We start from the raw sequence: 144,179 nt of genomic DNA on the forward strand, positions 1-144,179 counted from the left end.
TACATATTCTGCAACACTTAGTTGATGGTAAATTTTCTAAAACTAAGATAAGTTACCAGCAGGAATTTATTTTGGAAAATTTGCATTCAAGTCTTTTACATATTTTTAGTAATATTAAAACCCAATGTTAACAGGACAAGCAAATTACTTTTTAATAAGGCATGTTGAAAAATAGGTCAGTACGTGTTGACATGTATGTTTCAAACTAAGAATCTGTCCAATTCACTAAGTATCACTCTTAATTTAACATCCAACCTGCTGGTGTAGTTCAAGGAATTATTGACAAGATACACAGGAGAAATGAGTGTTATAACTTTTGACAATGTTTCAAATCCATGACTGATACAACAGGTGAAAAATCAAGGAACAGGAGATAACATATAGCACTGGATACAAAATTGCCTAGAAAACAAAACACAAAATGTGTAATCATAAACTAAAAGCTCCTAGTAGATTGAGATGGCCCAGTTAAAACAGAGTTATGCTCAGGAAAAGCACACTACCCCTTTCACAGCTACCAAAACAAAAAATAAATTTGAGAAAAAAAGTTTCAGTGCAAAAACATAAGCAAAAAGAAAATCAAGCTGTGAATCTTTGAAACTTACGAAGAATGTGATTTGAATTAAGTTTCTTAAATAACATTACAGAAGATGGGATAAGAATTTTACAATCTATATTGCCAATAAAATCTGAGCATTGCTTATTCCTTCAAGGGACAGACTGAAAAGAAAGAGAGAGAAATGAAGTTAATGATTCCTTTCAAAATATATTTTCTATCCTGTAATGTAGCGAATGTTCATCTTAGATAGTATTTAAGACATTTAAATCTGTGCAATTATCCAAAATGCATGTAATCTATGTGAGAATTACAGTCATGAAAATTATAACTGCTGTGCACAGTGTGTGGTTACGATGCTGTCTGAAATAAATGGATTTTCAACAGCTTTGTCATTTGAAAAAGAATTCATGTCTGGAATTTTCCCTTCCTCATTAAGAAAGCATATGGTGTTTTGGCTTTCATTAACAGGGGGATTGAGTTTAAGAGTCGTGAGATCTTGTTGCAGCTCTATAAAGCTTTGGTTAGACCACACTTGGAATACTGCGTCCAGTTCTGGTCGCCCTATTATAGGAAAGATGTGGATGCTTTGGAGAGGGTTCAGAGGAGGTTTACCAGGATGCTGCCTGGACTGGAGGGCTTATCTTATGAAGAGAGGTTGACTGAGCTCGGTCTCTTTTCATTGGAGAAAAGGAGGAGAGGGGACCTAATTGAAGTATACAAGATAATGAGAGGCATAGATAGAGTTGATAGCCAGAGACTATTTCCCAGGGCAGAAAAGGCTAACACGAGGGGTCATAGTTTTAAGCTGGTTGGTGGAAAGTATAGAGGGGATGTCAGAGGCAGGTTCTTTACACAGAGAGTTGTGAGAGCATGGAATGCGTTGCCAGCAGCAGTTGTGGAAGCAAGGTCATTGGGGTCAAAGCTGGACATGCATATGGTCACAGAAATTTGAGGGTGCATACATGAGGATCAATGGTCGGCACAACATTGTGGGCTGAAGGGCCTGTTCTGTGCTGTACTGTTCTATGTTCTATGTTCTAAAAGGGAAATTAGCTTTAAGGCTGTGGGTCCCACAGTATAATGCATTGCAGCCACACATGCAGAAATTCAGCTCTGCAGCTGGTAAATAAATTATCAAGCCAGAGAGCTGATTGACTGAACTGATAGCACCAGAGATAAGCCACATAGATGACAGTTTTGAGAGAAGGATTGTTGCCTATTATGTAGGATGGAAGGTAAAGCATCATTTGTAAATTTCCAACGTGAGGCAACCCATCAGGTAGTATCCAGATGATTATCACCTCCACTGAGGCTGCTATGGAAGCAGCTTCTGCAACCAAGGCATTGCATGTCATTGCTCCCATTTGGAGAATTTGTCAGTAAGACATGAATGGATCCCTACTAAATAAAGACTGCATATAACTTGCAACGTTACATGTGCATCAGCTGTTTGTGCAAAGACCCTGCAACATTGTCCCTTTCAGATGCCAGAGGTAGGACATCTGTGATCTTCCAATTTATTTTTTTGATAGTCGCCTTTACGATTTCCCTGTCTTCTGCAAATGTAATCAATGTGTACGGAATTTATGGTCAGTATTCTATAAGGCTACTCCATGTGGAAATTCAGCAATGCAGCTGCCATACTATATTAGCTGATTTTATTGCTTCTGGCTGTGAATGAAGCTCCTTTTATTCAGCATGATTTTTTTTTCTTCCTTTCTGTACAGAAGTGGAACTCAAGGTTGGCACAATAGCTCTGCAGTTTCCAAATGTCAAATTGGAACTGACTCATCACCCACATGGACCAATAATCTGGCCAGCTGACAAATCAAGTTGTCACCATTTTGTCAGCAGAGTTTGCACAGTACTTTCTTTCCCTCTGGGGTCCCAATGGAATGTAACCACTGCTCTGCTTCACATTTTACCTGAGGCCTTTGCCTATGGTTGTCAAGTTCAGACTACTGCCCTAACTTACTTTTAGGAAAAATCACCACTGACTTCTATGCTGTATGTTGTTTTCCTTAACACAGTGTTGCCAATCTCAGACTAAATTGGGAAATGGATTACTTAACAGGCTAACTGATAACTTGCAGTTGCAGAATAATTTATGTACACATCCCTGGTCTAGCAGTCTGTTGCTTGTTCTCCTCATGGCTACTGGTTATGAGTCATCAATCTGGATCTTGTCTTATTTGAATAGTCAGCTCTTGAAGCAGTAATACATCTCCTACAATTTGGAAATGTCCTCCCTATCCATTTACAGGACACCAAAACCACTAACACAATGTTCTACCATTTCTTCCACATTCCCAAAAGCAGCCTTCCTTTCGATCCCTGACTCCTTGCCTCCTCAACAGCAGAAGCAAATCTCCCCACAAGCTATTTACTACTGGTGCAGCTCCCCATAGGACAGCTTTGCAATGTGCTGGAGTGAGGCAGAGGCTAAGAATTTGAGATTATAATTGATAGCATCATCAGCAGAGGCAGTACTATGTATGTAAGCTGTGGGTTTCCTCGTGGGAAGGGTCACTGGACTTGAAACATTAACCTTGCTTTCTCTCCACAGATGCTGCCAACCCTGCTGAGTTTCTCTTGGTTTTTTTTTAGCTTATCACTGTGTGGTCAGTCATTCAAAGCACGTGCAAACATTGCCCTGATGACAGATTCTAGATTTTGAACATAAAGTTATTGTTGGGCGTGGACTATCTGCCTCTGGCATTATCATGATCTGGTGAGCAGCTTTCTAGTATTGCTTCTCATTGCTTTCCTTCACACATGGCAGCAGATTCTAACAGTGCAGAGTCTTCTTTTAATCTTGTGGACAGCCCAAATAATAACTTCACTTCGAAAACCTTTGAATGAAGTTTCCTTAATAATGAAAGCCCCACAGGGAGAAAAGGAAATATAAACATCTCTTGAAAAGAAGCTATATTAAAATGCAGGTGTGTCTTTTTGGAGGCTTTTATTTTACTCACAACAGAGAATATCCACTTTATATTGATGATGGGAACTCATTTGTCAGATGTTAATTTCAGGAAATTGCCTGGAAGTTAGATTATCTACCTACAGATTACATAACTTTAACACTGATCTAAGTAGAATGGGTCAGGACAGTTTGAAAATATGAGTAAAGAATAAGTTAATTGTCCTGTTCTCATACTGTTCCAAACCCTATTGTTTGTCAATCATCAAAACTCTAAGATCTATTCGAATCTTAGATGTTTGGATTTCATTATGTTGGCAAAACTTATGCAGTGACTAATAAACAAACTTCTGGATTTTATTTTCTGAAAACATAATGATGACATTTTAGAGATTTGTTCTTCAGATGTAAGCATCTCTGGCAGTTGTGTTTGGAACCAAGTGGATCATATTGGCTATGACATCCTGGATTGGGGTTGTTAACTTGGGCCAATCAGGGAGCCTTGGCTGTCAGATAAACAGGTGACTCAGAATTTCTCCACTTGAGTAGGGACCTACTCTGAGGTGGCCAACTGCAGCCCATGTACTGTGCACAAGTAACAAAAAGGTGATTTGGTGAAGGGACCCAGGTCTCTGTTATTTCACTGGCAAAATCAGCATTTATTGTACCCTGCAATTTGATGTTACTAACTTAATAAGCAGCTGGGTACTTGCAAAGTGCAATTAAAAGTTCTATATATATAGTCTCTATATATACATCTCTATATATTGTCATGTTTTTGTAGTCATATATACATATGATATATAAAAATGAATATATACATATATAGGCTAAATCAGGCCCTGCCGCTAAGGATGATAGGTTTCCTTCCTTAAACTTTTTTTAAAGTTTTTATGCTAATCTGAAACACTATGCCCTTTTAAACGGCACTAGCTTTTCGTTAATGCTCAGATTCGTCTTTAATTTAGATTCATCTTTAATTTAGATTCCTAAACTGCTATGTTGGCATTTGGACTCCCACTCTGTGGATTATTAATTCAGTCTCTTGATTACGATGCACACAACATTAATCTAGTTATTAGTCCAGAAACATAACATTACTTGCTTGTTTATAACTATTCTGTTCATTTAGCTTTGATATTTTGTAAAATATACACTGATATTAATGCAACCATTTTATGCAATTATTCTCTGTTCTTTCTTCCAACTTTTCTACTCCTTTGTTTTCCATTTACTTATTTTAGTTTTGTTCATGCACTCACGCTTCAACGCACTTAATGGAACAAAGCAGACAAAGTTGAGTGGGTGGAATATAGAGAATGCTTAATACAATTTCTAAGCAAAAGGTAAACAAAGGTAACACAATCAGAAAATCACTACATAAGAAGTTGAGTTTCAGAATGTATATGCTGCAAAGAAAGACTGTGGAGACTGTGTCATGAGAAAGATGCTTCAGAATAATGAGATACCGCTACAGAGAGTGACCCTCACTCTGTAGCATTGATTGATACTGCAAGAATACTATCCACAGATGCTGGTAGATCTGATTTCACAACAAAAAAAAGTCAAAGACCACAGGTTGAGGAGAACAGAGAATAATAGATCTCTTGAGCCATGTCTAAAGAATCAAAGAGTGTAAAAAGTAGTTGAAATGGGAACTTGGCATGGTTCTTGAATTATGAAACCAGCATGCAAAGGAATGTTTAATTTGAAAAAAAACTTTCAGCACATAATAAAATAGAAAGAGAAGTGTACTGTTCTTTATTACAAAATGTTTGCGCATTTAAATACAAATAGATTTAGTAATGTTCTGGGTAAGTTTGAATTGATGGGATATTGAAAATATTTACTAGAAAAAAGTTTTATATATAAACTGTTAACATTACCAATCCATGGGGTTTTTAACCGTATAAATCAATAGATGATACAATAACTTTCATCCTCCAGCTTATCTCTTTAATGTAACAATACAAAATTATATTTCCCCATACCTGGGAAATCAAGAACTGAAGCAGAAATTAATCAAATCTTCCAGCCTGAATCTCCCACCATCCACACCTTTGTAGATTGCCATTGATCAAAAACATAATTGGACCAGTCATATAAATACTGTGACCGTAGGGGCAGAGCAGAGGCTGGCGGCACTGTGGAAGCTAACTCTCATCCCAACTTCCCAAAGTGTATTCATCATCAACGACAAGGCCAACTCAGGAGAGTGACAGAATATTCCTCTCTCGTTTGGATGAGCATGGCTTCAAAAATCTTAGGTTTACCCAGGAAAAGCATTCTCAACCTACCCACATACTCAAAATAAATTAGAAACAAGAACAGATAAATTGCTGGAGAAATTCAGCAGGTCTGGCAGCATCTGTGTAGAAGAAGCAAAGTTAATGTTTCAAGTCCCGGAACCTTTTTTCACAATTGATTGGAGCTATGAAAAGGTTGATGCATATTCTGACGGTGGGGTCAGGAGAAACAAGAGGCAAATGGAGACCTTCAGAACTATAGTACCAGCGGCACCACGAGGAACAGGTTACAGCCAACGTCACACCAAGAGTATTCAGGAAACATCCAGCAATGGACTGACTCTTCAGTAAGTCTGGGATCACAGTGGCGCCAGCTGACAGGGTCCAACACAGGCAGGTGGATAGGGGGATATGTTGGACAGGGCAGGGCTACGTTGTACACGAGGATGGGAAATTTAAGGAGGAACCTCTTCACAACCCTTTGGATGAATCTGTGGAATTCCCTGCCCAGGGAAGCAGTTGAGGCTGCCTGGAGTGTTTTTAAGGCAAAGATGGATTTTTTGAACAGTAAAGCCATTAACGGTTATGGTGAGTGGGCAGATCAATGGATTTGAGTCCACAAAAAGATCAGCCATGATCTTGTTGAATAGCGGAGCAGGTTTGAGGGTCTGGATGTCCTCCTGCTCCTATTTATTAGGTTCTCATTGTATTGCTAAAAAAATTACTGAGTCTGCTGAGGTAAGGAAACCATTAACTTCATTCAAAAAACCTCTGACTAATATCCTTCAGGGAAAGAAATCTGCCATCTTCACCCGGTCTGACCTGCAGATGACATATGACAGCCCACGGCAATGTGGTTCACTCTCACATGCCCTCTGAAAGGGCCTAGCTGGCCATTCAGCTCAAGGGAAGCTAAGGACTGGCAACAAATAAGGCCTACCAACAATGCCATGTCCTACGAATGAATAAATTGCTGTGGCTTCATATTGCCACAATCTTCTGCAAAAGATTACAGGATCAACAACTTCTCATGGTATGCTCTCTCTCATTACCTATCCCACAACCAATCTTTTCTGTTCTCCCAAACCATCAAGCAACAACATTGTCAAATTACAACATGGAAACATTGACAGGCCAGACCAAAATTCTCCTGTTTTCTACTCTGGATCCCAAGCTAAAGACGTGATGGCTGGTTCATTGAGATTAATGAATTGGCCAGTGATGAATCAGAAGTAATTTTCCTCATAAAATCAATCTATCTATCTCTAGATCTAGAGATTGTTTGTTTATTAATTTAAAGTAACTTTAATTGATCATCTCTTAAAACAAGCAAGAGAGAAGGAAGAGATAACAAGGTGTAGAGCTGGATGAACACAGCAGGCCAAGCAGCATCAGAGGAGCAGGATGGCTGACATTTTGGGCCTAGAGCCTTCTTCAGAAAAGGAAGAATTAGTTTTCTGAACTTGTTTAGGAATTGACTTCCACAGATGGCTTGTCTGTGGGTTGCTGTAATGAGACATATTTTATTGTATATTAATAGAGAAATTAAAGTCTTGAGAAATTAAAGCTAACACTAGGAAAACAGGGCATTAATGTTGGATTAAGCCTGTAGTTGCACATGTTGATTTGAGGAATACTTTATCCCTGGCTGCTCTCTCTCTCCAAAGCCTCCTGCTCCGTATGCAGCTTGACAAAGGCACCCCTTCCTTGAGGACGTTCCACAGAGACATTCTAGATCCCCTCCTTTCTAAATACCCTCCCTCAAAGTCACCACCTGCTACAGGAAGCCCAGCTGCAAGATGATTCAATGTTGGTCAATTTCAGCAAAATCAACCTCATCAAGACTTCATGGTCCTATTTGCAATTTCAGTCTACCCTTCAACAATGACTACTGTCCTATCATAAAATCTGAGCCATTATAATTTGAACATTGATATGGTGGGGTTAGTTCACTGAAATCTGTTGACTCTGAGTGGAGGTAGATCCCAAACCCACAAGCATCCATTTCTCAAAATAGTTTGGATGTTTCACATTGTCATGTTAGAGAATTTTAATTTGATTCTTTGTTTAAATAATACTGGTTGCATATCTCAGGGAGCTTCAACTAGTTTGTCTAAGGGGGAGAAAAGACAGACTTCAGGGATACCTAGCAATGGATGACATGTACATGAATTACTATGGGACACTCACTGTCCTAAGGTTATTGGCACAGGGTCATATTTATGGATTTCAATCTATAGTGAAAGATTTGCTACTTTTGTGTACTATTGTAAATCTGATATTGTCTTTAACAACAGAAATAGCTGGAAAAACTCAGCAAGTCTGGCAGCATTTGTAGAGAAAAGAAACAAAGTTAACATTTCAGGTCCAGTGACCTTTCTTCAGAACTTGTTGTTTCACTGAGTACACAAACTCAACACTGGAAGGGCAATGAAACAGGGTTTTATAATCAAGTACACTTGATGTGATTGGAGTTGACTTTTTAAGTCAGAATTTCTTTCCCATTCTGGAGGCAGGAACGTGGTGAGGAATGATAAAAACATTCTCTTGCCCACTGTGGTTTGCAATTTCCTGAATCTTACTGATTGCATGTCCTTTTTGTACGTCCATTTTGCAGGTCAGCCTCAGCTTAGGCTGTGACTTTGCAGTTGCACCTGCTGATCTGGTGGGGCTGCCATTATATGAAGCATAGCAAATATATTTTACATCCTCTCCCCAACCACCAGCCTCCCTCTGTCCCCATTGTTTTCCTCTGTTCATGTCCATTTTGGAAGTCTCTAAAAAAACCCTATCATTTCCATCAAATTGGGAATACTTCTGCCAAGCCAGCAAAGAAATTCATTGCTAGGGAGGGGAAAGAGGGGGAGAATAGTCTACAAGGGCTACATTCAGTCCATCTCCTAATTTGTCAGCAACAAGGCTTCACTGCTGCCTCAAAGATGCAACAAACTATTCCTTTAGGCCCCTTCAGCCATGCTGCATCACCAAGGCACCTACAAGCACCAGGGATGCCCTGATCCACTATCTGCAACATGCAGGGCAACATAGGCAGGAGGAACCTCAATGCCAGGAGTCTGCAAAAATGAAGTGTCAGAGATTGAGCTGGTACTCTCCAGCAATGTTTACTGCAACAGGGTCATTTACTTTCTATGAGCAAGAAGCAACTCAGCAAGAGACTGCAACTCTCCAGAGAAATCTCGGCTAATTGAGAGCTCCTTTGAGACAACCTGCAGGCAAGGGGGAAATCTGAGGCACACTCTGTCAGTGGCCCTGAAGATTACCATAGCCCTGAACTGTCTTTCAACTAGATCATTTTTTCAACTAGATCATTCCAAGGTTCTGCAGCTGATTTGTGTTGCATTTCACAATCAGCTGCATGCAGGTGAATCCATACAGTGACCAAAGTGGCCAACTTCATCTCTCTTATCACTGATTGACAGGCTTTATATCATGGTCAGCTTTCCACAAGTATAAGGTGTGCTTGACTGCATGCAAGTTACATTAAAGGCTTCCTACACAGAACACAGACCAGTACATAAGCAGGAAAAGCCTCCCGTCTTTGAATGTATATGCCGTAATGTATTTATGTGAATCTGTCTCAATTGCTCCATCCATCTGCACGAATTGATACTTGGGGATAAGGGTATCCCTTGAGGAGGTGTCTGTTCATAGCCCATCTTAACTGCTCAGAGAAGATATAAAAAAAAGTCACCCATACAATGAAGATCAAAAGAACTGAATGCTGAAAATCAGAAACAAATACAGAAGTCACTAGAAAAGCTCAGAAGGTCTGGCAGAAAGCTCTGAGGAAGGGTCACCGGACCTAAAATGTTAACTTTGATTTTCTCTTTACAGGTTGAGGAAGACTGCCTCCCTTTGCACAAAGAGGAAGAATCTTAGGAGGAGAAAAAGTGCAAGGAGGAAGGTCCACAGCAGTTACCACAGAGAGAAGGTGAACAAGAGAATGAAGAGTCCACCCAGGCTGACATAGTGGCCTGAGAACTGCTCATTCAACATCCCATTACATGATGTAAGGGAAACTCAAAAGCAGCACAAATCAGGGAGCTGGACATAGGAAAATTGAGGTATTGTACTCACTATTCAGCAGGTAAGCTTTGAGGAATGGCAAATGGAGACTGCACACAGGATCATTGAGAAAAAAATTATATGTGACCGCGCACTGCAACTAATGTTTTGTACAGGGATACATTTGTAAATAGTTAGGAGGAGCTCACACTGAACAGCTTCAGCAGGCAGCCAATCTTCTCAAGAGCTTAAATGCACCAAAGTTGCAACGTAATAATAAATTCTTCGTGCTACAGGATCCTGACCAACTGTTTCACCATTTTGTTGGGTTCTGGTTGCAAATTTGCAGTTTTCTACCATCTGAGATGTACCTCCAATTTGGTAATGATTGGTTTGAATGGTGCCTGTTTTGCCTTGTTAATAGTAAGAGGACTTGTTGGAATGCCATACACTTCCAACCATTCTCTAATAGCATAACTACTCTTACGCTCAAGAGCTATCTTATTTTGAGTCTGTACCTTCTGACAGTCACCATTGAGTTCTACCATATCATTAGCTCTGATAACCATGTCCATCTCTTCAATAAATAAATAGTTCACAAGCATTCTGATATGTCCCTGGCCTGCTGACATGCAAATATCTTGTCTCCCATGGCTAAACCACATTGCACTTTTCCCATATTCCAACTTTATGGAGTCATTGGCCAAGAAACATTAATGGTCTTTCTCTCTCCACATGTGCTATCGGGCTTGCTTTGTTTCTACTTTAGATCTCCAGCATGCACAATGCTTTGCATTTATTTAATATTTTACTGTAGCTGTCCATAACAGCCTAGGTAGGACCATCCAACCCAAAGCTGGTCTATTCAGTAGTACAGTCAAGTTCTTGAATCCTGCGCCAGCTCAGTGTAGCCACATACTGAGGGGAACAGGAAGGCTCAGCACAGTCTTGTCTGCCATCATCATTGGGAGCCTGCTGAGCTTATTTACTACAATCCCTGGTGCTTTTTGCTGCCAATACTTCGTTTTCATTTTGATTCCACTTTGCCAAATCTGTTACACACTGCAAAGAAAGACAGATACCAAGATAAACAGTTCATGTTTTTGATGGTATATGAACACAACATATTGTATATGTATTAATTCTGAGTGACAGTTCATGCATGTGTTTGCAAAACAACTTTATAATCTGTCTAGAAACAGCGACCACGGAGACAGATTAACACGTCTGTGATTGACATCATACTCCAACTGAAGCAAATTAATTTAAAATTGATTAAGATGTTCTCAAGAACATACTTACAACACACACACATTCTTGTGTGTCTGTGAACAAACTATTAACAAACTTGAATAATGACATTGAAGAGAATATCATTTGACAAAAAGTGTGCAACCCAAATTTTAAAAATCTACAGCAAGTTCAAATGGAAACATCCAGGATCAGTATCTGTGGAACAATGTGCTGAGCTTAGTTGTTACATATTTGTGATAAATACATGTATATGTTCTTTATTAAGTATATTCATTATTTCTTGCAGTAACTTAAGGAAAACTCTCAAATGAAGAACCATGAACTGGCAATTTGGTCAGAATGTGCAGTGTTAAGGAAAACATTACAAAGAAATCCAATTATGCTAATTAATTAAGCTAATTATGTTAAACAGAAATAGTAGGAATGGCAGCGGCTGGAGAATCTGAGATTAAGTGTAGAGGGATGAACACAGCAGGCCAACCAGCAGAGGAGCAGGAAAGCTGACATTTCCGGCCTAGACCCTTCGCAGAAATGGCCCGAAACGTCAGCCTGCCTACTCCGTTCAAACAGCTCTAACACCTTGTTATCTCAGGAGGAACTGCAGATGCTGGAGACTATCTCTATCATTGATTCTTTTTTGAAGGTGCCTTAAAACCCAGGTCAAATAGACAAGATCAACTTAATTCACAGGACGGTGTTTCCCATGCTTCTGGTTGCTCGACGAATCAAAGAAAAATATTGAGAGCAACTCTGTATTGCATTCATCGACCTGGCCGAAACATTTGATTCAATAAGTTTTGAGGCTCTTTGAATTGTGGCTCAGAGATTTGGATTTCCAAAAAACTTCTTCATAATTCTGCAACTGCTTGATGATATTACTGCAACTGGCTTTGAGTAGGAGATCTGAAACAGTTGTTTTCAAAATCTGAACTTGTGTCAAGGAAGGCTGTGCAGTAGCCCCTATACTATTTACAAACTGATAGTGACTATTTACCTCATAAAAGATCAACTCACCTCCAGTGTGATCATTCATTCCACTCCACAGTCACTACTTAGTGTTTGGCATAGCTTCAAAATAAGGGAGAGAAAATTTATGACTGAGCTGAGGATAAACTTCTTCACCCAAAAGGGCTATGAATCTATCAAATTCCTTGACCAGTGAAGCAGTTGAGGCTACCTCATTGAATGTTTTTGAGGCAAAGATAAATAGATTTTTGAACAGTAAAGGAACTAAGGATTATGATGAGCAGGCAGATAAGTGGATCTGAGTCAATGGAAAAAAAACAGCCATGATCTTCTTGAATGGTGGAGCAGACTCGATGGGCCAGATGGCCTACACTTGCTCTTCTTTCTTGCATTCTTTTGAAGGGTGAGACAGATCATGACCATTCAATAAAATCTAGTAGGTGGTTATCAGAACAGTTTCATCGAAGTAGTCCAGACAGCAAAGCCATACCCATGGGAGGGCTGAGAGTGCTAATCAAGCCCTCGTACACAGCACCTTCCAAACCAATGACAACCACCATCTGGAAGAATAGGGAAGAAAGATATGTGGGAAAACTTGCAAATTCCCCTCTGAGCCACTCACCAACCTGGCTTGGGATTATGACATCAACCCTTCATTGTCACTGGGTCAAAATCCTGGAATTCTCTTCTCATGGCATTGTGGATCTAACTAAAGAATGTGGACAGAAGCAGTTTACGAAGGCAGTTCAGCACCACTTTTTCAAGATCAGCCCTGCCGGAACACCCACATTCTATAAATGAATAAAAACAAAACCTCTGGAGGTTTTATATGTGCTGCTCGTAAAACGTTGGAAGGAACCTAATCTAAAAGGTAAAAGCAGAAAGTGCAGAAACTCTACAGACCAAGTAGCACCTGTGGACAGAGAAACAGAGTTCTCATTTTGCATCAATGACTTTTCTTAAGAAAATGTTTCTTCTAAATTCCTGATTGGATTTCTAGGTTTAATTTCTTAAATCGAAGGCTCCTAGCTATGTACTTTATCACAAGATGGAACCTGTTACGTTGTTTAGTTTATTTAATACAACCCCTTTCTTACATCACATCATTATTCAATGTCATATATATGTGCTCTATTTTTCTGGTGAACACCAAAACAAATAATTACTTACAATCTCTGCCATCTCTCTATTACCTGTGGTAAAATCCTGTCAATTAAGTAATGATTCTATCTCCATCATAGCCTGTTTGTTTTATTGATGACCCTGTAGAATATTTCATTATTTTCTTTAATATTCCTTAATAATTTAGTTTAATCATTCCTACTTACCTTCCTTATCGTTTTCTAGTTTCTCTAATAATCTCACCTTATTGTTTTGGATCTCACTCTCATGTTGTCTACATACTTAACATCTGCCTGTTTCCTAATCATTTGATGTGCCCTATATCCTTGTTCACCTATAGTGTTCCATTTGTGTTTAATTTCCACTTTCTTTCTAATTTGATAGCTCCAATCATCCTACAGCTGATTCTACGGAAAATGCCCAGGAAGCTTTAATTTCCTTAAGGCAATCGGCCGCCCTTTGGAACACTCTGAAAATGTCCTTAACATTAAGCCAGAGTCAGGCACTTTGGAGGGTCCCAACTCACTTTGCTTAGTAGTTACTCAGGAAAGGTTAGATGAATTAAAATCTACTCTACTCCTGGGTGGCTTTTAAATTGACCCCCAAGCTCACCATTAATAATTGCTATCAATAAACCCCTGTTTCTAATGTATCCAAACAGCTGCTCTATTTCACACACACTATTAATTCTGGCCCCACCCACACCACTTGGATGTAACAGTCCAATATCCTCAGAGACCCATGGACTCTGACACCTCCATCACTATCCCTGACCCAACGCCAACTCTCCTCTGATGCTGCTCCCCAGATCTAACCACTTCCTTCTCTCTTGCACTCTGTCAAAGCCTTGGCAATTGGCTGTGTGCGAGGCCTCTGGGAATGAACAGGTTCAGAAGTCTGGTTGCAAATAACATGGAAAGGGACAACAGCATGTGTGAATGCAATTATTATTGAACATTCCAAAGAATCAGAGGTTCTGTGCCAATATAGTTTTCTTGAACTCTGTTGAACAACATTTTCTATTGTTATTCTCTAATCATTATATTGAGGCTTCATTCAGATTATGGACAACAGAAATTTTAATGTACTTATTCTGGGCTGAGTGACAAGGTCATACTGTAAACCAAAGATGGCAACTGGGATGTCTCAGTTGAATACCTCACTGACAGGGCAGTGCCGATGACTGTTTGTGTGGAGGGACCTAGATGACAGCGACCTCCCACATCAGGAATCGCAGCTGCTTGTACATACCTGTTCATGTGCAAGTAGATCATTATGCAACAGACTGCAATGGTTGTTTTGTATAACTCACAGGTCAGTCTATGTCCTTGGTCATTTTTCCATGCATCATTGATGTTCTATCTCATGGGATAAGTTCATGAAGAACCCAAACACAACTGATACTGAATTGAGTGAATCCAAAATCGTGATACATTCCAGAATGACATTTAATTGCCTGGCACAGGAACAATTCCAAAATGCACCCTCAGCATGTTAATTATCTCCGAGATATGGTTCAGACATTTTCTGCCTTGCCTTTAAATGGTGGTTTATATGAGCAAAAGCAGCTGCAGAGGATCTACTAGTGTTTTGTTTTTACTTATTGTATGCAGAATTAGTTGTTGTCACATATTCAGATTTTCACAAAGCATTCAATTGAAGTTATCACGCAAAATAGCATCAATAATATTGAGGGGAATGTATTACCATGAATTGAAGACTGGTTATTGGAGATGAGAACAGGAATTTAGCAGCTGCAACATGAGGAGCACGAAAAGATCAGTACTTTTGCCTCAGTTATTTGAGACTACTTCCAACACCTTTCCAAGAAATATGTTCAAACTATAACAATGTGTTGTGTAAGAAAAACCCTCCACATTTCATAATGTTCTTAATGAGTGCATACTCCCAATATATGGCACTATTAAAGATGCTCACTGAGAGCTGTCAAAAATCAAGAGTCTCAGTTGTCAGTTTGCTCCTGTACAAGCGCAATGACATCAATGGACAATCCAGAATGAGCTGAGATTCTAAATTAATGTTCACCGGCTCAGTGTGCCCCACACACTCTTCTACCTCTATCACAACTAACCCCTAACACTAATACATGGTGCAGTCAACCACTATAAGCTTAAAATAACAAGGTTTATTTAGGCTGACATTAATATTCTGTATAGGCACAAAGACACTTCTGGTTTAGGTCAATATGACACAAAACTTTATTTATTGATCTTTTTATCAGCCTGGTGGTGGCAGTATTGTGAAACTATAGCATTTGTGTTCCGTGATATAATAATGACTACCAAGAGATGGCTGGTGGAATCCATAGCTGTATTCCAGAAAGCTAAAACCATCATGGTCAGACTGTTTAAAATTGTCAAAGCCACTCTGGAGCTTTTGCTCTGTAAATATACAGGTAGTACCATCTTTTTTACACTCTCTGGATGTGAGTTTGCTCGCTGAGCTGGAAGGTTAGTTTTCAGATGTTTCGTCACCATTCTTGGTAACATCATCAGTGAGCCTCCGACGAAGCGCTGGTGTTATGTCCCGCTTTCTATTTATCCGTTTAGGTTTCCTTGGGTTGGTGATGTCATTTCCTGTGTTGGACATAACACCAGCGCTTCGTCGGAGGCCTACTGATGATGTTACCAAGAATGGTGACAAAACGTCTGAAAACTGACCTTCCAGCTCAGCGAGCAAACTCACATCCAGAACCTCAACCTGAGATACAAATCTTCTCAAAATTCTTACACTCTAGCATGGTAGTGACATAACTCTGCAATGTTCTTATTCTCTACAGGCAAACACAATGCTCCACCTGGTGGTAAATTTGTTTTCAAACACAGCTGGAGATCATGAATGGATCTGTTTGGTCCAATTCATCCACACTGACCAGATATCCCAAAAGGTCTGTTTCCCCACTGTATAACTCTTGGACACTACCACTCTTTCTTTGGACTGGGATAACTAATTGGTCTATTGTTTAAGAACTGTGGACCCCAGTTCTAATCTGTGGACGACCTGTTCACTGGGGATTTTTTTTGTTTTGGTTATCGTTTGTAGAAGTAGCTGTCCCTTGAATGCATTGTCATACAGCACAGAAACAGGCCCTTTCTTCCAACTTGTCCAACCAGACATCCCAATTGAACCTAGTCCCATTTTCCAGCATTTGGCCCACATCCATCTAAATCTTTACTATTCATATAGCCATCCAGATGCCTTTTAAAATGTTCTAATTTTGGCAAACTCCACCACTTCCTCTGTCAGCTCAATCCATACACACACTACTGTCTGCATGAAAAAGTTACCCCTCAGGTCCTTTTTTAATCTTCCCCTTCTCACTTTAAACCTATGCCCCCTAGTTTTGGACTTCCCTACCCTGGGGGAAGCAAAAAGATGGCTATTCACCTGAAACCATGCCCCAGTTTATTCAATCTCTCCCTATAGCTCAGATTCTCCAAGCCCAGCATCACCCTTGTTAATCTTTTGTGAGCTCTTCCAAATTTGAAACATCTTTCCTATAGCAGGGTGACCAAAATTGAATGCAATCGAGTTTTGAGAAGAACTTGAGAAGAATTTTGAATGCAATGTTCTAAAAGGGGCCTCACCAATGTCCTGTACAGCCCACGACTTTTAACACACCACCCTGTTCCTTGGCCAACATCTGTCTCAGGCTTGCTGCAGTGTTCTAGCAAAGCTCAGAACAAGCCAGAACACCACCACCTCATTTTTCACTTGGGGACCTTGCAGCCCTGCAGGTTCAACATGTAGTTCAACGATTTTAGGGCCTGAACTTTCCCACGTCCCAGTCACCCAGCCCACACACCAGGCCTGGTTATTACAGTCTGTCATTACATACCATCCACCATTAAACACAAACAGTCTCCATTAACAGCTATTCAGCCTCCTAGCCAGATCATTATCCATTCCATTGTCTGTCCAACTGTTCTTCTCTCTTTGGCCTCTACCTACACTTATTGTTAACTCCTGACGTCCTCTCCCCTACCCTATCTTCTGCATGTAAACAGATATATGTTCCTAGTTACCATCAATTCTGAGAAAGGGTCACCAGGCCTGAGCTTTAACTCTGATTTCTCTCCACAGATGCTGCCAGATCTGAACTCTTCCAGCAACTTCTGTTTTCATTCCACTTACAACAAATGTCTACACCCCAAGGTGCCTTTGTTCAATAACACTCCCTAGGGCCCTTCCATTTAGGGTACAAGCCCCACCCCTGTTTGCCTTAGCAAAATGCAACAGCATTTATCTAACTTAAACTCCATCCCCATCTCTTGAATATGTACTCCAAGATAACCCTCTTCACTATTCACACCACACATTTTGGTGTCATCTACAAACTTATTAAACATACTTCCTATATGCACATCCAAATCATTTACATAAATGGATTAAAAAAAGTTGTTCCAGCACTGATCTACATGGTATACCACTGGTCGCATGATGCTAGTCCAACAAGCAACCTTCCACAACCCGTTATTTACTACCTTCAAGCCAATTTTGTATCCAATTGGCTAGTTCACCCTGAATCCCATGTAATCCATTCTTATTAACTAGTCTTACCATGTGAAACATTGTCAAAACACTTTGCTGAACTCCATACAGATGTCTACTACTCTACATTCGTTCATTTTCTTTACCATCTCTTTCAAAACAACTCAACAAAGTTAGTGAAACATGATTTCCTATGCACAAAAGCCATGGTGACTATCCCTAATCAGTCCTTGTCTTTCCAAAAGCATGCGAATCCTGTCCCTCAGAATCCCCTCCAACAACTTACCCACTACTGACATAAGACTCACTAGTCTAAAGTTTCCTGGCTTTTCCTTACAGACTTTCTTAAATAAAGGCATCATATCAGCCAAACTTCAGTCTTCCTGCACCTCATCTATGGCTAGTGATGATATAAACATCTCAGCAAAGAGACCTGCAATCTCTTCCCTAGCTTGCCACAAAGTTCTGGGACACACCTGATCAGGTCCTGGGGATTTATCTACCTTTATGTGTTTTAAGACCTCCAGCACCACCGGCTTCTTCTGGTTGAGAGATGTTCTGCCTCTGTGCCATTCACACATGCCAGCTGTTCGGCTATCCAAGAACCAGCGAATTATCGTCAGGACGCTAACTTCTGGCATCCACAACTAGTCACAATTACACAATCAGCAATCTGTTGCTCGCCAAATCTCACCCTGCACACACATGCACCCCAGTGCTGTGGTATCTTATTTCTATTCCCTCACTTTTTGCTAAGCAACAGTTTAAACAACTCCCAATGAGTTTGAATAACTTGTTTTTCTTCTTTTTAAAACAAAGAAACCGCACCCCCACCCCCACCGCCCAATCCCTTGAGTTTCTAAAACCAGCCCTTTCGTCATTAGTCCAGAATCAAAAGGAAAGGTAAAAAAGATAAGATTATACCTTGTGGATAGATTCTGAGTGCAGAACTACAAAATTAGAATTGCATATAACTTGCTTATTTCTTATTTGCAGTTGTTAGGTGTGTACTTAAACCACTTTAGCACAATGGTGAACTACATTTTTATCAGATGCGTTCATGCACGTTTTGAAAACTTGACAGACCATTTGGTGGCATAAAAACAGGCACCAGTGACAATTAATAAATGGTCTTTCCATCTTCTTTCAGGCATTATGTAGCGTGAGAAAGAAAATTCGTACATTTTCTGTACCAAGAACACCCAACACATTACCCACAATTATCTCTGTATTCAGGCTACTTGAAAGGGTGGGATTTACTGGTGGCATTATCCATTCCTCTAGCTTGTGTGTAATCAATCATAATTCCTTTACCGTAATTTGTCCCTTTTGTTTACCAGGATATTCAGTAAACAGAGACACACTCAGATCGTAGATGTTCACGCTAGTGTACAGTTACACTGAACCTAAGGAAATACCTTGGGTAAAAATCTAAAAAGATTACAACACTTTTCTAAATAAATCAGAAGTGATATAGATTAGAACGTCCACCTTGACACATCTTAGCCTTGAGGGAAAGGTCCAACTTTGCTTTGTAAAGCATGTTGTGGCTGGAAGGTAATCAAGCAGAACCAGAACAACATATTTCACATTCCTTTCAAAATGTTGTCCAAAATAATATTAGTAATTGCCTCATGTAACAGAATATCCTCATGTGTCTGAAGCCATCTGGATATTATAATGAGATCTACAAAATCTTGTGTTGATCACAATGAATTTCTGTTCTGATTAGTTTTTCAACAAAACCAGAAGAAACATACAGGATTTGATGACTGTAGGTACCCTAGTCTTTTGCGTTTTGTTGCTGTCAATATGTTCATTGTGCAAATGGAGAACAAGTATGGTCAGATATCCACTTCAAGTGGCTATATTATTCAAATTATGGCTATATAATTAACATCCTATAAAATAGATAGGAGTGAAAAATGACTTCCCATCAAGATACTTTACAATGACCAAGATACAGGAAGACTTACGCACACCAATATTGCAAAGATACAGTATACCTCCTTGTTTTGATGTTAAATCCTGGGCTTAGAAATCCTAATTACATAAGGGGTGGGGAAACTACCACAATTAGTTAGACATCATGACCCCCAATCCTTTTTTGTTCTGGGGACATATTAAACAAAATGATCGGTCCTCTCAACTGCGTTCCTGACCACTTCCAAACAAACATTCTCCTATTTGATACTCGGCAAAAAAAAATCTAAAAACCTCTGCCCTGTTGCCTTTTGAGTCCACTTAAATTAAGTGTCCAGCTAACATCCAATTAACATCTATCTCAAGAGGGTTGGAATATAAAAGCAGTGATGTGCTTCTGAGACTTTATAAAGCTCTAGTTAGGCCCCATTCAGAATACTGTGTCCAATTTTGAGCCCCACGCCTCAAGAAGGATATGCCAGCGCTGCGTGTCCAGTGGAGATTCACACAGATGATCCCTGGAATGGTAGGTTCAATGTACGATAAACGGCTGAGGATCCTGGGATTGTATTCATTAGAGTTTAGAAGGTTGAGGGGAGATCTAATGGAAGCTTACAAGATAATGCATGGCTTAGAAAGGGTGAAAGTTGTTTCTGTTAGGCAGGGAGACTAGGACCCGTGGGCACAGCCTTAATTAGAGGGGGTAAATTTAAAACAGAAATGAGGAGACATTTCTTCAGCCAGAGTGTGGTGGGCCTGTGGAATTCATTGCCGCGGAGCACAACGGAGGCCGGGACGTTAAATGTCTTCCAAGCAGAGATCGATAAATTCTTGATCTCACAAGGAATCAAGGGCTATGGGGAGAGTGCAGGAAAGTGGAGTTGATATGCCCATCAGCCATGATTAAATGGCAGAGTGGACTTGATGGGCTGAATGGCCTTACTTCCACTGCTATGTCTTATGGTCTCATGGGCTAACACCTCAGCCCATGAATGCCACGTTTTTAAGTGTAATAGGTGAAGGCAGAGGCAAGGCAGGTGGCTTAGTAGCTTTAACTGAAGACTGCTGTTGGGCAAGAAAGGGAAAATTGCCTTTGGGGTATCCCCTATGCCAATTGGAGGCACCCCACCATGGTCACAGCCACTGTAACCTACAGGCAGTCCCAAAAATGGTCACTCAATTCTGGCACAGCTAGGCATATAGAGCTACACTCAGACTTGCAGGGAGAGATGGATATACTATTCTGAAACAATAGAGGCCAGACCCAAAGTAATAGTGATTCTGACTGCTAGATTTCATATTATGAGCTGTCAACTGACTTTCTCAGGGGACAGGGGAAAATAAGGTTTTTCACTGCTTGCAATATGTTGGTCTCAGATGTAAATTTTTGAGTACTGTGGAAGCTTTTCATCTTATGCTCGTAACACAATAAATAGCAATTCTAGAGGAAATCAATATTTATACTGCACAAGAAGAGTGCTTATTGATTGGCAATTAGGTTCTAATTTGTAGAGATGTTACATCAACCATTAATGATCGACAGTTAACTGCCAAGCTTCATTTAGATTGTAATACATGCAGGTTGACTCTGATGAATCAGGGCATCAACCTGACAATTGAATCATTAAATGACAAACACCTATTTTGCCGCATTGAGTCAGCTGTAGCATGTATACTTTCTAAGATCTGCAGATGCTGGAGTCAGAGTTGATACAGTGTGAAGACAGCAGATCTGACAGCATCAGGGGAGTAGGACAGTTGACGTTTCAGGCGTAGGCCCTTTAGCAGGGCTGTTATGATCCACCAGTCTTTGGTACATACGGTCTAGATACAGGGAATTAGACCAGTGCTGAAATTCAGATGTTACATTATTGATGCAATAGGCAGAACATCTTTTGGTTTGAAGGCAGCATCCTGTTAATGGCAAACATCACTTGCAGCAACATGGAACAGCTAGCTTCACCCACTGCTCAACACTCTCAGATGCCTTACACTTCTAAGTTTATTGAAGGTAGGCTAGGCTCTTTTCAGGACCATTAGTGACTTCAAACTCACGAAAGTTCTTCAGGCAATGAAATTACAGGTCCTGAGCCATGTTTCAACATCATATTTGCACAGTGAATGGCTCAGACCCTTATGTGGAAGGTTGCCAATGAAGACCATCTTATTGTACATAGTACTTACTGCAGGTGCGCCAAAATTTATAATTATCAGTGGAGGTCAACTTATAGCATACCAAAGTATAGAACCTGCTAACTAATTTGTCAACTAGGGCATCAAGTAAAGCGTACTCATTTGACTGTTCAATTTTAAACATAAAACTGAAAACATTAAACATGAAGTGCATGCTGGACTTGTAAGACCAGCAAAATGTTAGATTAACAAGGCTTTATCCTATGCTCAAGACAGAGAAAATTATAATCTGCTCTGAACAAAGGTACTGGTCCAAAGCTAGGTGAATTATGATAAGTGGCTTTAGGCAGGTTTTCCCCACTTACTTGGTGAATAATATTATCGTATTTGCACAGACAATACAGGGCTTGCAGGCTGAAACGAAAACATTACCCCCTGTGCTCATCAAGATTACTAGCCTATTCAGCAATATACCACTGAAGGAAACAGAGGTATCTGCACTGCAGTGGTACATACACCATAGTGTGTGCGCACATATATGTATATGGACCTGCCACCACTGTGAATCAGTATGTGGAACTTATTAACTCAATGTGGAGGTTGTTTAGGGAGCACTTGTTACGTAAACTGGATAGGTTTATTGCAGAGGCAAGGAAGAGATGGTAAGGTGAAGGAATCTTCGATGACAAGATGTGGAATATTTAGACAAGAGGAAGCTTCCTTAAAGTTGAGGAGGCAAGGATTGGACTGGGCTCAAGAGGGTACAAGGTAGCCAGGAAGGAACTAAAGAATGGACTTAGGAGAGCTGGAAGAGGGTATGAAAAAGCCTTGGTGGATAGGATTAAGGAAAACCCCAAGGCATTCTATATTTACGCAAGTTAAAAGAGGATGGCCAGAGTAAGAATGGGCCAAATCAGGATAGCAGAGGAAGCATGTGCACAGAGTTGGAGGAGGTGGGGAAGGCCCTTAATGAATACGTTGCTTCAGTATTCACCATCGAGAAGGATTTTGATGTTTGTGAGGACAGTGTGGAACAGGCTGATATGCTCAAACAGGTTGATGTTAAGAAGGAGAATGTGCTAGATGTTTTGAAAAACAAAAAAAAAGCATAGCTAAGTCCCCTGGGCCATATGGGAAATACCCAAGGCTGATACGGGAAGAGATTGCTGCGCCTTTGGTGATGATCTTTGTGTCTTCACTGTCCACTGTAGTAGGACCAGATGATTGGAGGGTGGAAAATGTTATTCCATTGTTCAAGAAAAGGGGTAGGGATAATCCAGGGAAATACAGACCAGTCTTACATCTGTGGTGGGCAAATTATTGGAAAGGACTAAGAGATCGTATTTATGATTATTTGGAAAAGCAGTTTGATTAGAAATGGTCAGCATGACATTGGCGGGGGGGGGGGGGGGGGGAGTCATGCCTCAAGACTTAGTGAATTCGTTCAGGATGTGACAAAACACATTGATGAAGGCAGAGCAGTGGATATGGTGTATATGGATTTTAGCAAGGCATTTGATAAGGTTCCCATTAGTAGGCTCACTCTGAAAGTAAGGAGCCATGAGATTCAGGGAAATTTGGCTGTCTGGATACAAAACTGGCTGTCCAAAAGAAGACAGTGGCTGGCAGTACATGGAAAGTACTCAGCCTGGAACTCGGTGACGAGTGGTGTTCCACAGGGATCTGTCCTGGCATGTCCGCTCTTTGTGATCTTCACAAATGACTTGGAAGAGGAAATGGAAAAGTGGGTTAGTAAGTTTGCTGATGACATGAAGGTTGGAGGAGTTGTGGATAAGGTGGAGGGCTGTTGTAGGTTGCAATGGGACATTGAGAGGATGCACAGCTGAGCAGAGAAATGGCAGATGGAATTCATCCCAGAAAAGTGTGAAGTGATTCACTTTGGAAGGTCAAATTTGAATGCAGAATACAGGGTTAATGGCAAGATTCTTGGCAGTGTGGAGGAACAGAAGGATTTTGGGGTCCACGTCCATGGATCCCTCACAGTTGCTACCCAAGTTGATTGGGTTGTAAAGAAGGCATATGGTGTGTTGGCTTTCATGGACAGGGGAGTTGAGTTTAATACCGCTAGATTATGCTGCAGCTGTATAAAACCCTGGTTAGACCACACTTGGATACTGTGTTCAGTTCTAGTCCCCTCATTATAAGAGGGATGTGGAAACTTTAGAGAGGGTGCAGAGGAGATATACCAGGATGCTGCCTGGACTGGAGGGCTGGTCTTGAGGTAAGGTTGAGGGAGCTGAGGATTTTCTCATTGGAGCGTAGAAGAATGAATGAGAGGTGACTTGATAGAGGTGTACAAGATGATGAGGGGCACAGATAGAACGGATAGCCAGAGATTTTCTCAGAAATGACTATTGCCAGGGGTCACAATTTTACGGAGATCGGAGGAAAGTATAGGGGAGATGTCAGAGGTAGGTTCTTTACACGGAGAGTGGTGGGTGCATGGAATGTGCTGCCAGCAGTGCTGGTGGAGTCAGATATATTAGGGACATTTAAATGACACATGGATGATTGTAAAATGTAGGGTATGCAGGGTAGTTTGATCTTAAGAACAGGATAATAGGTTGGCACAATATAATGGGCTAAAGGGCCTGTACTGTGTTTTACTGGCACCACATATGCCCAAATTAATGGCACTGCCATGGAACTTCTGCTGGACCCAACTCTTGCAAACAGTTAGCTGAATTCCCTGAGGAATCAGTCTTTTATCAAAGACTAAGTATTTTAAAATCATCTCATATGGCTTCATGAGAGGAAGTACTATCTTATCAGGATAGAAAAAAATGTTTCTTCTCCAACAGTGGCTTCTGAACTTCTAAAGAAACTTGAAATCACTACAGAGTTTTATAGAAGACATCAAGTTATTGCTCAAAAATTCTTGAAACTGGTTGGAGGTTTTGCCACGGTTTTCAGTTTAATTGGTTTTGACTTTAAAACATTTCAAACATTAGGGTTAGGATTGAATCATATTTGATATAGACAAGCCCCTCTAGCAGGTGTCCAGTAAAATATTCTATTTGGTCTTGATTTTACAGCCTACGTTTTTGTTCGAAGTATGATTAGTTTTTTTTCCCCCTTAAAGCAAGTTTCTACTGAGTTATCATAGCCGTGATGGGATATTGTTAGAATCTTCACTGATTTTTTACATTCTTTTATCAAGGTCCATCCTTAAGCTAAAGATGGCCTTTAATTTTTTGAAACAGCTTGTGGTAAAAGGGAATAACAGGCCAAACAATCTCTTTTTCTTCATGAGGTCAGACTGGGAGGTGAATTCCAGACTGAGTCTTGATCAAAGAGGTTCCTGCAGACTCAGTGATCCTGGAAGAACACTGTTTAAACAGATAGAAGATAGCTATTAATGAGGTCAGTACCCTGAGTACTAGTTCTGGCAATCTGGAAAGAACCAAGAACCACATGTATGTCTGCGAAACAATACATCAGGAAAGCCATTTTAATAATCTGGCCTGTTTTGTTATTTTCTTTAACCAACCCCTCAACTATACGTTTGTATGTCCTTTGTGTGAATCAGGGCTAAAAACAGATGTTTTAGGTTTAAAACACAGATTATCTTGTTTAATTTTTCTGAAGTTACTGAATAATAAATCATTAAGTCTTTTGTTTAAGATACAAAACCAGTGTCAGGAATTATTCACTAAGTTTGGGGCTGGTCATTCAAAGTCTGGTTAGGAACCATTACAGGAATTATTGGGGGTCTTCACAGTTTAATTTTAGAGATAGAAAGGCTCATTTGGTTCAGCTGTCTCTGTGTCTTAGCAATATAAATGGACTTGAGTCAAAACCATGATTTCGCTCAAGTGTCTTGATAGAGGTCTACTGTCGGGGTGCCACCAAAACCCTTGATTTCTCAAACACATGCAACAGATTAGGAGAGGATGCTTCACATTTCAAGTCCAATTTTCAACAAATTTCAAAGACAAGCAGCTTAAAATTCTCTGATAAAAATGCACAGTTGATGACTACTGAATGATTTCCACCCTTGTTCAGTCAATGATAAAATAGGTGGTCAGGTATGCCAATTATCAACTTCATGTAATCTTTGCTAAACACCCTCTCCCTCACACAAAACAACTGAATGGATGGTCAGGCATCATGAAGGGTCTAGGCCCGAAACGTCAGCTTTTGTGCTCCTGAGATGCTGCTTGGCCTGCTGTGTTCATCCAGCCTCACATTTTGTTGTGTTGAATGGATGGTCGTCTGAATTATGAATTCTGAATAAATACGCAAGTAATTTGCAGGACCTTAATTCAGGCAGAGAATGTAGCATTTCTTAACCTTTTCTAATTTCAGAAGCATTTTTTTTCCCAAATTCCAATGGTCCTCTTCTGAATGACATCAGAATGTATGGCAAAGAGTGACATTAAATAAATTACTATAGTATTACATGAATAGATCCCAAAGGTTGCTTGATGCAGCAACAATGTTCCTTTCTGAGCCAGAAAGACTGGGTTCAAATCCCACCTGCTCCATATGCATCAAAATAACATTTTTTTTTAAAAAATGACCTGCTCATGTCTGAGATATTATGTAGCTGAGCTGAGGGGCTCTTATGGCACAGTGGTAATGTCCTTATTTCTGGGGCAAAGGCTTGGCCCAGAGGTACAGTGTAAGACATCCGAACCGACTGATTATAGACATCTATAACTGGAGGCTACTGTAAAGATCTCAAACTTAGGCACAAGTGAACACTTGGGAAAAAAAAACACACCAAAACAGGGAATGAATATACATTGCATTTACAACTGTTCAATGATGAAACTGAAGGGACGAGCAACCAAAGCAAAAAGTTTAATTTAACAAAAACCCTAAATAGCAAAACAGGAACATTTACCCGCAATAAGAAAAAAAAACCTTGTTTTAACATTTTCTACTTTTTAATTACCTCTCATTGGTTCTGAAAGCATTCCTCCTTAAAAATGGTACCATATTTCAAGATGTCATTTCAATATACGGTAGTCTGCTTCATGAGTAGAAATAAAAGTATAATATTAGATGTAGCATGTCTGTATGTTTTTTGTGTCAACATGACAACAATTAATTAAGTGGGTGAAATTATTGAATATAGAAACAAGGACTGAACTACTCACACATGAAACACCACCATATGTATAGATACCAATTTATTTCATGGGTGGAAACTGCTGACACTTGAAAATTATGTTAAATTGGGGAAAATATCTGAGCATTAGATGTCAGACAAAAGAATGCATCAAATCCACGCAAAAGGTTATCCAAGGCTAAGGCATAGTCTAATACATAATCAGTTGGAACAGAAGAAAAAGTTCATGAGCTGCTTTTACTGTTGAATTTGTGACGGAAAACACAGTACTAAATTTATACTAAAGTTTCTTCCATTCCATGTCATCTGGAGGATTCACAGCCACTGTTTTTTTGCCCACCTCAGACCAATTTGTACTCAGAACCGTGCCTCCAGATTCAGTCTGCAAAAAGACATTTAAAAACATGAATCTTAATTGTTAGCCCAAAATAATCATACTTGTCATAATCTAGATTTCTGTTGACAATTTAGACTTGTACACTGTTATAACAGTTTGTTTTGTACAGCATAAGTAGCAAAGTTAAAAACTGATTGAAGTGCAGAACAGTTACAATCCATACGGTCCAAATCTTGCTGCATGGCAAGGTTCCTGAATTGTTTTGAGATCCCAGGTAAAAAAAACACTACAGGAAATACGCTGGCTACATTCAGTCACAACTCAAATTTACTGAATTGAGAAACGTTAGTAGATACGCCTCCATTTCAATCAGTCCCCCATTTACAGACTTCCACCTTAGGAACACAATCTAGTACAGAGGTGCAATTTCACAAACCTGACATGAACACTCCCAGTACTTCTGAAAGACTCCTCTACAATGTCCTGCAACGTGTTCCGACTTACATACAAATCAACTTGTAAATGGATTCCAGAATGGAACCCATGCGCAATGCAGAAACTGCTTGTATGTGCAAATACCAGTCAAGAAACAATTTTGGAAAATGAAAGGGTAAACATTATAAATGGATTAACACTGCCATTCTGGTGGGAGAAAGAAAAAGGAAGGAAATTAAGATGCTTTGTGAGGCTATTACTGCAAAAAAGTGTTCACTCCAAGTGTACCAAGATAGCTTTAAGGAGCTGACTGTTACTACAGTGTGAAGTTAGGCTCAAAAAAAAAATTCAGTGATGGTGGCAAAGTAAATAATTGAAAAAAGTAACTGATTGCTCTAAACTCAAATATCAGTGCTCATAGTACATGGGGTCTGCAGGCGAGGTGGCCCTCAGAAGCCCCAAGAAACTTACTCAATGTCATCCCAAGAAAGGTTGCACCCATACTTCAGAGAAACAGAATCTTTGAGCAGCTGCTTTTCCAATCTCGGGCTGTTTCTGGCCATGCTTTCTGATACACTAAGTAATACGCAGTTGAGACTATCTGCAGAAAACATGCAGCCTTTCATTGCAGCACAATGGAACAGGAATAAGCCATTCAGGTCCTTAAGCATGTAAAGGATTGGGAAGTGGTTTCTGTGAGACAGCATGAGAGGGAGAGTGTGTGCGGGCATGTGTGGCCAGGGTTGGTGGTGGTGGCGGCGGTAGTAGTTTGGGGGGGGGGGGGGGTGGGATACATTGGGAGTCAGGTAGCATGTACCTCCCACCGCTCCTGATTAATAAAATTTAGGCCTATGCCATTTTGAAAAGCTTACATAAAGTTCTACTGGTTCAGTGAACTGACATCCCCTTTACATTTTTAAAATCTTTCTCGACCAATTTATATAGTACATATAATGACCCAATAACTATGTCGCAAATTACAGTAGTCTCTGTTAAGCTATTTTACAACAGTAAGTTCAATAGCTCTTCCAAAAAGTGAGACTTGATACATCTGGCATCTTTGTATATTGTTGGTATCTTAATAGAGTAAGGATAGTAACAGCCAGACAAAATATTATGGTTTTGTACATGTGATGAAATACATTTAACGTCATTGAGTCTGTGGAAAAAATGAAAGGAGGAACCCTAAAGCTAAAAATGTAGCCCTCAAGAAAAATCTCAAGTGCCCTTGTAAACAAGATTTTTAGCATTAGGCTCATATTCAGCAAGAGCATATGGCATCATGGGTGTCAAAAAAGACCATAAAAATGTAGATGCCTAAGCACTTGGCAAGTAAAATGAATCAACCAAACTGCATGATCTACGTCCTAAATAAAAACAAAGTAGTGCAGATGCTGTAAACCAAGCAAGGACAGAAATTGCTGGAAAAACTCAGCAGCTCAGGCAGCATCTGTGGACCGAAATCAGAGTTAACGTTTCCGGTCAAGTGATCCTTCCTCAGAACAGATCTATATCCTGTCAGTGTAGGCAGTCATATTAAGATTGCGAACATGGTTCAACATATCATCCACGAAAAACCCTCAGTAATTTGAGGGAGATAAGGAGCAACAAGCTATACCAATGAATTTATTTATAGTGAAACAAAATGAGACCAAATCAATATATATGAATGATGGTGAACCAGAACAATGGGGTGCTATCGTAAACTACGGTAACTAATGATAGACAAAGATAACAATCAAATAAGCAGCGTGAAAGGAAAGTATCCTTTTGTAGTCAGACAGAATTAAGAGATTAGGCAGCAATTGATAACAAAATACATTAGAATGGAGCATGTTAAGAATGTGGACATTCAAACTGAAAAGTTTGGATATTAACTTACTAGATGCTTGAAATTAAACAAAGGAACCACACACATTAACTAAACACAATGATATTGCAACTGAGAGTTGGCGCAACCAGTTTAAAGTTTGTAACTGTACGTCCCTGGGTACAAACACTTCAAGGAGGATGGGAGTAGGAGAAGTAGCAACATGAGCTGGAAATTAGATGCACAAAAAGAAGTGACCCAAATTTGAAAACCATTGGACTGGGTTGATGAATTGCAAGTGATTGCTCATTACTGGAAGTGTATTATAAAACAATCAATATAACTGGACAATAGAAAAAGAACTGACCAAATATGAAAATCTGAATGGGTAAGCATCAAACCTAAGAATGCAATCAGAAGTCAACTGCCATCTGGAAAAGGTTTAGAACACAGAACAGGCCCACGATGTTGTGATGGCCTAATATCCTAATCTAAGATCAGACTACCCTGCATACCCTACATTTTACTACCATCCATGTGCCTATCCAAGAGTCGTTTGAATGTCCCTGATGTATCTGACTCAACTACCACCAATGGCAGCGCATTCCAGGCATCCACCACTCTGTGTGAAGAGCCTACCTCTTTCATCTCCCCTATACCTTCCTCCAAAATCCTTAAAATTATGCCCCCTCATAATAGTAATTTCTTCCCTGGGGAAAGGCCTCTGGCTATCCATTCTATCTCTGCCTCATCATCTTTATACCTCTAACAAGTCACCTCTCATTCTTCTTCGCTCCAATAGGAAAAGTCCTGGCTCCCTCAGCTTTTCCTCATAAGACCTGCCCTCCATTCCAGGCAGCATCCTGGTAAATTTCCTCTGCACCCTCTCTAAAGCTTCCACATCCTTCCAATTATGAGGCAACCAGAACTGAAAACAACACTCCGAAATGTGGTCTAACCAGGGTGTTATGGAGCTGCAGCATAATCTCACAGCTCAAACACAATTTTCCTGCCAAAGAAAGCCAATATACCATATGCCTTCTTTACAATCCTATCAACTTGGGTAGCAACTTTGAGGGATCTATGGACATGGACCCCAAGATCCCTCTGTTCCTCCAAACTGCCAAGAATCCTGTCATTAACCCTGTATTCTGCAATCAAATGCAACCTTCCAAAATAAATCACACTTTTCTGGGTTGAATTCCACCTGCCACTTCTTTACCCAACTCTGCATCCTGTCAATGTCCTGCTGCAATGTCCAACAGCCCTCCACAATGTTCACAACTCCACCAACCTTCATGTCATTGACAAACTTACTAACCCACCCTTCCATTTCCTCATCCAAGTCATTTATAAAGATCACAAAGAGCAACACCACTGGTCACCGAGCTCCGAGGTGAATACTTTCCATCTACTATCACCCTCTGTCTTCTACTGGACAGCCAATTCTCCCTGTATCCCACGCCTCCTTACTTTTTGAATGTGCCCATCATGGAGAACCTTAACAAATGCCTTGCTAATATCCATATACACCACATCTACTGATTGACTTTCAACAATGTGTTTTGTTACATCCTCAAAGAATTCAATAAGGCTTTTGAGGCAAGAGCTGTCCCTCTCAAAGCTATACTGACTATTTAGAATCAAACTGTGCCTTTCCAAATAATCATAAATACTATCTCAGAATCTTCTCCAATAATTTGCCCACTGCAGACGGAAGACTGACTGGTCTGTAATTCCCAGGATTATCCCTATTTCCTTTCTTGAACAATGGAATAACATTTGCCAGTCTCCAATCAACTGGTACTACTTCAGTGAGATCATCGCCAAACGGGCAGCAATCTCTTCCCGTAGAAACCTTGGGTATATCCTTCTTTGACCCAGGGGACGCATCTATCCTCATGTTTTTCATAATTTCTCGCATGTCCTCCTGCCTAACATAAACCTGTTAATGCACATCAGCCTGTTTCACGCTGTCCTCACAAATGTCAAGGTCCGTCTCACTGGTGAATGCTACACTGGCTTTGCTTCATCTTGCTTTTTCTTCAGAATATCCTGCACTCTTTCATAATGAGTTCTTGTATTTTCCTAACAACAGATGTTAGGCTAACCGGCCTACACACTTCTGCATTCTGTCTCCTTCCTTTCTTTGATAGTCATTTTATTTGTGGCCTTCCAATCCATTTCAAATTTACACAAAGTCTTTGGAATTTTGGAAGTTGACAACTTTTCAGCCATTTCCTTTAAAACCTTGAGATACAGAACATTGTAAGCTAGGGCTCGGTTAGCCTTTGGTGCCATTAGTTTTTATAGTATTTTTTCTTAGTGATCATGACTATTTTGAAGAGGGAGATGGTGGGTCAATGGTAAAATCACTGCACCAGACACCCAGCTAATGCACTCAGGGCATAGGTTCAAATCCCATCACAGCAGCTAATGCAATTTGAATTCAATTCAGGCCATTCTTCCCTGCAGTATATTTAGAATGGTTATGCATCCCAAAAAGTAAACAGCCACAATCTGACCTAATTCTGGGTAACAAAGTAGACAAAGGGAGTAGAAGCAGAGGGCCATTCACCTTTGGGAGACATAACCATTATACAACCCATTTCAGCACAAGAATTAGGAAGAGCTTAAAATTGAAGACAAACATTTAAATGAGAAACATGGAAGGTTTGGCAAGTGAATCACGTTAGAAATATGAAAGTATTTCTTGTAAGTTAAATATATACTAATAAAATACTGCCTAGAGGTATAGAGCCATTGTTATTTCATAGAAACTAAAACGATCTGTACCTGGAAATTGAGCATGCAATATTGAGCCACGAGAACGAAATTATAACAATGTCATGCAAAAACAAAAAAAAATTTACACTCATACCTTGTTCTTACAAAACAGATTTTGCACATGCATACAATATTGAATTAAGGGAAAGTATGAAATCAAGCAACCTCCAAAGGAACAGCATTTTCATGGAGCACTATTAAGATGATGACAGAGCTAATATATGACTTCCATTCAAATGTGGGGGGAAAAACAATCAAGATTGTTGTTTTTTTTTGATAAGTGTTCCATACAAGTGCCAGCATTTGCCAACATTGAAACGATAAGCCTTACTGTTGTGACTACAGAACATGTTAGAAAACCTGTCAGGTCGGGCAGCATCTGTGGAGTGAGAAGCAGAATTAATGCTTCGAGTCCGACATGTAGACCTACTGTTAGACTGGCGATATATGCCGCCTTATCAAAACTAAACAAATAATCACAGGTGTTTACTACTTCAAAATTATTTATTTTTGCAGGGTTTAATGACTCCAAACAAGGATAAAACAAAGTTGAAAATTCCTTTATTTTACACTTTTTGCTTTAATTACTGATGTATAATGCAATACAAATACATTAGAAATAAACACCCAAGAAAAATAATACTTTTAATACTTACAAATGATTTGTTCATAGCACGCTTCACTTCATCAGACCCATCAGCATAAATTTTCTGAAAGAGCTGGTTTAGAGCAGCATCTCCTTCAGGTTTCTCATCATTTTCCTCTTGTTTAATTTCCATTACGAGTTTATCCCAATTCTTCGTACAGTGAGACGAGGATGGATACAGTTGTGGCTGTACTAAAATTGTAGAAGATAAATTTAAGGGACATTTAATAAGATTATTCAGATGGGTGAATATTCAAAACACTATCTTCAATAAATGCATTCAGAAGAAAAGTACGTCAAGGGTCAATATTATAGAAATCTCTAGGAGAAGCTTCAGTCAAATATATCAGCACTAATTGAAAATTGCCAGTAACTTCAACAAACTGTGTTGCTGACATAATCATGTTCCCAAGTTGCACATTTGAACAGAAAACCCAAATTATTTTAAATGAGCCCAGATAAATTACTGCTCAAAATTACCAAAACAAGTTCACGTAAAAATGCTATCCATAATCAGCTATTTTCTAAGCAGTTTAAACTCAAAATTCAAAACTAACTTCAATTATGGTTCATAAGAATTCAAATATTTCTCTCCATCTACATTTTGGAATTTCATAGATCTTTTTCATCATATTCCCTCTTTCTGCAGTGTTACCTTACAGCGTGGCAGAAGTTTTTGTTTGAAATTGTAACGTTTGTTTGAAAAGAACTAGATTTTCTGTCAACCATATGCTAAAGACCAGATGATTGACAGCGAATAATCTGGAACACATGCATTATTAAACAAAGCACAACACTGAGCCACAGAGGAAGGAAGTAACTATTGTTTTTTCTCCCCTCCACTCTTTCACCAAGAAAGAATAATCTGGCAAAGTCTAGCATTTGTTGTTTATCCTTAACTGTACTCATGATGGTGTGGGCCACCTACTTTAACTCCTGTAGTCCCAGGAGTTTGACCTGGTTAAAATTAAGGAACAGCAATATAGTCTCAAGCCAGCACAGTGGGTGTTTTTTTTTAAATAATCCACATTGGCATGAACGACATAGGTAGGAAGAGAGATGGGGATTTAAGGCAGAAATTCAGGGAGCTAGGATGCAAGCTGAGAGCTAGGACGAACAGAGTTGTCGTCTCTGGTTTGTTGCCCGTGCCACGTGCTAATGAGGCGAGGAATAGGGAGAGAGAAGAGAGGAGTTGAACACTTGGCTACAGGGATGGTGCAGGAGGGAGGGTTTTGGATTCTTGGATAATTGGGGCTCTTTCTGGGGTAGGTGGGACCTCTACAAGCAAGACGGTCTTCACCTGTACCAGAGGGGTACCGATATCCTGGGGGGGAAATTTGCTAAGGCTATTCGGGTGGGTTTAAACTAAGTCAGCAGGGGGATTGGCACCAAAATTGTAGTTCGACTATAGAAAAGGTTGAGAGTAGGGTGGTCTGAAATAAAGATTCAGAGAAGCAAGATGGCACCGGCAAGCAAGAGGTTGGTTTGAAGTGTGTCTACTTCAATGCCAGGAGCGTCCGGAATAAGGTGGGTGAACTTGCAGCATGGGTTAGTACCTGGGACTTCGATGTTGTAGCCATTTCGGAGACAAGGATAGAGCAGGGACAGGAATGGTTGTTGCAGGTTCCAGGATTTAGACGTTTCAGTAAGAACAGAGAAGATGGTAAAAGGGGCGGAGGTGTGGCATTGTTGGTCAAGGACAGTATTACAGTTGCAGAAAGGATGTTTGGGGACTCATCAACTGAGGTAGCATGGGCTGAGGTTAGCAACAGGAAAGGAGGTCACCCTGTTGGGAGTTTTCTATAGGCCTCCGAATAGTTCCAGATATGTAGAGGAAGGGATAGCAAAGATGATTCTTGATAGGAGTGAGAGAGACAGGGTAGTTGTCATGGGAGACTTCAACTTTCCAAATATTGACTGGGAACACTATAGTTCGAGTACTATAGATGGGTCAGTTTTTGTCCAGTGTGTGCAGGAAGGCTTCCTGACACAGTATGTAGATAGGCCAACAAGGGGCGAAGCCACATTAGATTTGGTACTAGGTAATGAGCCTGGCCAGGTGTTAGATTTGGAAGTAGGTGAGCATTTTGGTGATAGCGATCACAATTCTGTTATGTTTAGTGATGGAAAGGGATAGGTGCATACCACTGGGCAAGAGTTATAGCTGGGGGAAAGGCAATTACGATGAGATCAGGCAAGATTTAGGGAGCATAGGATGGGGGAAGGAAACTGCAGGGGATGGGCGCATTAGAAATGTGGAGCTTATTCAAGGAAAAGCTCCTGTGTGTCCTAGATAAGTATGTACCTGTCAGGCAGGGAGGAAGCTGTAGAGTGCGGGAGCGATGGTTTACGAAGGTGGTGGAATCTCTGGTCAAGAGTAAGAAGGCGGCTTATGTTAGGATGAGATATGAAGGCTCAGTTAGGGCACTTGAGGACTACGAGGTAGCCAGGAAAGAGCTAAAGAGAGAGCTCAGAAGAGCCAGGAGACGACATGAGAAGCTGTTGGCGGATAGGATCAGGGTAAACCCTAAGGCTTTCTATAGGTATTTAAGGAATAAAAGAATGACAAAAGAAAGATTAGGCCCAATCAAGGATAGTAGTGCTAAGTTGTGCTTGGAGTCAGATGAGATAGGGGAAGTGCTAAATGAATATTTTTCAACAGTATTCACTCTAGAAAAAGACAATGTTGTCGAGGAGAATACTGAGATACAGGCTACTAGACTAGGTGGGATTGAGGTTCACAAGGAAGAGGTATATTAGAAATCCTTCAGAGGGTGAAGATATGTAAGTCCCCTGGGCCGGATGGGATTTATCCTAGGGTCCTCTGGGAAGCCAGGGAGGAGATTGCCGAGCCTTTGGCATTGATCTTTAACTTGTCATTGTCTACAGGAATAGTGCCAGATGACTGGAGGATAGCAAACGTGGTTCCCCTGTTCAAGAAGGGGGGTAGAGGCAACCCTGGTAATTATAGACCAGTGAGCCTTACCTCAGTTGTTGGTAAAGTGTTGGAAAAGGTTATAAGGGATAGGATTTATAAACATCGAGAAAAGAATAAATTGATTAGGGAGAGTCAGCACGGTTTTGTGAAGCGAAGGTTGTGCCTCACAAACCTTATTGAGTTCTTTGAGAAGGTGGCAAAACAGGTAGATGAGAGTAAACCGGTTGATGTGGTGTATACGGATTTCAGCAAGGCGTTCGATAAGGTTCCCCACAATAGGCTATTGTACAAAATGCGGAGGAATGGAATTGTGGGAGATATAGCAGTTTGGATCAGAAATTGGCTTGCTGAAAGAAGACAGAGGGTGGTAGTTGATGGGAAATGTTCATCCTGGAGACCAGTTACTAGTGGTGTATCGCACGGGTCAGTGTGGGGTCCACTGCTGTTTGTCATTTTTATAAATGACCTGGATGAGGGCATAGAAGGATGGGTTAGTAAATTTGCAGACGACACTAAGGTTGGTGGAGTTGTGGATAGTGGCGAAGGATGCTGTAGGTTGCAGAGAGACATAGATAAGCTGCAGAGCTGGGCTGAGAGGTGGCAAATGGAGTTTAATGCAGACAGGTGTGAGGTGATGCACTTTGGTCGGAGTAACCAGAAGGCAAATTACTGGGCTAATGGTAAGATTCTTAGTAGTGCAGATGAGCAGAGAGATCTCCATGTCCATGTACACAGATGCTTGAAAGTTGCCACCCAGGTTGACAGGGCTGTTAAGAAGGCATACAGTGTTTTAGCTTTTATTAATAGAGGGATCGAGTTCCGGAACTAAGAGGTTATGGTGAAGCTGTACAAAACTCTGGTGCGGCCGCACTTGGGAGTATTGTGTACAGTTCTGGTCACCGCATTATAAGAAGGATGTGGAAGCTTTGGAAAGGGTGCAGAGGAGATTTACTAGGATGTTGCCTGGTATGGAGGGAAGGTCTTACGAGGAAAGGCTGAGGGACTTGAGGCTGTTTTCATTAGAGAGAAGAAGGTTGAGAGGTGACTTAATTGAAACACAAAATAATCAGAGGGTTAGATAGGGTGGATAGGGAGAGGCTTTTTCCTAGGATGGTGACGACGAGCATGAGGGGACATATCTTTAAACTGAGGAGTGAAAGATATAGGACAGATGTCAGAGGTAGTTTCCTTACTCAGAGTAGTAAGGGAATGGAAGGATTTGCCTGCAACAGTAGTAGATTCGCCAACTTTAGGTACATTTAAGTCGTCACTGGATAAGCATATGGACGTACTTGGAATAGTGTAGGTTAGATGGGCTTCAGATCAGTACAACATTGAGGGCCGAAGGGCCTGTACTGTGCTGTAATGTTCTATGTAGGTATAAGACATAGGAGTCACTGGCTGGATATGTTGCCCTTCCCCAATCGGCTGGGGGGGGGGGGGGGGGGGGGGGGGGGGGGTGCGCGTGTGTGTGCCTTCTTGATCTGTTGCGGTCCATGTCCTGGAGACAGACTCACAATTCCATTAGGGAGGGAATTCCAGCATTTCGACGCAGTTGGAAGTATATTGATAGTGTTTATTCTAAGTCATAAACATATGTGGCTTGCAAAGTGGTGGTGTTGCAATGTATCTGCGGCCCTTGTTGTTCTAGATGGATGTGGTCATGGGTGTGGAAGGTCCTCTCGAAGTCTTTTTAACAAATTTCTGCAATACAATATAGAAGGTACAAGATAGTAGTCAGACATAGAGAGAAACTTACAGGAATTAGTGTTCCCATGTAATCGGCTGCATTTGTCCTCCAAGATGGTATAGGCCATGGTTGAGGTGCTTTCACAGATGGTAAGTTGCTGCAGTGCATCTTGCAGATGGCACATAATGCTGCCAATGTGCGTCAGTTATAGAGGGTGAAAACATGTAAGGGGGTTCAGGATGCTAATCAAGCAGGCTGCTTTGTCCTGGATGGTGCTCAGCTTCCCAAGTTCTGTTGGAATTAAACTCATCCAACCAAGTGGAGAGTATTCCTTCATACTCCTGACTCGTGTCTAAAGATAGACAATTTTTGGACAATTATGTGGTCAGTTAATTGCCACAGAATTTCTTGTCTCTGACATGCTCTTCTACCCACAGTATTTTTACGGCTGATCAAGTTCAACTTCCGGTCAAAGGTCATCCCAGGATGTTGACAGAGAATGTTTCACTGAAGGTAACGTGATGAACATGGAGATGGTTAGATTCTCACCTATTGTGGATGTTATTCATGCTACAAAAATTGCAGGCAATATTATTTGCTATGCCACATTATCTGTAGCATACAGCATCATTTGTCATTCTTAAAAGTCATCAGCTGACATTCCTGCTTCTGACTTGATAACAAAGGGAAAATAAATGACAATGCAATAGAACATGGTGGGCCTGGACACCATGAGGTACACATGGAGTGATGCCCTGGGGCCAAGAGATGATTAACTTTCAATAATCTCAACAATCTTCTTGTGCATTAGGTATGATTTTTTTATCCAGTGGAGTTTCCCGATTCCAACCGACTTCAGTTTTGCTTGGGCTCCTTAATGCCACATTCAGTCGAACGCTGCTTTGATATCAAAAATGCTCTCACCTCACCTCTTGGATTCAGCTTTTTGGTCCATGTTTGGCACCAAAGCTGTCATTAAGTCAGAAGCTGATTGGCCCTGGCGAAACCAAAACTGAGCATCAGCGAGCAAAATTATTGCTGTACAAGTGTTGCTTGATAGCACTGTTGTGACACTTGGCATAACTTCCATCCAAATGTATGTTGGCAAACTGTTGACAACTGTAACAGCCATAGGATTGTAGGGGATTTTGATTATCCCAATATTAAATGGGACATTTTAGATGTAAAAAGTCATGGAGCAAACAGATTTCTTGAGGTGCTTTAAAGAAATTCATTTGGCTTCTACATCACAAGTCCGACAAAGGGTGAGAATATATTAAGAGCAAACTGAGAGTAGCCTGTATGCCTGACATTCAGGGAAGATGTGGCAACAAACAAAGATAATGTCAGTGCATCGTAAATGTAAAACAACAGAAAGCCAAAGGGAGTATAACAACTGCAGGGTGATACCACAAAGAGAGTTAGGAAAATAAACAGAGATCAATAAATAGGGTAAGAATCATACAGCAAGGAAACAGATCCTTTGGTCCAACTCGTCTACGCCAACCAGATACCCTAAACTGATCTAGTCCCATTTGTTAGCATTTGGCCCATATTCCTCTAAGCCTTTCCGATTCATATAGTCATCTAGATGCCTTTTAAGTGTTGTAATTGTACCTGCCTCCACCACATCCACTGGCATTTCATTCCATACACACACCACCCCCTGCACGAAAAAGTTACATCTCAGGTCCCTTTTAAAATGTTTCCCTCTCACCTTAAAACTACACCCTCCAGTTTTGGACTCCCCTACCATGAGAAAAAGACCTTGGCTATTCACCCTATCAATGCCTCTCATGAATATATAAACCTTTATAAAGGTCACCCTCCGCCTCTGACACTCCAGGAAAAAAAAAGCCCCAACCTATTCAGCATCTCCTTATAGCTCTCCAATCCCGCAACATCCTAAATTTTTTTCAAGCCTTTCCAAGTTAACAATATCCTTCATATAGCAGGGCAACCAGAATGGAACAGTATTCTAAAACTGGCCTCCCAATGTCTTGTATAACTGCAACATGCTTTCTCAACTCCTGTACTCAACACACTAACAAATGATGGCAAACATGCCAAATGCTGTCTCCACTATCCTGCCTACCTGAAAAGCAAGTAAAATCAGGAGAATCCAAAGATGTTTTCCCAACACATTAGAGAAATTGAGTCATGAGTCAGAGACATACTGCACAGAAACAGACCGTTCAAAAGGAAGGGAATTACAAGGGAATGAAAAAGGCCGTTAAATGGCCAGTGAGCAAAGCTACACTGTAGTTTAAGTCATGAGCAAAGCTCATTATGCATCCGACTTCAAAAGTGAATCAGGAATTAATGAGCAAGCAGCATGAAACACTGGATGTGATGAACAAAGGGATAAGGGAAGTAATTATGGGATTAACACTCTTAGAAGCATATAAATCGCCAGAACAAGATGAAATACACCTCAGGCTGTTAAAGGAAGCCAGGAAAGAAGGAGGAGAAGATCTGCCCATCATCATATAATCCTCACTGGATGTAGGCGCAGGAGGACTGCAGGACAGCCAACGTTGTACTTTTTTTAAAAAAAATGAAGAGTGACGGATAAACTGAATAACTACAGTTTAGTCAGTTTAACCTTGAAAATGGCATTGGAATCAATTCTCAAAGACAAAATAATCTGTTGCTTAGATCTGGACTCAAGGACAGACAACATGTGTGCAATTAATAGAAGGTCTGTTTGACTAAATGAATTTCATGTAACAAGATGAACTGATGAGGGTACTGCAGTTGATACGATGTGCACGAGTTTTTAGAAAAGCTTCTGACAAGTTCACATACAGTAATAAAAAAGGCCTGAGCAATCCTGGGAAATGTCACATACTGGATACATAATTCACTCAGTGACAGGGAACAAAAGGTAATGCTGATTTTATTGTTTGGATATGGAAGCATGTTTCCAGTGAAGTTCTGAAGTGGTCCTCCATGTTCTCTTGGTGGAAGGGATATTTGTTTTTATATAATGGCGTGTCAAGTAGTAAATTAACTTTTATACACAAATTCTATTTTAGCTTAAAATGTAAAATACTGGAGTAATTGAATTCAGTTCATTAGTGGATGTCTGAATTTTTAATTGGTAAGAAGTCTCCAACAATACATAGGGACCATAACAACATGAAATAAAATTAGAATCTATAGCATGAACAGAATTACAAGGGAGGAGAGTGTATGAGAGCGCTTTACTGCATATGGTACATACTTGTATAACAAAAGATATCACCATTAGGCAATTTTCTTTAACAGTGACCTAATTATAGAGGGCAAATGAAAAAGAAACCATTCATCTCCTGGCTAGTAAATTATATAATTTAAGAATGGAAAGAAGCACACAGATTGATCTGAAATAAATTCTATTGCAATTCAAAGTAAATTGAAAGGATCAATAAGAGACAAAGGTCAAGTTGTAATTTCCCAACTACTGTTTCTGGAGAATAATAAAAAAAAGTTGTTGTTAAATAGAGTTTTCAAATTAGGAAGAGTAACTGGAGTTATTGGAGGTACGTTACTGATATTTTCTTATTCTTAGGAGGGCATTGAAAATATATTAACCTGATGTCCTTCCTCATTGGAAGAACTGATCACATGTTTAAAAAGTACAGTATAAAACTAATTCAGCAAACTCTTACCTGGCACAAAATGCTTTACATCTGGGACAAAGCCTTCTAGCTTTTCCCAACGAATGGCTTCAGTTTTCTTCAGCTTTATTTCAATCTACAAAACAAATAATTCATTTTTTCTTGATACAAGCAATACTTAGGTTTGATCATTCGTTTAAGTTTGGACTGACACGTCATAATTGAAGTACAAACTCCATATGTAGAATAACTCTCATATGCACTGGGGAAAATCAGTCACTGTCATGCCCTTGCAAGAAGTTGTCTTTCAAATGCAATGCTATGATGATCCCTACAGTGCAGACAGGGCTCATTCATCCCACTGAGTTGCACCAACCCTCTAAATAGCATCACACCCACACACAACACCCCCCCCCCCGACCCTATCCGCGTAACCCCACATTTACCACGGCCAATCCAACTCGTCTGCACAACCCTGGACACACCTGGAAAATTTAGCTTGACCAATCCACCTAATCTGCATATCTCTGGACTGATACTTTAATACTTTCAGTTCTTCTACTGAAACAGTAGTCTGAGATCCAAGTAAAAAAGGGGCAGCACTTTTGAAAAGAAATCAGTAACTGCGAATTGAACATCAACTAAAAAACAAGACAGATAGTAACCATTCCTTCCCTTTTTAAATAGCTGAGAAACCAGAACAATTTTATAATGGATTTGACAGTCTCAGTCATCTCGGGTCACCTTCAGCACTGGTGTCATTGTCCATATCACCATGTATTAACAATTCAAGATTAGAACCTAAAGTATGAGCAAGTATACTATTCAGTTTACAAACAGATCTTTCTTTGAGAAACAATGAATACTCTCCCTTGCTGGATTTAATACTATCAAGAAATAATATCACACATTGTTAAACTGTGTCTGCTTGAGGCTTCCTTCCCCCCCCCCCCACAGAAAGAACACATAATTGCCTGGGTTAATCGAAATGATCCACTAAGGCAAGTGTTTTCATGAAATACAAGTTGCCAATTGAAATTTTGGTATTACAACTGTCTGATAGAAAAAGTTCACATTTACTTTAGGGATGAAACAATGAGTTCAACACATCTGAATTTCAGACTTTAAAAAAATCAAACTAACTGCAGATACTGAAAATCAGAAGCTAACAAACTGCTGGAAATACTCAGCAGGTGTGGCAGCATCTCTGGAGAGAAGGCAGCGGTTAGTGTTTCAGGTCCAATGACCCATCTTCAGAACTCTGTTTTTCCTCCATAGATGCTTCCAGACCTCGGTTTTTGTAACAATTTGATTTAGTTTCTACAATTCTGATATCCCTGACAGCAAATATTCCAAATAAGGGGCATGAATTTGTAAAATATGCCCCATGTGTCCCAGCCAAGAAGCTGCCCATTATCAATTTGGAGTTCTCATAATTAACACATAGGTTTGTTGTTTAAATCAGGAAAAAATTTACACTTTCTAGAACCTAGCTATGTCTTAAACATTTGCAGGGTTAGCTATTTCTTGGCTATCCCTGCGCCAGTTATTCTTGTTCCAAATTTTATCCAGTGCTCCTGTTGGGTAGTAATTTTGCCCAGTGAGTCTGTTGGTAGCCAAGCTGTATGTTAAAATCATCTTACGTAAGTTATTGCACAACTAAACATAATTTTGTTTACAACCTGACATAGACGGGGTTAAATGATTAAATCTAAATTTATACGGTGTAGAAATGACCAATAATTTTGGCCAAAAAGCTGCAAGTGCTGGAGAAACTCAGGTCTGGTAACATCTACCAAGAAAAAAGCATTAACATTTCATGTCCAATGATTTAGCACTTTGTGTTTATTTCAGATCTCCAGTACAAACAGCACTTAGCATTTCTTTGAGTGAATAGCTTTTGCCTCTCCAGTTAACAAGATTTAACTTTCCAATTCCATTAAGCTTGCTGCAAAGCAAACGGTCTTAAAGTTTACATCTTTAAAGTCATGACTGGAGTTATTTACATTAATCATCTCTGGGACGTATTACATTTAGATGAGACTCATCCAGAACTCACTTTTCTGTGTCAGTAAAACCAAAGTATAGGAAGTACTGAGGCAGAGTCACAGTTGCAAAGCATGGAAGCAGACTCTTCGGTCCAATGCATCCATGTTGACCAAATATTCTAAATTAATCTGGTGTCATTTGCTCGTATTTGGCTCATATCCCTCTAAATCATTCCTATTCATGTACATATTCACATGCCTTTTAAATGTTGTACTTGTACCAGCCTGCAACAGTTCGTCTGACAGCTCATTCCATACATGTACCACCATCTACGTGGAAAAAGTTGTCCCTTAGGTCCTTTCAAACCTATGCTCTCTGGCTTTGGACTCCCCTAGCCTGAGAAGTGTGTCTTGGCTATTCAGCCTGTCCATACGCCTCTAATTATACAAACCTCTAATGTCACTCCTCAACTTCTAACACTTCAGAGAAAGTAGACCCAGCCTATTCAGCCTCTCCCTATAGCTCAAATCAGTCAACCCCGGCAGCATTCTTGTAAATCATTTCTGTACCCTTCAAATTTCACAACATTCACAACATCTTTCCTATAGCAGGGAGACGAGAAATGAAAACAGTATTCCAAAGCGGTCTAACCAATGTCCTAACCAACTCTGATACTCAATGCACTTCCCAATAAAAGTGTACCAAATGCCTTCTTCACCCCACCCTGTCTACCTGCAGCTCCATTTTTTCAAGGAACTACAAACATGTACCCCAAGGTGCCTTTACTCGGCAACACACCTCAGGACCCTACCATTAACTGTACAAGTCCTGCCCTGATACAACACCTCACATTTATCTAAATTATACTCCATCTGCCACTCCCCAGCCCGTTGGCCCATCTGATCAAGGTCCCACTGCACAGAGATAACCTTCTTCACTGTCCACCACACTGCCAATTTTGTGGTCTTCTGCAAACTTGCTAACCATTTCTCCTATAATTCACATCCAAATAATTTACGTAAATTACAAAGCAGTGGACCCAGCACCATTCCTCACGGCACACCACTGCTCGCAGGCCTCCATTCCGAAAAACAACAACTCTAACTCCTACATTCAAGAAAACTTTGTATCCAAATGGCTAGCTCTCTCTGGATTCCTCGTGATCTAACCTTGCTAATCAAGTTCACAAATTTATGTCATGTAAAAGCTTCCCAACATGAGAGGAAGCCACCACCAACCAGTTATTGACAGTAAAATGCATTTCTCAACTACAACTGATGTGAAGGCGCCAGGGTTGGTGTGGGGTGGATAAGGTCAGAAATCCGAAGTTAATTCAACCAGCTATCATTACAATTATTCTGTTGGCAAGAATTTCCTGAAATTATCTCTTAATGATACAGGTTGGATTTTCAGGAAACCTACTATTCAGACAAAATTTTTGATTTTGAGATCTGGACTAACCTTTAATGGTATATGAACAAAGATGAATGCATTAATCTGCCCCTTCATTTGGTATGTGGTGGTTCTTACTTTAAAATAATGTTGCAGTTACAAACTAGTCAATTCACTAAGATTTCATTCAGCCCTGAATTTCGAACATATATTGTTGATTTGATAAGACATTCAGCACCTGGCATTGATCTGCTAAGGTAGAAATGGATTTTTATTTTGATAGGTTTTTGGTGTGAAAAACATGCAATGCAAACCACATCACAGTAACATCCTGCATCCAATCTCTGCTGGCAGCATGCTCACTGCCACAATGATCTTCACTGCTTATAACACTGCTCAGACAACATGCTGAAATCTCATCTGGATGAATTTACGTTTGCAAAGGATCCTGCATCTACTTCAGCATCTATCTAGAAAAGATGTAAAAGTAAATGGTATTCAGTGTACAAGCTCCAACATTTAAAAAAAATTACAGCATAAACACTATCTTTGAAGCAGGCATTCTTGTCCTATATTCCCCCACCTATTTCTAAGGACTTATACAAGCAAAGCCCAGACCATACTGATTCCCAATGTTGGGGGAGCGATCACTATTGCTGAAATGGGACACATTTGAAAACAGAAGAATCACAAAGTTAGTTCTTGGAGCGCACTTTGATTTTTATCCCATTATTTCTGCAGATTTTAGCATGTAGTTTGGAAGAGAAACCACCCTCAATTTACTTCACTAATAACTACTTCATGTGAATTCACATGACAGCAGCAACACTTACATGATAATTATGAAACAGTGATTGCTACTTTAAAAAGAAACAATTCAGTAAATGTATCTTCATGTAACTCTTATGCACGTTTATATTTCTTCAGAGACTTTATTACCTCACAATTAACTGACAAGAAACATTTGTTCCATGTCAGCCCAGAGCTTGATGTTGTGCTGGTTTTGTTGCCTGTAGAGATGGCTGCCTTGTTATTTGAGTAACTGTAAAAGGGTGAACGGGTGCAGTCAGAACAACTTCACTTGCAATTCTACAATCAAGGAAAATTAACTGGGCAATTTTCTACATCATTTTGCAGATGTCCTATACTGGAACAGCTTAACATTTAACACCGGAACATAAGCATTCAGCAATACGGCTGTGGCCTGTAGTGAGTGCCCACTGCCACACAGTGTGTGTGGATGTCACAGGAAGTGTATGTCAAACTGGTATTTGTGATCAGATTTAAAAACAGTTTAACCCTGTACTGAGCATTTGTCCCAGCCACCAGTATTACTGAGCATCTTTAGGGAACCTCTACTACTAATTTCAAGTTTAGAGGAACTTTGTTCTGCTCATTGTAGGATTGCTTATCTACTTTTACGCTGTGCTGCCTTTGCTATTAATTGTGCAATATGTTAGGAAAGTGGAGTTGAAGCTCAGATGAGATCAGCCACAATCATATCAAATGGCAGAGCAGGCTCAAGGGACTGAACTACCTACTCCTAGTTATGTGCTAATATCTTGCTTCATTTGGGCATACTGTTTCATATTTGAGGTGTTGCAAGTAGTGTTGAACAATGTGCAATAATCAGCGAACATCTCCACTTCTGACTGTACGACACAGAATACCACTGGTGAAGTAAATGAAGATGGCTGGCTTTCGTCACTACCTTGAGGAACTCCCTACCTTTGAACCACTAATGAAGGATTTAAATACATTAGAAGCTGTTCAGAGAAAGTTTGAGACTAATAACTAGAATGGATAAGTTCTGAGGAAAGAACGGAAAGGACAGATTGTATCCACTGGAGTTTAGAATTGAAAGAGACAACTTGATTGAAACACACAATTTGGAGTCTTCTTGACAGGGATCATAAGTTATGATTGCAATTATTCTACTGACAAGACCTTCCTGAAACCAACTCTCACTAATACAGGTTGGATATCCAACCCAGATGAGATATTCTGAACCCAGACACTGGGAGGACACCACAGTCTTTGGGACTCTTCAACCTGGTTGCAGAGTACAGAAGCAAATGTCTTGTTGCAGCTGTACACAGCCTTAATGAAAGCACACCTGAAATATTGTATGCAGTTTTGGTGTCCTTACCAAAAGAAGGATAAACACGTTTATAGCAGCAGCATAGCGATGGTTCACTAGAAACAATTCTTAGAATGACAGGTTTGTCCTATGAGGAGAGATTGGTTTGACTAGCTTGTACTTCCTGGCCTTTAGAAAAAAAAGAGATGGGATTTCATTGATATACATTTCAAGTTCTGGTACAGCTGGCAGACAGGGTGGAGGTCGCCCATAACAATCCTTCACCAGACAACCTCAGGGATTTCCATTGCTGCTTTGAACAGTGGCTTATGTGTAACCAACATCACCCACTTTTGACCTCACTTAGTTCTTTCAAACAAGACAGTACCTATCTTTCTTTATAATATCAATTCTACCCAAGTCCCCTCCCAGATCTTTTTTTGGTATGTCATGACTGATAAAATTTCATCACCTTTGCTTCCATTTTCCTCTCTGACTGCACATGATCCATCACAAGTACCCCCTTATCCAACTCTTTTTTTAACAACTTTTGCTGTCAGCCAACATCTTCCTTCTTCACATATTACTTGCTACAAGTGTAACACCTTTTAGAGGTGTATTTTGTCTTGTTTTTGTCTTCATAGAAAGGTTTTGAGCCACAGATACTGAGACATCTCCTCCACGCCAATCAAATTATTAGTTGAGAGGCCCTGGTGATTTTTAAATTGAGAAAAGTTAGAAGAGAAGCAGCACTGGGTGGAGTCAGGCTGCCAAAGAAACAGGTTCAGTTTAGCTTACAGGAGTTGCTGGAGTTTTGAAAGTGGTTGTGTAAACTGCTACATCCGTTCCAGCTAAAAGCTTGGGTTCTTTCTGTTGCCAGAATTTCATGCGAGGCAATCTGTCATACTGACTTTGCCTTTGCCAAGGGTATATTTATGCAACGTTACCATCTTGGAACAGCTGTTTAATAGTTTTTAAAAAACTATTCACCTCTTAAATTTTCCAACAGAGTTTAAGTTATGCTACTTGCTCTTTCTATCTATTTGTATTTTAACTGGAGGTAGAAATAAAGTGCACTTCACATAAAGCGAAGTACTGTGACCAACAGAATTTGATCAGGAGCACAGCATCTTTCATTTGCCTTGAAAATAGATAAAAGAATGGTCTCCGCTATCTCCTTATGTATGCAGCGGGTTTGGCCTAGTCCACAACTCAAGGACAATTTCTTACTCTCAATTTCTCAGTCTCCAATTTATATCCATTGCATCTGTTCTGGCTATGCTGACTTCCAAAATAGGAAGTGCCATCAACTATATCCATTTCGGTTCCAGCGCTTCTGTTCTTCACCATGTCCCCGCAACCCCCGCCCCTGGCCCTACCCCCCCACCTCAGACCCACAGTGGGGTGTCCCTCATCCTTATCTTTCATCAACCAAAAAGTCATCTCCACATTGAATGGATTACCTGTTGCAATTTCCACAGCACCATTCAACATTCTCATGGTTACCATTCTGCTTGTGGCATCCTGGTTCACTCTTCCATCAGTTCCAATATCTTTCCAATTTTCACCGCACTTTTCCACGCAAGCACAGGAAGTGCAACATCTGCACCATACCTCCTCTCCATTCCCAACATCTAGTCACCAAACATTCCTCCAGGTGAATTATTTAGCATACTGTACATGTTGCAAACAAGGCTATTAGCTTTAAACTTTGGGGGAACCAAATAATGCCAGAGTGTGGGCCAACTTTAATTCTGGGACAACGTCACCTGTCACATGATACTGCTGGCTAAGTGTTGCAAAAAATCACATTAACAGTAACCACTTTGTTGAGACAATAGATAATGCTGAGCCCTGGTGAAATGCACAAGTTTGAGGAATAAGGAATAATGTTCTGATGAAAAATTGCATTTTTTTTCTCCAAAACACATTTTCAGGATGCGTGATAAAATCAACTGGCAAGAGAACTATTTATATCAAAAGGTGAATAAACAATTCCCATTCTGTGCTGTGTCATTTGATCTCAGCTGAAATGACGGTATGGATGGAGCAACAGTCAGTAACGCTAGGGGTCAAGGCAGATCCAGACTTGTAAGTTTGTAGATTCTGTAAAGAAAGTTGGATAAGTATCCAATGAAGGCCTGCACACATCAAACAAACTCAAAATTCAGTCTAAACTTGTTTGTGAAGAACAGCTATACAACCAATTGTTACAAAGCTGGATAGAGTATTTATGGATTGGAAGGCTGGGGCTGGGGGGGGTGCATGGTCCCTTTAAATGATAGTGCTTTTCAGGTTTGGACATATAAAAAATAAGCAGGTGCACAGGGAGCTCCTGAAATTGAAACACTATCAAAAGGCTGTGTGGGTAACAACTCAGGCAGTAGTTTTTGTTTTCTTGTCAAGGTTTGAAAATTAGGTAATTAATTTGAACAAGGCACTTAGAAACTGAAAACCAGTTAAATTTAGAACATAGAACAGTACAGCACAGAACAGGCCCTTCAGCCCACAATGTTGTGCCCACCATTGACCCTCATGTATGCACCCTCAAATTTCTGTGACCATATGCATGTCCAGCAGTCTCTTAAATGACCCCAATGACCTTGCTTCCACAACTGCTGCTGGGAACGCATTCCATGCTCTTACAACTCTCTGTGTAAAGAACCCGCCTCTGACATCCCCTCTATACTTTCCACCAACCAGCTTAAAACTATGACCCATCATGCTAGCCATTTCTGCCCTGGGAAATAGTCTCTGGTTATCAACTCTATCTATGCCTCACATTATCTTGTATACCTCAATTAGGTCCCCTCTTCTCCAATGAAAAGAGACCGAGCTCAGTCAACCTCTCTTCATAAGATAAGCCCTCCAGTCCAGGCAGCATCCTGGGAAACCTCCTCTGAACCCTCTCCAAAGCATCCACATCTTTCCTATAATACGGCGTATTATAGGACACAGTATTCCAAGTGCGGTCTAACCAAAGTTTTATAGAGCTGCAACAAGATCTCACGACTCAAACTCAATTCCCCTGTTAATGAAAGCCAAAACACCAGATGCTTTCTTAACAACCCTGTCCACTTGGGTGGCCATTTTAAGGGATCTATGTATCTGCACACCAGGATCCCTCTGTTCCTCCACACTGCCAAGAATCCTATCCTTAATCCTGGACTCAGCTTTCAAATTCGACCTTCCAAAATGCATCACCTCGCATTTATCCAGGTTGAACTCCATCTGCCACCTCTCAGCCCATCTCTGCATCCTGTCAATGTCCCGCTGCAGCCTACAACAGCCCTCTATGCTGTCAACGACACCTCCGACCTTTGTGTCATCTGCAAACTTGCTGACCCATCCTTCAATCCCCTCATCCAAGTCATTAATAAAAATTACAAACAGTAGAGGCCCAAGGACAGAGCCCTGTGGAACACCACTCACCACTGACTTCCAGGCAGAATATTTTCCTTCTACTACCACTCGCTGTCTTCTGTTGGCCAGCCAATTCTGTATCCAAGCAGCTAAGTTCCCCTGTATTCCATTCTTCCTGACCTTCTGAATGAGCCTACTTGTCTTACTGAAGTCCATATACACCACATCCACAGCTCGACCCTCATCAACTTTTCTAGTCACATCCTCAAAAAACTCGATAAGGTTTGTGAGGCATGACCTACCCCTCACAAAGCCGTGTTGACTGTATTTGATCAAGCCATGCTCTTCCAGATGGTCATAAATCCTATCCCTCAGAATCCTTTCTAACACCTTGCAGACGACAGACATGAGACTTACTGGTCTGTAATTGCCGGGGATTTCCCTATTTCCTTTCTTGAAGAGAGGAATTACATTTGCCTCTCTCCAGTCCTCAGGTACAACACCAGTGGAGAGCGAGGATGCAAAGATCTTCGCAAGCGGCGAAGCAATTTCATTTCTCGCTTCCCAAAGCAGCCGAGGACAAATCTGGTCCAAGCCTGGCGACTTGTCAATCTTAACGTTTGACAAAATTTTCAGCACATCAGCTTCCTCTATCTCTATCCATTCCAGCATGCACACCTGCTCTTCAAAGGTTTCATTCACTACAAAGTTCGTTTCTTTCGTAAAGACAGAAGCAAAAAACTCATTAAGGGCTTCCCCTACCTCCTCAGACTCCACACACAAGTTCCCTATGCTATCCCTGATCGGCCCTACTCTTTCTTTGACCATTCTCTTATTCCTCACGTAAGTGTAAAATGCCTTTGTGTTTTCCCTGATTCCTTCTGCGAAGCCTTTCTCGTGCCCCCTCCTGGCTCTCCTCAGACCATTTTTGAGCTCCTTCCTTGCCTGCGTGTAATCCTCTCTAGCTGAACTTGACCCTAACTTCCTCCACCTTATGTAAGCTACCTTCTTCCTTTTCACAAGAAGCTCCATTGCTCTCGTCATCCAAGGTTCCTTTATCTTACCCCTTCTTGCCTGTCTCAGAGGGACATATTTACTCATCACTCGCAACAACTGTTCCTTAAACAGTCTCCACATGTCTATAGTTCCCTTACAATGGAACAATTGCTGCCAGTCCATGCTTCCTAACTCATGCCTCATCGCGTCATAGTTTCCTCTTCCCCAATTAAATATCCTCCCATTTTGCCTAATCCTCTCCTTCTCCATAGCTATGTAGAATGTGAGGCAGTTATGGTCACTATCACCAAAATGCTCTCCCACCACAAGATCTGATACCTGCCCCGGCTTGTTTCCGAGCACCAAGTCTAGAATGGCCTCTCCCCTCGTCGGCCTGTCAACATACTGCGTTAGGAAACCCTCCTGAACACATCTTACAAAAACAGCTCCATTCAAATCTTCTGCTCGAAGCAGGTTCCAATCAATATTAGGAAAGTTAAAGTCACCCATTACAACAACCCTCCTGCGTCCACACTTTTCCAAAATCTGTCGAATGGTTCAAGAAAGGAAATAGGGAAATCCCCGGCAATTACAGACCAGCAAGTCTCACGTCTGTCGTCTGCAAGGTGCTTTCTTCAATCTCCCTGCTGCTATTGGGGGGCCTGTAGTAAACCCCTAACGAGGTGACTGCTCCCTTGCTGTTCCTAATTTCCACCCACACTGACTCAGTAGGCAGATCTTCCTCGACAATGGAAGCTTCCGTAGCTGTGATACCCTCTTTGATTAGTAGTGCTGCACCCCCTCCTCTTTTTCCCCCCTCCCTATTCTTTCTAAATGTTCTAAACCCTGGAACATCCAGCAACCATTCCTGCCCATGAGAAACCCATGTCTCTGTTATGGCCACAACATCATAGCACCAGGTACTGATCCATGCTCTAAGTTCATCAATTTTATTCCTGATACTCCTTGCATTAAAGCAAACACACTTTAACCGATCCCTTGGTTCCTTCCCACTAGCTGGTCTACCTCTTGCTACTGCCTCACCTGCATCAACACTCACCTCCGGTATACAGCTCAGGTTCCCACCCCCCTGCCATACTAGTTTAAACCCTCTCGAACTACTCGAGCAAACCTTTCACCCAGGACATTGGTCCCCTTCCAGTTCAGATGCAACCCGTCCTTCTTGTACAGGTCCCACCTTCCCCAGAAGGCATCCCAATTATCTACATATCTGAAGCCCTCCCTCCTACACCAGCTGCGTAGCCACGTGTTCAGCTGCGCCCGCTCCCTGTTCCTCGCCTCACTATCTCGTGGCACTGGTAGTAAACCAAAGAACACTACTCTGTTCGTCCTGCTCTGCAGCTTCCATCCTAACTCCCTGAAATCACTTTTTATATCCTCAATCCTATTTCTGGCTATATCATTTGTGCCAATATGTAACACGATTTCTGGCTGTTCGCCCTCCCCTTTTAGAACCTTATACACCCAATCGGAGACGTCCCGGACCCTGGCATCAGGGAGGCAACGTACTTTCCGGGAATCCCGATCCTGACCACAAAATCTCCTGTCAATTCACCTAACTATCGAGTCCCCTACCACGAGTACTTTTCTATTCTGCCCCCTTCCCTTCTTTGCCAGTGTCAGGCTCAGTGCCAGAGAACTGACTACTATGGCTTTCCTCTGGTAGGTCATCCCCCCCCCAGCAGTATCCAAAATGGTATACTAATTGCTGAGGGGAATGCCCACAGGGGATCTCTGCACTGTGTCTGTCCCCTTTCCTCCCCCTAACTGTAACCCATCTATCCTCGTCCTGAGCCTTAGGAGTGACCAACTCCCGGTAACTCCTCTGAATTGCCCCCTCTGCCTCCCGAATGATCCGTAGTTCATCCAGCTCCAGCTCCATTTCCCTGACACGGTTTTCAAGGAGCTGTAGCTGGGTGCACTTCCCGCACATGTAGCCAGTGGAGACGTGTGCCACGTCTCCCAACTGCCACATTCTGCAGGAGGAGCAAGCAACTGCCCTAGCATCCATACCCCACTTATCTGAACACCCACTCAGTACTGAAGTAGAAAGCTTACGTCAAGTAATAATAACAAATTGATTCTGATGGTTTTGCCAACTTGGATCAGTCCTATTCTAAGAAATTAACAGATCATCAAGGGGATAACAGGACATCTGAAAAATCAGTGTAAGAACTGCCATCTATTAGACTTTACAACCAGTAGCTCTAAAGAGAAAATCACTAGCTCTCAGAATTACCATTAAAAAGGTATGGTGAAATTCTTAGTATTTCTGACACAAGAATTCAAAGGAAAAAGATGTTCCTGAATGAAGATGAGCAGAGAAGGGACAGAACATTCCAGATGATGTAACCGGGCTGTAATTTCAAGAGATTAAGTTTTGATTTTTTTAAAATTAATTGTGTTTAAGTGGCACTTCTATCTATTAGAACAGCACACCATTAGAACTATGTTTTACTCCAGATTAGTTAGTAGTTAAGGGGGAATTATTTGATTTGTTACTATTCCATTAATTTAGTTAACTAACAGTGAACAAATTGTTACTTGCTGATTATAGAGTAAGTAAAAGAATTTTATTTAACCACTCCTTTATGATAGATTGGGAGATGAGAGGCAATTTATACCACTTTTCAGACTTCTTCGTTACAGATTACAAGGCAAGCTGAGGCCGAACATTTCTGTTTTAGTTATCATGCCTTTAGGCGAGGAGAGAGTACCAAATAAAACAAATGAATAAAATGTGTTTTTTGTATCTTTATGCAGCCTCTGTTGTGCAGGAGAATGAAATCAAAAGGGTGGGGAGGAGAAATCAATTAGGAACATACTACACTCCTTTATTCAACATGAATTTACAACCTAACATTACCCAATAAAAAGGAAAAATGCATTTAAACAAAACGAGATTCTGCATTGTGTGCATAAATACTTCATGTTAAGATTTGTCAATGATACTTGCCAGCCTAACCTAGGGAACCATTTAGACCTTTAGAACAGATAAACCTTTGTGTAAGCTGCCTATGGAAATGCAACCAGCAGGCAAAGAAGTTGTTTTACACAAAATCTCAATCCGACATACCAAATGCGAACAACCTTGAGCTCTCGCTCTAGCTCTGCAGTCTAATTATTCACAGAGCAGTACAAATGTCAAGAATAATTCTTTTTACTTAGCTATCCCATCCAATATATTCATTCATATGAACTTGTGCAACATCCGACTCAAACAGAGCATGCATAACAGGGAGACACTTGCTTATAAGTCAAGTATTTTTTAAGACAGCTAAACAAACTTCAGCTAGCAAAAGTTTTGATTTTGAAAATATATTTTATCACGATTCTATTTTGGAACAAACCACAAATCTGCAAGCATTTATAGAAAAACCAAAGAGTAAAAAAAGTTTCAAAAAGAATTTTTACTCTGAACTTGCTTATTATCTTGCAAAACTGTCACAATTTTGAACTCTCGTTCTTAGTGTGATGATTAGACAGCACTGATCAATGTACACAATTTCCTACCAGTACCTAAGGATGGATGTGCGAGCGCAAGATAGGGCCAGAGGAGGTTGACAACGATGATCTCAGGGATGAAGCATTTGTCATAGGAGGAGTTGTTGAGGACTCTGCATCTACACTTGGTGAGTTTCAAAGGATGACTGGCAGTCTCACTGAAGCTTATGTAATGCTTAGGGGTCAATCCAGATTGGATGTGGTGATGATGTTTCCATTAGGAGAAACTAGGGCCTGAGGACACAGCCTCAAATTGAAGGGTTTGCCCTTTAGAACAGAGATGAGGAGGAAGCTCCTCCGCCAGATGGTGATTAATCTGTGGAGCTTATTGTCACAGAGGGTTGTACAGGCCTGGTCCTAGAGTGCATTCAAGACTGAGATAGATAGTTTCTTGATTACTAAAGGGATCAAGGGTCTCAGGGGTGGGGAGCAAAGCAGGAGAATGGGGTTAAAACATAACAGCAATGAACGAAAGGTGGAGCAAGCTTCAGCAAACTGGCCTTATTCTGCTCTTACATTGTGTGCTCTTATGAGCAAAGGCTAAGAGATCGGGACTCTACTCACTGGGGTTTAGAAGAATGAGAGGTGATCTAATTAAAACATATAGGATTCTCAAGGGGCTTGACCAGGTAAATGCAGAGACCAATTTTAACCTAACTGGGGAGTTGAGGATCAGAGGGCACAGTCTCAGAATAAAGGGGTGCCAATTTAAGATTGCAATGAGAAGGAATTTCTCGTCAGATCGTTGAGTGTCTTCGAAATTTTTGGCCACAGAGAGTGGGGAGGCAGAGTCCTTGAGTATACTTAAAGCTGACACAGATTTTCGATCAGGAAGGAAATCAAAGCTGCACAGACATGCAGAAAAGTGAACTTTCGGAATGTCAGATCAGCCACGATCCTATTCTATGGCGGAGAAGGCTTGAGAAACCGAACAGCCTACTTCTGTTCTTATTTCTTACGGTATAACCTTTCTGCAATTACTTGAAGAACCGGGGAGAAACCTGATTAGGCTTTAATCAGTTATTTTAAAACATTGGCTAAAACAAAAATCAAATCTTACTCTTCATTTCGGAATATTAAAAGCTACTTTGGCAGTAAAAAAAGTTTTCATTTTAAATAAAAAAAGTGCTATTGAAATTCAGTCAGCAGAGCTGGGAGCATCTATAGAGAGAGATACAACATTAGTATTATTGAGTCCAGTGTGATGAGACTGTTCCAAAGTGTCATACTGGATTTGAAATGTCAACTCTGCTTCTCTCTCCAAAGATGCTGCCAGAACTGATCAGTTTCTCCAACACTATTTCTGATTTCCAGTATCTGCAGTATTTTGCTGGTAGAAAAAATATGAATTAAGCTAATAATATCACTTACAATACTAATCATTAAGCAGCGCGTTTAATTTGGAGCAAATATCTCTGGCATTCACTGCCAGAAATAAAGTCTTTATTAAATTGCAGAGGATTTTAATACTGAAATATTACATGCATATCGAGAACTAAACATATAAAAACTAAGTACTCAATAGTCAGAACACAAAGCACATTAGTCATTTATTTGACTTCTAAAGACTTTCTAAAATTGTATACGCTGCTTCTTGTTAAAGGCTTTGGCATTAAAACTTCACAGCATTTGGCTAAATTATAGTGACATTGGAAGACAGAGAATCCATTCATAACATACCAGACAAAACAAACATAATTCAATTTCTAACAATTTCAAAGCAGTAGGGGTGTTGGTTCTTCGGATTGCCTGCTGAAACTTGAGCAGCAACTGCAGCTACATGTTCATAGCATTTCACAGTGACATAGCTGACTGACCAAGAGAGCATCTGAGAATTGTATAGAGGAAAATATTCCACCTGAAGATAGGAACACCACCCCCACCATATCCTCAGCAATGTTACAATTATCACACACGGCTCTCGGATCAGGCTGGCATGCTTTGGTACTTACAGTTCACAAAAAACAAACCCTGTGTTTAAGAGTATTATAACCAGTGCAAAGACTTCATTATCACCATAAAATTATGGGACTAAAGGCAGGCTAGTCTCCAGGAACTGATGGCCTGCAGACAAAGGTTTTAATAAAAAGTGGCTGCAGAAGTATTCCGCTGACTCTGGTTGAAATACTCCAGTAGATTAGAAAACCACTGATGTGGTGTGCCTGTTCAAGTACAAGGAGATGTAAAGCATCTTGTTGTAGGTAGATGCCCAAATGTCGAGTAAGGTATTAAATAGGAAATCAGAGATGTAAGCAATAAAGATACAGCTATAACTACAGGGTGACTTTAATCTGCATATAGATTGGACATTTCAAATCAGTAACAAGGCCACTTGAAGAGGCTATTCCTACAGTGTACACAAGATGGTTTTCTGTACCAAAATCTTGAGGAACTAACTAAAGAACAGGCCATCTTAGACCGAGTATGATGTCACAAGAGAAGAATAATTGTCAATTCAGCTCTGCAAAGCTCCTCGTAATAGTGACCAGAACATGGTAGAATTTTTCATTAAGATGAAGAGTGATTTAGCAGATTTGGATACTAGGATCCTGGTTCTAAATAAAGGAAATTATGATGGTATGAGATGTGAGCTGGTTATGATAAACTGGGGAATGTTACTTCACAAATTGAAAACAAAGCAGAGATTGATTTTATTTTTTAGGTGGAAGAACAGAACCAGCGTCTCAAGTATTTATGAGATGTACGAATGACTTGGAGGTAAGGCTAGAGAGTAATGTGCCCATATTTTAGACAATAGACAATAAACAGTAGGTGCTGGAGTATGCCATTTGGCCCTTCGAGCCAGCACCACCATTCATTATAATTATGGCTGATCATCCACAATCAGTATCCTGTCCCTGCCTTATCCCCATAACCCTTGATTCCACTATCTTTAAGAGCTCTATCCATCTCTTTCTTGAAAGTATCCAGAGAGTTGGCCTCCATGCCTTCTGGGGCAGAGCATTCCATACATCCACCACTCTCTGGGTGAAGAAGTTTTTCCTCAACTCTGTTCTAAATGGCCTACCCCTTATTTTTAAACTGTGTCCTCTGGTTTTGGACTCACCCATCAGTGGAAACATGCTTCCTGCCTCCAGAGTATCCAATCCCTTAATAATCTTATATGTCTCAATCAGATACCCTCTCATCCTTCTAAATTCAAGTGCATACAAGCCCAATCGCTCCAATCTTTCAACATATGATAGTCCCGCCATTCTGGGAATTGACCTCATGAATCTACGCTGCACTCCCTCAATAACAAGAATGTCCTTCCTCAAATTTGGAGACCAAAACTGCACACCATACTCCAGGTGCAGTCTCACTATGGCCCTGTAGAGCTGCAGAAGGACCGCTTTGCTCCTATACTCAATTCCTCGTGTTATGAAGGCCAGCATACTATTAGCTTTCTTCACTGTCTGCTGTACCTGCAAGCTTGCTTTCATTGACTAATTTTTTATCAGTACAAAAATTAGTTGGACGGCATGTAGTGTTGAGGACATGAAGAATTGGTGAAGGGATACATATTGGTTGAGAGAGTAGACAAAAACTTGGCATAAGGAGTTTAATAAGCAAAAGAGGCCATGTATCTCAATAAGTACTATCAAAACATATTAACATTTAAGTGGCGAAGGACTCCAAAACTATAGAGCACAGAGGAAACTTGAGGTACATTCAAAAAAATGCTAGAATACAGGTACAGCAAGTAATTAAGATGTCAAATGGAATTTTGAATTTTATTGCTCAAGGATTCAAGTTTAAAAATAGCAAAGTTTGTTACAGCCGCACAAGGTGTTTACTGCATGGTGTTTTGATATGGTTTAAGAAAGGATATGCTGACATTGGAGGCAGTTCAAAAAAATGATTCACTCGGCAAATTCAAAGTATGGTGAAGCTGATTTATGAGAATGACTATCCAGTTTGGGCCTTAACTCAGAGTTCAAAAGAAGGAGGGGTGCCTTATTGAAATATACAAGATTCTGAGGAGGCTTGACAAGGTAGATGTTCAGAAGACGATTCCACTAGGTACAATAAAGATTCAGGAGACTGAGGCAACTACTTGCAACATTTGTGCTTTGTATGCATTGAAAACAATATAAGATCACACTCACAAACTCAGAAGTCACTGGAAAAGCTCAGCAGGTCTGGCAGCATTTGAGAAGAGAAATCAGAGTTAACATTTCAGGTCCACTTCCTCAGAACCGATGGCAGTTAGGAAATTAGAACATAGAACATAACAGCACAGTACAGGCCCTTCAGCCCTCGATGTTGTGCCGACTCGTCATACCGATCTGAAGCCCATCTAACTACACTATTCCATGTACGTCCATACGCTTATCCAATGATGACTTAAATGTACCTAAAGTTGGCGAATCTACTACCGTTGCAGGCAAAGCGTTCCATTCCCTTACTACTCTGAGTAAAGAAACCACCTCTGACATTTGTCCTATATCTTTCACTCCTCAATTTAAAACTATGCCCCCTCGTGCTCGCCGTCACCATCCTAGGAAAAAGGCTTTCCCTATCCACCCTATCTAACCCTCTGATTATTTTATGTGTTTCAATTAAGTCACCTCTCAACCTTCTTCTCTCTAATGAAAACAGCCTCAAGTCCCTCAGCCTTTCCTCGTACGACCTTCCCTCCATACCAGGCAACATCCTAGTAAATCTCCTCTGCACCCTTTCCAAAGCTTCCACATCCTTCTTATAATGCAGTGACCAGAACCGTACACAATACTCCAAGTGCACCCGCACCAGAGTTTTGTACAGTTTCGCCATAACATCTTGGTTCCGGAACTCGATCCCTCTATTAATAAAAGCTAAAACAGTGCATGCCTTCTTAACAGCCCTGTCAACCCGGGTGGCAACTTTCAAATTGTTAAGATTAGGTGGAGGGAAGGGGTAAGGAGTCAACAATAGGTGGGGATAGAGCCCAGACAGAGCGCAAGCAAGACGAACAGTTGGACAGACAAAGGACTGGATAACGCACTGAATGGGACCTCCAGTGAGGTGCCACCATACATTCTCCTCTGCAGGGACCATTCCCTCCAAGACACCTCAGTTTACGCTTCCCTTCGAACACCCCCCAACCCACATCCCCAAAGCACCTTCCTCTGCAACCACAGAAGGTGTGGCACCTGCCCATTTACCTCCGTCACCCTCAGTATTCAAGGCCCCAAACGAATGTCCTGGGTAAGGCAGTACTTTACCTTCACCACTCAATCTAGTCTACCGCATTCATAGTCCCCTGTATCGGGAAACAAAGTGTCAAATGAGTGACTGCTTTGCAGAACACCTACATTCTGCCTGCAAAAATGACCCTGAGCTTCCAGTGGCCTTCCACTTCAACACACCACCCTGTTCCCTAGCTAACATCAGTCTCAGGTTTGCTGCAAAGTTCTAGTCAATGTCAGTGCAGGCTCGAAGAACACCACCTCATTTTTCATATGGAGACCCTGCAGCCCTCCAGATTCAATATCCAGTTCAATAATTTTAGGGCCTGAATTCTCCTATGTCCTAGTCCGCTACCCCACATACCAGGCCTTGTTATCACAGTCTGCCATTTCATACTGCCTACTGTTAGTCACTAACAGTCTCCATTAACAGCTATTCACACTCCGCCAGACTGTTATCCACTCCCTTGTCTGTTCAGCCCTACTTATCTCGCTTTGGCATCTATCCCTAGCCGTTCCCTCCACCCTCGCTTCTGCATATTACCAGCAATTTCCCAGCTACCATCAGTTCCGAGAGTCATCGGACCTGAAACATTAACTCTGATTTCTCTTCACAGATGTCGCCTGACCTGCTGAGCTTTTCCAACAACTTGTTTGTGTTTCGATTTACAACATTCCCAATTTTTAAAGGTAACACCTACATCCACAGTCAAGAGTAGCCAAAGTTGAAAAGGTCTGAAATTTTTTGTGATAAGGAATCATAGGATTATAGCACTTTTTTTAAAATGTGCTGTTTCTAGGCCATTTCAAATGGTTCAAATTATTAGACTTCAAAAGGATGACATGTTTTCTCTTTATTTATCTTAGATTATTGTCAAAGCAATAGATCAATGCAACTGCGTAAAATCAGCACAGTGGATCTCAGTATTCAGTGAGTACGGTAATACAGAATGAAGTCCATACTAACAACAGAACGTGACCTCACAATCATATTCATGCAAGGCTAAGCAAAGGACACCAGTATCACATTTGCCAATGTACTTCCATTTTAACTGTCCACCATCTTCTAAAAGACATTTAGCAAATGCTTAAAGTCTGGGCTTCCAAGTGGGTGCGATGAACAAATTTGTTCAGAACAGTTAAAAAGCCATCTTGAATACTGCTGTGAGCTAAGACACCAACAAAAGCAATAACTAATGAACTGGCATATTTATTGAAACTGCAAGTCCAACTTTTTTCAATGTTTCCTCCAGATACCAGGTTGGAAGGAGGTACAATGCTAGACATTACAGCTTCTACTCAAAACAGCTAAATTACAGGTGAAAACAAGGAGACAGCTAACAGAGCATGGCATGAAATAGTCTGAGCAAACTGAAGTAACACAAAGTGGAGGGAATTAGCTTTCCATTGTTCAGAGTTTATACAGGAGGGTTTCTATTTAGAAACATGAGCTCATACAGGGGTGCAATTTTAATGACCAGATAGACAAATATTTCCTATACTTACGAATGTCTCTGTAATACTGACCGGTACTGTATTCTGACTTGCATATAACTTGACTTGCGAATGGACTCCAGAACCGACCACATTCACAACCAGGGTCTGCCTATAACTGGAACAAAGCATGATAATTGTTTTTGTCAGAGGCCAATTGTCACAGCCTCCAAACACTGCTGCCGCCTCAGGTTAGTGACAGAGGCCCAATCGTTTTTGGTTGCTGCAGTGACCTTTCTTCACAAGGTCCACTAAACAAGTTTTCCTCCATGCCGCATGCCAGCTTGAATCAAATCTATGCCACAAATCCTTCAATGCTGCTGGGTAGAAAACCTGGAACTGCCTTTCTGACAGTATGGTGGATGTCACACCACCAGTGGGGCATTAATGATTCAAGAAGACACATTACCATATCGAGTGATGTGAGTTTCTATGATTTAAAATTTAATCTGACCAACTTTCAGTCCAGTCTAAATCAGAATAATGGACTGAGTTGACTGAAGCGAATACCATACAATACTTACTCACTAAAAATCAGCTTGTACTTCACCAGAACCACCAAACTTGGGGCAACATTAAAGCCTTGACCTAAACAAGCACAAAATAGCTGAATTCCTGGCAAATAAGTGACTACCCTAAGATTCAACAAACTGTGATACCACATGCCCAAGTAAAACCGAAGCAGGTGGGGATCAGGAGAAGTCTCCAGAGGCTGAAGTCATACTGTGCATACAAATTATGATTGCTGGATGTCAATTATCTCATCCCTCAGCTATCAGTAAGGCCACTGCACCTGCTCGCATGCATCAAGATCAGGTCAACAACTTGCTTAAGATGACAAGTAATAAGTAGCATTTCACCATGCAAGTGCCATGTAATGAACACCTCCAACAAGAGTCTAACATTTACTGTTCTGTACCATCAACAAATCTCCAACATCAATATCTGAAGTCATACCAGTGATAAAAATCCTTACAGGGCTAATTACAAAAGTATCAAGTCTGTTACAGAGTAGGTCTGAAGCTTGTTATTCTGAAGTGCATGGCTGACTTCCAGACTTTCAAAACAAATCAGGAAGTGAGAGTGATACGTGGCAAGACAAAGTATTGGTTAGTGCTCCATTCAACACCAGAGTTAACCCCTTCCTCTATTCCACTGACACACAGGGATTGCAGTGCATCTTATCCACTGGATGCACTGCAAAAGATCACCAAGACTTTTCTTAAGTGCCTCCCAAACATTTGACTTCTACCACCTAGGACAGCAATAGGTCCATGTCAATAACACTGGTTCTTCCTTCTCACTTATGACTCACACTATGCTGCAACGGACATAATCATTTGTCCATTTTTACTGGGTCATAATCCTATAACGCACAACCTAACAGCATTCTGGGAACAAGTTCACAACATGGATATAAGGAAATGATTTTTTCCTTAAGGATGAAACATCAGCAATAACCATTAGTTCTGTTAGTGATACCCATGGTCAGAGTGTAATTTTTTAATATGTACTTCATTTGTCAAACTATTTGAGATTCAGAGGTTCTTAAAGACACAATGTCAGTCTGACCTTCTCATACTTGGAAAAAAAAATAGCCACAGAGAAAAATGAAATCACAAATATTGTTTGCTTATGCACATGCAGTCTAAAGCATAGATTGGCTGCTTACAGTAACTTAGATTCTTCCATATATCTGTAAAGCTTAGAATATGCATCAATTAAAGTTCTGAATTTAACCAAAGAACAAATTGTTTAGAAGCAAGTAGTAAACAGTTTTGGGAGGGAGCATTCCAAAAAACTGCTTCAAATATAAATCTCTCATATGTGACATAAAACTGATCAAATATGAACTAACCATCATTCCTGCTAGCAATTAAGGCTTCTACGGTAATTCATTTAAAAAAGATAACTCAAATTCAGGTGTTACAGGCATCCATAACAGACGTCATTTGAGAAGACTCCACAAATTGACATTTTTCTTCAGTGACCACAATCTCACATTTAAGCATGATCCATCATGACAATTAAAGGGGTTTCTTAAGAAACCACAAGTCAAGTCTAGTTTCACAAACAAGAGTTTTCATGCAGGGGTCAGGGAGATGGTGCTAGATATGAAACACATATATAGGTGTAACTACTGAGCTAGATAAACTTCAAAAACAGACAGAACCCTATGCAAATATATTAAAACTTGATAGGTTGCCTTGGTATCTGTAGTTATAAGATGCGAATTAAATGTCATGAAGCTTCTGCACATAGCAGAGTGATTTATTTACACAAATGAACAAAGGTCTAATTCAACCTGCCAGTGCTCTGAGTAATGTGCCTGGCCAATTAGGAGCACTTAAATATCTGCAATCTTGGGTTGACAGAAAAATGTTCAAAGGTCCTCAGGGAACAAGCATGAATTTTTTTTTGGGGGGGGGCAGTGTGTGGAGAGGAGGAGACAGGTAACAGAACGGAAGCAAGTACGATTTTTTTGGGGGGGGTGGTGGTGGTGGGTAGAATGAACATGATGTGTGGAGGGGCAGGGTAGGAGAGAGACAGACTTCTGAATATTTGATCTATGTAGAAGCACAAATAAAATTACTCATGTTTCTAATTAGCAGGGTTTGCTCAATTTTTGCCACAATGACGACAGAAATCATCTGTCAGCCACTTAGTCAGGAGTTTAAGCAGACTCCGAAATGCATTCAATTATTAATAAAGAGACAAGGAAAAATATAGAAGGAAAGAGAACCCACTTCCAAGGCCTTGACTACTTTCCCAATCCATACGTTTGTACTGTTCTCATATTTTGATACAAGAAAAATTTCACTGGTGTCCATTAGACCAAGAATTTGCTGGAGAGCAAGAAGATGAGTATTCCCATAAAACAAGGCAACAATCTTACCTGGATAACTCACTCAGAATCTACATCAGATTTCAGCAAAGGAGTTTCTGACAGCTGGAAAAATAGGTGCACAAGGAACAGAAACACAAAGTCCCTGCTGCAAAGTACTTAGAAAACAGTAAAATCAGGGTGAGTCAGCACAATTTCAATCAAGGGGAGGTCATGCCCATCAAATCTGTTAGAATTCTTTGAGGAAGTAACAAACAAGTTAGACAATGATCTATTTGGATTTCCAGAAGGCATCTGACAACGTGCCTCACAGGAGGTTGCTAAATAAAAAGTAGCCCATGGTGTCAGGGGCAAGGTACTGGTGTGGATAGAGAACTGGCAGAAGGCAGAAAGTGGTGATAAAGGATTTTTTTCAGAATAGCAGTGACCAGTGGAGTTCCACACAGGTCAGTATTGGGATGACAAATATTCAAGTTTATATTAATAACCTGCACAAAGAATTGGCAATGTCAGAAGTCACATGACACCAAGTTACAGCAATAACCATTAGTTCTGTTAGTGGTACCCATGATCAGAGTGTAATTTTTAAATATGTGCTTCATTTGTCAAACTATTTGAGATTCAGAGGTTCAGTGAAATCACAAACTTTCAGAGTGCTTCTCCTTTGTCAGGTGAAGAGTCTGCTAAGGTGCCACGTTTGCAGATGACACAAAGATAGGTGGAGGACAGGCACTGTTCAGGAAGCAGGGAGACTCTAGGAGGACATGGACAGGCAAGGAGAATGGGCAAAGAAGTGATACAAGAAACATCATGTGGAAAGTGTGCAGTTACACACTTTAGTGGGGTAAAATAGAGACAGATTATTTTCTAAATGGCGTAAGGCTTTAGAAATGTGAAGCACAAAGAGGTTTAAGAGTCTGAGCTCAGAAAGGTCTTAGGTTAACATACAGGTTAATACAACAGTCAGGAAGGCAAATGCATTGTTAGCATTCATGTCAAAGGGACTGGAACACAAGAACAGAGATGTACTGCCAATGCACTACAAGGATCTGGTCAGATTGCATGTGGACATCGTGAGCATTTTTGGACTCCATATCTAAGGATGGATGAGCTGATGTTGGAAGGGGTCCACAAGAGGTTTATAAGAATGATCAGCAGGATGAAGGGCTTGTCACAGGAGTGGTTCAGGACTGAGGGTCTGTGCTCGAATAAGTTTAAAAGGATGCGGGGGCATCCGACTGAAACTCAGAGTATCGAGAGGCTTGGTAGAGTGGACATGGAGAAGATGTTTCCACCAGTAGCGCCCAAGGGTGCAGCCACATATGAAGGGATGACTCTTTTGAACTGAGATGAGGAGGAAGGTCTTTAGCCAGAGGGTGGTGAATCTGTGCAACTCTCAGCCTCCACAGCCTTCTGCGGCAAAGTCACTGACTGCATTTAAGACAGACATAGATAGGTTCTTGATTAATAAGGAGATCAAGGGTTATGGAGGCAAGGCAACAGAATGGGGTTGAGAAGCATATCAGCCATTATCGAAAGGCAGAGCTGACTTGATAGAGCAAATGGACTCATTCTGCTCCAAATCTTATGGTCTTCTGCTGATTCTAAAAAGCAATTAGTCCCCAAGCTTTTTGGTTCCTTATAAAAGAGAGCTGAACAGGTCTCAGTTGAACATATCGATGCTGAAGGGTTAACAGTATCTTTAGATGTTTATAATTACCCATTGGTACCTTGGTATTGTACTTAATAATGTGTGGAATCAAAGGAAAATTGAACCAACATACTGATTATTGACTCAAGTGAAGAGTTGCATCAAAATATTTAAAGTTAAAAATATTTCAGAGTTACATTAAACATTTAAAACTAAAATACACTAAAATATTCTGTTTAGAAATTATAAGAGTGAGGCAGTATGGTCATTCACTATATACTACTGGAGATATACAGAATCCTTTTGACACACAAAGGGGCCATTTGGCCCATTGAATCTGCACTGACCCTCTTAACAGCAACCCACGAAACCCATAACCCCCAACTCCCTAACCCTGCAGGGGATTTTTAAACCATGATTTAACTCACCTAACTTGTACATCCCTGACTACTTAGCAAAGGCAATCTATTTCACCTGCACATCTTCCGGACTGTGGGAGGAAACCCACAAGATGAATGTGCAAGCTAGACAGTCACCCAAGACTGGAAGTGAACTGTCCCTGATGCTGAGGCAGCAGTGCTAACTGCTGTGCCACTACAATGCACTGTTCATAGGGAAGCAAGTTCTTTCCAGCTAATTACTGACCCGATGTTCAAAGTTGCTCTTAATACACTTATCTGAAAGTGCTAAGCAATCAACTATTCAAAACTCTTGCATTATTCATACCAATAACACAAGCATGGCAAAAAAATTACACAACAGCTAAAGAAACAAAAAGTCCTCCAGGAAATTTAAAGAACAATATAAATGTTCACTTTAAAGGGCCATTCCACCGGTTTAGCACAATTCTACATCTTATTCAAAAAGCATCACCAATTCAATTTCTGTTGCATCATACCTTTGTTCCAAGCACTTTGACTGTGCAATACTGAGGTACTATGGGATGCAGAAGGCTGAGTTTCAAATTGTAATCATTTTCTGGTGAAAGCTTCACTGTTGCACTCACCTATGAAAATAAATTACAAATCATTCATTCATTCAAATTAATCCTATTCAATTTCCCTTTGAAAGCAATCTGTAGGAAGCAGGAAAAAAATGCATATTTATTTCAACATCTATAATTACCAAACCTCGGTCCTTACTGTTTTGCAATGCACAAGTTTTAAAGCAAATTGCAAGCAAGCTTAGCTCACATACGCCCCCATCCCAGCTCCCCTCACAATTAGTTGAGTTTAAAATTAAATTACAATGAGTCAGACTGGGGCAGAGGAGAATTGTTTTATGCAAAAAAAAAACCTACCTCTCAGCAAGCTAAGATTGAATTTATACAGTATCAAAGCTTCAGCTGACTTTCACAAGTGGTAGCAATAAGGCGGCCTTGGGCTATGAAGGTAAAGGATTTCTTTGGAAGGCCTACAGATGGATGGCTCTTCCACACCCCTGGAGGAGTTTTAAAACTTGCCTTCTAGCACTTTTGCTTCCTGTGCTATGTTTTTTTTAAATGAATGAAGTGATTGCCTGGCTCAGTTCAAAGTTAATATTCAGTGAGGTCCAAAAGAAACTTTAGATCCTCAATTTCAACAAGCTGATGAGACTGTTGCGTGATTCAATGCAGCACCCTGGTATCTTTAAGCAGAGCCAATTAAAGCAGGAGCAGATGAAAATACATGAACAAGGCAGTACACTTTAGCGACTATTTTAAGTGTGTGACAAACTAGCTTCTCTTGAATCAAGAGAATTTAGAGTTTAAAAGAAACATTTCTACAAGGCTTAGTAAGATTAATAACGAATATAATTTTTCAACTGATAGTACAGCAAATTTTACTGCATTCCCAGCACGTCTGACACAGTAACATTATGTTTAAACACTCGCGAAACAAGCAATTCACTGGTGAAGCACGGTAATTCCATACAATCAGCGTAACTGCTGGCTGTTAGAGTCGCCCATGGCTGTAGATAACATCAAGTGGTTGACAGTGGTTTTTAGCTAACACAAGATGGCTGAAGGTAACTTAGTTAAACAACACAGCTTCCACAGTCGGAATTCATGGCCTTCATGCTCATAGCAACTAGACAAGGAAACAACTCCTATAATCAGCTTTGGATGCAGAGAATGGTTCTGCTTAGAAATGAAGTGTAAATCAGGATGAATTTCTCACACTTTTTAAGTAGCTGGTGTACATGCAGGTATCAACATAGAAAATAAATCCAATTGCACTGATCTTTCTCAAATACAAAACACCTCTACCCACTTTGAGCAGGGAGCACACAATGCCAAGATAACTGAATTTATTAGACTTCGTTTACCTTCTTCATCGTTTTGTAATAAATTCTAATTAATTTTATGATCCATTTACATTAACAGATTTAATCAAAGCACAGCACAAGCACCTGTCAAAAGCACATCCGCAAGTAATTTAGAAAGCTCTTATACTGTTGTTTTAAGATTGATTACAATTTTTGTTAATGGCTCTAAATGTAAAAGCCAAAAAAACTGTAATAAACTGCAAAAATTTTGCACAATACTGCATTTATTAGAAAATTATAAACATAAAGAAAGATTTAAAAATAAGACTGAGTGTCATGACAAAGCACTCAAAAACACTTTCAGTGCCGTACCATTACTTAAAATGTCCAAGTTATAACATCTCTGGGTTCACATGAAGACATTTGCTTGTACCAAGTGCAGTATTTGCTAATAAGTACTTCTGACACTCACACTTATTTCTGAAAACTCGACGTTCACAGCATCTTTGCTTGCATTCTTGATCATTATTGTGATGATAACATGAGAATCTGTCTGATACCAATCATGCCTAAAAAATTTAAAAATGTTTAAATCAACTTTTTAAAAAATAATTTAACTTCTATTTAACAATTCAAACAGATTAAGCAGTGTCTTAGTTTCTAACTAAACTCTCTGCCAATAACAGTTACATTATTGACCATCAAGGTATGACAGCTCCATTATACATCTCCACCTAAATGGTACGAGCAGTCCGCCCCCCCTCCCCCCCACCGCGAATGGAATACCCACAAATGCTAAAACAACACAATTAAAGACAAGCTCTCATTTTTGAAAATTAATCCGTATGCAAAGATTTAATTTCAAAGATGAAATACGTTAAATGGCAATTGTTGAAAAACAGCTGATACGTTGCAATGTAACAGATCATCAATATTGACAATGAAGCTACATTGTCCTTTTGCAATCAGTGTTAAGTCTTTGGATATGCATCTGTGAGCAGATGCTGGCATCCAGGACAGTTATTTCCATTCAAATAGAAGCACTGGAAATATTTCATGACAAAATATAAGACACGCTGGAGTTTATGCTAATCTATCATTCATGAAAAAATATTCCTCCGTTTGTAATTACTAACATATCAGCATACAAGACTGGCTGTAATATTTATAAGTGGGCTGCATTATTTCTAAGTAGCAGCAATAAACCTGGCCAAACTTTCAGTTTTTTGTACAGGGATAATTTTGTGCATAAAGGTTTGCAACTAATGCAGTTAAATTTTTGAACTGGTACTCATGTACTTGGAGACTTGACAGGAAGAATGCTGAAGGGATATTTCCTTTGTGGAACAACAAACTAGGAAATACGGCTTAAAAATCAGGGTCTTATATTTAAAAACTGAGAAGTGGGTACTCGCCCCAAGGAGTCTTTCTTCGAAACTCACTTCCAACAACAGAAATGGAGGCATGGTTTTTTGATGCTTTTTTTCTTTTCACGGCAGAAGTAGACAGATTCTTGGCTAACAATGGAGTCAACGGTTATTGGGAGTACATACAACCGTAGAGTTTAGGCCACAATCAAATTTGCCATGATCCTGCTGAATGGAACAGCAAGTTAGAGGCGCTAAACGCTGTACTCTTGCTCCTAATTCATGCACGTGAGCTTGCCATTTCCAAAATTAGGCAAATAAAAGGTTATTTGTAGGAACATTACAAACGAATATGCTAGCAAAAGCGAAAAAAAATTACAACATTGGTTGAAATAAGACATACAAATTACAGTATACATTATTTAATACAAAAACCAAGTAGTATAATATTAAAGATATAGCTGATTAAGTTTACTCACTTGGACATTTATTGTACAGAAAACCTTTTGTCAACATTATTGTGCTAAAGAAAGAGATACAACGATTCAAAAACCACTGAAGTTGCACAACCTCATCCAACTTATTTTCTGTCTACTCATTCACCAGTTTTATCACTGGTCTGGTCAGCATACAGTGCCCATTCTTAGTTGGTGTTGAACTAGTTTTTTGAATTGCTGTGCTGCATTTGTATTCCGGAAATAAATTCCTCTTGGAGTGAGTTCCAGGATTGTGATTGGCAACAATGAAAGGATCTTTCTGACTTGGAGGAACTTACGTGTGGTATGAATCGGCAAACTTTCAACCACTGTACTTTAAAGGGGAGAAACCCTTGATTCAGGATATGCACTTGAAATGTTACATTACATCTTGTTGAGAATCTAATACTCATCAAACTTGATTTCACTGTGATTTCATCTTGATAGTGGCTTTTTGGGAGCAGTTATCAGACCTCAATGACTGGTAAATTGAGCCTCACCTATCATTACAAAATGTGTGAGGATTTAAAAGGGGCCTTACAGCTCTTGAAACTCAGTCATGTTTCGAGGTCGTGGTTCAGGTTGGAAAACCCCATGGTAAACATGAGATAACAAGGTGGTCTAGACCATCCAGGTCGACAAAGTGTCTAGGCCCAAAACGTCAGCCTTCTGCTCCTCTGAGGCTGGTTGGCCTGCTGTGTTCATCCAGTTCTACACCTTGTTATCTCAGATTCTCCAGCATCTGCAGTTACTACTACCCGTGGTAAACATAGTAGCTTCATTGCATTGGTGATAGGGGTGAATGGTTAAGCTTGCAAATGGAATACCAATGAAGCAGGCTATTTGTTTCAGATGGTGCTGATTCTCAACTAATATTGGATCAGCACTCCAGCAGCTGAGTGGAAACTATTCCACCACATTCCTGATATGAGCCTTGTACACAGAGACAATAAATTAATTAACCTCAGCCTCATGTCCTAACACATTCTAGTTGTCACCATACTACAGTACACAATTCATTGTCACTGGCCGAAGGTGAGCTTCGATGTTAATGGTGTAACGTTAATTCTGATAATGTTATTCAGCAGAGGTCTCTCTATTGGAAGATAGTCATTGTCTGGAATTTCTGTAGCACTAATGCTACTAGTAAAAAGTGTGAATGTCTTCCTGATCTTACAGCTTGCAGCCAAAGACTACTACCTGAAAAACCATGAATGGAAATGAACATAGCATAACAGACATTCCACTTCTGTCATATGATTATTCATGAATAATTTTAATACACTTGCAGCCAGAACATTATCCTGAAGGCATGCAACAAAGTCCTGAGGCAAAAACAATGAAACTCCTCAGTTTCCTTTAGGCCATAGATAGGAGTCTACCTAATGGAAAGATACCTATGAAGTTTAAAAATTCATTCAGGGGATGTGGGCATCTCTGGCTGACCAGCAATATTACCTATCCCTCCTTGCCCTCAAAAAAACTGGTGGTGAGCTGATGCTGACTTCCATCATCAAAATAAATGGTCAATGTCATGCATGTCCAAATCTACTTTATTACCTCTCTCCATCTATCTACTACATCTATGCTGTTAGGTCATCTGCTGACATTCAGAATAAGATAAACCAGAACTACTTCCAGCTCTATGCTGAGAGTAGCTATCAGATTCAATCTCCTTCACAAATTCTGTAGTTACATTAACTCTTCTGCAGCTGTCTGAATCTTAACTGATATACCTGCAAATTCAGCAAAAGATGGAGTTTTTCAATCTTGTATCGTTCCCATCACAAAATATTTTACAGTTCTGTAACAATTTCAGCTCCTGATCATAAAGCATTATATCTACCACCCTCACAACCCAGAGGCTCGAGATTTTCCCAATGATCACATATCTATTTATCAGAGGTTTGTCTTGTATCTTAAGTCACAGATGCAATCATGCAGGAATAATTCCTTTTCTATTTGAGTTATGTATGGGGTACTTCAACACTCAGAAATAAAAGTAGAACAATTCATCAATATTTAATTATCAACATTCCACTAAACAAAGCCCCCTGGGTAGGGCGGGCACATTAATTTCCCAGACACTGTATTTAAAAGACCACACAATGAGCATGTGTTACCTAAAGATTTGCTTTCCAAGCTAACAAATACACATCTATATTCAAAACATATCTTTCACAGACAGGTGACATCACAGCAAATGTACTTTCACTGCACGAACACAAATTTGGAACATTTCAACGAGACAGTTAACATTTTCACTATAGCTCAAGTCTCAACTTCAGACATAAATGCAATTGATATTGTTATAATGAATAACACCCGCTATATTCTCCTCCATATTATGGCTCCTGGAATGACACATCCTGACAAATCCCCTATTAATTTGAAAGGAATTTATTACCACAGTCATTTCAAGTTATCCTGGTGCCCATTTAGCTAATTATTTATTTGGTGGCCTTTAGAACTGTTCTCTTCCCTGTGTAATCTCTCCCCTGAAGGATCCTCCCTTCCACAACCTCTCACCATCTGCAACCTTCCCCACCAACCTCATCCTGCATATAGTCTGTTCCGCAATCCAGCTCTGACAGTCACTGCCTCTAAATCCCCATCATTCTTGTAGCCTCTTTCAATTTCAGAAGCTTCTCTTCCTTATCACGTATCTGCTCCCGGCACAATGCAGGACAGAACCCAATCTATGAGAAAAGCTCCTGCAAAAGATATTGCACATGACTCCTGCTCCCCTGGAGACTGCCACCACACACTTTCCTAACTGCTCACTGCTTCTTCAACCACAGGTTGTTTCTCTACTTTGTTAACAGGCCGACTAGCGAAGCTAGAGGTCACAGCTGCTAGAAGAAGAGGTGAGAACAGTGTGGACTTTCTCACTCCTTGACTCCACAAAGCTTGACGATCACTCAAAAGGAACAAATTAGGAAGGTAATGGATTACCCAACTGCCAGGATAAAGGGATGTTGGGTTGCTTGTCCACAGATATCTAAAGGTAGTAGGACAGTTTAACAGGGTATTCAAGGTAGTTCAATGAACACTTGCCTTTATTCATCATGGCCTAGATTATAAGATAGAGATAATGCTGGAGCTGCACAGATCGTTGGTTAGGCCATAACTAAAAATACTGTGTGCACAGCGACGGCCCAGATGTATTATCCTGAGACCCAGGTGATATTATGGAGACCCAGGTTTGAATCCGCTTTGAAAGATGGTGGAATTCAAATACAATAAGAGTCTGGCTAAAAGTCTAATGACCACCATGAATTCATTGTCGATGAAAAAACCCATGCGGCTCACTGAAAACTTATTCAGTACAAACCCCAAGAAAACAATATTACTTATTTAATATGTAGCTTTTGACAGCTGCTGAATTTAAAAATAACAACCAACCAGGAGGTTAGCTGGCGTATACTCTTACTCTTTCAACGACAACTTGAATAGACAGATATCAAAAATTAACTGCATCAGCACAACTTCAAGCAACAAAGGATATGAAATGTTGATTTTGTGCACAGCAAAAAACTGACAGGAGAGAATACTGCACCTAATTATATTTTACTGCAAATCTCTGTTCTCAAAAGACAAGAAATCTTTCAACTAGTACAGACTAAATACAATTGTGAACTATTCAACAATAATTCAGGTGACTTGTTAAAACTAAGTTTTTGGTTTGTATTGTGTTTAACAAAACAAATCAATATTTTTCTATCTAATTTAAATGGGTTAATACTATACTGAACTGTAAATTAATTCTATTATCCATTAAGGGAAGAAAGAGTACCTTCAACACTTCCCACAAAAAATCTAAACAATCATTTCACAACAATTGGGCTGTCAAAAGGCAATGTATAAATATTAACAGCTTGGATTAACAGAACCTGCGAGCGATCTGAAGAGAAACAGCTCCATCAACAGGCAGGAGGTAACAATGTGAACACTGCAGAATGGCAAGAATTCTTTCAATATTTTACCATTGAAAAAATTAATTTGCGAGTAAGAATTCTGTGCATTTAACTATGAACTCTATGCTGCCCACAAAGAATACATCTCCAGAACACGAATCATCTTCTAGCCTCCAAATTAAGACACAAATTAAATATAACAGTAATTCAGCTTAAATGTGAAACTACTAAAAGGTAGACATTTGAACAAAGTGCATTTTGGAGCTCAATCAGTAACTTTTCTTCATTAATTGGTCACTTACTATTGCCAGCTACTGAGCAATTACATTTAATTAGCTGGAACAGCCAAAGGTAAATTTAACGCAATCGCATTCTGCAGTCCAGAGGAAAATAGTTTCTTATTTGTTGCTCAAAATAGCACAATACTAGAAAAGAATTTTACCGATCACAAACAGTCCTGTAATTATATACATAGAGTGAAAATAAATGTAAATGTGGCATATTAAACAAGAGCTCACTATCAAAACTAAAATACAGCTCAATATTTGTCAAAGTTAATTTACATATTTTGCAGCAAATTTCAAAAAGAAAAGCCCAAAGATACTTTGTAGACATACTAAGGAAACTGATAACAAACCATTATGACAAAATTGGAAGGAGAATGAAAACTTGGTGTGGCAAAATAATCTATAAAATACATCATCAAAAGTATAAGGGGAAATTATGTAGTAGGAGTGCAAAAAAGCACTGCACACTTCAGTTTAAGTATTATCAAATGTTTGCACCAAATTTGAATTGAGACAAGCTGTTAAAATAACTGGAAAAAACACTTAGATAATCAAATTCAGTTTTCCTGTGTGCATGTTTCAAAGGAGTTAAGTGAAAACATATTAATGACAATAAACTTATTTGAAAAATAAAGCTGTATATGCACAATAACAGATTTCAACATGCATAATACTTGAACATGTACCTGGGCTCAGCGCATGATACAGAACCAAATTATTTGATTTATACTTTAACAGGCACTCAACACAATAAGCTAATGGTTGACTGTCAACTCAAATGTTTATAGTGTATATCCATGTGAAATGATCAATTCCAAGTAGCTATTTTAGAATTGCTATACTTCTATAATCTGTTATGGGCTGGGATATAACTAAACAGTGCTTTTTTTGGTTATATTTCTGGCAGGCTCACCTAACTTAATGGGTTGACTTTTCATTTTTGTGGAAGTGTTACATTTGTTGTAGAATTCTGACCTGGCATTTATAATATTCTATTTAGAGGTCGCGACAATCTACTCCAGAATCTCTTAAGCAGTTCAACCTAACTTTTTCCTCTCTGACATTTCTTAAGGTTCTGGAGACAAGGCAACCAGGTATAATCCGAATGCCCTCATCTAGCCATCCAATCTTAAGGTTAAGTCTGTCAAGTTGTCAGACAGACAGAGGAATTATTGCAAGATAATTAGAAATTGCTGGAAAAACAGGGGAGTCAGCAGCTGTAAAGAGCAAAAACAAACTTGGGACTGAAATGCACTTTCAACAAGTACAGTTCTGGTTATTGTGCCAGAGGAAGAATATTATTAAATTAGAGAGGATCCAGAAAAGATTTAAGGTCCCTAACAGATGACCTTGTAGAGGTTTAAAAAAATTACAATGGTCTAGATAAGGTGAATAACAAATGTCTTTACCTGAGGGTACAGGAGTTCAAAATTTAATTTAAAAAAGGTGGGGGGGTGGGGGTGGAGAAGAGAGAAAGAGAGAAGGTTTAAAAGGATCCAGGAGGCTATTTTTTTTTTCCGACACCAGGGGTGATTTGTATGTGGAATAAATTGCCTGAGAAAGTGGGAGATATAGATAGTTATAATATTTAGAAGGCATTTGGACAGGTATATGAAAAGGAGGGGGTGGCAGGTATATAGGCCAAACGCAGGCAAAAATGGGACTAGTTTAGATTGGGAAACTTGGTCAGCATGGACAAGTTGGACCGAAGGAGCTGCTTCCGAGCTGTATGATTCATTAAGGAACACGTCCAAATCAAACTGACTTTTAACATCAGAATAGCTAATATTTTCTATGTTTCGAATATTTAGGCCATTTCCTTCTGTTCCATGCTGCAGGTTTATCTTTTCACAGTAAAAACAGGGATGAATTTCTACCATAACGGTTCAGTTCAAAACATCATCAAATTAGAAACACATAAGACAACAACCAAATGGGGTAACTAATGCATCCTTCCTAATTATGAAGGCTTTCATAAATTTGGCCGGTCTCAAAGATATTCTCCATCTACTTCCCAGCAGACACGAAACAAGCACTTGAAGCCCACGGCTGACTGACAAAGGGAGGCTTAAAATTTGAATATGGCTGGGTTTGAAGCACTTAGTCAACTACCGACCAGTGAACTATGGCAACACTACCAGCGAACACTGAAACATTTAAGAGAAATACTTAGTAGAAGTCCAGCCCTTTCGTGATCATGTGCAAGAGCTTGTGGAGTTAACCAACTTTGGTTAACGAATGAGCTTAGATGCTATAAAACTAAAATAAATGAAATACACAAATGTGAAACTGAGTGGCAGTAACATGAACTATTAGGGAAATAAATAGCAAGAACTGCCAGAAAAAAAGGAGAAAGAAAGAGAGATAATGGGAACTGCAGATGTTGGAGAATCCAAGATAACAAAGTGTGAAGCTGGATGAACACAGCAAGCCAAGCAGCATCTTACGAGCACAAAAGCTGACGTTTCGGGCCTAGACCCTTCAGAGAGGGGGATGGGGAGAGGGTTCTGAAATAAATAGGGAGAGAAGAGGCGGCGGACCGAAGATGGATAGAGAAGATAGACGGAGAGGAGAGTATAGGTGGGGTGGTAGGGAGGGGATGGGTCAGTCCGGGGAGGACGGACAGGTCAAGGCGGTGGGATGAGGTTAGTAGGTGGGAAATGGAGGTGCGGCTTGAGGTGGGAAGAGGGGATAGGTGAGAGGTTAGGGAGGCGGGGACAAGCTGGGCTGGTTTGGGGATGCAGTGGGGCAAGGGCAGATTTTGAAGCTTGTGAAGTCCACATTGATACCATTGGGCTGCAGGGTTCCCAAGCGGAATATGAGTTGCTGTTCCTGCAACCTTCAGGTGGCATCATTATGGCACTGCAGAAGGCCCAAGATGGACATGTTGTCTAAGGAATGGGAGGGGAAGTTAAAATGGCTCGTGACTGGGAGGTGCAGTTCTTTATTGCGAACTGAGCGGAGGTGTTCTGCAAAGTGGTCGCCAAGCTTCCGCTTGGTTTCCCCAATGTAGAGGAAGCCACAATGAGTACGGTGGATACAGTATACCACATTGGCAGATGTGCAGGTGAACATCTGCCAGATATGGAAAGTCATCTTGGGGCCTGGGATGGGGGTGAGGGAGGTGGTGTGGGGGCAAGTGTAGCACTTCCTGCGTTGCAGGGGAAGATGCTGGGTGTGGTGGGGTTGGAGGGGAGTGTGGAGCGGACAAGGGAGTCCCGGAAAGAGTGGTCTCTCCAGAAGGCAGACAAGGGTGGGGTTAGAAAAACGTCTTGGGTGGTGGGGTCGGATCATAGATGGCGGAAGTGTCGGAGAATGATGCGTTGTATCCGGAGGTTAGTGGGGTGGTATGAGAGGACGAGGGGGATTTTCTTTGGGCAGTTATTGCGGGGGCGGGGTGTGAGGGATGTGTTGCAGGAAATGCGAGGGACATGGTCAAGGGTGTTCTCGACCAATGCGGGGTGGGGCGGGGAGGACTTGCGGTCTTTGAAGATTGCAGACATCTGGGATGTGCGGAAGTGGAATGCCTCATCCTGGGAGCAGATGCGGCAGAGGCAAAGGAATTGGGAATAGGGGATGGAATTTTTGCAGGAGGGTGAGTGGGAGGAGGTGTATTCTAGGTAGCTGTGGGAGTCGGTGGGCTTGAAATGGACATCAGTTTCTAGCTGGTTGCCTGAGATAGAGACAGAGGGGTCCAGGAAGGTGAGGGATGTGTTGGAGATGGCCCAGGTGAACTTGAGGTTGGGGCGGAAGGTGTTGGTGAAGTGGACAACCTGTTCGAGCTGCTCTGGGGAGCAAGAGGCAGCGCCGATACAGTCATCAATATAACGGAGGAAGAGGTGGGTCTTGGGGCCACTGTAGGTGCAGAAGAGGGACTGCTCCACGTAACCTACAAAGAGGCAGGCATAGCTGGGGCCCATGCGGGTACCCATGGCCACCCCCGTTGTCTGTAGGAAGTGGGAGGAAGTGGGAGGAATTGAAAGAAAAGTTGTTGAGGGTGAGGACAAGTTCGGCTAGGTGGATGAGTGTTGTCGGTGGAGGGGGACTGGTCGGGTCTGCAGGACAGGAAGAAGCGGAGGGCCTTGAGGCCATCCGCATGAGGAATGCAGGTGTATAGGGACTGGACGTCCATGTTGAAAATGAGGTGTTGGGGACCAGGGAATTGGAAGTACTGGAGGAGGTGGAGGTCTTAGGTGGTGTCACGGACGTAGGTGGGGAGTTCCTGGACCAAGGGGGAGAAAATAGAGTCCAGGTGGGCGGTGAAGAGTTTGGTGGGGCAGGAGCAGGTGGCGACAATGGGTCGACCAGGGCAGGTGGGTTTGTGGATTTTGGGAAAGGAGGTAGAAGCGGGCAGTGCGGTGTTGGGGAACAATAAGGTTGGAGGCTATGGGTGGGAGGTCACCTGAGGTGACGAGGTCATGGATGGTATTGGAGATGATGGTTTGGTGCTCGGGGTGGGGTCATGATCAAGGGGGCGGTAGGAGGTGGTATCAGAGAGTTGGCGTTTGGCCTCAGCGATGTAGAGGTCAGTGCGCCATACTACAATGCGCCTTCCTTGTCTGCGAGTTTGATGGTGAAGTTGGCATTGTTGTGGAGGGAGCGGAGGGCTGCCCGTTCTGCGGGGGAGAGGTTGGAGAGGGTGACGGGGTGGAGAGGTTGAGGCGGTTAATGTCTCGACAGCAGGTGGAGATGAAGAGGTCAAGCAGAGAAAGAAATAGAAAGGAATATGAAGCATTGCATTAAATACTTTTTCAAATACATTACAAGAAAAAGCTGAAGCAGCATTAAGGCTTGACTTCAATCTACAGGCAACAGATTCAGGTCACTGATATAAATAATGTACAACAATTTCAACACATCATGTAATAGCGCTTATTGTATGTACATTAACATTTAGAAATTAACTATTTATTCAACGGGTGTTCTTATTTCCAAAAGCCACTAGAAGAGCTTGTTGTAGTAACTCATATGGTGAACTTACTTTACTTTTGGCACTGCCTTCTGTTGTGTACATATCTGTTTGCAGGGCAGAAGGACGTTACAATGGAGAGAAAAATAAGAACATGGCTCGTTATTCCAACAAGTAATTAAATACTCAACTCTATATTTTGCAACGATATTAAGTTTACTCATTTGTCCTAACTGAGGCTAATCACAAGAGATAACAGCATATCCAAGACAACACAAATCTACTTAAACAGCTAAAGTTGACTCACAGATGTTGACTACACCCACGCTTGATGTATGGATCAGTTGGTATAACAATTTACAAAAGAACTTAAAAGAAACAAGCTAAATTCTGAAATGTAAACTCTGAACCAAGAAAGTTAACTTCTGCAGAAAGAATGGCTTTGATTTTTCAATACCAGAGTGGGCTAAAGGAAAAATGGCATGGATCTTAGCCTAATTAAAATTGAACTGCTGCACAAACACATGAGCAGAGTGCCATAGTACTAATAGGTAACGCCCAACTTGAAAATAATTCTGGGATCTAGATTGTTGCGAAGTTTGCTCGGAACATTTAACATTTGCTTGGCTCACAAATGCGCTTGGACGAGAAACTAAGTATCACGTAGAACACGAAATTTCAAATCAGTATGGATATTCCAAAAAACATTCTCCATCTGTAGACAGCATGCTACTCTCTACCATATTTGTGGTTACATGAACAATTTTTTTTGCACTTTGACAGAATGGGGTCAATGGTGGCCATGGGGAGATGACAAAGTCAGAAAAAAAATTTAACAGAAAATAGAACCATACAATAGTTACAACGCAGGGGAGAATTCCCTGCAGCACAAGTCTGAACTAGCTAAATAAACTAATGGCCCATTCTAATCTTACTTTTCATCACCAGGCCCACAAGCTTTGTACAATTTAGCCCTTCAGATTAGATCCATTTCCTTGAAGTTCAAGGTTTCTACCTCAACTACCAAACTGAGCAACTGATTAAAGACACCCATCACCCTATGAGTTAAATTCTATTTCCCTTCTAATCCTTCAACCAATTACCTCCACTGTGCCACCAAGTACGTGACTTCCATATGGGGGTAAACAGGTATTCCCTGTCCACTATCGATGCTTCCCCATTATTTATGTACCTCTATTGTCACCCCTCAGCTGCTTCTGCGCAAAGGAGAATAACCCCAGCTTTGGTTCATAAGTTCAAGCCCTGGCAATTTTTTAAAAAATCGCGTCTGTACTCTCTACAGCAATTCTGTCCTTCCGGTACCGCGGCCACTTGAACAGTATACAAAACTTTAGACGTGCCCTAGCATAATTCTAGCATCATATCTCTGTTTATATATTTAGTGACTAATCTAAATGAAACAGTGCATCCCATTTGCATTCCGTACCACCTTGCACAGACTGTCCAAGGTCTCTCACTTTCTCTATCCCACTCAATACCGACCTGCCTATTTTGTACACCTTTGTTTTGTTTACATTCCCCAAACATGTAACCTTGAACTTACCACTTTGAACTGAATTCCATTTGCCACTTTCCCGCTCAATCAAGATTATCTAATCCTGCTGTTGACAGTCATCTTCATTATGAATCATATCTAGCCAATGCTTTTGTCATCAAACTTCTCAACGTCATCTCCCACATTTTAAACTTACATTAGTACTTTTTACTACAAGAAACAAATGAGACAGCAATTTTGTGGAACATCACTGAAAACTGCTTTCCATTCATAAAATAGTCAACCAGTACCCTTCGGTTTCTTGTCACTGAGCCAAGTTTAGAACCAACACATCACAATTCCATGTATACCATGGGCTTTAATATTTACTGATCAGTCTACCACGTGGAATCTCATCAAATGCCATACTAATATCCACGCAGACAAGATTCACTACATTACCCTTGATCTTTCTTGGCATTTATTTCCTCAAAAACAATTTAGTAGGACAGAACCTTCCCTCAGCAAAACCATGCTAACTATCCTTGATAAAGCTGTGCCTGTCAAAGCAAGTGTTAATCCTATCTCAATTCTGACATTTAGTAACTTGTCTGCAAGAAGTCAGACTGACCAGCCCATAATTATTTGGCCTACCCATCACACCCTTTTTGAACAATGGTACAATGTTCACAGATCTCTAATTCCTCACCCATATCTAGTAAGAACTGGAAGCAGACAGTGTCTGATTTCTGAGTTTCCTTTAACAGCTAGGATACAAGTTATCTAGCCGTGCTGATTTACTCAAGTCCAGCCAATACTATCTTTCTAATTATGCTTAGTTTATCATTCCTCTTTGATGGAGGCAGAGGCAAAATATTAATTTAAAACCCTGCAATCACGTATACATTATCATGTGCATTTGATAGGTTTAACCTTGTCATCCTCTCGCTCTTAACTCACTGCTAAAAATGTCTTCAGATTTTCCTAAAATTTACCAGCCAATTTATTTTCTCATCCTGTCTTTGTTTTCGTAATTTCCTTGCATTTAACTCTTGTACTTACTATCCTCCTTTAAGATTCTTAAAGTATTACTTTTTTTGAGATTCTTATAAGCTCATTCTTCTGCTTCATCTTTCCCTGGATAAAGAGGTGGCACTAGATTTGGCAGCACAAAGGAAAAAGTTTCATTATTCAAAAGTGAAAATTCCACCAAATGGTGGAAAATTCTCATTCCTCTAAAATTTACTTCTCTCTCTGGTTGTTGCACGACCTAAGCACTTCCAGCATTTCTGTTTTTACCACAGATTTCCAGCAGCCATAGTATTTTGTCTGCATAAATTATTCAGGATTCAAGCAAAAAAAAGCCAGATTTCACAGAAAAACACTGCAGCATCTTGAGACAAAGGGAATCCAGCAAAGAATGCATGGATGAATCTACAATCAGGGTCCAAAAGCTGGAAATTTAAAGAATGCAAAGAACAAAGTGAAGAAGGTTTTCTAAGGGATCTTGATCAAATGGGTCGATGGGCTGAAAATGGCAGATGGAGTTCAATCTGGATAAATGCAAGGTATTTACGACAAAGGATAGGGTTTATACAATTAAGGGCAGGGCCTTGGACAATGTTATAGAACAGAGGGACCTAAAGATATAGGTGTGTAATTCTTTGAAGTTAGCATCACAGAGACAGAATTGTTAAAAAGGCATTTGGCACACTTGCCTTCATTGCTCAGTCCACTGAGTACAGGACTTGGGAGATGTTATGTTGAGGTTATACAGGGCATTAGTGAGGCCTCTTCTGGAATACTGTGTCCAGTTCTGGTCAGCCAGTTATAGGAAGGATATTATCGAGTTGGAGAGGGTTCCGAAGAGATTTGCCAGGAGGTTGCCAGGTATGGGCGGGTTGAATAATAAGGAATGGATGGAATTTTTTCCCCTGGAGCAAAGGAGGTAGACAGGTGATCGAAGTTTACAAAATAATGAGTTTGAGTTATATTAAAAAAAAATCAAATAGGCTGGGACATTTTTCACTGGAGTATAGAAGGCTGAGAGGTGACCTGATAGAAATTTATAAAATGAGGGTATGGAGTTAATGGTAGCTTTGCTCCCCAAGATGGGGAATTTCAAGATCAGGGGACACATTTAAGGTGAAAGGACAGAGATCTAAAGACGACATGAGACGTTTTAAATAAAAAATCAGTGTGGTTCATATGTGGAATGAACTTCTTGATGAACGAGGATGCAGGTCCAATTACAACAATTAAAAGGCATTTGAATGGATAAACGAATAGGAAAGGTTTGGAGGAATATGGGCCAGAAGCAGACAGGTGGGACTAGTTTAGTTTGGGATTATGCTCAGCATGGACTAGTTGGAACAAAGGGTTTGTTTCCGTGCTGTATAACTTTATAACAGAAATCAGAATTAATCTTTGTAACTTAAATCTACAAGAGGCTTATAACCACCAATCATTTGAAATGAAAATCCCAGTTAAACTATTTAAGGAGTACCTCTTCAGCTTTTCCATCTTGCTGGCCTACTGCTGAAATAAGAATTGAAATACTTGTTAGACACCAAGTAATCAACTTTACTTCATATCAATTTTGCATTCATTGTTTATCGCTACTAAATTAGATAAAAAAAAGAAAAGCTTCAACTATCCAATTTTGATCTCTTTCGCTAATTTAAAAGATACAGTCACCAAAACACTTTCCACTTTAAGAAAAAGACTATGCAAATATTTGATTTATTCCAATAAATTGCCACACCTCCTTTAAATGTCACTGGGGATATCTGCAAAAGGCGAAGAATTATTGTGACACATTTTCAGCAAATTACCTTTTGCAGCAAAAGTAGCGAGGAGAGAGCATTCAGAAAAAGTAAGCTGTTTCTATTGTAACAGACTGCCCTCACCATTGGTAATTTCAAGTAAAGATAATCAGGCACTGAACCCAGACCACACAGATCACATTTATCAGCCCACTGTAGGTTTTGTCACTGTGTTAATAAACTCAAACAGCTTTAAAGCAAAGTATTTGTAGAACTGTGTCTGAATAATTGGTTTAATATTGCACTGGACCATACAAGCCACCTCAGCTCAAAATACCAAAGTACACCACTATGATAGCTTGGGTTTTCAGAGGATAGGTGCAAATAACAAAAGGATAATTTTAAACAAAAGGATAATTAAAGCAGACACGTAAATTAAGTCAAAACAAACAGAACTGAACCATGGATGCTGGAGATTAAAGAACAAAACTGCTGGCAAAAATTAGCAGGTTTGCTACCTGTGGAGAGGACACACAGTTGACATTTCAAGTCCATTGACACTTCTTCAGAGCTGACAGCAGCTAGGAAAAACACAAGTACATATGCCTTGTACCACAATCAGCAACTCTAGCTGTTGTCAGATTTAATGAAGCGTCACCGGAGTTGAAACATGAACGGTTTTCTCCCCATAGATGCTGCCAGACTTGTTGAATTTCACTAATTTCTATTTTTGTTGAAGTAAATTAAACTTACATTTCAGTGTTTCTTCACAAGTTTTGATCCAAGTGCTAAAACTGGGATTGTCACCTACCAAACAGAAAATAGATTACGATGATTTCAGAAGAAGAAATGAAAACTTCACAGCACACCACATTGAAACAGACTTCACACAATGATTTATTTAGGAAATCCAGATTAAAACCCAAAGAATGAACGAAGGCATTTTATTCCAATATCTGTCAGAGCTTATGAAATGAATTTCAGCACTCTTTATTTATTCCAAATTGCAAAATTCACAATTCTAAACTTAGCAGTATGTACACTAAAAGCAGGACTACACAAATAAAATCTTTTGAGTGGACTAAGCATGGTAAATGGAGCAAACATTAGTACTGCATAAAGCACAAATAACATCCAATATTGCACAAAAATAGAATTAACCCATCAAGTGCTACAGTAATAATCCTGATAGTAATTACTGACCAAGACCAACACAAGGAGTCGACCAAGTCTAACATAAGGAGAATTACAGAAACTGTTGGGGTTGGTTCCGGTGTAGTTGCAAGAGGGACTGTTCCAAAAACATACAAAGCAGGCATAGTTCAGGCCTATGCAGGTGCCCACAGCCATCCCTTTGGCTTAATAGAGTAAGGGGTGATAAGGAAAGGCTCTAAATAAAACTTAAAAGAATAAATAAAATAATTAACCCATTAAAACTCTTAAGGGTGGCAAGGCAGATGATTCCAAAAGGTGGAATTGTCGACACCAGTGTAATACAGAATAAATGAATCTGCAACAAGAATCCAGAGTGTCATTGAGCTGGATGCTGAGCTACAGACACTCCAAAATAAAAAACACAGGATGTGGACGTGCCGGTGCTGGACTAGGGAGGACAAAGTCAGAAGTGAATGACACCAGATTATAGTCCAACAGGCATATTTGAAATTACAAGCTTTTAGAACGCTGCTCCTTCGTCATTTGCAGAGGTGCGAAAATCTATGAGGAAGGAAGGTTACTTTAAAAAACAATTACGATTTAATCAGGAAGGGCCAATCATTTTATGAAAGGAAAATCACATTTATCGATTGGATGAAGCACTATCCGCAATGGATAGAGAACAGTTATGTTTACAGTGATTTCAAAGGCATCTTTAAAAGTGCTATATTAAAAAAATGCTGCAGAAGAGCACATGGTGTACAGCGGTTAACATTACCCTGAAGTGCTTATTAGCTAAGAGGTAGATAGCTAGGATAAATGGGTCTGTTTCAGGTCATCAAGCTGACAATAACAGAATGCCACAGAGATTAGTACTATATGCTCAACTATTTACAATCAACGTCGATGATTGTGATCAGGGACCAACTGTATGGAAGCTACGCTAGCCGGTCAACAAGTTATCAAGATGAGGTAGGAAGTCTGCAAAGGGATTCAGACGGGTTTAGTGAGTGGGCCAGGATTTTGCAGTGGAGCATAAAGTGGGAAAATGTGAACTCGCTCATTTTGGCAGAAAGAATAGAAAACCAGCATAAATATTTGATTGGAGTGAAATTGCAGAATTCAAAAAATACAGACAGACCTAGGTATTCTGATAATATTCATCACATGAAGTTAGCGTGCAAGTAGAGCAAGCAACTAGGCAGCCAAATAGAATTGCTTATTACAATGGGAATGGAATATAAAAATGGAATATAAAAAGTTACACGGCTGTACTGGACATTGTTCAGACCGTAACTGAAATAGTGTACAGTTTAGGTCTCTATTTGGAGAAAAGAGAAATTACTTAAGAAGATTCAGTTGACTTCTTTATGGGATAAAAGGCTTATGTTAAGAAGAAAGATTTAAGTGGTTACGTCCATACCTCTGGGGTTTAAAAAAAAGGAAGGCAAGCTTATAGAAGCACAGAACATCCTGACGGGACTGGGTACAGCAGATAGCCGGAGGACTTATACACTTGTAGCGAAATGAAAACTATGGGATAATATAAAAGTGATCCTCTTAAGTCCAAGTTGAGATGTTTTTGGTTCCCTTTGAGCGTCATGAGTATGTAGAGTTCTCTTTCCCGGCTTATGGTGTATTTAAAATTATTCAAAGCTGAGTTAAATAGCTTCTTGATAGACAAGATATTCTGGGGTTGTGAGATGCAGTCAAACAAAGTGCAGATGACACCACACCCAGGTCAGCCATGATCTCACTGAATGATGTAGCAGGCCAGGGACAAATAGCCTACTCCTGTTGCTACATTCTGCGTTCCTATGTTTACATGTAATCTGTCCCGCAGCACCCATTCCACATCACCAAGGAACCTTACTTGAGTTAGGGTGGAGACAAATCAAATGCAGAACTAGGGGGGGAATGAATTAATTAGCAGCAAGTTCGTTGGTAAGGACAAGTCATTTGACAGACTTTTTTTTGAGAGCGTAAAGTACGGTGGAATCAGGGCAATTGCTGTAGTTCTCAAACTCATGGTAAGGATACGGCTAATTATTTAAGTTTGTTAATGAAACATGGATTGAACAAAATCGCTGGACAGATTAATACTGGAAAATAAAAGTTCTAACAAATTTTTCTCAAAGTAGCAGAGTGCCACAGTGATTGGTGTGAATTTTATTCAAATATAAACGTGAGTAGCTAAAACCACGAGGGACAAGAATAAGCTGATTTGATAGGTTCTGAAGTTGGACAGGCACATAGAAAATGTTGAATAAAATCAGGTTGTTTTCGATGAAGATGACAAAGTCAAAATATATTGGAGTGTAATAGTGGACCACTTGGGTACTTTCCCTGGGCATTCTTTCTAATGATCTTTATTATTTCAAGTTGTCCCTGCCTTGGTTCTTCCATTCCTTTTAGGCCTTTTTATACTACTGTTCAAATGCATTTGATGTCTTGTGTCTGTCTTCACAGAAACAAATACTTGCTCAAAGTTTCTGCTATTTATTTTTCATTGTTAATTCCCCAGTCTCATCCTTATGGGTTTACTATTACAATTCTCTCTTTTTCTGTAATGGAGGAAGCTTTTATTGTAGGTTTAATATTTCTTGCTAATTTTCCGATATTGCATTCCAGAAACCAAGCTTTGGCAGGTCTCCATCCAAGTGACCTTTCTTTCTCATTTATCAAGTTGTTCAACCACCATCCTATCAAAGCCAAAGTGAATTCAATCCTCATAATTCATCACTAAAGATAAACACAACACTAGCAGAAATCTCAATTGTTATGATGAGACGTTGGAACCATAACTAAACTGTGGAACTCGTGGTGGCAGTATACAGATGGATGAAACTAATATTCAAAAGTTTCTGGCATTACTAATGAGCAAATATAACTCTCATTACAGACTTTACAATGGGCTCCTGACAAAAGACAGTAAGAAAGTAAGTATTATGATGCAAAGATCCAATTATTTGCAAATAAATACAGTAAGACCTCATTAAGGTTTGATTGTGTTCTTGGATATCATGATATTTTGCTGACTTATAGCTTAGCACTGGAGGCTTTTTTACTGAGTAAAGAATAAGTATTTGAATTTAAATACTGTATCACATGCAAAACCATGCATTCCTAGCTAAAATAGTTTCAAAATAAAATGCACCACTATACAAAAGAAATGCTTGTCAGCCTTGCCAATTGTAAGTTCAGCAGCCAGACAAATAGCAACTGGAAGTGCCACTGGAAGGCTCGAGCACAAGGCAGGCCATAGAACAGGAGGTATGTGGCCAACAATCTTAAGTAAAGCTGTCAATCCTAAATGGATTCATTGATATAACTTCAGCAACATTAACTCATTAAATGATGTTTCATTTTATGCAGGAACTTGCTGTACAAAAACAACATATTTCCCTAACCCAAGTTAAAATTCAGTTTCCAACTTTCTAAAGGAATGAAGAACACTCACCATCTAATTCCTGCCCTCTTGTAAAGGACTCCATTGATGACTGATACATTTTTAAGTGATACTCTGCAATTCTAAAAGAGGAGCAATATATTAAAACAGCTTTTAATGAAAAGTATTAGGTCTACATAACCAATGCTGAAACTTTATTACAAAATAAATGCAAAGTTCAGAAACACTAAAATCTCCTGTCACAATTTCATTTCCTATCTGATTATCAACTTCTGTTACAATAGAAAAAATGAAATGTAATTACATGTCCCATTGTCTGTCAGGAACCTGAAAGAATTGCGAAGTACAGAGGTTAGATATTATTAATAACTCTGTGCAGGGAAATTCCTTTCAAATAGTCAAAACATTTTCAAAGGATATCTTCCTGTTCAGCTGTTCATTAGTCATCTGCTCACAGCCTGTTAATCATCTACGAGACACAAGCCAGACGTGAGAGGGAATGCTCCCCACTTGCCTGAATGAGAGCAGCTCCAACAATATTCAAGTTGACACGGGGGACAGGGGCATTGTTTGATTGGTACCACATTCACAAACATTCAATCCCATCACCACTGACACACATCAGCTGTGCATATCATCTGCACAGTACACTGCAGAAATTCAAAGTTTCTAAACAGCACCACCACCGAGGAGGACCAGGACAGCAAGTATATGGGCATACCAGGCTCGCCTCAAAGACAGTCGCCATTATTGCTTTGAAATATACAGCCATTGCTTTCATATTCCTGGTCAAAATCTTGGAACCTCCTCCTTAACAGCATCTACAGCAGTTCAGGGTGGCTGCTCACAATCACCTTCTTGACGGCAACTAGGATGGGCAATAATTACTAGCTCAGCCAGCAATCATAGAATCCCTATAGTGTGGAAGCAGGCCATTCAGCCCATCAAGTCCACACCAACCCTTCCAAACAACATTCTGCCTAGATCCGTCCCATCCTTGTAACCCTACTTTTCCCTTGGATAATCCACCTAGCCTACACATCCCTGGCCACTATGGGTAATGTAGCATGGCCAATCCACTTAACTTGCACACTTTTGGACAGTGGGGAAAAAACCCATGCAGGTACTAGGAGAACGTGCAATCTTCACACAAGACAAGACAGTTGCCAGACGGTGACATTGAATCTGGATCAGGGACACTAGGAGACAGCAGTAGTAACCACTGAGCCACTTCATGTCCTCATCCCACAGATGAATAAAACTGACAACTGCTGGCTCTACTTTGAGTTGAAGAAAAGGTCATTCATTGTTCACTTTTTTTGCATCCCTCCCTTGGGTTACGTTTTTACTGTAAATAACTCAAACGTTTTAGAAAACCTTTCTTTCAATTCTCAGTTAGAGGTGCCCAATCATCTCTATCAATAACTTAATTCCTACAAGTGGAAGTTATAATTTAAAGCATATGAATTATGAAACTAGACTTTGGAACTAACACAGATAACCACTGTACAAGGCACTAGTGAGAGCCACAACTTAAATACTCTGCATAGCTTTGAACTCTATTTTAAAGGAGGACTTTAAATAAGTTAGAAGTGGTTCAGGGTAGGTTTATCATGACAGCTGGAGTGATCAGGATGACTTAGGAGAATGGGTTGTCAAGATGGGCACGTTTCTACTGGAATTTAGAAAAAGGAGTGACTTGATTGAAGCGTTTAACGTCCTGAATGGTCTTGGTAAGGTAAATTGCAAGTTTACTTGTGTGTCAGTTCAAAACTAAGAATTGCCTTTTTAAACAAAATAAAAAGGGGTTTCTTTAGCAAATATGGAACAGTTTCAGAAGTGTAGGAGGAGTCATTCACCTCCTCTGCATTATGAATGAGGTGAATATTTTCCAAATGCCTCTACCCTAGCTATTTGTTCAATGTTTCCAAATCTACAAACTCATGTTAGGAACATGTAGAATGAAAGACATTAGTTTGACAATGCGGAAGTCACTTTATCAAACCTTGTCTTAAGAGTTTAAATGTCAGATAACAGTATTTGGAAAAAGGTCACATTGATTTAATCAAGCATTAATGAACGCTATCGCCTACTCTTCAAATTGTTTCTCTAAAACCCCCTTTAACAGATCTAAATACTTAAAAATGCAAAGTAAAATGAATTTAGTTCATGAAGATTTTAACAAAGCAAAAAATTGTTACATAGGATAAATATTAATTATAAAAATGTGCTTGCACCGTTGTTTCCCAAGGCTTGGCTTTTTCTAACAAGCTTTAGTTTTTTTTCCGCTCCACACACTACAGGTCGGACACACCATAAAATCTGATTGTCAGGAAACTGGAATTGACCAAAAGACAACATTCTGGATAATGGTATAGCCTGCTTCTGTACTATATTCAGACACTATAACAGAATGCAGGTTCAAAATCCAGGAAAGTCCAAGTCTAGCATAGCGTCACACACTAAAGTCTGGATTCTGGACGACCTCAGATTTATTGTGCAAGTTTAAAAAGCTATATCAATTTCTTTTGAGGAAACAGTCAAATTCTGGGTCAAAACAGTGTGAGTGGGAGAAACACAGCAAGTCAGGCAGCAGAGGAGCAGGAAAGTCAACATTTCAGTTCAAGACCTGATGAAGGGTCACCACCCAAATCAAGACTTCCTTGCTCCTGTGATACTGCCTAACATTGCTGTGTTCCTCCAACTCACACGATATCAACTCTGACTTCTAGCACCTGCAGTTCTTGCTATCTCCTAGTCACAATTCTGGGATGTTAGATCAAATATACTGACTGACTTTTCTAAGTACACATGAGATATAGCAATCCTGAGCAGAAAATCACCGATATAATAAAGTGTGAAGCTGGATGAACACAGCAGGCCAAGCAGCATCTCAGGAGCACAAAAGCTGACGTTTCGGGCCTAGACCCTTCATCAGAGGGGGATGGGGTGAGGGTTCTGGAATAAATAGGGAGAGAGGGGGCGGCAGACCGAAGATGGAGAGAAAAGATGACAGGTGGAGAGGAGAGTGTAGGTGGGCAGGTAGGGAGGGGATAGGTCAGTCCAGGGAAGACGGACAGGAAATTACCATTGCTTTTATTTCACTAAGAAAACAAAAGGTACAAAGTTCACGGTTACAGCTCACTGCACCTGAATACAAGGCATATAGACCACAGAACTGTACAACACAGGAACCGACCCACAACTTTGCACCAAACATGACACCAATTTAAACTAATGCCTTCTGCCTGGCCTCAGTCCATATCTCTCCATTCCTTGCATATTCACATAATTATCTAAAAGTTCTGGATGTGAGTTTGCTCGCTGAGCTGGAAGGTTAGTTTTCAGACGTTTCGTCACCATTCTAGGTATCATCATCAGTGAGCCTCCGACGAAGCGCTGGTGTTATGTCCCGCTTTCTATTTATCTGGTTAGGTTTCCTTGGGTTGGTGATGTCATTTCCTGTTCTTTTTCTCAGGGGATGGTAGATTGGCTCCAAGTCAACGTGTTGTTGATGCAGTTCCGGTTGGAATGCCATGCTTCTAGGAATTCCTAGAATTCGGAGGCTCACAGATGATGTTACCTAGAATGGTGACGAAACGTCTGAAAAATAACCTTCCAGCTCAGCGAGCAAACTCACATCCAGAACCTCAACCTGAGCTACAAATCTTCTCAAAACTCGCTATTACCTAAAAATCTCAAATGTCCCTATGGTAACAGCAAAAATCACAAATAAACAATAAATATACTCACCCTCTTCTGAGATATGCTAAAGCACAGTTAGGTTTCAATTTGAGGGCTTTGTTGGCATCTTCCACCACCTCTATAGAGCAAGAGAGCAATATCAATCAAATTAAAAACGTTTTACATTTTTGGATAACAAGGTGTAATAAAGTTGGATGAACGCAGCAGACCAAGCCGCATCATAGGAGCGGGAAAGCTGACGTTTCAGGCCTAAACCTGAAGAAGGGTCTAGGCCCGAATCGTCAGCGTTCCTGCTCCTCTGATGCAGCTTGGCCTGCTGTGTTCATCCAGCTCTATACCTTGTTATCTCAGATTCTCCAGAATCTGCAGGTCCTACTATCTCTCTTACATTTTGGAATTGACTTCATTGACTAAACCCATCATTTAATCAGTTAGCAACTTCACTAATATCCATGAGCATAAAGTTGCATGAGAGATGGAATTTATTCAGAAGTCAAGATAATGAAGTGTGAAGCTGGATGAACACAGCAGGCCAAGCATCTCAGGAGCACAAAAGCTGACGTTTCAGGCCCGAAACGTCAGCTTTTGTGCTCTTGAGATGCTGCTTGGCCTGCTGTGTTCATCCAGCTTCACACTTTATCTTGGATTCTTCAGGATCTGCAGTTCCCATTATCACTTATTCAGAAGTCAACTTGTTTCATCCTCATTTTCTCCCAGCAACAGCCCTTTCAAAATTACTACACTTTAAAGACGGTTCATAAAGGCAATAGTCTAATGGTTTAAAATGAGTTTAGTACATTAGGATAACATCAAAAGCAAGACAACACTGTTTGACATGCAACTATCAGACCAGGAACTTCAAATGAACTAGCAGGACATTTTTAAATGAGTATTCCAGATAACTAAACAAACCAAGTACAGAATTCCTCACAAAGAATGAACTTATTTCTTTCACAGGATGTTGGTGTAATTCGAAAGACCTGGATTTGTTGCCCAACTTTAATGCTGTTGAAGTAGCATTTAATGCTGTAATTAATAGGCCATTTCAGAGGGTAACTACGTTGCCATAGATTTGGAGTAACTTATAGGCCAAACCAGGTAAGGACAGCAAACTGATTTTTCCAGAGGACAGGAGTGAAACAGACAAGGCTTTTTTTGATGATCAAAAGCTAATTTATCATGGTCACTATTGCCAAGTCTAGGTTTATTAAATTACCTTAAATTCCTGCAGCTGCCGTCATGAGGCATGGTCATCTCCCTGATATCCCCAACACACCTCATCCCGGTTTTGTCACAAATCAGATATTACTGGATAGGATTGGAGGACTGCTTGACATTTCCCAAAGTAAATTAGGACAAGACTAATAGACAAAAGATCTTCATACCAAAAATTATCAGAAACTAAAAGGTTAAATCAAATGGCAATTTTAAACCAGGAAGACTGGTAAAGGTGAAGATGTAGGGACTCTAACAGACAGCCCAGCAGCACCAATCATTGGGCAAAAGTAAAGCCAGATAAACATTCAACCACTGAGCATTCAGATGTCCTAAGGGGAAAGCTTTGGGTAGGGTACAAGATACAGGAACAGCCTGAAGAATTTGTCTCCGAGACAAAATTGTCAGGCTTGAAACGAACTGAAATAGTAAGAAGTTTGAAAAGGTAAACCACATTTCTGGAGAATTGAAAGGTCAGGAGCAAGGGAACAGGTGACTGGAGATGCTAGAGCAAACAGTACAGGAGAGATAGAAGCAAGGTATAAGATGCGGGTGCCCCAGTTAGGCCAATATTTAATGACCAATCTGATTGATCTACATTAGGTGCCTTCCTGAACCATTTCAGCAACTCCCACAGTTGTCATGAAGGTAGCTCCAGGACTTTTAACTAAGCAACAATTAAGAAACAATAATATTGTTCCAACCTATGCACCACCCAGCCATGTTCCTCTAGAAAATAGAGGCTGCAAGTCTGGAAGATGTTGTTGAAGGTGCCTTGCAGAATTCTCAGTACATCTTTTAGATGGTACACAATGCTACCACTCTGCGTCGTGGAGAAAACAGCGAATGCTGAAGGTGATGGTTGGGGAGCAAAATCAAGCTGCTTGCTACGCAGAGGATGGCGTCAAGCTTTGAGTGTTGTTGGAGCTACAATCATCCAGGAAAGGGGAGAATATTCCATCTTGTTCTTGGCTCATGCCCCATATTGTGGGCAAGAAATGGAGCAACAAGGAGCCAATAACCCACTGCAGTATTCCTCATCTTTGACCTGCTGTTGTGATAAGATTTTATATGACTGCTCTTTATGGTCAATGATAACCCGGAAAATGTTGATATGAAGGATTCAGCAATGGTAATGCCAATGAATGTCAAGGATCAATGGTTAGATTCTCTTGTCTGAAATGGTCATTGCCTGCATCAGAAATGTCATTTGCCGTTTATTAGCCAAAGCCTAGATGTTTCTCAGGTCTTCCTATGCATTTCTGGTATCACTGATGTCACAAAATGCAAACATTGTGCAATCATCAGTGCCTATCCCCATTACTAACATGATACAGGGAAGATCAGTTATGAACCACCTCAGGAAAATTGGGCCTGGGACACTACTCTAAGGAACCCCTGCCAAGATGTCCTGGTATTGAGAATAACTGGGCTGGGGCAAAACCACAACCACTTTCTGGTGGGTTAGATAGATCACCAACCAGTGAGGACTGGTCTCAACCAGACCAACACCCCACCCTATCCCCGTTGTCCCAAATGGAGTTTTACCCAAAGGCTAAACCACCTAGCCTGCCTATTCGTGGATTTTGGGAGGAAACCAGAGCACCTAATGGAAGACCGTGCAAATGCCACACAGTCATCCAAGGCTGGAATTAAACACAGGCCATGAAGGCGAGGCAGCAATGTTAACCACTGTGGCAGCATAACTGCTGTTCCAGCTGACATGAATGACCACTCCCTATAATAAATTCCAACTTTAAAGTCTATTACCTTTTGCCGAAGAAAATTCCAAACTTCTAACTATTGTGTGTGTGAAGTAGTACTGTCTCATTTCACTCCTAAAATCTCTGGAATGGATTTTCAGACCATGGCATCAATGCTAGAATCTATTTTGCGTGGAAATGGTTGCTTTCTATCTACCTTGTCCATTCCCCTCAATATTTTGAGAGCTTTGATCAATCACCCTATAGCTTTCTGAACTCCAGGGCATACAATAGTAATTTGTCTGGCGTCCATTCAATTTAACTCTTCAATCTAGATATCATTCTAGTAAAGCTGTGTTACACACCCTTCATGACCAATATATCCATCCTAACGTGTGGTGCAGAGAACTGCTCATATCACTCTTTTTTCTCTTAGCCTAATGTGTCAAACTGTCACTGCCCTTTAAACATTTGACTCAAAAATATTTCTGCCACCGCAAACATCTTTTGCATGTCCACAGAAGTATCAGTTGCATTAACTTCTTCAAACCTCACTATCATAACATTAAAGAACTCAATTAAGTTTACATAAAACAGTTTACTTTTAATCACCTCATGGCTACAATTTAAACCCTCAAAGTGACAAGTTTTTCCCCCCAGGTTTGTAGCCCTCAGAAGCTTCCTCATCACTGATGTGAGGCTGACTGCCTGTTTTAATTACACAGAGAGCAACCTAAGGAGACAGTCTTCCTGCTTGCATTTCTCTATGCATAACAGAGAAAGAAGTAGAATCCCAAAATGTCAAGTCTCCATTCGCTCTAAATCTGAGCTTTCACAGAAAAAAGGGTGGAATGTCTAGTCATAAACTAGGACAAAAATATTCATGGAAACGACGCAGGATTCAGTAAGACAGTGGTTTAATTTGATCACATGAAACAAATAGTGGTAAAACCCTACATTCACTAAACTTAACAACTGAAAAATCAAAGACAGTCAGGATGCAAACACACAGAACCTAAGACAAATACAGCCTATTTTAATTTCTAGAGACATTTTTGCCAAAGCTCTGGTGAGAAGAATACAATCAAAACTCTACAACGCTATTAAACTCACCTTGGTAATTCTTAAGCAATATGTGTGCATAGGCTCTTTGACAGTAATATTCTGCTTTATCCAAATCCTGTTCTACTGCAGCAGTGAGCTCCTAGAAGGATAAAGCAAAGTATGAGTCATAAACAATGAAACTTAGCAACCTCACTGAAACAATACAGCAAAGGGCTCATGAACGTTCACCAAAAGAGTTAAGGTTTCATGAATGTACAAGATATGATGGACAATGATGGAGAAGTAAAAAAACACACTCTGGAAAGCTGAGTACACATGATCAAATATTCTGGTTCTGCGTGAACACGCACTCAGGATGGACACAAAGTCTAGTCAAAGCGAGATTTCTTCAAATGCTGTACTGTCCATTTAATAGTGCCAATGTTCTACAGATTTTCTAAACTGGATGTTCCTTCAACCTTAAATTCCATCCTACTGCAATAGCAATAACAAATGAAAAAGCCTATGCTATCCGTACAATTTACCAGAATCCTAAAAATCTACCTTGTACCATCTACCCAGCGACAGTATAACATATCTACTCCACATCTTAAAAAAAAAGCATCATCTGCTCAATCCTCCTTTTCTTCACTCTTACCATTTCTTTTCCTTTAACTCATTATTCCTTCTAGTTGTCGACAATGTGGCCAGCATGCAAGGTGCTTTACAAACCTATCTCTTTGTACATATTGCAGAGTGGTCATAGTTCAGAAAGAAAATCCTCACTACAATTCAAACATTAAGTTCTGATGAAAGATTACTGACCTGAAACACTTTTTGTCTATCTAGAGATGCTGCCAGACCTGCAAAAAATTTCTAACATTCTTTGTTTCCATTTCATATTTTCAACATTTTCAGAAATTACTTAATTGTGATATTTCATCCTTATGGTGCATGGAAACTCTCCCATTACACAAGTTCTTCACAATAATGATTGATACGGAGCCTATTATAGAAGAAGGAAGGTAAATACCATTTCTGAAGAAGGGTGTAGACCCGAAACATCAGCTTTCCTGCTCCTCGGCCTGCTGTGTTCATCCAGCTCTGTACCTTGTTATCTTAGATACCACGCAGTTTGCCTAAAGTTAAATTACTTCAAAAACAGGTCAAACCTATTCTCTATTCACTTTTCCACCTTAATTACCTTGAGTCATGCAACATCATTCCCTAGGCGCTAGTGCCTGCAGACTTCAAGACAAATATTAATAATAAACTATGTTTAATTCATATAGCTTCGCTGGTTAATTTTCATTAACAAGTTGGTAAGTTGAACTTCACCAGTATATCTGTACAAACAGATATTCCCCACCAGGGACACGAGCATAGTGATGACTGAAAACATGCAACTAATTCAAACACACTCGAACACGTGTTTCTGATTATTAATACTTGCAAGCATTGCAAGTCAGCTCCAAAACATTAACCACATTTTTGACTGCTTCAAAGATTACACTGGTGACATAAACACAAACTCAAAAAATTAGCAGAAACAAAGAGCAACAAGGGCTTTACAACTTTAGCCCTAACCCTTTTCACCTTTGAATCCGTTATCTCAGACTTACTTGGCAACATGCAACAGGGTGATGAGGATCCTCTAAAAGTCAAATATTCATCACATAACACTGACTAACAAACATTAGTTTAATCTGTAACTGCAGTAAAACAGCTTTACAGTGTATATTATAAATGCAGATACAGAGCTGAAAACTGAAAAACAACGTATGACTTTGTATTTGACTTGACTTAGTGGGAGCAGCATTGCTTCAGAAACAGATAGGCATAAGTTCATAAATCAGAGACTTAAGCACATAATTTAGACAAACACACAAGTGCAGTGCTGAGGGAATGCTGCACTGATGGCACTATCATCTAAACAAAGCTAGGTGACATCAAGTGGGCAAAGATTAAATGGGACTCACTCATTTAGGCACGTGGAGGAGCGTACGCCACCTTCTGACATGCACCTTATAGTTGGTGCATTGGATTAAGGAGTAAGGATGAGAATTATTAGCTACACATTTCCCAGCCTATAACTCATTCTTCTCAACTGTATTGATACAGCTAATTTTACTCAGTTTTTAGACAGTGTTCACCTCAGAATGTTTATGGAGCGAGATTCAGCAACAGTAATGTCATTTTACGTCAGGAAGAGATCGTTAGATTCTCCCGTTGGGAATAGTAATTGCCTGGTGCTTGTTTGCTGAAAACTTTAGATGTGATTTATCAGTCTAAGCTTGAATGTTGTCCAGGTCTTTCCACAAAGAACAATTCTAAACGAACGCAAAAAGAAAAAAATAACAAACTGCTACATCTAGCCCCTTACGCTAAATGTAAGGCCAGTGGTAAAACAACAGAGGATGGTCACAACCAGGGCACTATCTTGCAGAACTTCCATACCAACGTATACAATCAAGATCCACTTCCAACAGCAGTTTCTTTAGTACTAGGCAGGACTTCAACTAGTGGGGAATTCTCCTCCCTACCCATCCTATTGGTTCCCGTTCTGTTCAAGCCCTTGATGCTGCACATATTCAAATGCTGACTTGCTATCAAGATAGTCACTCATCTCTGGAGTTCAGCTTGGTCATACAGATTGGGAACAAAGTATTGGAGACGTCAGGAATGGTTGGTCCTTGTGGAACCTAAACTGAGCAGGTTATTGTTATCAAGGAGCACTTGATGTCGACAACATCAGCACTTTGCTGACGATCCAGAGTGGACAAACAAGACTGTAAATGCCTTAGTAGGATTTGTTCTTTTTTCAGACAAGTCATATCCAGGCAATTTTCCACATCGTTGAATAGATGCCAGTGCTGAAGCCATGCTGGAAGAGTTTGACAAGGGACACAGCTAGTACAAAAGCACATGTCTACATTACTAACACCTGTTGGTATGGTAGCTCAGTGGTTAGCACTGCTGCTTCATAGCGCCAAGGATCCCGATTCAATTCTACCCTTGGGCGACTGTCTGTGTGGAGTTTGCATATTCTCACCATGTGCGGGTAGGTTTCCTCCCACAGTCCAAAGATCTGAAAGTTAGGTGGACTGGCCATGCTAAACTGCCCTCGTGTTCAGGAATGCGTAGCTTAGGTGGATTGGTTTAGGTGAGATGCTCCAAGTGTTGGTGTAAACTTGTTGGGCTGAAGGGCCTGTTTCCACACTGTAGGGATTCTATGTTCAAACTGTTGTCAGAGCCCATAGTTTTCACACTATTCAGCACCTCAGCCATTTCTTGGTGTCATAGTGAATCTAATGGGCTGGAAACTGGTACCTGATGCTAAGTTCTTGAAGCAGCGCTAAAACTGACATACTCAGCAGTTCCACATGAAGATACAAATACTTTAAGCCTTGTCATTGGTACTGACATGCTCAGTTCCCCCAATACTAAGGTTGAGAATACTTGTAGAGCCACTTCATCAGTTTCTTATATTACTGGCCACCACCATTCAGAACTGATTGGATAGGACAGCTTTGAATTAATCTTTTAGCTGTGAAATTATATCTGTAACATGATACTTCTACTGCTTTATATGCAAGTATCTATAAACTGAGGTGAGGTTCAATTCTTGGAATGGCTGTGCCTTTTCCTAGCATGCCCTTCTCTAAATCAGAGCGTACATCTGGCTTGAGGTGGAGCAATGGATACATGCAGTTGCAAATTAAATTTCAGTACAAACCAGCTGGTGTTAATGGCCCACAACACCTCATGGACACCCAGTTGTTAAATCAGTCTCATATCACATGCTGGTACTGCCACACAATACTATGGACTTTAAAAATTTTAGTGTTTTGCAGCATGGCTGGGATGCATCTCTCTCAGGCAGCGATGACAAAAATCGAGAAGGTTCTTCCTTCTTGCTACTGCCTCCTGCAAACAAGTCTAGCAGCAACTACGTCCTTAAGCCAGCCAGTTTGCTTAATAGTGATTAAAATATAATCCACCACTTATGAGACTCCTTTCTTTGAAATCCTCATTAACAGTGACTTTGAAAGATGGCAAACTTTAAGATGCACATACTGTACGCACTTTCTTTGAACTACCATTAAGCAAAGATTGGACTTGCAGTGATCAAAAAGATAGGTAGTTTAGGTGAGTATATTTGCAAAACACACATGCAAGTGGCAGGAATTTACTGTATATTTGAGTCACTTTGGCAGTCAACATTGAATCCCCACCCTGAGTATATTCCAAGCCCATGCCACCCCTCAGTGCTTCTAGTGATTATTGTCTGACATGGAGGCATACTGGTCTATCAACTCTGGATGGGTGGGAGGGCAGGAAAGGTGATAATCAGCAGGTTTCATACTTGACTTGATGCCATGAGACCTTATGGGATCTAGTGCCATGATGAGTATTCTTAAGGTAGGTCTGTTCTAGCTGTATACCACTGTGCTATCAGTTCCAGTGGACCTGCCTTGGTTGTGGGACAGACGTACCCATCGATGTTGACTATGGCGCCTTGCTTTTCCAATTGTGCGACAAACCCCCAGATATTAGAAGGACTTTGCGTTATCATCAAGAGGGAATATATCCTGTAGTTTCTAGTGCCTAGATAATGCTGAGTGTTTCATCTGATTTCATAGCTTATTAAACTTAAGTGGTTTAGTACAACTGACTGACATGCCAGACCATTCCAGGGGCAAGAAGACTCAAACACAAAGATCGGGTTTACAATTACGTGAACGCCAGGTTAGGCAAGTAGAGCAGCTTTCAGACCCTAAAGGGCAATGAAGTGGTGGGTTTTTAATATAATTGTTTCAAGATAACTATTACAGGGATTACTTTTAATTGCAGGTTTATGAAGAGAATATAAATTCCTTTAGCGGGCTGGTGGGATTTGACCCTTAGCCTCTGAATTTTAATTACAAGTCTAGTGACATTACCATTATGCCAGAACAAGATAGCTAAGGTCCCCGTGTGGCCCACTCTATCACGGATGTTTTAATACAAACCCTGACACATTTCTGGAGAGATACAGATAATACTACACATTACGGAAGTGTGCCCTTTCTGTATGTCAAGTAGTGGACTAACCATCATTAATACAAAAGGTTTGGCTATTCCTCAGCTCCAGGCTTCACTAAATATAAAGCCATCAGCTCCCACCACACAGTTTCTTCTCATTTATCCAACTGGAATTTTTTGCTGCCACTTTCCTTTCTATTCCATTTATTTCGGTTTGGTTGATGGTTGACAAGCCTGTGATGTGAAACTTTATCAAACGCCTTTCAGAAGTGTGTGTACACATCAAGTGCATCAACCACTTTCTTCATTAATTCCCTCTGATACCAGTTACTTAAACAATTTTCCTAAAGAAATCTGTACTGACTTTCCTCAATAAATCCACATTTCTCTAAGTGATTGTTAAGTTGGAAGCAGTGAGCCTTTTCACAAGAGATGAACTGACTGGGCTGAAGTTTCTGGGATTATCCTTTCAATCAGTTTTGAGCATCAGCAATTCTTCAATCTCATGGCACCCACGGTAGTCAGCAATCTCCGTGCATCCTGCCCTCAGCAGCTAATCAACTTCAAATTCAGCAAGCCATCCTAATATCTCAAGCTGATCCAAAGATATTATAAAGCAGAATGATATCAAGTCATAAGGAGATGCACTGTACATGCAGGTAAATAAATGCTTGATACAAGAGTTAGGTTCTGAACCAACTGTCTTAAAATGGAAGCAAGGTGAAAAGGCAGAGCCGAGGCCAAAGCAAAACATTGTGGATGGCGGAAATCATTAATGAAAACAGAAAATGCTAGAATAACTCTGCGAGTCTCTTAACATCTTTGGAGAGAGAGAGAGAGAGAGAGAGAGAGAGAGAGTGTGTTACTGTTTTGGGTCCAAAGACTCTTCCAGATGTGAACAAGACTGAACTGAAAACTTTAACTCAGTTTCTCTCTACACAGATGCTGCTGGACCAACTCAGGTTCTCCTGCACTTTCCAGTTTTATTCCAGAGTTTAGGTTCTGGACAACAGTCATGATTTCTTTAATCTTGCAAAGATCATTGATTTGAAACATTTTTCCTCAGGTCCTCTCTAAAATTGAGTTTCTACAGCATTTTTTGCTCTTATTTCAGACTTTCAGCACCTGCAAGATGTGTTTTTGTATTAATCCTTAAAGTAACATTACTTCTTTTTTGAGGAACCTCTAACTTAATTTTTACCTTGCTCTTCCATATTGTTCGATTCCTACTTCTGTATTCATATTCGATCAGATAGCTAACAAATCCTAGAGCCACAATGCCTTCTTCAGTAATTACCTCCAAATTCACATTATTTTTCACCGATTCCAATTTAATTTGCCAGACAAGATATCCAGAACTTCGAACTGTCATACTTGCCACACGCCCAGACCTGTTTTACTTCCATGTATTGTTGCATGTAATCATTCACTCATCCCATTTCAAAAGGTAAAAAGGGGGCATTAATAATTACAGCCTTAAAATTGGATAAATCCCCAGTCCAAACAAGATGTATCCTAGGGGCAACAGAAGATATTGCAAAACTGCCAATATTTTCAAATTTTCTGTGGCTGCAGAAGTGGCAGAGGGCTGGAAGACCGACAGCATGGTGCCATTAATTCAAGGTTAAGTATAAACAGGTTACTGTAGACGAGCGCGTCTATCAGTGGAGTGAAAACTTTTAGAAAACATTGAGGTCGTCTCAACACGGACCGGATTAATCAAATCAGAAAGTCAGGATGACTGTCAGGAGAACACATCAAACAAACTTGATTGAATTTTGAGACTGCTTAGGTGTGTGGGAGGGTTGAATAGCAATTCAAGAAAACAGCCACCTTCTCCCAGATAATTAAGAGTGACAAGACTGTAGATGCTAACACAGCCTGCAACACCCACACCCCATGAATGAATAAAAGAAAACCTTCCCAAAAGTTGAAAACTTTATGAACGGCAAAGTAAATAAAGAAAACAAAAGAACCGGGAGTAAGTCATCTGGCCCTTCAAGCTTGCTCCGTCATTCAATAAGTTCATGGCTGTTCCACTTATCTACCCTCTCAACACAATGCTTAATTCCTTTACTATTCAAAAAAATTATCTACCTCTGTTTTAAAAATATTCAATGAGGAAGCCTCAACTATTTCACTGGGCAGGGAATTCCAGAGATTCACGACCCTTTAGGTGAAGAACTTCCTCCTCAATTTAGTACTAAATCTTCTCCCCCTAATTTTGAGGATATGCGCTCTTGTTCTAGTTTCTCCCACCTGTGGAAACAACCTCCCTGATTCTATCTTATCTATTCCCTTCATAAATTTTATACGTTTCTATAAGATCCCCAGTTATACTTCTAAATCCCAAAAAATATAATGGCAGTATATTCAGCCTCTCCTCATAAGCCAACCCCTTCATCTCTGAAAACAACCTACTGAATCTCCTCAGCACCCTAACCACTGCGAGTACATCTTTTCTCAAGTAAGGAGACCAAAACTGCACACAGTACTCCAGGTGTGGCCTCACCAACAGCCGATACAGCTGCAGCATAACCTCCCTCCTTTAAACTCAATGCCCCCAACAATGAAGAACAAAATTATATTTCCCTTCTTAACTACCTGCTTTACTCTTTTTTGTTTTATAAATTTATAGAAACTTTTGCTATCTGTCTTTATATGCTGAGAGAGATTTCTGAGACTAAACTATCTTACTTTTCTTTATAGCCTTTTGTGGCTTTCTGTTGAACTTCAAAGTTTTCCCAGTCTTCTAGTTGCGCACTGGTCTTTACCCCTTTGTACGCCTCGTCTTTCATTCTGATAGCCTCCCTTGTTTCCTCAGACATCCATGACTGACTACCACTTTTCCTACAGTTTTTCCCATTTCCTCGGCATATACTGTTGCTAAGTACTTTGAAAAATTGCATGCAAAGTCCTCCATTGCTGCTACTGTCCCACCACAGAGCCTTTACTTCCAATCTACTTGAGCCAACTCCTCCCTCATCCTATTGTAGTCTCCTACATTTAAGGACAAGACTTTGGCACTGAATTTTATGTTCTCACTTTCCATCTGTACTCTAAATTCAACCATACTGTGATTGCTTCTTCCAAGAGGATCACTAAGATGAGATCATTAATTATCCCTGTCTCATTACACAGGACCAGACTGAGGACAGCTCACTCCCACGTCGGTTCCATTTCATATTGCTCAAGAAAGCTATCGTGAATATATTCAATGAACTCCTTCTCAATTGCTGCCTTGACCAACTCGGTTCGACCAATCAAGATGTACATCAAAACCTGCCGCGATAATTACTGTACCATTTTTACAGGCATTAGTTATTTTGTTTATTGCCCATCCTAATGTGATGTTATTATCTGGTGGCTTACAGACTACACCTATCAGTGACTTTTTCTTACAATTTCTAATTTACAATATCCTTTCATTGTCCTGTGGATTCCATTGTAGAAGTACAGTGAAAACCTTCACAATGTCTGTCTGATGACGACATCTTAGGCGCAAGTACCTGGATGCAATTCTTGGATATAGCAGAGGATTAAAACTAGTTGCATTACTTAAAGTTAAAAATAAGAAAATATTAAAAAGGTTAACATTGTAGTAAGGTAGGTAATTTTGAACAGACATTTCAGCACAAAGCACATGGTCCAACCATGTGTCACACCCCAGTCCAACAGCAATGCCCATTGCACTCCAAACCGGCACTCAGCTGCTCCGAGGTTAAGTGGTAGGATTACCCCCTTGCACTTGCCTCTGTCCATAACTTGTTGCCCATGTGCTGCTGCAAGGCTGCTGGACTCAGCCTTATTCTCCACAAAACCTAAATCTCTCACTACTGCCCTGATGTCACCCTTAAAAATCAGAGTAACACCACCTCCCTTATGTTCCTGTCTGTCCTTCCGAAAAGTCAGATGCCCCTGGATATTTAATTTCCAGTTGTGACCATCCTGCAACCACGTCTCAATAATGTCTACTAAATCATACTCATTTTCAATATTTTGACCAATAAATCATCTACCTTGTTTTGAACAGTACATTTACATAAAGTACCTTTATGTTGGTTTTTATACCCCCTTTGTGAATTCTAACATCACCACTAATATCTCCTGAGTTTTCCTTCCTCTTAACTTCCTTCAGTCCTCAATGTAGTTAAACCCTCCCACATAAAATTTTAACCTGCTGTTTCCTTTTCTATTTACCATTATACATCCTGCAATTTCCCCTTACCATCCCATTTCACTAGCTTAAAGCCCCAATGACCACCCCGTCAATGATTCCCGACCGGTTCGAGTGGAGATCATCCCAGAAGTACAGGTCCCTCCTATTCCAAAGCCTATGCCAATGCTCCATGAAATGGAGTCCCTCTTTCCCACACCACTCCTTTAGCAACACATTTACTTCCCTAATGTTAATTTATCACGTATATTCATGATACGCAGCCAGCGAGATATTACAACAGACGACTAAAAACTTGTCGATGGAGCACCCTTTAAAATTACTATTCAGGAACGCCTTTCCTAACAGTATTGTGGGTGCATCCACACCACATGGACTGCAGCAGTCCAAAGAGTCCAAGCTTCCAAACAGAAATAGGTAACAAATACCGGCCTTGCCAATTACTCCCACGCACCCACCAGCAGAAAAACGAAATCGGGGACCTGTGGGAAGGAACGGCACAGGCACGATGGGCCGAATGGCTGCAAGTATAACATTTGTGGCACTCTGGTCCAGTTTCACGGCATGAACCATGCTGCACCCGAGTTCGGCCCCACCTCCACATGCTCAAGGACCGGGAGAAACAGGTGCCTTTCCGAACACTTTACTCCCCCCAACACTGGAAACTTAACAGGCCGAAGCGGTGGGTTTGAGAAACAAAAAAAAACAAACCTTTCACTCACCTCCAGTGCTTTCTCCGGACACTCCGCGATGAACTGGTCTGTAATGACTCTGACAAAACATCATAAAACAAACAGATTTTTTTTAAAAAAAGGAGCGTACATGAGCCGAAAGCACACTTGAACAGCGAACACAGCACACAACTCACCGCTCTGTCGCCATGTCGTCGTCGTCGTCGCCGCCGCCGCTTTAGAAACTTCTGGAACAAGGAGCCGGGAGGGAGCGCCACCGCCAAAGAGTCAGCGTCAGAGTGCAAGAGGAAACCGCCGCGCCTGCGCACGCGGCGATTGACGCCATCTTTGTAAAGGAGGGTTTGACGTCGAAGGACCACCGCCGTTGTCTGACGCTGTACCTGAGGTTTACTCCTGAGTTTCAGGGCTGCTGAATCATCTGGCGAAGGGAGTGCAGTGGGGCGAATAAACTAAAAACAAAGACAAAAAAATGGTTAAAGAGAGAGCTCAGAAGAGCCAGGAGGAGACATGAGAAGTTGTTGGTGGATAGGATCAAGGTAAACCCTAAGGCTTTCTATAGGTATTTAAGGAATAAAAGAATGACAAAAGAAGATTAGGCCCAATCAAGGATAGTAGTGGTAAGTTGTGTGTGGAGTCAGATGAGATAGGGGAAGTGCTAAATGAATATTTTTCGACAGTATTCACTCTAGAAAACGACAATGTTGTCGAGGAGAATACTGAGATACGGACTACTAGACTAGGTGGGATTGAGGTTCACAAGGAAGAGGTATTAGAAATCCTACAGAGGGTGAAGATAGATAAGCCCCCTGGGCCGGATGGGATTTATCCTAGGATCCTCTGGGAAGCCAGGGAGGAGATTACCAAGCCTTTGGCATTGATCTTTAACTCGTCATTGTCTACAGGAATAGTGCCAGATGACTGGAGGATAGCAAATGTGGTTCCCCTGTTCAAGAAGGGGAGTAGAGGCAACCCTGGTAATTATAGACCAGTGAGCCTTACCTCAGTTGTTGGTAAAGTGTTGGAAAAGGTTATAAGAGATAGGATTTATAATCATCGAGAAAAGAATAAATTGATTAGGGATAGTCAGCACGGTTTTGTGAAGGGAAGGTCGTACCTCACAAACCTTATTGAGTTCTTTGAGAAGGTGACCAAGCAGGTAGATGAGAGTAAACCGGTTGATGTGGTGTATATGGATTTCAGCAAGGCGTTCGATAAGGTTCCCCACAATAGGCTATTGTACAAAATGCGGAGGAATGGAATTGTGGAAGATATAGCAGTTTGGATCGGAACTTGGCTTGCTGAAAGAAGACAGAGGGCGGTAGTTGATGGAAAATGTTCATCCTGGACACTAGTTACTGGTGGTGTACCGCAAGGGTTGGTGTTGGGTCCACTGCTGTTTGTCATTTATATAAATGACCTGGATGAGGGCATGGAAGGATGGGTTAGTAAATTTGCAGACGACACTAAGGTCGGTGGAGTTGTGGATAGTGGCGAAGGATGCTGTAGGTTGCAGAGAGACATAGATAAGCTACAGAGCTGGGCTGAGAGGTGGCAAATGGAGTTTAATACAGACAAGTGTGGTGTGATGCACTTTGGTAGGAGTAACCAGAAGGCAAAGTACTGGGCTAATGGTAAGATTCTTAGCAGTGTAGATGAGCAGAGAGATCTCCATGTCCATGTACACAGATCCTTGAAAGTTGCCACCCAGGTTGACAGGGCTGTTAAGAAGGCATACAGTGTTTTAGCTTTTATTAATAGAGGAATCGAGTTCCGGAACCAAGAGGTTATGGTGAAACTGTACAAAACTCTGGTGCGGCCGCACTTGGAATATTGTGTACAGTTCTGGTCACCACATTATAAGAAGGATGTGGAAGCTTTGGAGAGGGTGCAGAGGAGATTGACTAGGATGTTGCCTGGTATGGAGGGAAGGTCTTACGAGGAAAGGCTGAGGGATTTGAGGCTGTTTTCATTAGAGAGAAGAAGGTTGAGAGGTGACTTAATTGAAACATATAAAATAATCAGAGGATTAGATAGGGTGGATAGGGAGAACCTTTTTCCTAGGATGGTGACGGCGAGCACGAGGGGGCATAGTTTTAAATTGAGGGGTGAAAGATATAGGACAGATGTCAGAGGTAGTTTCTTTACTCAGAGAGTAGTAAGGGAATGGAACGCTTTGCCTGCAACGGTAGTAGATTCGCCAACTTTAGGTACATTTAAGTCGTCATTGGATAAGCATATGGATGTACGTGGAATAGTGTAGGTTAGATGGGCTTCAGATCGGTATGACAGGTCGGCACAACATCGAGGGCCGAAGGGCCTGTACTGCGCTGTAATGTTCTATGTTCTATTGCAGATGAGACCAAAATTGGAAGCGTAGCACAACGAAGAGGTAACCTCAGGGGTACATTAGGATCTTGATCAGGTGGGCCAATGGGCCCAAGAGATGGAGTTTAATTGAGATAAATGTGAGGTGCTGCATTTTGGATAGACAAATCAGGACAGGACTTATACACTTAATGGTAAGGTCCTGGGGAGTGTTTCTGAACAATGAGACCTTGGAGTGCAGGATCATAGTTCCTTGAAAGTAAGAGTCGCAGGTCAACAGGACAATGAAGAAGGTACAAAAACAAAGTTGCTGGAAAAGCTCAGCAGGTCTGGCAGCATCTGTGAAGGAGAAAACAGAGTTAACATTTCGGGTCTGATGACCCTTCCTCAGAACTTAGGAAGTGACTTTGTAGAGCTTCCTCAGTTCTGAAGAAGGGTCACCGGATCCAAAATATTAACTCTGTTTTCTGCTTCACAGGTGCTGCCAGACCTGCAGAGCTTTTCCAGCAACTTTGTTTTTGTTCCTGATTCACAGTAGCAGTAGTTCTTTTGATTTTCAGTGAAGAAGGTATTTGGTATGCTTGCCTTCATTGGTTAGTGCATTGAGTATAAGAGATCGGGGGTGGTCATGTGACAGCTAAACATGACATTGGTTAGACCACGTTTGGAATACTGTGTTCAGTTCTGGTCACACTGCGATAGGAAGGATGTTGTAAAACTTGAAGGGGTTCATGAACAGATTTACGAGGATTTTGCCAGGGTTGGAGGGTTTGAGCTGTAGTGAGAGGCTGAATAGCCTAGGGCTATTTTCCTGGAGTGTCAGAGGCTGAGGGTGACTTTATAGAGGTTTATAAAATCATGAAGTACATGAATAGGGTGAATAGCCATGGTGTTTTTCCGAGGTTAGGGGAGTCCAAAACTAGAGGACATAGGTTTAAGGCAAGAGGGTAAAGAGGGGCAGTTTTTTACACAAAGAGTGGTGCATGTGTGGAATGAGCTGCCAGAGGCTGGTACAATTACAATATTTAAAAGGCATCTGGATGGATGCATGAATAAATTTAGAGTTAGATTTAGATTTTATTGCGACATGTTACTCAAGCACAGGAGTATAGTGAAGTATAATATCACCACACAAGGCCCCGCCTTAGGTATCATGGTGCCTGGGTACAAAAAACTTAGATACAAAGTAGTAAGAAAAGCATTTAAAAAGTTAAGCATTACTTCACAGAATAAATAGAAAAATACAGAAATAAGGTAGTAGTTAACATTAAAGTCTTTCCTAATTTAAACTAGGAAAATAAAGGAATAAGATAACAGTCAGTAGAAGGAGTTTAGAAGGGTATGGGCCAAGAGCTGGCAAATGGGACTAGATCAGTTTAAGTTATCTAGTCAGTGCAGATGAATTGGACCAAAGGATCTGTTTCCGTGCTGTATTACTCTATCGGGATTAGCACATTTTCTTCTGAAAGAAGGGCCACCAAATGCCCTGTGTAGTTCATTTAGAGGGATATGAACTAAGAACAGGCAGATGGAGTTAGATTAGGAAGCAGAGTTAACATTTCCTTTTATAAGGGAGACACTGGATCTGAAAGGTTAACTCTGCTTTCTCTCCACAGCTGCCTCCAGACCTTCTGAGTTTCTCCAAAACTTTCTGTTTTTGGCCCAAGTAAACTGTTATTGTGCCATCAATTGACATAGAATTGCCTGGTTCACAGGATGGGGCAAACTCTTCCATGCTGACCATGGCGCCCGTTCAGCTAGTTCCAATTGCCTGCATTTGGTCCATATCCCTCTAAACCCTTCCCATCCACGTACCTATCCAAATGTTTTTTTTCATGTTGCTCTTGGACCTGCCTTAACCATGTTCTCTGGCAGCCCATTCCATATATGCACCATTCTCTGTGTGAATAGGTTGCCCCTCAGATCCTGCTTAAATCTTTACCCTCTCACCTTAAATCTATGCCCTCTAGTTTTTAATTTTTCATTCCTGGCAAAAAGAATAAATGCATTCATCTTATCTGTGCTCATCATGATTTTAAGCACCTAAATGTGGTCACCCCTCACTCTCCTACATTCCAAGGAATAAAGTCCTATCTTGGCCAACCTCTCCCTTTAACTCAGACCTACCAGTCCTGGGAACATCCTTGTAAATCTTCTTTTGAGCACTTTGCAGCTTAACTATGTATTTCGTGTAACAGGGTCTACACAATACTCCAAGTGTGGCCTCACCCAACAACTTATACAATTGTACCATAATGTCCCAATTCCTATACTCAATGCCTTGACCGATGGAGGCCAGCATGCCAAATGCCTTCTTCACCACCCTGTCCACTTGTAATACTGCTTTCAACAAACTCTGTATTTGTACACCCAAGTCCCTTTGTTCCACAATACACCTCAGGACCTTATCATTTACTGTATAAGTCCTACCTTAGTTTGACTTTCCAAAGTGCAACACCTCACACTTAGCAGTATTGAATTGCATTTGCCGATCTTCAGCCCACTTCCTCATCTGATCAACATTCGTCTGTAATTTTTGATAACCTTCTTCGCTATCAATGATATCTCCTAATTTTGCAAACTTACCAATCCTGCCTTGTACATTCACATCCAGATCATTTATGTAAATAAGAAATAACAAAGGTCCAAGCACCAACCCCTGTGGTACACCACTAGCCACAGGCCTCCAGACTGAGAAATAACCATCAACCATCATCCTCTGCTTCCTACCATCGAGCCAATTTTGAATATAATTAGCTACCTATCATTGGATCCCATGCAACCTAACTTCCATGACCAGCCTGCCGTGCAGGACCTTGTTGACGGCCTAAGTAAAGTCCATATCGACAATACCCACTGCCCTACCGTCATCCAACCTCATGGTTACCTGTACAAAAAGTCTGAAAGATTTGTCAGATGTGACTTCCCGCACACAAATCCACGTGACTATGTCTTATGAGACTTGACTATCCAAATGTTGGTTGGTCCTGTCCCTCAGTATCTTCTCCAATAAGTTGTCTACCACTGATTTCAGGCTCACTGGCCTGTAGCTCCTTGGCTTGTCTTTGCTACCTTTCTTAAGCAGGAGAATAACATTAGCCACCCTCCAGTCTTCTAGGACTTCACCAGTGGCTAATGATGAAGCAAAAACCTCTGTAAGGGCCTCTGCAAATTCTTCCCTAGCCTTCCACAAAATCCAGGGATAGATTTAATCAGGCCCAAGGGATTTATCCATTTAATGTGTGTTAGGGCTGCAAGTGCCCCCTGGATGGTAATATGTATGTGCTCTGAAACATCCCCACTCGTTTCCCTTATTTCCTTAGCATCCATGATCCTTTCCTTAGTAAACACTGAGGAGAAATGTTCATTAAAAATCTTCCCCATCTCCTGTGGCTACATGCGTAGTCAGTCATGCTGAACTTTAAGGGTACCTGTTCTTTCCCGGGCCACCCTTTTACTCTTATTACAGCTTTAGAACCTTGTGGCATTATCTTGAACCTCATATGGCCAGATCCGTCTCGTATCCTCTTTTTGTTCATCTCTTAAGTGTGCTCCTACACTTTTTATAGTAATCTTGGAAGTCACTTGAGCCTTATCGCTTAAACCAAATGTGTGCCTTCTTCTTTTTCCCGAACAGAACCTCAATATCCCTTGTCAGCCAGGGATCCCTAAACCTACCAGCTTTTCCCTTCATCCTAACAGGGACATACTGTCCCTGGACTCTTGATATCACACTTGTAAAAGCCTCCCACTTGCTGGTTATTCCTTTACCTTCAAACAGATTCACCCAGTCGACCTCTGCTAGATCCTGCCTAATGGCCCCAAAATTAGCACTGCTCCAGTTTAGCATCTTAACCTGTGGGCTTGTCTTATCTTTTTCCATAACTATGTTAAAACTAAGAGAGTTATGGTCACATATTGGAAGACTGCGAATGTACCTATTCAGCTACAGGAAGAGTGCACAATTTCCATCTGATCATGAAGACAAAAAAAAAACAGTGGCACGACTCTGGGGAGGAAAGGGACATAGGATGAGCTGAAAAGCTCTTATAGAGAGCCAGCACAGACATGACAAACTGAGTGGCCTGTTATATAGTAACATGTGCACAATCTGACATGCAGGAGGAATGGGTGGTCATTTCTGGAATATCTAGACATGCCAGAATGATATTGGATCAGGAGGTAGTTGGTGCTTTGTAAAAAAGGTCATAAAAGATCTGTCACAAGTTTGGACTACAGAACGTTAAATTCTGTTCCCTGTGTGACTTTGTGACACAGGTTGATCATGTGTGTTGATGTGGTATCAGCTTGCTCCTGTGAAACATCTTTCAATGCTTTCCAGTTTTAAAAGTGATATAGAAATGCCAGTTCTGCACTAAGTAATGACCAAGACTTTTAATTGTAATAGTTCTGGGTTTTTTAATACAACTTGATCACAATTACCTTTCAGTAATCTGTACAGAGTCAACTTATTCCATGCAGTTTAGGAATGATCACCACCAGTGAACGCCAAGTGCTTTAATTAGGTTCAATGAAGTGGTTTTCTAGCATGTATTTAACCCGTGTTTCTAGTTGAGCTTGTTTTTCTGGGCTCAACTGATAAGGATGTTGTTTTATCGGTCCCGACGTTATGTTTTGCTAATATATATTCAGATGTATCTCTACAGATGATCTTATACTTCCTCAGTAGTCTTACAAGATATTTCCATTGTCCTTTTCTAGCTGGACAAAACCAAAGAAAGCTCACTTCAAGTGTTGTCTACCTCTACTTATTGTCTCAATCATTTTCCATTACTCTTACCACCTGACACATTTGTTCTTCCTCATCCTCTTTAGTCTTATGATGCTGTTTCAACACGTTTATGTTTCTGTAAACAATTCTTCCTCTTCTCGGGGGTGTTTATCAGATAAGCCACTTTAATAACTCTCTATTTTTGAATGGACCACTGAATTTCACTTGGGCGAATTCTATTCCTGAATCTTAAGGAATTTTAGAAAAAAAGAATTGACCTTTAAAAAAGTCTCTCAACTTTTCCACCTTTGGCCTAGCTCTAATTGTCATTAAAGGAATAGCTCTGGGAATCAACTTGTCATATCTAGAAAATTAAGGATGTACTAATGACCTTCTTTCTTTTCCAAGGATGGTCCTACAATGTCAACTAACCAGGATATTGTAGCAAAAACAGAAAATCCTGGATAAGCAAATTTGCAGACGACACAAAGGTTGGAGGTGTCGTTGACAGTATAGAGGGCTGTTGTAGGCTGCAGCAGGACATTGACAGGATGCAGAGATGGGCTGAGAGGTGGCAGTTGGAGCTCAACCTGGATAAATGCGAGGTGATGCATTTTGGAAGGTCGAATTTGAAAGCTGAGTACAGGATTAAGGATAGGATTCTTGGCAGTGTGGAGGAACAGAGGGATCTTGGTGTGCAGATACATAGATCCCTTAAAATGGCCACCCAAGTGGACAGGATTGTTAAGAAAGCATATGGTGTTTTGGCTTTCATTAACAGGGGGATTGAGTTTAAGAGTCGTGAGATCTTGTTGCAGCTCTATAAAACTTTGGTTAGACCACACTTGGAATACTGCGTCTAGTTCTGGTCGCCCTATTAAGGGAAGATGTGGGTGCTTTGCAGAGGGTTCAGAGGAGGTTTACCAGGATGCTGCCTGGACTGGAGGGCTTATCTTATGAAGAGAGGTTGACTGAGCTCGAACTTTTTTCATTGGAGAAAAGGAGGAGGAGAGGGGACCTAATTGAGGTATACAAGATAATGAGAGGCATAGATAGAGTTGATAGCCAGAGACTATTTCCCAGGGCAGAAAAGGCTAACACGAGGGGTCATAGTTTTAAGCTGGTTGGAGGAAAGTATGGAGGGGATGTCAGAGGCGGGTTATTTACACAGAGAGTTGTGAGAGCATGGAATGCGTTGCCAGCAGCAGTTGTGGATGCAAGGTCATTGGGGACATTTAAGAGACTGTTGGACATGCATATGGTCACAGAAATTTGAGGGTGCATACATGAGGACCAATGGTCGGCACAACATCGTGGGCTGAAGGGCCTGTTCTGTGCTGTACTGTTCTATGTTCTATGTTAAGCTCAGCAGGCCTGGCGGGCACCTGTGGAGAGAAATTGGAATTAACGTTTCAGGTCGAGTGACCCTTACTCTGGATATTATAGTGTTGAGCTCAAAAATGATTTCTTCAAACCAGACTATTAAGAGTTAATTGGACATGACACTGAGCAATTGGAGGTTGGAGCAACTGGGCTTGTATACACTTGAGTTTAGGAGGATGAGAGGGGATCTGATTGAGATGTATAAGATAATTAAAGGATTAGACAATCTGGAGGTAGGAAGCATGTTTCCGCTGATGGGTGAGTCCAGAACCAGAGGACACAGTTTAAAAATCAGGGTTAGGCCATTTAGAACAGAGTTGAGGAGAAACATCTTCACCCAGCGAGTGGTGGACATATGGAATGCTCTGCCCCAGAAGGAAGTGGAGGCCAACTCTCTGGATACTTTCAAGAAAGAGATGGATAGAGCTCTTAAAGATAGTGGAATCAAGGGTTATGGGGATAAGGCAGGAACAGGATACTGATTGTGGATGATCAGCCATGATCACAATGAATGGTGGTGCTGGCTTGAAGGGCCAAATGGCCTACTCCTGCACCTATTGTCTATTGCCTAAGTCAAGTGGAAAAGTAAATGAGAGACAGGCCTAATGCAAAAACAACCTGTTTTGACTGGGGGGACCTGTCTGGCCTTGAAATTTTGCAGGAACCGTCACTGTGCAGTGTACATGGGGCCACCAGTACTTGTTTCTTCTATTTTTGAGGGCTGTAAAGGTACTGAAATTACAACAAAGTGGGGATTCAGAGTAGTCTTAACATCAAGGACTTTGCCCTATTCATTGGCCTTTACACTATTGAGCTGGGGTTCATGAGACTGGTGCCATGGAATCTGAAATAGAGCTTAGAGTGCTGCCATCACCAAAATCCCTGACAGATAGAAGGCAATGTGAATAGGCACTTGATAAGGCTTGCTCCTCTGCGGAGATGGTCATATAACATTTAATCTCTCAAGCAGAACAGAGAATTAATCCTGAACTTTGGGACCACCTGGGGTTTTCTGCCATGGTTGCTGCAGGCACCTATTTATCTCACTGACTGTCAACTTTAGCCAGGCAGTTAGAGAGGCATTTAAGCCAGTCAGGTAGACCTCCTTCAAACAACTCAAATAGATACTACTCTCAACCAGTCAGCAGTGTGTGCTGGACTGATGGATCTTTAATTATGATGCCATATACAGGCACTCTGTTTTACATCTTCACTTATTTTTTGATTTGGTTTATTATTCTCCCGTATTGAGATAAAGTGAAAAGTACTACTTTGTGTGCTGTCCGGCCAAATCATACCTTGCATAACTACATCATGGTAATACAGCAGAATGTAGAGTATAGTGTTACAGCTACACAGAAGGTTCAGAGAAAGATCAACTAATTTATGTGAAGGCCATTCAAAAGTCTGATAACAGTGGGAAGAAGCTGTCCTTGAATCTGTTGGAACATGTTTTCAACTTTTGTGCCCTCTGCCTGGTGGAAGAGAACATAATCAGACTGGGAGGAGTTTTTATTACCTAAGCTACTTTCCTAAGTCAGCAGGAAGTATAGACAGAGTCAATGGAAGGAAAGCTGGTTTTCATGACGGACTGGGCTGCATTCACAACTTTGCAATTTCTTGCAGTCTTCGGCACATCTAGATAGGATGCTTTCTATGATGCATCTGTAAAAATTGGACGATATACGTACATTTAGAAGATGTGAACATATTAGATTTAATTGGATAGTATAATGACATGGAATAGTTTGCGTATGATTGGATAATATTGTCATGACAACTAACTTGGAATGCAAACTGAGCGTGGTTCATAGGTGTTAGATTAGATTAGATTCCCTACAGTGTAGAAACAGGCCCTTAGGCCCAACAAGTCCACACAGCCCCTTGAAGCATCCCAACCCGACCCATCCCCCTATAACTCACACACCCCTAAACACTACGGGCAATTTAGCATGGCCGATCCACCTATGAATGAGTAAATGTGTAACTTTTTTTATTGGAAATTATTATCTGTAGAGATAGTTGATTGCAAATGTAAAAATATATAAAACCTTCATCTTTGTATTAAAGGTGTGAACTGTAGACCATTTTTTTGAGACAATGGGAACTGCAGATGCTGGAGAATTCCAAGATAATAAAATGTGAGGCTGGATGAACACAGCAGGCCAAGCAGCATCTCAGGAGCACAATTATTTTGATGTGTATTTTTGTCATGCATGCATAAAAGAAACAAAGAAACTGAACCTCATCTGGTCTAAGCAGGAATAAAGCATTAAAATCACCATTTGAAATGGAATGTGTCCCATGTCTGTCCTATGTAAATTGGCTGACCTTCATGTGATCACGTTTAGGTGACTGATCAATGCCACTCCAGTCTAATCTTGAAATTCAGCCCATTGTGGAACTCAAAGCTTCTCTCCTTCCACTCTGCAGCAACAGCAATAAAATACCTGCATTCCGCATGGAGATGGCCTCATGGCCCTCCGCTTCTTCCTGTCCCGCAGGCTCGACCAGTCCCCCTCCACCGACACTCTCATCCGCCTAGCTGAGCTCGTCCTCACACTCAACAACTTCTCTTTTGACTCCTCCCACTTCCTACAGACTAAGGGGGTGGCCATGGGCACCCGCATGGGCCCCAGCTATGCTTGCCTCTTTGTAGGTTACGTGGAACAGTCCCTCTTCCGCACCTACACAGGCCCCAAACCCCACCTCTTCCTCCGGTACATTGATGACTGTATCGGCGCCGCCTCTTGCTCCCCAGAGGAGCTCGAACAGTTCATCCACTTCACCAACACCTTCCACCCCAACCTTCAGTTCACCTGGGCCATCTCCAGCACATCCCTCACCTTCCTGGACCTCTCAGTCTCCATCTCAGGCAACCAGCTTGTAACTGATGTCCATTTCAAGCCCACCAACTCCCACAGCTACCTAGAATACACCTCCTCCCACCCACCCTCCTGCAAAAATTCCATCCCCTATTCCCAATTCCTCCGCCTCTGCCGCATCTGCTCCCACGATAAGACATTCCACTCCCGCACATCCCAGATGTCCAAGTTCTTTAAGGACCGCAACTTTCCCCCCACAGTGATTGAGAACGCCCTTGACCGCGTCTCCCGTATTTCCCGCAACACATCCCTCACACCCCGCCCCCGACACAACCGCCCCAAGAGGATCCCCCTCGTTCTCACACACCACCCTACCAACCTCCGGATACAACGCATCATCCTCCGACACTTCCGCCATTTACAATCCGACCCCACCACCCAAGACATTTTTCCATCCCCTCCCCTGTCTGCTTTCCGGAGAGACCACTCTCTCCGTGACTCCCTTGTTCGCTCCACACTGCCCTCCAACCCCACCACACCCGGCACCTTCCCCTGCAACCGCAGGAAATGCTACACTTGTCCCCACACCTCCTCCCTCACCCCTATCCCAGGCCCCAAGATGACAGTCCACATTAAGCAGAGGTTCACCTGCACATCTGCCAATGTGGTATACTGCATCCACTGTACCCGGTGCGGCTTCCTCTACATTGGGGAAACCAAGCGGAGGCTTGGGGACCGCTTTGCAGAACACCTCCGCTCAGTTCGCAACAAACAACTGCACCTCCCAGTCGCAAACCATTTCCACTCCCCCTCCCATTCTCTAGATGACATGTCCATCATGGGCCTCCTGCAGTGCCACAATGATGCCACCCGAAGGTTGCAGGAACAGCAACTCATATTCCGCCTGGGAACCCTGCAGCCATATGGTATCAATGTGGACTTCACCAGTTTCAAAATCTCCCCTTCCACTACTGCATCCCTAAACCAGCCTAGTTCGTCCCCTCCCCCCACTGCACCACACAACCAGCCCAGCTCTTCCCCCCCACCCACTGCATCCCAAAACCAGTCCAACCTGTCTCTGCCTCCCTAACCGGTTCTTCCTCTCACACATCCCTTCCTCCCACACCAAGCCGCACCCCCAGCTACCTACTAACCTCATCCCACCTCCTTGATCTGTCCGTCTTCCCTGGACTGACCTATCCCCTCCCTACCTCCCCACCTATACTCTCTCCACCCATCTTCTTTACTCTCCATCTTCGGTCCGCCTCCCCCTCTCTCCCTATTTATTCCAGCTTCCTCTCCCCATCCCCCTCTCTGATGAAGGGTCTAGGCCCGAAACGTCAGCTTTTGTGCTCCTGAGATGCTGCTTGGCCTGCTGCGTTCATCCAGCCTCACATTTTATTATCTTGGAATTCTCCAGCATCTGCAGTCCCCATTATCTCTGATGCAGTAATGACTGCTATGGTAAATCTAAATTGATGAGTTTAAACTGCACTTGAGCTGGATTATCTCAGTTTGTGCCATGTAGTCAGAACCTGGCCTCTTGTTTATTTCTGTCAGATGCAAGTGTCGTGCTTGTGCCTCAATTGTCCTTCCCATCCCAGCTCTTTTATGCAATAGTGCCCCCAGTTAACCACCAAATCAATCAACTTGGTCTTTAAAAGTTCCCCTAGGGGGCCATCCTGTGTAGTCTCCCTACCCTGGACCCAGAGATTCAAGTCCAAGTCCTACCCCTACTCCAGAGGTTGATTAAAAGAATAAGTCAAATAAAGATTATTTTAAAAATGTAAAAGTTCCCTTAAGACTCAGGGCTGATTCTGCCATCTGCAGGAAACTCTTGTTGATTTCAGTGCCATGTTTTAAATGGTGTTTTCCTTAATTTGTGTTATTTACTAATGCCATCCGCAAATCAACATTGCCTCTGCTTACCAAATCTATCTCCATCATTGTTAGGGGTTCGCTTCTTTGAAACTCACAAGTTCTTTCATAGTTCTTTCTGTCCTCCACTTTCATTGGAGTGGGTTCAGGACTCCTCATGAGCATAATTTCCAATTCTTGTACCGACTGTATAACTCCAACCCATAATATTTATTATTTGGCTGTTAATTGGACATGACTTTTTATTCAGTCTGAAATCTATCTGTGAGTGAGTGAACTTTTATTGCAACAGGATAATGGTTCTGGAATTCTGTGAAGTATTAGCCATACAACGACATATGGATAAACTGCACATCATTTGCCATGCCATAGTTTTCTGCTTTGTATCAGTCACAGTGGTTATTTGCAAATAACAAGGACTTTTATGAAGCAGTAAAGGTGCTGCAAAATTGCATATGTAGTTGCGCCTTCCAAACCCCTGTATTGGGAATACACACTCCATTGTATGAAACATCGCCAATTTGCACATTGTGAGATCCCACAAATAACAATGGGATAAAGACCAGATAATCAGCCCAAGATACTGTGAAGAATTTGGTTCTCATTTTAAAATATTACTTGGGGATTTTTTAGATCCACCTGAGAGTTCATTTTATTTAATGTGTGAGATTTTACTTTATTTGCTGTTAAACAGATCGGTATCCGTGCGTTGAATTAAACAACAAAAGACTGACAGATTTACCAAGTTTTTTTTATTGAAATACATAGTTTAACACAAATGCCAGCTTCTGTCATTACCTTCTGCACTCTTTGCCTGCCCAGAAGCCCCACTGGAGAGGAAATCAACTTTTTTTAAAAAAATGACAACCTTTTGAAAAAGTTCTCATAAAGAGCACTATAATTTAACAAAACACCCAACGAAAGAAAAGGGAAAACTATAATTCTAAGTATTGTGGGACAGAAAAAATAGTGGCCCCCCCCCTAGCCTATCCCAAAAATCTTCAAGGGTAAAGAACCCAGCTTGTAAATAAATAAATAAATCTAAATCGTGAATGGAAGCAAAATCACAAAAACTGCTCAGACCAGAGGCAGTATGATAATAACCAAAAACCTACCACCAAAAGGAGGAGAGTGGAATGGGTGCATTACTACCCCCACCAGCTCCACTCCGATTTGGTGTCTCCTTTTCTGATTTTATTTTTGTTATTGCCACACTACCATGCAACAGGGCAGCCAAACCCTGAATTAAACACAGCGAATCACGTGGAAATTAGCCAGAATTCAGTTGACTGAATTCTATATATTTTCCAAATAATCTGTTCAGATGTGTTATGACACACTATTGGAGCAGGTGGGACTTGATTTTGGCCTTCTGGCCTAGAAGTAGGGACAGTACCATTATGCCACAAAAACCCTACAAACCCAGCTCTCACAAGTATTTAGTTTGGCAAATGTTTTAGGTCTGGAATTTTAATTGGTGTTTTCTAATATATTATTACACATCTCTGGAGCAGGTGGGACTTGAACTAGGGATTCCTGGCTCAAAGACACTACCATTGCTCCCCCTGCTTTAATGCGCCTCTGAACACCTTTTTTACTACCACCAAATCACCCCTTTTTATTTAATTTCTCCACCACCACCAAATCAACATCTCTCTAATTAATTGAGAAATTTGCATGCAAAGCTCTTTGAGGCAGTACAATGACAATAAAAGTGAAGGACCGGTAGGGAAAGGGAGAAGGGACAAAGTCAATATGGTTTTGGAGACACATCCACAGTGCCCCCACTTTTCTCTAAAGGCATCGAAAGCATTGGTGGACACCATTTGCTCCATGTCGAGAGTACCTGAGTGTGATATAGCTGCAGAAGAGGTGTAGGCCAAACCCAGCTCACTTCTCTTTGATGCATCACTAGATGTATTTTTTCCACCAACAAATCAGCCACGCTACTTTCTTCCTTGATCCTCCACTATTAAGTCACACATGTTTCTGATTCAATTACAAATTTCTGTGGAAACACCATGAGGGACAGTGCAATGACAACCAAGGTGAGGGAAAGGCAGGGAGTTAAAGACAGAACCAAATCAAAATGGAATCAAAGAGGGAAATAAGGCCTTCCAGCCCATTGGGGTGTCCACCTCTCTCTGAAGGCAGGGAGAGTTTTGGTCAATACCATGCATTCCTTCTCCAAAGATGTCTTAGCAAATATAAAAATAGATAAATCTCCAGGACCTGATCTAGTGAATCCCAGAATATTCTGTGAAGTAAGGAAGGGAATTATGAAACATCTTGCAGAAATATTTGTATCATGTACAACACGGGTGAGGCACTTGATGACTGGAGAGTGGTTAATGTTGTACCTTATGTTTAAGGAAGGTTGTAAGGAGAAAGCAGGGAACTGTAGACCTGTGAACAGCTTCAGTTGTGGGTAATTTGTTGGTGGTGATTATAAAAGATAAGAGTTTTTGACATTTAGAGAAGCAAACATTGGTTAGGGATAGTCAGCATGGTTTTGTGCAAGGAAAATCATGTGTCTCAACTTGATTGAGTTTTTTGAGGAAGTTACCAAAAAGATTGATGATGGCAATGCAATTGATATTGTTTATTTGGATTTTAGTAAAGCCTTTGACAAGGTTCCACATGATAGAATTATTAGTGAAGTTGGATAATGTGGGATTCAGGGTGAGCTTGTCAATTGTATACATAATTTGCTTAACAGCAGGAGTCATAGAATAATGGTGGAGGATTGCTTTTTGGACTGGAGGACTCAGCAGTAGTGTTCCGCGGGGATCAGTTCTGGGTCCTCTTTTGTTCGTCATTTGTATGAACAATTTGGATGAGAATAACGAAGGCGTGGGTAGTAAGTTTGCAAATGGCACCAAAATTGGTAGTGTAATAGACAGTGAAGAAGGTTTTCTAACATTACAAAGGGTTTTGATGAATTGGGTAAACGGGCTGAAAAATAGCAGATGAAGTTCAATTTGAATAAATGTGAGGTATTGTATTTTGGTACAACAAACAAGGGTAGGGCTTATACAATTAATTATAGGGCATTGGGTAGAACAGAGGAACCTAGGGGTGCAGGTACATAATTCTTTGAAGTTTGTATCACATATAGACAGGATAGTTAAAAAGGCATTTGTCGTGCTTGCCTTCATTGATTATTGCTATGACTCCCAGATGCAAATATAGCCATGGAAGATAATGCAGACTGATCCCGGTTTTTATATCTGGAAATGCTCATACACAAAACTGATTGACTTTTCTCCCATCACTAAATCACCTGTGTTTTTTTCCCCAACTATTAACCATAACTACTAGTGAATCACGCATGCTTTCAGTTGAATAATTTGTGCGCAGTGCTGTAAAGTGAGCCCTGCTCTCAAATCAAAACTCCACTCAGCGTCACCTTCTCTTAATCTACTCTGGAGCTGTTGTGGTTGACCCTGAAGAGACCTGCAATTCTATCACTGACATTCAGAACCCACGTGTTTGCACGGAATTAAGGTTAGCTTATGTGCCCATTCCATCAGGGATCTTGGTTGGAGATATTGTACGCCACAGTCCCACTGAATTAAAGACTTACCTCTGTCTGTGCACCACTGTGTTGATGTGTCGTTATGTGATCTATCTGCTGGAACAGCAATTAAACACGCCTTTCAATACAGAGCCATGCTACCAACTAAGCCAAGTCTGACATCTTGTAAGGAGTAGGAGATAACATCTCAAATTATGTTAAGTCAAGTAAAATGACTTGCTCTGGGGAAGGATAGCATGTTCTTAATTGCATTACATAAGATATTGATTAAATTCACCAAGTCTGATCACAAATGTTTTTTTTCATATTCGTGTAACTGCAAAGTAATGCAGATAATTGATTTTTAACATGCCCCTGTATTCTTGAATGTTTGCTCACTTCACCTACCGACAGATTAATTAAGTACACTTTCAAAAGTGATGCTTATCTTATCCAGTCACAAGACTGTGGTATTGTTATACCCTTGTATCGCATGATCATACTGATAGGTATAGACTGGTGTGGGCATTTTTCATGAAGGTAGCAGCACTCACATGTGAGATGAGTTTTATTAATGTAGGTTTGCCATTGTGGCAAATTTCTTTTAAATCTTTTTAAGCAGATCGACCATATTTACAACACTTCCTTGCAGTTGTAAGTGGAGGCAATATAGTATTGATAAAGAAACACCTTTAAATTCAGAATAGCATGGAACAGACCTTATAGTTGTGATAGCAAATTCCTGATACATGAAGTGTGCAGGGTTTTTATATTCAGTAAGCCCTTTGAAGATGTACAAAATATTAACACACAACACATTAGTTTTATGCCATACTTATGATCTGTTTACATCTGAGTCAAAGAAAGCAGATTTCATAATAGTATTCAGTATATGTTTTTAGTGCTATGTTCACTTTAAACAGCTTTGCAGTCAAAATGTTTTGCAGTTAAGATGCTTACTTTCAATGACCATTTCTGCAGACATCTCGCAAATCCGTAAATTGACTTATGTGAACATATGATTTGTATAATAACAGTGAAGCTTCCATGCTAGTTTATAATTTTCAAAAGGCAGGACACATTCAATGCATTTTTTTAAATTGCAAACAGTTTGACCCAGAGGTTTTTAAAAGCTAATTCAGTTCAATAATGCCAGCAAGATGTTATTGAGTTGAACAAGAATCCCATTTTTCAATTTGTTACTTGATCAGTATTCCTACATTTTTTAAGAGAATGTTGTTAGCTACTTCCAATAACTTGTATAATGCACATTGCAATAACAGGTAGGTTTGCTTTTGGCCCAAGTTTCATAGTTTAAGTATTTTTGTTTGATTTATGTTGTCTATCACAGATGCTCACCTCAGTTCTTGGATGACAGCACATTGTTAGCTAAGATTATGGGTTTCATGCTCTGTAGTTTAGATTTGAGTACATGATCTCATTTGACACTCCCATTGCAGTACTAATTGAGAGCTGCACTTATTTTTTGGTTATAATAAATATTAAACTGTGGCCTGACTGCATTTCTTGAAAGATCCCATCAAAGAGAAATAGTTGAAGGTTTCTTGATGCTTTGGCTAATGTTTATCTCACAGTCAAACCACCAATAAGTTTGCCACTTATCTGATTTCTGTTTGTAAAATCTGGTGCAGAAATCGATTGCCACATTTTCCTATCTTAAAAGTGATTATATTTCAAAAGTTACTTATCTTCTGTGAAGCACTTTTGCATGTCTTAAGGTCATGAAAGACAGCATATTCGATTTTGAGTTGATTTATTGTTGTCTCATGTACCTAAGTACAGTGAAAAACTTTGTTTTGCAAGCAGTACAAGCAGATCATAGCAAACAGAGATATACAGATCATAGGGTGCTTAACCAGAGCAAAGCATACAGGTTACACTGCACAGGAGGTGTGCAAAGCAAGGTCAACATTAGCAAGTAATTTTGACAGACTTAGAATTTGGGTTTAAAAGTGTGGAATGGCTATAAGAAACATTAGAAAAAGATCCACTGTAGGGATCTAACAAAGAATCACCTGTTGTCGGTGCTATCTTGAATCCGTAAGAATCCATGTTTCTCTTCTTTGTACCATGCATTATTTTGCAAAGTTCAATTGGAACCTAATTGCATGTGAATTTTGTAATCATCATCTTGTGTGTCACTAACTTGCTGGATTTTAACACAAGCTGTGTGATTGAAAAGAAGCTCGAATTAAGAACACACACAAATGAGTTGAACCTAGAAAAAAAAATCATTCAAAGCCAGGATAGGCAGTGACCCCACAATAGTCATTTACGGTGAAACAGCTCCAAAATGAACAGATGACTATTATTTTCCCATTACCACAGTCACAAACAGCACAAAACAGAATTAAGTCCATACATCAGGGGTTGCAAACAGTTCTCAATATAGAAGAACAAATGGAAATCAGCACAAAATGTTTTCGAAAATCTTACGGTCAACTCCAGTGTTATCTGTGATTAATATATGCAAAACAACTTACCACGTTAGACTACAATGTACAGAACTAGATTTAATAGAAAAAGATATCAGCCCATCAATTTCTGACAACATGCCTCTGACTAACTTTGTAATAAGGTTTGCCTCATGGTGGTTGTCTCATAACAGGATTAAACCCAAATATGTTCAGAAGTTGATGTATAGGTTTGACAGGAGAATGGATTGAAAATGGCTTAATGAAATAAATTCTATTGGGTACATAACTCTACCCTGGAAGATTTGCATTTATTTGTCCATATAAATATAAATAAATAAAAATATAACTTTTCGCAACCTCTGGACATCCCAAAGCCTTTTACAACTGTTTGAGTACTTATGAAGTATAAACATTGTCTTAAATCACAACAATCAGCAATTTATGCAATAGTAACATCTCACAAACAGCAGTAGGATACTGGCCAGATGTAAGATCCTTGGACTTTTAAAAGCTTTCAGTTGCAAAGTATCTTTGTTGAGTTCGACTGAGTTTTTGCATTTGCATAAAATTCACAACATTGCCATCTTTGGCAAAGGGGAAGACGATTGGGGATAGGAATAAGAGAGGGGGAAATGTAACCTTTTGGCAAATCTTTCATTCTACAAACAGAGAAAGAACATTGGAGATTTTCATACAACCGTAGTCATGTATGCCAGCCTTGTAAACATTGTGATTCATTATATATTTGTATCAATTTATATTCATGTCAAAAATTATTTTACTTTACTTAAGCTACTTAACCATTATCTTGTTTGTGATATAAACTGTCTTCCACACGAATCTTGTGTCACCATGGTGGTGTCCCTATCTCTGAGCTAGGAGGCCTGGGTTCAAGCCCCTGCCTGGTCCACAAGTGTGTATTGATTTCTCTGAACAGGCTCATTAGAAAAAATGATAGGCTCTTTCCTGTACAGAGACATTGGTTCCTCAAAGCTAGTTTTATTAGTATTAGTATTTTCAGTAGTCTGGAGTTAATTGCGGCTCCATAATGGCAGCTTGCAGTGCCTTGGTTTCATTTTAATAAAGAGGCATGAGCATGTGTGCAGGGAATGTGTATCAGGGTCTGCAGGGTAGGCAGATCAGTATATACCATTACATTCACAGAAGGTGTGCCATTGTTCAATCCTTGCAAAGAGGCCAGACTGTTTTTCATTCTCTTCGAAGACAGAAGCAACTGAGGAATGCACACGACTTCAAGGATCACAATCTCTCCCATGATGCCATTGATGGCTGAAGCATTACTTTGCACATGCTGCACATAAATTCTGATATACAGGGTGACCAACAGGGATGTTACTGCCTCAGTGACCAGTGCAAGTGCTCAGTATCATGGCAACAGTTAATAATACTTTTTTCTGTAACAGTTACTGTACCATCTACATCAGAACTAGAGTATGGCTACTGAATGACAATTGACTGACTACCTGATCCCTGACTGTAGTGTGAAACTCCAGACATGCGAACTCAAAAGCTAAATCCATGCTGCCAGATGAAATGTGAACAGATTATTTGGATATTGAAACAACATTTCTCTTGTTTGAATTGCTCTGGAGTCGCCCTCCAGTACTTGCCAGCATCATGATTCATCAGCTTTTGCATGCTGCACGATCTTGGCATCAAGCTGATGCAGCCAGGTATTTGGCTGGACTGTGTTCAAGCGAGTCATCAGACTGTGATATCAGAGATTGCAACTTCAATTTCCCACTCAACACAAACAGCATATCTAACTTTCCCACCTCTACTGATCATCACAGCATCACCTTGGGCATAATACTGATGAGAAGCCACAATAAAACAAACATTTACAATCAAAGTTACAGTTCACACCATCCACTATTTAATAAAGCAATCAACTAAATATCTTTGTGCATCCTCTTACAGTCCTAATGCCTCCTGTGTGGATTTTCCGGCCCCTGTATCTTTTGGCTTCAGAGTGGGTGGTGGAAGAATGCTGATCTTAAGGGGAAAAACTCCTTCTATAGAATCCTTACAGCATGGAAACAGGCCATTCAGCCCAACAAGTCCACACTGACTCTCTGAAGAGCATCCCACCCAGACTCATCCCCAACTATGGCACAGTGGTTCACACTGCAGCCTCACAGCGCCAGGGACCCGGGTTTGATTCCAGCCTCGGGCGACTGTCTGTGTGGAGTTTGCACATTCTCCCCGTGTCTGCGTGGGTTTCCTCCGGGTGCTCCGGTTTCCTCCCACAGTCCAAAGATGTGCAGGCTAGGTGGATTGGCCATGCTAAATTGCCCATAGTGCTCAGGGGTGTGTGGGTTATAGGGTGATAGGGGAATGGGTCTGGGTGGGATGCTTCAAGGGGGCATGTGGACTTGTTGGGCCGAAGGGCCTGCTTCCACACTGTAGGGAATCTAATCTAATCTACCCTAACCCTGTAACCCTGCATTTCCCATGGCTAATCCACCTAGCCTGCACATCTTTGGACTGCGGGAGGAAACTGGAGCAACCAAAGGAAAGTCGTGCAGGCAACATGCAGACAGTGACCTGAGGCTGGAAGGGAACCTCGGTCCTTGATGCTGTGAGGCAGCAGTGCTAACCAGTGAGGCACTGGCCTTCTAGAATGACTTTAAATACCCTAGGACTGAAGGCCCAGATTCAGGTTGCATCAATTTGGCATTCCTCCGGCATGATAAGTGTCAGATTTACAGCAAATAGCAAGGGCATAGGCCAAGTGACAGGATTATTTCTATAACTCTTAGAGAGGACAGCAGGTTCATGCTCCATAGAGCCACTGCTACTTCCATGAGGCAGCTCCTCAGTAATCTGAGCAACATATTAGAGGACAGACTGTTACACTGCTATGAGATCCTGCCAGTTTCTTTGAACACTGGTATCCTCAGCTCAAGTGATGGCAGTCTAATCTTCTGTGACAGCACATTGAGCTTGTAAAGCTTTCAATACACCACTGTGACAGGCCATTCAGCCCAACAAGTCCACACTGACTCTCTGAAGAGCATCCCACCCAGACTCACCCCCACCTACCCAGGGACTGGATAACTTCTGCTACAGTGCATGTTGACACATTGACCATCTGAAACTGAATCAGATTTGACTCCAATTGTTCTCATGTAGTGGCCCACTTCTTCCCTGATGGGCATTAAGCTCTGGACAAAGCCTTCTGCCTTATTCGTGAAAGACTCCTCTGCAACCAGCAGCTATCTGATGGGCTGGCTAGTGCACCATATTTCTACATGCATGTACATTAGCCTTTTCTGCACCTTATCTATGGCAGAATTCATTAATAACCTGACCTTCGAGTAAATTGACAGCTGCACTGACCTGGTTCCCTGCTCTGATGAAGTTAGTCATGTCTGGTGTGTAAGCACCCCCACCAAGTTAGACTGCCATCTAAAAGTATGTGCAGTTGGTGATTGGGAGTTTGGGAATGAGTCGCACCAATCCTTAATCTTCAATGTCACTCTGTAGTTCCATTTCCTACTACCCCACCACTGCCCAATCGGGATGCAACATTTGGCTATCTCAAAAAGGTCAGAGTTGTAAAGCTTTGGGGAATGAGGGGATAAGGGTGGAGGAAGCTGAATAAAAACAGCATTGTTTTACTGGTAATGGGAACTGCAGATGCTGGAGAATCCAAGATAATAAAATGTGAGGCTGGATGAACACAGCAGGCCCAGCAGCAGCTCAGGAGCACAAAAGCTGACGTTTCGGGCCTAGACCCTTCATCAGAGAGGGGGATGGGGTGAGGGTTCTGGAATAAATAGGGAGAGAGGGGGAGGTGGACCGAACAAGAGAGTTGCAGTGGGAGAGAGATTCCCTGAGGTTGGTCCGGAAGGAGGAGGGTAACCTCTTCAGGTTAGGCATCCCTGGAAGAGGCTTCGCAGTGAGGTTAAAATTGTATCAGTGATAATGGGAACTGCAGATGCTGGAGAATCCAAGATAATAAAATGTGAGGCAGAATGAACACAGCAGGCCCAGCAGCATCTCACAAAAGCTGACGTTTCAGGCCTAGACCCTTCATCACTTCACTCCCCTACCAAGGGAAACATCTTTTTCATGTCAGTGCTATCCAGGCCTCTCAGTATACTATACATATTAATCAGGTCGCTCTTTATCCTTCTAAACTCCATCCAGTACAGACAAGATGCTCAACTGTTCCTAATCTGACAATCCCTTCATCCCCAGGATCATTCTTGTAAACCTCCTCTGAACCCCCTCCCAAGGCCAGTAGATCTTTTCGTAGATATGGCGCCCAAAATAATATTCAAATACACAGTCTGACCACAGCCTTGTACAGTTCAGTAGTGCATATTTGCTCTGGTATTCTAGTCCTCTGGAAATGAATGCTAACATTGAATTTGCTTTCCTAAGTGCCAACTGAGCCTTAGTGTTAGCCTTGAGAATCCTGAACTAGAGCCCTCAAATCCCGTCTGCTTCAGATTTTTGAAGCCTTATCTCATTCAGTAAATAATCTATGCCTCTATTCTTCCTACCAAAGTTCATAACCTTACGGTTTCCCACATTGTATTTGATGCCCTACTTCTTTTCCAACTCTCCTAGTCTGACCAAGTCCTTCTGTTTCCCCTCCCACTTCCACAAGACTACCTGTCCCTCAATCTACCTTTGTTTCATCTGCAAATTTAGCAATGCCTTCAGTTCTTTCATTCAGGTTATTAATGTAGAACATAAATAGTTGTGGTCCCAACACTGACCCCTGTGGAACTCCACAACTGCCATCCTGAAGAAGAACCCTTTATCCCCAGTCTTTGCTTTCTGCCAGACAGCCAATCCTTTATCCATGCCAGCACTGTGGCCTAACATCATGGGTTCTTATCTTATGTCTGGCACCTTGTCAAAAGCCTTCTGAAAATCCAAATGGACCATTTCCACTTGCTCCCCTTTGTCTAACTTGCTTGTTACCTTCTAAGAATTCAAACAGATTTGACAAACATAACTTCTCCTGAAAAGGCTGTCCTCACTCAAACCTATATCACCATGCACTTCCAAGTACTCTTCTATCTCATCCTAGATAATAGACTGTGAAATCTTAACAATCAGCAATGCCAGGTTTACCAGCCTATGGCTCCCCATCTTCAGCCTCTCTCCCTTCTTAAATAGGGGTTTTACATTAGCCATTTTCCAGTCATCTGCCAGCTTCCCTGACTCATTCACCAGCTTACCCTCTTATTTCATCTTCACCGCTCTCCCATTCCTAGCTTAAGTTATTCTCTTCTTGTTTTCAAAAACTTCCCAATCCTCTGGCTTCCTCCTAACCTTCACCACATTGCATGCTTTTACTTTTGCTTTTATGCATTCGCTGAATTCTCTTGTCAGCCAGGAATGGTTCATCTTCCCATCAAAATGATTCTACTTTCTTGGGATGAATTTCTGCTGTGCCTCCTGAATTAACCCCAGAGATTCCAGACACTGCTGCTCCACTGTCCTCCCTTCTAGTCTCCCTGTCTAATAAACTCTGGCCAGTTTCTCCCTCACCTCTTTGTGGTTAGCTTTACTCTATTGTAATATTGTTACATATGATTTCAGCATCTCCTTCTCAAACTGCTGGGTGAATTCTATCATATAATGATCTCTGACCCGTAGGGGTTCCTTCACCCTAATGTCCCCAACCAGGTCTTCCTCATGACATATCATATCTAGAACTGCCTGTTTCCTTGTGGGCTATGCCACCAATCTGATCTTAAAAAAAACTCATACCCACTCCACAAATTCCGTTTCTCAGAATTCACTATCAATCTCATTTTCCCAGTCCACCTGCATATTGAAGTGCCCCATGATTTCACAATAATGCCTTTCTTAAATGTCTTTTCAATCGCCCAGTTTGTTTTCTGCTTCACACCTGGCAACTGTTAAAGAGGCCTGTACACAACTCTGGTTAGGATCTTCTCCCCTTTGCAGTTCCTCAATTCTACCAGCACAGATTCTTCTAACCCTACGTCACTTCTCACTATCAAAGTAACTTTGTTTCTTGCTCAAGACAATCCCCACCTTTTCCAACCTGCCTGTCCTTTAAGTGATAATGGGAACTGCAGATGCTGGAGAATTCCAAGATAATAAAATGTGAGGCTGGATGAACACAGCAGGCCAAGCAGTATCTCAGGAGCACAAAAGCTGACGTTTCGGGCCTAGACCCTTCATCTCCACACTTTGTCTGTCCTTTAAGATAGGTTATGGGAGAGGGCATTCGGTACACTTGCCTTTATTGGTCAGTGCATGGAGTATAAGAGTTGGAAAGTCACATTAAGCCTGTACAGGACAATGGTTAGACCACTTTTGGAATACTGCATTAAATTCTGGTCTCCCTGCTACAGGAAGAATGGTGTGAAACTTGAACAGATTCAGAAAATATTTACAAGGACATTGCGAGGGTTGGAGGGTTTGAGCTCTAAGGAGAAGCCAAATAGGCTGGGGTTATTTCCCTGGAGCCTCAGAGGATGAGAGGTGACCTTATAGAAGTTTATAAAATCATGAGGGGCATGGATAGAGTGAATAGCCAAGGTCTTTTCTGCAGAATAGGGAAGTCCAAAACCAAAGGACAAGGGTTGAAGGTGACAAGGGAAAAGATTTAAACAGAACCAAAGGGTAACATTTTCGCAGAGGATAACGTGTACATGGAATGAACGGCCAGAGTAAGTAGTGGAGGCTGGTACAATTACAACATTTAAAAGGCATCTGGATGGGTACATGGATAAGAAGGATTAAGAGGGATATGGGCCAAATGCTGGCAAATGGGACTAGATTAATTTAGGATATCTGATCGACATAACAAGTTGGACCAAAGAGTTTGTTTCCGTGCTGTACATCTTATGACAGTGAGCTTCTTCCCCGCTGTTATCAGACTTTTGAAAACAGATCCCTCAAATGTTAATTCTGCACTCTGTTCTGCTACCCTGGTACACTTTGTATGCTACAATCTGCTTGCTGAGCATGCAAAACATTTCTTTTCATTGTACCTCAGTGCATGCAATAATAATAAATCAATCAGTCTTAATGTACTCACCTGCTAGCTCCACTCTCCCCTTATGCCCAAATTGTCTAAGATCCTCCTCGGATATGAAAGAGCAAAAGTGCTCACGACTGAGAAAAGGAAGGTTCTTCTCCCTGTTTCACCAAACTCCAGTTACACTGTAGTGCAACAAAGCAACACTTTGGTGCAGACCATAGATCAGGTCATTATACTGTCAGTGAAATGCTGGGGGCCCATAATGACAGACAGTTTTTCCACATCTAATTGCACCAGCGAGAAATTGTGTCAGCCACAGGAGCATGTAGGAGAGCCATCCCCACCCGGTTCTCTTATAGTTTACATGCAACCCACTGGTCTAAACACATATCCTTCTGATTTAGAGGTAGCAATACTACCCAAGACTGCGACTAAGTATAAATTTTATAGTCAGAATAGCTGATGTATATTTTAATGCAATTAAGACCTTGGAAATTCTTTAATGAATGCAAATTCATTGACATTGAATTGTAGGCTTTCTTCGCATTTAAAAGCTGTCTTTATTTTTTATTTTAGTTGGAAGATGCTATTTTTCATGCAACAAAAGAATTTGTTCGATTATGCAACTTGCATATTCATTCAAAGGGCTAAAGTATGATGATTCGTATCTCTCAATTAAGATTTAGATTTTGTATATTTTACTCCCTCTGTTGATTGAATATATGTACAAAATAGTGAAAAGTAATGTGTTCAGCTTTGTAATCTCACCTGAGCAAGGATGCATTAGCCTTGGAAGAAGTCCAACTCTGATTCATCAGGGTTGTATGTGTTATAATTGAAGAGAGATGTGATTGTGACATTTAGAGCAATGAAGAGACAAGACTGTATCCTTGTTACATGAGTGTAATTTATCTAGGGACATGAACTTAACTTACACAAGCATACAATCAGATTAGATGACAAAAAGATTTTTCTTGTTTTTATTGGAATCAATGCCAGCTTTCTCAGTGAATGTATCAACGCTGCAAACACTCTGAAAGGAGTTGGTGTGAAAGGTCGACAGCCCGTTTGATGTGCCTCATGGACTGAAATTTAATGTTCTCCCTCAAGGTGAGAAAATAACCCTTCATTTAAGAAAAGATTTTCAATTGTAATTTAGGGAAACATTTTTTAAAAGGAAAGTTTTCTTCTGACCCGTGAATAACTGTGCAACCAGGGCTCCAGATATTGAATCTGATACTCAAGCAGAACTAAATAACCCTCAACCCAATTTTGATCATCAAATTTCACACAGGCTGGTCTTTTTCATAAATTGGGGCAAGTTGAATGTTGCTACACTTTTACAAACTTGACAACATTTATAAATAACTTTGAACAGAAGCCCACAAATCTTGACACTATACATTCTATATCATTGATATACAAGACACGAATGTTCATACCGATTGCAAAGCAATAGGGACAGCAGTCAATTCACTCACTTTTCAGTTTTCACTAAGTTGGCAAGAAGGTTTGCGTTGTAATATAATCTAAATGATTTATAATAAATGCCAAAAGTCACCATTGTAGGAAATTCCCAGCTATAGTGGGAGTACATGCTATATTTATGAAAGGAGAAAATTCACCTACTCCACACCCTGTTAGGCCCAAATAGGAGTAACATATTATCCATTGCAAAACTGGTTATGAATAGATTGGGGATCAATTTAGTTCAGATAAACAGCTGGTCCCTGATTCAGAGTGATGCCAACAGCATAAGTTAAATTCCCACACCACTGAGGTTACCGTGAAGGTTTCTCCTTCTCAATCTCTCCATTCGCCTGAGGCGTGGCAGCCCTCAGGTTAAACTACCACCAGTCATTTCTCTCTAGTGATGGAGCAGCCGTATTGACTGGAAAGATTATCATGACTTTACCTTTTTAATTTGCAGAGTTGGGACCCTTGTGATGCATAGTCCGTCTGTTCCAAATTGCATTGTTTGTTTACTGCAAATAATATTTTGCTCTACCAATTCTATGATGCATGCCTCTAATTAAATGAATTTAAAAAGTAATTTGTGTAAGCTGATAGTAAATATTTGCTTTAAAAGACTCTGAAATGGTGGATACATTTAGAAATCTAGAAATTTTGAACATATATTGGAGAAAGGTTAGATCAGGCCTGTAAATTAGCATTAGAAATGCAAGTATAATTAACACACACACATTTGTTGTGACACGCAGTGTTGAAATTTCATTTTGCTTGCAAATTTCAGTGAGAGTAACACAGTCCAGTGCAACTGCATTTGAGTGGCTATTCACTTCCACAGTGGTGCTCAATTGTCATTTAAAGCTAGCCTGTGCATGACATAACAAAAGCCAGCCTGCACCTCAGAAAGGGAAGATGCATTCCAGCTACAATATGTAATGAAAGTGGTTTGGGGAGAATGTACAACCCGCAAGAAGATTCAGTATAATGTAGCAAGGAGAAGAATATGCTCCAATATTCTCTGAAGCAGCACTGGACCTCTTGGTGTTATCAGTGAACAGAAGGAGAGATTGGTATTGTGTCACCATAATCTTACAACCATAGGGCTGCTCTGTCATTTGAGAGAGACGACTGATGATGGTTTAATCTGTGGGCCACCATACCTCAGACGAGGAGAGAGGTTGAGAAGGAGAGTCCTTCATGGTAACTTCAGCCAGTGAAGGGGAATCCTTTGTTCACAATTAAGCTGGAGGTCTTTGGACAGAATTAGAAGGCAGTGGGAGGAGTGACCATGAAGGTCAATATTAGAAACCAAGTATTTGAGTAATTGAATACTAGTAAAGACCTGAATGTAATACTGCGAGATGTTTTACTAATCCTTGTGTTTGGTCGAAGTCAGCATGTGTGTCTTCAAATGCTACATTCTGGCAAATGAACCGTTAACTTCTCATGATCTATTACTTACCATCAGCTGCCCTCACTCATTTATCATCATTATCAGTCATTACTCATAATTCTTACTAATAGCTTCAACTGACCCCCGTACACTGAGCACTGATAGTAGCTTAGTTTGTACATATTTTCAGCAATTAAATACTCATTATCATGAGTATTAATCAGCATACTCAGTGAACATTTTATTCTCTCTTGCAGGATAAGATGGTGTACAAATGCCACGAACTCTCGAAGTGATTTATAACTTTTAACTCCTACAGACAGCCAACTCAGATCAGGAACATTTCCCTAATAACTTCTGTCCTCGAAATTCAACCTATTCAACCGCACAAATGCTTGGTTTTCAGTTCATAGGATTCACTGAACCATCCCACAGGGAAGAAGCTGACCAAGAATGTTGTAATCCTCCAAGCAGTCTGCTTCATTTTAATAACTTTAGCTATGCTATAAACATCCCAGATACTTTAAGAATCTGGGATATCAATCTTTGCAATTTATATTTCCCTAATTAAAAGGAATAAATAGGGAATAGGATACATTTTAGTCGAAACAAAAAATCTGAAATGAACAAGCAATGCACTTTATGTAAATGAATATGCTGTTATGCCAAAAACTATCAAAAGAAGTAATAACAAATTGAAAAGAAACTGGTTTGGTGTTATTTATAATTATTCGAGAATAGGAATGTCTAAGAATAATTAACAATAGAATTTCAAAGAACTGAATATTCGTCAACATTTACAGTAATATTTTACCTTAAAGTCCTGAACAAGTAAAATAATTTCTCTAAGTAGGAGAAAAGTTATTTTAAGAAGTGTTATCTGAAGACCCCTAATATTTTTTTAAAAATTCACAGAAGGGTCTTATTATACTTTTCAGACCCCTCCTGCTTTGCAAATAAATACTTTAACCATCTTTACAGGTTCCTCCCTCTTTCATGTCATGTATATCATTTAACGTTAATTATTTAGTGAACATTCGTTTATGAAATTTTAAGCTTTTACCTACCTAGTCTAATTGTAATGTTTTATACTCTTACATGGATCTATCTTTCACCTCTCCCTTATTCTTTGCATCTTAAAAGATTCCTTTATTGAAGGTATATAGTAAAGATGACGATTTTCTGAAGTAGGGCCCAGACCTGAAACGTCAGCTTTCCTGCTCCTCTGATGCTGCTTAGCCTGCTGTGTTCATCCAGCTCTACACCTTGTTATCTCTGGTAAAGATGACGTTTCATTTCTCAGTCTTTGAGTGCTGTCTTATATTGATTTCTAATGGTATTCCTGTGATGAAAATCTTTGCTCTGTCTAATCGGTTAGAAAATTCCAGTATTCATGCTGCTATTAACATCTTATTTTCATGAGAAAGAGAAATGTTAACTCTGATTTGTTTATACAGATGCTGCCAGACCTGCTGAACTTTTCCAGCAATTTCTGTTTTTGCCTTTGATTTACAGCATCTGCAGTTTTTTTTGGTTTTTATCTTATTTTCATGCCTAGGTGTGGCACTGTCTTTTCTCTTTCAAGGCCTTCTTTTCAGTGATTAAATGATTGTTTATATCTTCATCTTGTCTGTGTTGAGCATTTGTCAATTATTAACTTGATTAAGAACCTAATAGAATCCAGTTTGATAACAAAGTGTGCAGCTGGATGAACACAGCATCTCAGGAGCACAAAAGCTGATGTTTCGGGCCTAGACCCTTCATCAGAGAGGATGCAGTTCCCATTATCACAGAATCCAGTTTGATGTTATTTTGGTGCGCTTGTCTCCTTCTCGGTATATCCTCAGTTAAAAGTTTCTGGTTTTTCCTACCAGCTACGGTCATGTCATTATGACTAATTCTGACATGAACCTTTATCTATAAAGGTTTTTAATATCTAGGTTTCTCCTAGGCTTAATTCTTGATCAAACTTATATTTTTTTAACCAGATATCATTCACATCTGATGTAAGATGGAGCTAGCCATCATTAGAGCATTTAATATCTCCCCTTCATCTTTTCCACATCATATATTAAATTGAAATCCTGGATCTCCCTTACAAATTCCTGGTAAACTGTCAGTCGTGTACAATGGTTCAAGAAGGTAGTTCACTGCCTACGCAAGGCCAATTAGGAATGGCCAATAAATGCTGATCTGCACAGTGAACTCACACTCTGAGAATGTATAAATGTAAACAATTCCGACCCTCTCCCCCAACCAACAATCTTAAGTATCAGATGGTGTAAGCATATAATTATTGCTTCCACCCCTGCTATCCCTCATCACAACGCTACCCTTATTCATTTCTGTGTTTGTAGCTAAGAAATACCATATGAAAAGGTCATGGTGTAAATCTATAATGTCCAAAAATAACAAGAGACTAATAAAGATGAAATGTGGTCATCAATTTCCCCTTCTTAGTTACCAGCTCAGGTAGGGGCACTATGCTTACTTTAGAGAGTAGTATTGAGATGGGATTTGCATGTGGTGAGACACAGGACATTACTGACCTGCTGGCAGAACAAGGAAAAAGGATCACACAGGTATGAACTCCCTCGAGTGAGGGATTATGGTCTGTTATGCCCTACAGGTCTGAGATAAAGCCTCCATTGGGACAACATCAAAAGCTGATGAACATTCACATTAAGTTATTGGTATATTGGCAGTACAGGCAAAAAGACTGGTGCCACTGTCAAGGAATGGAGGAGTCTATTTCCAACTGAAAACAAAATATGCTGGAGATCACAGTGGGTCAGACAGCATCCATGGATAGAAAGCAATGTAATGTTTCAAATCTGGCTCTGAAGAAGGGTCATTGAGACTTGAAACGTTAGCATGCTTTCCGTCCATGGATACTGCCTGACCTGTTGTGATCTCCAGCACTTTTTTATTTCAGTTCAGATTCCAGCATCTGCAGTAATTCACTCCTATGTTGAGTCTAGTTCCAAACTGGCAGAGGGTTTAGTACAGAGCTTGAAGCCTGAACTTTTCATGATGGCACTGATAGCCTAGTCCATGTGAACACTTCCGGACAAGACCTTGATTCTCTGATGGCCAATATCTCAACTCCCATTGGAGAAAATGTAGAAAACATATCATAACTAAGACTGTGATAATACCATCTCAACTCTTGGTCATGCAGGACAGCTTGCTACCATAGTTGCTCGACTGATTTCATAATGGATTATCAGCCCCAAAGAAATTGCAGGATTTCACAGCAGTCAAATAAGCTGTATTCCAATAAATTAAGAGAATTGCCAAGGCAACACTATGCTGGAGTTTCAGTAGCACAACAAGGCAGCCCAGACAGTTACAACCTAAGCTCATGTCGTGCAGTTGAGGCTAGGCTTTATAGAACATGAATAACTCAAGGTGTGTTGAAAGACCATCTCCACTCTCTCCAGCAGAAAGTCACAGTCTTCCGCCAGTCAGTTTGCAGTTACTGAGCTAACTCTATGCAGAAGCAGTAGGCCAGGCAAAAGCACCTGTAATATAGATACCAACGAGGTGCACAAGTGTGATTCGTTGTATGGAATATTGGATGCTTTGCTTCATTAAATTAATTTGGAATGGTTGGCCTGTGGTGACTTTATTGGAGTTAAGGGCTCCATGAAGCACTGCAGCTTCATGGCAAGGTGAAATAAATTGTGGGATTGCAGTAAAATGGGAAAATGCAAGAGAGAGAACAAAATTAAAATGCAGTCCAATTTGACTCATCTTCAGAATGTTCTTGCTCCTACAGTATTTTGCTTTTATTTGAATATGGTACTGAGTTCAAACAAACACATTTTTACTTGAGCAAGGACCTTATCTTATCAATGTGCGAGCTACACATTTTTAGAATAAACATAAATGCTCTTGATGGTCAGATCAAGTATGTAGAACTATCAAGCTGTCAAGCCATTTAAATCCCTACCTTTTACAAAATAGAAACAAACAGACGATTTGAAATTTGAAATTAAATCTATTCTAGCAATTTGAGTGGTGGTTGATATAACCCTGTTAATATGTAACTACTTTCCACATATCATTATCACAGTGGGCAGATAGAAGGTCACAGTTTAATTGACAATTTGAAGAGGTTATTAAAGGAGAGCTGTCTTTGATATGGGATTATAAATACATATGTTTGTATTTCTTTAATTGAAATAAGTACTTGATGGAATTTAAATACTTTTGGTAGGGTTTCAAATAGTGCCATTTATACCATGAAATCTGTAATAGCTGTTTAGAATTTTAGTTCAGAATTGATTCTGAAGAATCATAGAATCCCTCCAGGAAGAATCCATTCGACCCAACGAGTCTGATCAGCCCTCCAAAGAGCATCCAAAATAGAACCATCAATCCACCCCATTTCCCTCATGGGGTTTTTACTATGGCTACCCCCCACACTAACCTGCATACCACTGGACACTAGGGGGAATTTTTTTTTTAAGTGTGGCCAATCTACCTAACCTTGTTTGCACTGTAGGAGGAACATGGAGCACCTGGAGGAATTTCATGCCGATACAGGGAGAATGTACAAACTCCACATAGCAGTCACCCAAGGCTAGAGCCGAACATGGTTCCCTGGCACTGACAAAGTAAAAATGTTTACAATTATCTGGGAATATAGATGTTGACTGACATAACAAGCGCACTGGAGAAACACAGAAGATCTGATGGCCATTAAACATTCAATCCAGTATGATTCGTCTTCAGAGCACTGGGCTTGTAATGTTAACGCTCTCTCTTTCTCTGTCTCTCTCTTTTTCTCTCCCTTTCTGTCTGTCTGTCTCTCTCTCCCTCTCTCTCTCTCCCTCCACAGATGCTTCTAGACCAGATGAGTTTTTTCAGTACTTTGTGTTTTCTTTCAGGTTTGCAGTATCTGGAATATTTTACTTTCATTTGATTGATATTGACTGACCTGCTGAATGATTCCAGGACCTTCTGCTTTGATTTCAGACTTCCAGTATTCACAGTAATATGTTTGAAGTATAAGAACATGTTTTTAAATGAATCAGATAGCTGGCAGACCAAATCATAAAAATGGGCAGGATGAAAGAGCTGTACTTCATAAGGATATTAGTTCTCAAGATCTTGAACACTGGGAATAACGGGATAATGAATGTTGGTTTTCAACATATATATCATTTCATGAAGAGTTATATGTGTGGGAGAAGAAAGAGAGTGAGATAATTTTTCAGAAATTTTTAACTTGTCTTTTAAGCACTGTTGGCCAGTAATCCATCATACTAATGCAGCTGCCTGAGGAATGTGTTTGGACCATCAATAATACACTGCCATGAAATTATATATCTGTCAAATATTAAGAAGAGTGGAACTCTTTGTGTATGTCACAAGGAAGGAGTCAGAAAAGAGCATATTCTTTGAAGGAGACTGTTTCGTTAATGAATTCAAGTTTGGATGTCAAAGCTGAATACAACTATTAAAAGTCCATTAATGTCTGAGAAGAAAGATAAGTGTCGATGTGTGGGTCAAGGTGGAAGTAGCATCTCTGAAGGGAAAGCAAAAGAGTTCTGTGTTGGTAATGCCGAGTTGAATACTGACAGCTGAAAACACTGATTTTAAGCTGCCAAAAATGATGGACTGTCAGAAACTGAGGCTTTTCAATTTGATGAGGACAGCTGACCTACTTCAGGGATTTCAATGTCTATCTTGGGTGACCCTAACCACTGGATAGGTTCAGGAAATGTAATGACTTTCAGCATCCTCACAACGTCACAGAGCGTGTCATCACACCTGCAGGACAATGAGGAAAGAACAGTGGAGTGGGACTAATTGGAAAGCTTTCTCAAAGGACCTGTCATGATTAGCTGAAAGAACTGTACAGGACGCAAAGCAGTGATCGGTTTTTTAAATTAACCTTTAATATTTGGAATTTGAACTAGTTTAACAAAAGCAGATGAGATGGCTGGACTTGCTGATTGCACATTAATTGGGATGGAATTTTGTGATACTGATACTGCTCATATGATATAATGACTTTCCATTACTGGTGATTGAATGAATGATCTATTCCATATGAGTTCTCACCTGCACTAAAGTTGGCCATAGAGAGTTCTCAAGTATTCACCAAAATTAATAGGAATTTGAAGAGATTCAGGTGTGATTTAAAACATTGCATTTCCAACTAGAAAGGCAACAGACAGGCAGTCAGGCTGCTAAGTCCCTGAAAGGTTATCATGCACACATACCCCGAATCTGATATGCTATTTTCCAAGTCATGGTCTCTTTAGTTGCAGAAGTGTACCATCCAGGAAACTAAGAGATAATTGAAGGATGAATGCTGTCCATGAGATCACAGGAGCCAGATACACATATATAAATAAAATGATAGGGTGACAGAACATCACCCAGCTAAGGATATTGAAGAGTTCCTTGTTGTGGAAGTTGCTGCTCCAATTGTATTTGCTACAAAATGCTTTCTGAGTCATGTGGATGATTTATCCTAACCAAAGCACTCAAGTCATTGTGTTGAGTTGCGTTTGAACCAGACTGTGATCAGTGATCTGGTGAATCATGCAACCAGGGGCAGGAAGATCAATCATGGCAGAGGAGATTTTGAAAACTAAAGAGAAAGGTTGATGCAAAGAGTAATGTAGCAATCTATGCAAAGATAGACAAACTGGGACAGAAAGGGACAGCTAATGTCACCATAATAGTGCATCAGTGAATAACCTTCATGAAAAGAATTGTAGTTAAAGAAAGGCTCTCTACAAATTCTTTGTGCATTCAGATGATAATGTAGATGAATTAGCAGAACAAGTAGAGGTCAATGCTTTAGATTTAACTGTGGTACTTAACATTTTGAAAAAACAAACCAAAATTAAAAGGAGTAGTAACCTGTAGAGTAAAACATAATCTAAGGACAAAAGTGAGAAAGTATCTTGATTTAGAAGATTAGGAAACATTGGGAGAGATTAAGGTCAAAAGTCAGAAAGCTCTGGCAGGAATAGTTTATAGGTAGTTACACAGTTGGACAGAACATTGGATAGAAAAATACTTGGAGCTGTGAAAAGACAATATAAAGTTCATCTGGAGACTTTAATCTCCATGTAGCTTGGACAAATCAAATTCATAGAAGTAATCTGAAAGCTTCTGGAATGCATTCATGAATCTTTCCTGAAACAATGTGTTGTGGAATCAACCAGGGATAAAGTTACATTCATCCGCTTGATGATGTTCAATTCGGGTCTTGCCAGAGGTAAGTAATTCCTGACCTCATCACAACCTTGATCCAATAATTGGCAAAAGAGTTGAACTCAAGAAGTGGGGCGAGCCTGACTGCCCCTGACATCTAATCAGCATTTAACTGAGTATGAAATGAAGGAACCCTAGCAAAACTAGAGTTAGTGGGAAACAAGGAAAACGCACAAAGGAAGATGGTTGAGGATGATGGAGGCCAATCATCTCAGCGGCACACAACATCAGGGCAGCAGCTTATCTGGGTACCCTATGCTCAGCTATCTTCAGCAGCTTCAATCACCTGACTTCCATCACAAGGCCAGAAGTGGGGATGGTTGTTGATGACTGCATAATATTCAGCACATATTCATGGCTAAATAACAAAGTGTAGAGTTGGATGAACACAGCAAGGCAAGCAGCTCTTTGGCCTGCTGTGTTCATCCAGCTCTACACTTTGTTATCTCGGATTCTCCAGCATCTGCAGTTCCTATTATCTCTGACACATTCATGGCTCCTTGGATATGAAACTCGACACGCTCATACACAGTAAGATGTGGACACTATTCAGGCTTGGGCTGATTACTTGCAAATAACATTCACAGCACACAACTTTTGGACATTTTCAGCAAGAGAGAAGGTAACTACTTATGCTTGACATTAATCGACATTGTGGGGTTATCATTGACCAAATATATAACTGGAATAGCTATAAATATACTGAGTCAATGATAATAGCTTAGAGGCTAGGTATTCTGCAGCAGTTAACTCAGTTCCTGACTTGCTAAAACCATCTAAAAGACATCATCTCCCCTTGCCTGACTGTGGACAGCTCCGTGAACATTCAAGAAGCTTGACACTATTTGGTACAATGCAGCCCTCTTGATCAATACTCCGTCCATCTTAAACACTCTCTCCCTTTATTACAGATATACCATAACAGCAGGGCAAACTAGCTATTAGATGTGTTACGTCATCAGAAATTGAACAGGTGACCATGGTTCCAATTGGATGGCCAAATTGCCAAGATTCTGGCTGAGAAGAGATTAACTGTTCCCCTTCTTTTTCACTTGCCCCCTCAGCTGGTTACAACAAGGTTAGTTCAAAAACGGCCCCCATCTTGACAATGCCTTGCTCCCAGATCAAATGAATTTATTTTTTAAAAGTAATTAATTTAACCATACCTTGAGTTAAAATAACGATGAGTTAATTAGTTATGAAATAAGATTAGAAATAATAACATAATGCACCTACACCTGAATTAGAAATGAAAATTGTGAGCTCTAGAAAGTTAAAAGGTACACAGATCAGTCTCTGCATCATTTGTGACAAATGGAGAGTTAAAGAATGATAATTTAGTAGTTATGAAATTATTAGAGTTGGAGATTGGTTGAAAATCTTTGCCCTGACTCTTTTTGACTGTGGCTCCCTGGCTACTCAGAGTTAAAGTAATTTTACCTGCAATGCACTAGTGGTTAGTGGCTGTTCTTCAATTGTGGCCTCCACAGAACATCAGCACTCAAATCCAGCCGAGTGCACATGGGTACTTCAACACACTCGTGTGCATTTTTCCAGTAGCACACACACATCATGGTTGAATTGGCTTTCATTCTTGAAAGAAGATGGCATAAGACATGTCTCTCACCCAGAATGCTGTCTTTTCTCCCACCTTACTCACAGTCTGAGATAACTCTCAGGAGATTAACAAACAGTTTGTAGTACATTTCTACAATCCATCCCTTTGAAGCTTGCTTGATACCTCATCAGGTGCACTATTTCTGGGCTTCTCTCTCTCCAGACAACCACTGAATTTACATTCACAGTTATTTGTTTGACTGTAACAGTTTTCTTTCTTTTCAAAGGAAAATACAATTTGGAATGAAAATGCCTATAGGTAATCTGGCGCTATGATCCATGGACATGACTTTAGCAAACCACATTCAACGGCACCTTTTTAACCCGTGCCTTCTATCGCACAGAAGGATAATGGCAGCAAACCCATAGGAACATCTGCAAATTCCTCACTAGCCACACCAGATCCTGATGTGAACTCTATCACCATTCTCTCATCATGACTAGTTTAAAATCCTGGAACCTTCTTACCAATTGCATTGGAGGTGTACCCTAAGAAAGAATGTGCTGGTGTTGTAGGAGATCCAGAGAAGGTTAGCAAGAATGACCCTGAGGATAAAGGGCTTGCCCTGATGAGTAATTGAGGGCTCTGTCTGAACCCAATGGAGTTTCGAAGGATGAGGTGTTCTCATTGAAACTTACAGAATACTAAGAAGCCTGCGTAGATTGGATGTAAAGAAGATGTTTCTACTAGTAGGAGAAACTAGGACCCAAGGGCACAGGTTCAGAGTGAAGGGATGACTCTTTCAAACTGAGATGAAGAGGAATTCCTTCAACCAGAGGGTGGTGAATCTCTGTAACTCATTGCCACAGAGGGCTGTGGAGGGCCAAGTCATTGTGTATTTTTAAGACACAGATAGATAGGCTCCTGATCAGCAAGGGGATCAAGGGTTATGGGTAGAAGGTTAAGAAACATTTCAGCCTTGATCAAATGGTGGTGCAGACTGAATGGACTGAATGGCCTAATTCTGCTCCTAATACATATGATCTTGTGGTACCACCGCGAAATGAACTGGCAGCTCAATACCTCCTTCTGAAGAGCATTAGGAATGGGTAACAAATGCTGGTCTTGCCAGTGTTCTCCACGTCCCAACAAAGAGCAAATCTTATTTGTGACATGCCAAAGAAAATTGATTCTGTTTAAATAAAAAATAATTGCCAATGATTATCATCCTCCAATCTCAATCCAAATACCAAATTCAACAATATCACTATTTGAAAGTTGTTCATTTAGGTTCAGGTTGTTAAGTGATTTTGG

General features: G+C 40.6%; 1 protein-coding gene across 4 annotated transcripts; it reads right to left on the reverse strand.

The window, feature by feature from the left end:
* Positions 1-26,808: 26,808 nt before the first annotated feature.
* Positions 26,809-105,380, reverse strand: sugt1 (SGT1 homolog, MIS12 kinetochore complex assembly cochaperone). Of its 4 annotated transcripts, none has more exons than XM_048532565.1 (13): positions 105,278-105,380; positions 105,132-105,180; positions 95,277-95,367; positions 91,294-91,363; positions 87,592-87,662; positions 83,730-83,783; positions 82,718-82,746; positions 78,789-78,823; positions 68,233-68,329; positions 66,412-66,519; positions 41,059-41,143; positions 32,788-32,969; positions 26,809-27,144 (listed from the first exon to the last, which is right to left on the reverse strand). In XM_048532565.1, exons 1-13 carry the CDS (start codon positions 105,289-105,291, stop codon positions 27,043-27,045), a joined length of 987 nt encoding a protein of 328 aa, XP_048388522.1. In that variant the 5' UTR covers positions 105,292-105,380; the 3' UTR covers positions 26,809-27,042. The 4 variants fall into 4 exon arrangements, with proteins under 4 accessions (XP_048388522.1, XP_048388520.1, XP_048388523.1 ...); XM_048532563.1 differs by having other exon boundaries at positions 82,718-82,749; positions 105,278-105,377; XM_048532566.1 differs by having other exon boundaries at positions 82,718-82,749; positions 91,294-91,361; positions 105,121-105,180; positions 105,278-105,348.
* Between the last annotated feature and the right edge of the window lie 38,799 nt (positions 105,381-144,179).

The sequence above is a fragment of the Stegostoma tigrinum genome, chromosome 6 (genome assembly GCF_030684315.1).
Source record: "Stegostoma tigrinum isolate sSteTig4 chromosome 6, sSteTig4.hap1, whole genome shotgun sequence".
Classification (NCBI taxonomy): domain Eukaryota; kingdom Metazoa; phylum Chordata; class Chondrichthyes; order Orectolobiformes; family Stegostomatidae; genus Stegostoma; species Stegostoma tigrinum.

What these genes read in the sequence shown, in the direction of transcription:
- sugt1 (XM_048532563.1), bottom strand. An exon ending in TTGTGAAGAAACACTGAAAT is followed by an intron (nt 82,750 to 83,729) that starts GTAAGTTTAATT and finishes TTCTTATTTCAG; the next exon opens with CAGTAGGCCAGCAAGATGGA. An exon ending in TGTAAAGCATTTTGTGCCAG is followed by an intron (nt 32,970 to 41,058) that starts GTAAGAGTTTGC and finishes CTACAATTTTAG; the next exon opens with TACAGCCACAACTGTATCCA.